At 46.3% G+C, this 140,450-nt stretch overlaps 5 protein-coding genes and 1 non-coding gene across 9 annotated transcripts in view; 4 read left to right on the forward strand and 2 right to left on the reverse strand.

The window, feature by feature from the left end:
• LOC121167729 (pyruvate dehydrogenase [acetyl-transferring]-phosphatase 2, mitochondrial-like) overlaps positions 1–3,399 on the reverse strand; it is a 5,319-nt gene extending 1,920 nt beyond the window's left edge. The window contains exons 1-2 of the mRNA XM_040997306.1: positions 3,305–3,399; positions 1–779 (exon numbers count right to left, since the gene is read on the reverse strand). The exon at positions 1–779 is cut by the window's left edge and continues 1,920 nt beyond it. Coding sequence (XP_040853240.1) covers positions 1–725 — 725 coding nt within the window. The 5' untranslated portion in view covers positions 726–779; positions 3,305–3,399. The remainder of the gene's footprint in view (positions 780–3,304) is intronic.
• Positions 3,400–16,579: 13,180 nt separating this feature from the next.
• LOC121167717 (carbonic anhydrase 7) lies at positions 16,580–23,336 on the reverse strand. Its single transcript, XM_040997287.1, has 7 exons — positions 23,225–23,336; positions 20,974–21,171; positions 18,638–18,756; positions 17,941–18,036; positions 17,773–17,835; positions 17,078–17,233; positions 16,580–16,702 (listed from the first exon to the last, which is right to left on the reverse strand). Exons 1-7 carry the CDS (start codon positions 23,262–23,264, stop codon positions 16,580–16,582), a joined length of 795 nt encoding a protein of 264 aa, XP_040853221.1. The 5' UTR covers positions 23,265–23,336.
• Positions 23,337–29,854: 6,518 nt separating this feature from the next.
• LOC121167697 (NEDD8-activating enzyme E1 regulatory subunit) lies at positions 29,855–55,873 on the forward strand. 2 transcript variants are annotated; one of them, XM_040997252.1, is made up of 20 exons: positions 29,855–29,984; positions 34,145–34,248; positions 34,351–34,411; positions 35,700–35,730; positions 37,805–37,876; positions 38,073–38,152; positions 39,061–39,170; positions 40,897–41,006; positions 42,497–42,559; positions 42,956–43,019; positions 43,336–43,427; positions 45,533–45,592; positions 45,706–45,839; positions 47,103–47,178; positions 47,457–47,496; positions 49,388–49,474; positions 49,831–49,923; positions 52,216–52,330; positions 52,413–52,462; positions 55,634–55,873. In XM_040997252.1, the coding sequence occupies exons 1-20, from the start codon at positions 29,932–29,934 to the stop codon at positions 55,741–55,743; spliced, it is 1,605 nt and encodes a 534-aa protein (XP_040853186.1). In that variant the 5' UTR covers positions 29,855–29,931; the 3' UTR covers positions 55,744–55,873. The 2 variants fall into 2 exon arrangements, with proteins under 2 accessions (XP_040853186.1, XP_040853187.1); XM_040997253.1 differs by having other exon boundaries at positions 29,891–29,984; positions 34,145–34,254; positions 34,348–34,411.
• On the forward strand, positions 52,299–85,399 carry LOC121167696 (telomere repeats-binding bouquet formation protein 1-like). Its single transcript, XM_040997251.1, has 19 exons — positions 52,299–52,330; positions 52,413–52,462; positions 60,439–60,501; positions 62,300–62,410; positions 62,599–62,727; positions 63,609–63,740; positions 65,590–65,650; positions 65,742–65,857; positions 65,950–66,072; positions 67,820–67,972; positions 69,338–69,469; positions 70,233–70,358; positions 72,477–72,634; positions 74,966–75,303; positions 77,845–77,909; positions 78,220–78,315; positions 80,509–80,658; positions 80,956–81,018; positions 85,000–85,399. The coding sequence occupies exons 3-19, from the start codon at positions 60,471–60,473 to the stop codon at positions 85,176–85,178; spliced, it is 2,163 nt and encodes a 720-aa protein (XP_040853185.1). The 5' UTR covers positions 52,299–52,330; positions 52,413–52,462; positions 60,439–60,470; the 3' UTR covers positions 85,179–85,399.
• Positions 64,087–64,297, forward strand: LOC121167754. Its single transcript, XR_005885632.1, has one exon. It is a non-coding gene; the product is annotated as a small nucleolar RNA U3 (small nucleolar RNA).
• Positions 85,400–87,933: 2,534 nt separating the features above from the next.
• LOC121167685 (cytoplasmic dynein 1 light intermediate chain 2) lies at positions 87,934–113,326 on the forward strand. Of its 3 annotated transcripts, XM_040997238.1 has the most exons (13): positions 87,934–88,138; positions 88,297–88,370; positions 90,114–90,230; positions 95,388–95,618; positions 99,306–99,475; positions 100,433–100,526; positions 102,412–102,547; positions 105,170–105,281; positions 105,803–105,862; positions 106,701–106,742; positions 107,100–107,217; positions 108,507–108,623; positions 110,500–113,326. In XM_040997238.1, the coding sequence occupies exons 1-13, from the start codon at positions 88,032–88,034 to the stop codon at positions 110,598–110,600; spliced, it is 1,479 nt and encodes a 492-aa protein (XP_040853172.1). In that variant the 5' UTR covers positions 87,934–88,031; the 3' UTR covers positions 110,601–113,326. The 3 variants fall into 3 exon arrangements, with proteins under 3 accessions (XP_040853172.1, XP_040853174.1, XP_040853173.1); XM_040997240.1 differs by lacking the exon at positions 95,388–95,618 and having other exon boundaries at positions 87,960–88,138; XM_040997239.1 differs by lacking the exon at positions 90,114–90,230 and having other exon boundaries at positions 87,960–88,138.
• The last annotated feature ends 27,124 nt before the right edge of the window (positions 113,327–140,450 follow it).

Below are 140,450 nucleotides of genomic sequence, written 5' to 3' on the forward strand. Positions count from 1 at the left end.
ATGTCAGAATCTAGTCTCTGGAAGGAGTGTACCAAGGCCTCCTCTGTGCTCAGGCCCATCCCCATGTGCAGGTCGAGCAGCTCCTGCCAATAGACCCGCAGGTGGTCTAGATGCACTGATGTGACATCCTCGTAGATGCTCTGCCCTGGGTGCTTGAGCCACTGCAGGATGGGCAGCAGGGGCTTCATGTTTTCCACAGCCTCCTCCATCTGCTCCAGGGTCTGCTGGGACATCAGGGACACCGCCACATAATAGAAGAGCCTCTCGCTCACGGCTTGCGCACATGCGTGACCCCCATGTCCATCGAAGATGCCAAACATCAGGCCACTGGTCTGCAAGCAGGAGGCCACGCCCCGCCGGTCCTCGACGGGGGAATTGGCGGCCAGCTGGTTGCTCTCAAACCGCAGCACCGGATTTGGGGCTCCACCGGGGAGGGAAAGAGGCTGATACACCAGCTCGCCGGCACGAAGCACCTCATTGACCTGCGCAGGGCTGAGCTGCAGGTTGAAATCTTCCTCTGTTGATATATGTCTGCAGGCTTTTGGCAGTGCCAAACCACCCCTCAGGACTTCATCTCTTAGGGCGGGTGGTCCCTGCAAGAAGGGCTTCCATTTTGATGGACTTCTGGACAAGACATATCTGGAGTACAAACGCCTGCCCCTTTGCAGCGCGGCTATGCTGTATCTCGCAGAGGTTAACATCCAGTAGGACACGGAACTTGACATTCTGAGATTCGACCCACAAATGCAGTCCTTCAGCCCAAATGAGACTATTTACACCTGAGAATTAAAAGAAAGTCTAAGAAAAATTTGAACTCAATTGCCTAGAGGCTGACTTGGGAAACATTTTCTCCTGCCAACAGATCAGGAATGATCTGAGGCCAGCTGGGGTCGGCCGTCACTCTGTGGGGATAGGTACTAAGAATGCGTGCAGCGCTGACACTGGGTACTTGTACACACAGAGCCAGGGATCACATGACCAAGGGGTCTGCACACAAGATCTGTTATCGACAGAAACAGCCCTCGATGGCAGCCGGCTATAAACAGCTGACTACGCTCCAAGACTAACACCACCTTCCACCTCCCCTGTCCATCACATTCCAGAACATTTGGAAAGCGGGTTTTTAGCCGATCTGCCTTCCTGGAACCCCACCCTCCACACACACATACCTTTTCCTCTCCTTTCCAAATTCTTGCTCTGACCAGAACCTAGCTCCCATATTCACACCCTCTCCAGCTGGCGGTATTTGTCTCAATCTCCGCCTTCCCCAGTACTCCATAAGCTCTGTTAATCCAGGAATGTGGCTGCCAGGGCCCAGCCCTCCACCTGGCACACAACATGTCCTCAGACACTGGCCTAGGACAGAATTTTCAGAGGCTCAATTACTCGGGAGATGTGGTATTCGCTATCCTGGCGCGGACAGACCCATACTTGTCTGATGGGATGGGAACATCAGGGCAGTGCATTGAAAATGGGATCGGAAAAAAAATAAAAAAAAAAGAAAATGGGATCGGGAGATACACCCATTTCTGTGCCAAAACATCTGAAATCTCAACACATGAAGGGGTCTTCTAGAAATTCATAAAAGGAGCCAGGGTTGTTGCACAATGAGTTAAGCTGCTACCTGTCAGTCCGGCATCCCCTATGAACACAGTTCAAGCCCCAGCTACTCCACTTGCAATGCAGCTCCCTGCTAACATGCCTGGGAAAGCAGTGGAAGATGGCCCCTACTATTGACATGGAAGACCTGGATAGAGTTCCAGCTCCTGGCTTCTGCTTGGCCCAACCCCAGCCATGCAGCCACTTGGGGAGTAAACCAGTAAATGAAAGATCTATTACTATCCCTAACTATGTCTTTTAAGTGAAAAAAAAAAATCCTAAAAGTGTTTTATAAAGAAACTTTGCACCAACATAGACCCATCTTTTATTTCCACTTTTCAGTGTATTTTCTTAAAAGAAAAAAAAAATTATTTGAGTTACAGAGAGGCAGAGAGAAATCTTTCATCCATAGGCTCACTCCCCAGATGGTTCCAACGGCCAGGCATTAGCCAGGAGCCAGGAGCTTTTATCCGGGCCTTCCACGAGGGTGCAGAGGGCCAACCACTTAGGCTGTGATCCGCTGCTTTCTCAGACACATTAGTAGGTAGCTGGATCAAAGTGGAGTGTGGGGGGTGGGGGGGTCCTTGAACTAGCATCCACTTAGGATACTCACATTGTGGACGTGGCTTTGCTCATAAAACCACAGCACCAGCACCTGCAAGTACTTTCCGAAATGTTAGATCAATCCCAGCTTCATGAGATTCTATGATCTTGTGAAATACACTCCTTCTGCTCAGTTATTTTTGGTATCATTCTGTTCAGGCCCATACAACGCGTGGCTCTCCAGGTGACAGTATTTTATACTCAACATCATTCCAGCACTCCTAACTCCCTACAGCTTCTCAATCACTGGGGGCGGGGGAGACTTGGTCCCATGCTGCCCTGTAATCTCCTTCCAGTTTATATTTGATCCTATTGATTCCCCAAAGGCGGGATTAGAAGGCCAAAGGGCACAGACCCACTGCCAAAGTCATTTCCAAAAGTTTTCACATTGGCCTTTTCAGGAGAGCATAAAGGCTTCCTAGGACCTTCGCCAGCCTCCTTGGACAACAGACAAAAAAGGAAACCACACAACGACCCGATTATAACCAACTTTTCTCGCGTGACCGAGAGGAGCGTTCCCCGTGTGCGTTTAGGTTTCATTTGTGAATTCTGACGTACCCTGAAGCCTGAGCACCTGGAAGGCCCCACCCTGTCCTACGAAGCCCACCCGCGCAGGGAGCGGGAGGACAGCCGCTGCGGGTGACGGGGTGCAGGGGCCTTTGCCCAGGAGGCCAGCAGGAAGCCGGACCCGGCGTCGCGCCACTCCCTCACCCCCTCCACAAGCCGCAGGTTCCGTGGCCACCGCCGTGGCACTTCTCCCGGCCGCAGCTCGCTCCATCCCCGACCTCGGCCGGAACGGTGTCCCTGAGCCCCCAAACCCCAACCCAGCTCTGCAAAGAGCGGGTGCCGGGCTCCCAGGGGCCCAAGGCAGCCGGTGCCGCTGCCCAGGTCCGCGCATCCACGTGGCACGCGTGCACGCCCAGGGTGGCCGTGACCGCAGCCCCCCATCCCGGGCCCGCCCCCTCGCCTCACCTCACCTCACTTGGACTCAGTTCTCCGCCCCATCGCCTGAGCCAGTGTCGCCTGGTCGGGAAGGGCCAGGAGCGGGAGAGGCCGGGCGGAGGCGGCGGTGCCCACACCCCTCCTCGGTCTCCTAACTCACCTCGGACTCTCGGCCTCCCCGCGCCCGCTGGTGCCGCCGCCGGCCGGCCGGTCCCGTGATTTTCGGGAGCACGCAGGGTGCTGCGACGGCCGCCACCGCCCCTCGGGTCTCGCCACTCGGGTCTCACTGCCCGGGAGCGGCCCCTTAAGAAGGACCGGGCTCCGGCAGACAGGGCCCTCCCACCTTCCCTTATTGGATGGTCTGCGGAGGCGGGCCCTTGAAGGACAGCAGGATTGCCCTATGGCTGCAGAGGGCCGGAGGTTGGCAGAAAGGCTCAGCCGCGCGGGGCGGGCACCGCCCCCTCCGTCACGCCCCACCCGGATTTGGACCGACTCCGAGCGCGGGGAATCCGGCAGTCACGTGGCCTGGCACCCCGACTTCGTGACACCCCGCACCGACGGCCGCTCCGGTCACTTCCTGCCTCTTGGGTTTAACCTTGAACAACTTCCCCGCTGAGGCCCCGTGGGCGTTCATCTTGCCCTGAATTAGGATGGTTGCCAAACTTGCCCTCTCCCTGTGTCCTAAAGGCCAAGACCGGAAGCGCGGGGGTCGCCTGGGTGCCACCTTGCTTTGGGTTTGCTGCAGTCCTATCTCCTGGAGACCTCTGCACTCGCCCGCGGGCTGCCGGCTCCTCCATCCCACTGTGACCCCGACCTGAGGTCTCCGACCTGTGAGTTCCACTTGGGCCTTACTCTGCAGGGAAAGTCATCTTCTCACAGCACTGCATGACATCTGGACCTCACACGGTGAGACTCCACCTGCTTCCTCCTAACGTTTTTATTTCTCGTTTTTTAATTAGTTATTTGCATCTTATTTGAAGGGCAGACACACACACAGAGCACGTCCACTGGCTCATTAGGCCCAAGCCAGGAGGGCAGAACTCAGTGTGGGTCTCCCACATGACGGCAGGGACAGGATGAAGTATTTGAGCCTTAGATGGCAGCCCAGCCTCAAATCAGATACTCCAATACTTAGCAGGGTCTTAACTGCCATACCATATGCCCACATTATAAGAACTCTTCTTAAAAATTATATAAAGATAGCCAAACATTAAAAATACTAAAGAACAGAACTTTTTAAACATTTGTTATTATTTAAAGGCAGTGTTACAGGGGGGAGGGAACAGGAAGAGAAATTTCTTTGTGTTATTTCAGCCCCAAATTGCCTCAGCAGACAAAACTGAGCCAATCTGAAGCCAGGAGCTTCCTCCAGGTCTCCAACATGGGTGTAAGGGCCCAACAACTTGAGCCATCTTCCGCTGCTTTCCCAGACCACAAATAGAAAGTTGAACCAGAAGTGGAACAGTGGAGACTTGAACTGGTGCCCGTATGGAATGCCAGCACCACATGTGGAGGCTTAGTCTACTATGCCCCTTAACAACAGAACTTTCCTGATTGTGGAAGCTCATCTTTGGAGGTAGAGAAAAACAAGAGATCAGAAAAAGCCACGTGGAGCCCTCAGAAGCCCCTTGGGAAAGGTGACAGGGGCTTGGCGCAGGGGTGGGGTGGGTAGGTGGGGTGTGGAGGGGGAGTGGTGCAAGCCAGCCTACCTGGAGCGGGGGACAGTGCCTGCCACTTAACTCCCCTGAGAAGTACCCTGTGCGGTATTTACAGTCCCGCTAAGTGTTAGCCTTTTCCAGAAATTGTACGTCAGAATTCGCAATCTCTCTGGTTGTCCTGAACACCAAGGAGGCTGTTTCAGACCCAAACTAAAAATAACTCTAAAAGATTCTACATGTCCGGGTACAGGAGAACAGCGAAACCCAGTTAGAAATGTTGCTTGTGCTTTTGAGGTACAGATGGATGCTCCGGGGGTTCACAAGAGTTTATCTTTCGGGGTCAGAGTAGCCTGTGGGTGCTGATGGGTGCCCACCATGAGTCAGGTCGCGGGCTGGCTCCTGCAGACGCACAGATGGCTGGGCCACCGCTTGCCTAAGAAAAGTTACATCACTCATGAGGGCTGTGTGTGTGTTACCACACACCCCACTTTCAAAGTAAAAATACACCCTTGAGGATTTTGTGTGGGACTTCCATTTAAAAAGCTGTAACTGGCTCAGTCACCAGGGCTGATGAATCAGCCAGCCCAAGCCCCACCCCACCTTTAGGACACCCTAAGGTTTTCTTGTCTCAAGGTCTTACAAGAGAGATAGAGAGAGAAAAAAGAAAGAAAGGGAAAGGAAAAGGACTTCTCTTCCCTCTGAGGATAAGAAGGTTTAGCTCGATGTGGTCACTCTTTGAAATAAATACTTAAAAATATTCAACCTCATTCAAAGCTTACTGCGGGGATGGTGGGGAAAGAGGGAAGTGAAACTCTTTTATAATCTAATATACCTTTAAATTCCATCCCTCCATGATTTTTTAAAAGGATTTCTTTATTTTCATTGGAAAGGCAGATTTTACAGAGGCGAGACAGAAAGATCTTCCATCGACTAGCTCACTCCCCAAACCAGGAGTTTCTTCCAGGTCTCCCATGCAGGTGCAGGGTCCCAACGCTTTGGGCCGTCCTCGACTGCTTTCCCAGGCCACAAGCAGGGAGCTGGATGGGAAGTAGAGCAACCGGGACACAAACTGGCACTCGTATGAGATCCCGGCAGGTGCAAGGCGAGGGCTTTAACCACTAGGTTACCATACCAGGGCCTTTTCCGTGAAATTTTTTCAAGAAATGTGAATTAAAAGGAACAGTTTACTTTGGTCAATACTCTTAACACACATTAAAACATGATTTGCTATTTAAAAAATTTTTAATAGTCATTTTCTGTTTTTATTTGAAAAATATAGAGAGATCTTCTACCTACTGGCTCATTTCCCAGATGCCTGAAACCACCAGAGCTGGACCAACCTGAAACTGGGAGCCAAGAACTCGGGCCAGGCTTCCCAGATAGTGTCAGGATCCAAATCCTTAAGCCACCGTGAGCTGCCTCCCAAAGAGCAAGATGGGAAGTGGAGGAGCCAGGACTTGAACCAGGCTCTTCAGGAGAGGCCCCGAGTCAAAACTCCGGCCCCCTAGTACATGACTTAAATGCTTAACCTGGGTGAGAGGGCAGTGCCATCTTAGCAGGTGGGAGAGGGGCTTGAGGTGTGCCTCAGGCATTCTCCCCTCACTTCTTTCCACTTATCCTGAGGAAACAATGTTAGCAGTCAGTCTGGGTATCTCACTCCAGCTGACATCACTTGCATCATCAGCAAGAAAAAAAAGTCCCCCAAAATGTCCTGTGGAGTTGCTGGGATAGGGCCATGGAGCTCGTGGGGGACCAAGGCAAGGCATGCTGACCCCTTGGGGCGGGAGCCCAAGCAAAGCTTCCCATGAGCCTTCAGGAAAGCCGCCATGAGCCAGGCGGCATAGCAGCGACCTGCACGGCAGCTGGGGCACGCGTAGCACCGTGGAGGTCTTGTTCCTGGGCAGTAAGCAGGAGCTGGCCCCAGCTCAGCTATGGAGCCATAGCGTCCTTGCTCCCTGGGGCATCTAAATGAAGTCCCCTGAGAACCTTTTTGCCCCAAAGGCCTGTGCCATGGCCAGCCAAGTGGCTTCACTTCACTTCTCCTGACTCAAGCAGGTGGCTTTTCCTGACACTATCCTGTGCAAAAGTGGCCTCACACCTGAGCGCGCTCTCACACACACACACACACACACACACACACACACACACACACACACACACAGCCTACAAGGCCCCCTGCCACGGAGGTGGAATGCCTTCCAGTCCCTACAGGACAGAAAGCTCAGAGGCACCCAGAGCAAGTTCGAAACCTGGGCTAGTGATAACCATTTGGAAAGTTTTGAAAAATGCAAGTACAGCCTCAGCTCTTCTCTCAACCTGCCCCGAAGCAACAGCCTCAGTGCAAATGTTTGGCACAGAACTGGGATCCTTGTACCTGGTACCTGGAGGGCTTGCATTCGAGTCTTATTTCTGCTTTTTCAAAAATTAATCTAACAAATGTAACTTTTAATTCAGTTTCTCCATAAATTAAAAAAAAAGTATGGGCCCAGCTTGGTAGCCTAGTGGTGAAAGTCCTCACCTTGAATGTACCAGGATCCCATATGGATGCCAGTTCTAATCCCGATAGCCCCACTTCCCATCTAGCTCCCTGCTTGTAGCCTGGGAAAGCAGTGGAGGACGGCCCTGCACCCATATGGGAGACGCAGAAGATACTCCTAGCTTTGAACTAGCTGAGCTCCGGCCATTTGGGTAGTGAACTAGATGATGGAAGCTTTCTTTCTCTCTCTCTCTCTGTAACTTTCTGTTTACAACTTTAAAAAAAAAATACTTAAGTTTTACTTGAACAGCAGAGTGACAGAAAAGGAAAAAAATATAGACCTTCTACCTGCTGTAAGTGGCTGCAATGGCTAGGCCTGCTCCAACCTGGGACTCCATCCAGGTCTCCCACACACAGAGCAGGGCTTTTCCCCAAGCATATTAGTAAGGAGGTGGATCCAAAGTGGAACAGCCAGGATATGAACCAGCACCTATATGGGAGTGAATAGTAACTTAACCAGCTATGCCACAGCACCACCAGTCCCTTCCCCACCCCACTACCTTACGTTTGCTCTAGTTTCCTGCCAGTACACACCATGGGAAGCCACAAGTGATGGCTAACGTATTTGGGAACCTGCCACCCAGACTCCCGGCCTGGGCCTGGCCTAGCCCTACCTACTGTGGGCATTTTGGAGTGAACCAGTGGATGGAAGATCGCTCTTTCTCTGCCTTCTATATCTTAGTAAGAAATGAGGCAACAGCGCCAGCAGCCTTACCCGCTGTCAGGAGGCCTCAGATGGTTGTGGCGAGCTCCTAGCACACAACCCCAAACCTGGTGTCGGCCCTTCTCCAGCAGAGGAGTGTCCGGTTCTGTCTGTTACTCATGACTGACAATGATTTGACTCAGGTGTTAGAAGTGGGGAATGTTATGGGGTGCAGCCAGTGATAGCCAGCACCCATTGACAGTGGGCAAATGGAATGTGGCTGTGTCCCCTACCCTCTGTCCTGAAGGTGGGGCCTAACAGCAATGGAATGTTAATTCCATCCTCAGCCACCCCCCATTTGCCCACCTGTGACTCAGCTATCTTCTGAGAGGGGACGGTATTGCAAACCACTCCCCTCACAAGCCCCTTTAAAAGGCTCATGAAGCAGGGGCTTGCTCTCTTTCTGGTCAGGTGCTTCCATTGCTCTGGCACCTCGACTCTTGGCTGACCCAGGACAGGTAATCCCCTGAGCATGGTCCCTGTGTACTGCTTAGATGGGACAATGGATATAGCAATGTTATTTCTGGTTTGTGTGCTGTCAGGAGTTCCAGGAGAGGTGAGGCCTAGCAGTGATGGAATGTGGGCAGAGAAGCCAGGGAAAGGTGAATGTCTGCAGCTTTGTGTGTCCAGGTTATTCGTTGCATGTCTCTTAGGATAACTTATATTGTTGGGGAAGCTGGGACATAGGTCTTCAGCTTAATGGATGGACTTAAGGGTAATGACCATTTGTTCCTCTTGGGGTTATGTTTGGTTGGATTGCCATATGGACTTGTGATTTGCTATTTCTAGCGTATTTCTAGCGTGCTGTATTATCACCAAGCTTGGTTAATAAAGACTCCTTAATAAACCTTAGACATGTCTGGTGTGATCTCGCTCGCACCCCGTAACACTGTCCTGTGCCTCTCCAATTCCTACAGGCTTTTTCAGTCTCACCTGCCAGATGGCACAGCTGTGTCCAAGGCTGCAGGGGTCACCCTCTTTGCCCCGCCTACTCCATGCTCATCCTCCCTCAGGCCCTTTACCACTGGAGGGTCCACAAGGCCCCACCACCGTGGCGAGGGGAGTCCCATGCCTGAGTCCAATTCTACCACCTCCTTGCTGTGTAACCCTGAGACAGCCACTCCCTTCCTCTGCCCAACTGCACAGCCACTGGGGGAAGGGCAGCTGTGTGGGCTTTGTCGTCATCATCATCTGCCACTCACATAGCGGGTCTGGAGAAAAGAACCACTAAGAAGTCAGCTGGGGTGTGGGGCAAGAGGAAGGCACGACGCGCACCTGCGGTCCCAGCGGCCAGCAGGGGACGCTGCACAAACCCGGAAAAACCGTGCATTCGGCCGGGTCCACCAGGAGTGGGCGCCAAGGGTGGCCCTCAGTAGTGGGGTGCCAGGGGCCCAACACCCCGGGACCCCCAACAGCAGCAACCCCGCGCCTAGTAAGACGATAACCTCCGGATAGAAAAGCCAGATTGCAACACACAGGGAAGTTCGTAATCATAAAAATCAGGACTTTGTGCACTTGCTATCAACTGGAGCCAGCAAGTCACAGTGCTTACACTCTGGAAGCTTCCCCCACTCTTTTCCTTTCTGTGCATTCCCTTGCTTTTTGCCTAGTTTCCGTTACTTTCATCTTATCCCATTTCATCTCATGGTTCACTCCCCAGATACATGCCACACACAGTCCCAGCTAGGAGCGACCAAGCCTGGAGCCTGCAGCTTAACCCAGGTCTCCCCCTGAAGATAGCAGGAGCCCAAGTACACCTGCTGCTCCCCAGGGTATGCATCAGCAAGAAGCTGGAACTGCAAGCCAAGCTGGGATCTGGAGGCAGGGAGTGGGGGCATCTTTTGGCACACAACAGCAACAGCAGTGCATAGTGAATCAGACAGAAAGAGCCGCTGGCGACACTGACCTGCGCCGGAGTGGGAGGAAAGTGGACACAGCACTGCCCACTGTCCTGGGAGCAGGAAGACAGGCCTGGTGATGCTGCTGTGTTTAGTTCAGGGAATCAGGATGAGTCCTTTGATAAGACAGGCTTGGGAAAGAGAGAGTTGAAGGAATTTAGGGAGTGAGCCTGGCAGGGACTGGCCAGGGCAAAGGCCCTGGTGATGTGAATTCCAAGGGAGGACTTGGCATATATGGCTGGGCACAACATGCTATCGCCAGTGCCGCAGACACGGCAGGAGAGGGCTGGGGAGGGCAGCTCACCCATACTTGTAAGCTCTTAGGAGGGCAGCCATTGTTCCTCCCATGCGCACCTCCCAGACAGGAAGGCCTGGGTTCAAGTCCCACCTCTGCCTCCTGCTAGGGCACAGCCTGGGAAGCAGCCAGTGATCCTGGCCCAGCAGCTGCTTCAGGCTAAGCTTCAGGCTCCTGGCTTCAGCTTGGTTGTGGAGGACATTTGGGCAAATGAAACAAGAGGTGGAAGATGATTGCTTCTCTCTCTGTCTCTGCCTTTCAGATAAAATAAAATTAAAAGCAAATGTTTTAAAGATCAGACTCTTTACAACATGAACCCAAGAGAGAAAGGGCCGCAGTGCACTGCCCACCCCAGGAAGAGGGGCACCCAGCTCTGGCAGAGTCCACACTTAGACAGATGGTCCACGGAACCAAGCCCACTCACCCCACAGCAGCAACTCTGTCCTGCTCGCCACGGACCTGACCGAGCTGTTCATGACTGCAGGGACCCTGAGCTCCAGGAGGCTCTTCTGTCTAGACCTGTTGGGGGTGGGGGACTCAAATGGAAGTCCAGAGGCCTAAGCTGACTTCTGCACATTCCTGGCAGGCAGGGTCAAGGGCTGCACCATTGCCACCCACCAGACATGCAACTTGGGTAAGGGACCTGCACAGGGGGGGCGTCTCCATTTCTCCCTCCACTGAGTGGGGACAGCCATCCTCATGTGTCTTGTGGGGGCCAACAGACCCTGTCCCCAGCAACGTGCTGAATGCACAGTGAGGGATTAAGGGACAGGGAGCAGGTGTAGGGTGAGGGCAGGGCTGGCCTCCTTTCTTTGGCTTCTGCGCTATTTCTGTCTGAAAAACTGGGACCTGTCTCTGCAATCAGGGCACCCCCACTCCCAGGCTACCCTTGAGACTGGGTCACCTTTAATCTAGGCTGCTCACACCCTGATAGTCATGTAACTAAAAGTCCTCCTCCCTCCTGTACACCTGGGAGACTGTGGATCCCCTAACTCAACCCTTCTCAGGCATGTTCTTTGCCAGGTGGACTGCAGAGCCTGGACAGGAAGTGAAACCATCTCGGGGTTCCTGAGAAGCAAGAAAACAAATAACAGAAAAGAATAGGATGTTCTGTATTGTTTGACCTACAATGAGTTAGCCAGGCCGGGCTTAGGTAGATGGCTTCCTAGGATGGACCAGAGACCAAATTGCAGCTTTAACTAGTACCACCAGGGGGCGTAGAAAGACTGCAGGAAGCACCCTAGAACAGGTGGGAGAAGTGTGTCCCTGCCCCTCTGCAGCCTGGCTTTGCACCAGAACTGACACTGTACCCGCTTGAGGTGATAAGTGATGGAGAGGCAGATGAGCTCCTTTTGGGGACCTGGAGTATGCTCCAGACTTAGACGTGGCTCTGAAGTGGGCCAGCCCTAGCTGAGTGACCCAGCGGCCTAATCAAGGGAACACTCCGGGTCTTATTTGTAAAATGGAACACAAGTCATGCCTACTGCAGAGGACGTGGGCTCCAGTAAAATGGATCAACCTAGGGCTCTGTGAGGAGTCACCCCACAAGTCTGTCCTATGGACCACAAAGGAAAGTGATTTTCAATAATATATTACTTCACTTTCTATTAAGATAAAAGCAGCATGGGGGGAGGGGTCACTGTATTCACCTTTCTTATACTGACAAGCGTCAGTCTAGCTTTTAATATTTAATCACATATAGGGGAGCCCCATAATCCAAGCATGCCTTGGCTTCTGGGTGGATGTAGTTCTCAGGGAGAAGGGAGAGAAACTGTCCAGGTGGGACCCAGTAGAGTGTCAGTGCTAGCCAAGCTCCTGTGGGACACACTGGGTGACAGGTGTGGGTGGGGGGTTCTGACCCTGCCCTCCCAGAGATCAGATGCTGTTTCCTACTAACCTCAGGGTCTCAGGGGAGCCCAGGCGACTATGGGGCCCCATGGGACCCCAGGCCTTTCTTGCAATGCCTGTCCCAGAGGAAATTGATGTGCCACCTGCTCATCCTCCATTCACACTGAAGACAACAACACCTGGGTGGCAATGGGAGGAATTTAGCCAAGATTCATCCCCTGCCTGCCGAAGGGTTAGTTAGTTAGTGCATCATCAGGGCCCCATGGGGGCAGCAGGTGGAGATGATGAATTGCACCTGCTGCAACTTGCCCTTGAACCCTGGGTGAGAACGCAGCTTGTGCCACATGAGGCCTCAGGAAGCCCTCCAACCCAGGGATCAATTTAGGCCATCAATGGCCCATAGAGTTTGATGCAAACTTCTGCCTGCGTGGCACTGGAAGTGCTTGGAACCTGGGAACCCCTGCATCCCCTGAAACACATACATTGTCGATCAATGTGCCCTGGGCAAGAGCCAAGCTTCCTCCTCTCTGCCTAGGTGGTCTGGGACCAGCGAGGTCTGCGGTCACTCCCTTGTATGATCTGGAGGCATGGTGAGCAGAATTTGGTGAGCAGAATATTAATTAAATATTCATAGAGGGTGGTGTTCAGGTCATGCTTTGAGTCCCGGCCATTTTGAGAATTCTCAGAGGCCTTAGAATGTCAGGTGCATCGTGGGGATTTAGAATGCCATGCATGATAATTTTGCTTTTAAAAAGACTTATTTAATCATAAAGACAGATTGACAGAGAACAGAGACAGAAAGATCTGCCATCCACTGGTTCATTCCTGATATACCCACAATGGCCAGAGCTGAGCTGATCCAAAGTCTGGAGCCAGGGATTCTTCTGGGTCTCCCATGCGGATGCAGGGTCCCAAGGCTTTGGGCCGTCCTCGACTGCTTTCCCAGGCTACAAACAGGGAGCTATGCCAGAAGTAGAGCAGCCAGGACACAAATTTGTTGCCCTATGGGATGCCTGTACTTGAAGGTGGTTAAATAAAATGTATTCCTGAAATGACTCATTCCTATGTATGTTTTTGATAGTCATTTAAAAATATATTTATATATTTTTGTTGTAAAGGCAGATTTACATAGAGAAGGAAACACAGAGAGAAAGGTCTTCCATCCACTGATTCATTCTCCAAGTGGCTGCAACAGGTGGAGATGAGGCAATCTGAAGCCAGGGGCCAGGAGGAGATTCTTCTGGTTTCCCATGCAGATGCAAGGTCTCAAGGCTTTCAGGCATTCTCTATTGCTTTCCCATGTTACAAGCAGGGAACTGCTTGAGAAGTGGAGCAGCTGGAACATGAACTAGTGCCCATATGGGATCCCCGCACTTGGAGGTGAAGGATTAGTCCATTGGGCCGTTGTGCCAGGCTCTCTCCCTCTGAATCTCTCTTGACTGGTGCTGGGGACTGGGGTTGTGGGAGGCCCATGAAGGCCAGGCTGGGCACCTGCTGCAGGCTCACCTCCCTCTGCACCTCTAGGCTTTAATCCTGCGGCAGCCCCATCACCTGAGCAGTGTGGTGACATTCCCTGGCAGTGTCCCCGTGGGGTTTCTTTGCAGAGAAGCAGTGGAGCTTAGGGTGTCCCGAAACCTTTGCAGCAACTGCAGCAGCAGCACCCACAGGGTCACAGAAAAATCCCCTGCAGGAGGACATTCCGGTGGGGGGGTGGGGCTGGCACTTCACACCAACATCAGCTCCAAAGGTCCCTGCCCTGGGGCACAGGGTCTGGCACCTCCAGGAGGTGCTTTGGTAGGTGGGAAGCCTGTGTCCCTGGCCCGGGGTGCAGACTCAATTGGCTGTGGTTCCCAGCCTGTAACTACCTACAGGGTCCCCTCCCCACATGCCGCCCAGAGAGAAAGCTTGTTGGGGAAACTAGGAGCCTGGATTTTTATTTTTATTTATTTATTTTTTTTCTCAGGAGGTGATTTTTGCCCTGAAGAAGGACTTGGGACTTTGTCCAGGGTCCCTTGAGGCCAAGTTTGCTGGATGCATTTGGGATCCAGCTGGGAATCCCCATTTGGATATAATAGAATCCAATCTCAGATAATAGACTAAGCAAGCCACTGGATTTTTAAATAGTTTCAAACGTAATAAATAAATTAAGGGAAAAAATTTTTTTAAAAGCCAATTTTTGGCAGCTTTTGTCTCCTGTTTTCCAAGCCCTCTATAGTGCCAGGCTTGTGGCTATTGTTCCTGGGTGGGGGTGGAGGGGACTGGACAAGATTCTTAGCATGGCCATTAGCTCTGAGGCCATTTTACTGACTCCAAGGAGACACCACCAAAGACAACCACCCCCTATTGGCCCAGTTGCTCTGGTGCAGAGCAAAGTCTGAGACAGGTCCAGGTGTCAGGCCTGCTCCGCCACCTGCCTGCTGAACCTCCCTTGAGTCATATTCTCCTGATCTGTGAAATGAAAGTCATGACAGTTCCCAGAGCTGGGCATCTGCCCCAGGCCCTTTGTCCACCTTAGAAGGCACCTGGCCTACATTACTTTGCTGCTGCCACAACTGCCTGCCCCCAAGCCTAGCAAACACTGCCCTCCACCCTTCTCACCAGCTCCAGGTCAGGGGGTTCTGCAGAAGCTGTGCCAGGCCTTGTCAAGAGGCCCTCTCCCATCCTGCCCACTGCAGGGACAGGTTTGCCCTGAGCAAGGAGACTGGACAAGGTTCAACAGAGCAAGCTTCTCCCTCTACTGCCTCCTCTCAGCTGGGCCACTATGTGGACTTGCCCTCAGGAGCTCTCGAGACTTGCTCTGGGATGACAGGGAAGTTAATGTGGGGCACATTTAAGGAAGCATTCATTCTCTGGGCTGTACAGGTGCAAAGTCTGGGCCTGAAGGTGTGTGCTTCCTTAATGACCAAATGACCATCTTTTCCCAGGGACCTCAGTCCTTCTGGAGGCTCTCCCACCCTGCTGTCTGGCCAGGTGTGCTCCTGGACACCTGCCCCAGACAGCCAGATAGATGCCATTACCTGGGCTTAAATTTCTCTCATGTAGCCCCCACCTCCCACACATGCACCTGTTCCTTGCCTCCTCCACACTGCCTCCTCCTTCCTACACTCCAGCCACCACTTCCTCTCCTCTGCCCATCCACACTACACAAGGATCTTCCCCATTCATATACCCTCCAGGGCTCCCCAGTAAGCCTGGGGAGCGAGCCTGGGGAGCAAGTTGCAGGTGCTCCTTCAGGGACCTAGCCGCCCCACTGGGCCCTCCCTCACTTTGGAACCTGCACACCTGCTCTTCTCTCAGCCTCAAACATCCTGTTCCTGACTCCGTCTTAAAATTTCATTTCTTTCTCTCTTTTTTTTATAAGATACAGTTTATTTATTTGAAAAGCTGAGTCACCCAGAGACAGGGAAAGACACAGAGGGCTTCCGTTGGGGAATTCACTGGCCAAATGGTCACGACAGCTGGATCTGGGCTCTGCTAAAGCCAGGAGCCAGGAGCTTCCTCCAGGTCTCCCATGTGGATGCAGCAGCCCAAGAACGTAGACCATCCTTCACTGTCTTCCCAGGTGCATTAGCAGGGAGCTGGATCAGAAGCAGAGCAGCTGGGACTCCAGCTGACACTTCAATATGGGATAATCTGCATTGCAAGCATAACTCACTAAGCCAAAGTGCAGACCCCATAATTGCATTTCTCCACCACGCACAGTAGGCTCCTCCTTCCCTCTGCCACTATAGCTCCTGGCCTGCCCCTATATAACCCTCACCTACCCAGGACTGTGTCCTGTCCCCCAAACCCCCATATCATGTGCTTGACCTACCACTGTTGGCTCCCTGAGGCCCAGGACAGTAACGACAAAGCACAGACACCTGTTAGCACTAATGCAGGGGTCAAGGACTTTATTGACGCACACAGGGATGGATTGTCATGTCGATGGACTTTGGTGGCTAGGTGGGGACGAGGGGCAGCGAAAGCAAATCCGCTGTCGCCAGCAGGTGGCTGGAGGAAGAAAATCACCTCATCTCCAGCAGGCTGGGTGCTGATGGCAGGAAGTCCCGGCAGTGAGGTGCATGTGCGGCAGAGGCCCGCAGAAGAGGTAAGGCCAAGAGAGGGCAGCTCTGCCCACTTCTGATTATTGCTTGAGTCTTTCTGGCAGTGCCCACTGCCAGCCCCAGGAAGCTTGAGCTTGTCTGTCACAGTGTGGGCTCAAGCTGGGGCTACCACCACTGCCAGTGGGGAAGATAGGAGGAGGTGGTCGGGGAACCTTGGGGGTTTGGGGAGCAGAGGTAGCCCTGAGCCTGGACCCTGCTTGGCGCCTTGTCCTTCTGGTTCCCCTGGGCAGCTGAAGAGTGCCCCCCTTCTCGAGGCTCCCAACAGGGGCGGCCGAGGAGTGAGCTGGCTGGAGGGGGTCCCTGGCTGGAAGCCTCAGATGGTTTGGTGTCTGCTGACATGGAAGCCCTTGGGAAGATGGTGCCCTAGTGGCCAGCCGGGCAGGTGGGCAGCTCAAGCCCGAAAGGAGGCCTTGACCACACGGCCCCTAAGTGGCTGCGGTGGCCGGAAGTTGTTCACCATGTGGACCCTCTCGTCGTCCTCTGAGGTAAAAAGCAGGCCCCGGAACTTCTCCATCTTGAGAAAACAAAAAAGATGCACCGGCTGTGGTCCTCATATCTGGTCTATGTGGCCCAACCAGCCCTCCTCCCGCCCCACCCCCGTGCTCCATCCTGTACTAGCTCAGACTTATCTCATACAGCACCCAGACGCCAACACGTGGGAGTAGTTCCAGTTCCTGTCATCTTTGTCCCAGCCTGTGCCTAGGTCCTGACAACTATCCACTCAAGCCAACTCCCAAGCAAGTACATCTGTTTATTAGTAGGAGCTGGAAGCTTTGCTGCCGGGAACCCAGACTGTGGATTGCTGGTTGGGAGAATCGCCCTGCCTCAGGGGAGGACCCTGAGCTCTGCCTGCCTGGGCCCACCCACTATGGGCCCTGGGAGGACTCACCTGCTTCTCAGAGATGCTGATGGGCTCCCTGAGCACGATCCAGGTGACACTCTCACTGAGTGGTGGCGTGGTCAGGGAGCCAGGGTAGGTCCAGTAGTGCCGGCTGGTGGGCAGGAGGCACTTGGGGTTGAAGCAACTGAACTGGGCCTTGGTGCCCTGGGGCAGGGGGGAACCAGCCATCAGTAGAACCCATAGCAACAGCTCCCACCCCCACTTCTCACCCTCCCCTTTTCCCCCGTCCCTGCTCCCCTCTCCCCAACCCCACTGCCCAGCTTCTGTCAGCAAGATTCAGGTTTCTCCTTAACCCGCTAATGCAAATTGCGGGCAAATGCCCATGATCCCCTGCCTGGCTAGGCCCTCTGTGCCCGCTTGCTTGCAGGTGACAGCTGTGGCTCCCTGAAGCTCTTTAGCTGCCACAAGGTCTCCTGGCCATCAGCTGTCCTCGGGGATGCCACCTGTCCCAGCACATCAGTGCCAAGCACCTGAGCCAGCCTTCATCCAACTGGGTATACACTGAGCACCTAAAGGGGCTGCTGATCCTGACAAAGAGGAAGCCAGTGCAATGCTGGCAGGAGCTGACCATAGCCTTAGGCTCAGCAGACAAGTGGATGGCCCCAGCCTGGGCCCCGGCCTCTTCCTCCCTTCCCACCAGGATTCAGGGACAAAACTGCCCCGCCCCTCCTCCCCAGCCTCACCTTAAACCGAACCATGTAGAGTGCATCTGTCAGGCGGTTCATGCTGGGATGCTCCGTGCCTGTCTGCCAGGGAGGGGGGCGTGTGTATGAGCCCCACACCCACCACTTCCATCCAAAACTCTGGGGCAGGGGGCAGAGCCAAGGATCCCACGGTGACCCATCACTCACCTCCAAGAAGACTCCGACCACGGCCAGACCATCGGGGGCTGAGGCTGCCTCCCCAAAAGTGCTGTACTTCCTGGCATTCCAGTGTACCAGGTGCAGCTGTAGGACAAGTGGGGTGTGGGGGTGGCGGGGGCAGGCCAAGCCTGGGCTTAGTGCCTCCAGGAGGCAGTGGGTGCTCTGTCTTCTGGTGGTGGTAGGGAAAGTCCTCCAACAGGCTTGAGATACTGGGGGTCCTCAGGTAGCACCCACCTAGCTCTGGGCCCAACCCTGCCCAGAGAGGAATCTGGCCGAGGCTCTGCCCTCTGGTGAAGCAGCTATGAATTATAGATAACAGCAGTCCCCAGTGACACCTCCCCGCAGGAGGCTGCACCTGCAGCTGAGTGCCAAAGACTCAGGAGGGGCTTAGCAAAGGACAGCATTAAGAAAAGATCTTGGGGTAGAAAAAACAGCCCTGGGACCAGCGTGGAAGGATGCAGGATCAGGTGCGGCAGGGGAATTTCACAGTGGCTCCCTGGCCTGACCACTCATGTCAGGGTCTTGCATCACAGGCTCAGCTCTTGTAGGCAGCCTCAGAGTGTGGAAGACCCCATGCAGACTATGGGGGGTTGCAGGAAGCACAGTCCTCCCAAAAGCCCCCAAAGCATGTTCCCCCTCCCCCTCCCCTTTCCTGGGGCCCTGCTCCCCTTCCCAGGGTCCTCACCTCACTGGGGAACGATTTGCCATCCACGGTGTGTTCCGAGCCCACGTCACGCCTCTTGCCCCAGTGGAAGTGGAACTGTTTGAGGCGGTAGGGCCCGTCCAGGGGGCCCCCCATCACCACTGTTGGGGGGAAGTAATTGTGAAAGGACTCTCACAGCCACACATAGCAGCCCAAATGTATTTTCCACTTAGAAAACTGGTTCAGTCTGCCTGGGTTGGGGTCTCTCCTCATGAGTGCTCCACTCCCAGGTCCCCATCCTGACAGCCTATAATCTCCTAATCACCAGGCCATGCTGTCTCCAGGGTCACCCCAGAGGAGGCCTGAACCTAAGCATTCACTCCCAAGTTTCAGCCAGGCCCAGGTGCCTCCAGTGCTGCCTCCCCTGCTGATGGCCTCTTGGAAGGGCTCCCCTAGTGCTGGCGTTGTAACTTTCTTGCCTTGCTATCTGGTGAGCTTTGGCCACACAAAGGTCTCCCCTCTTTCTCTGCCCCCTGCCTGCCCTACCCAGGACTGATAGAATTTCCAGCTGAAAGGGATCTGGCAGTGGAGCTGACCATGGCCAGGACTGAATGTGAGCCCCTGGATCAGGTGACAGCCCCAGGCTCAGAGTTCCAGCAAGCTCCTCCACCAGGGGTGCCCAGAGCAGGGTCTAGTTCCTCTGTGGGCCAATCGAGGAAGGGGAGGACGGCATAACGCAGAGGCTGTGCTGGGGTTTTGCCTTATCTGAGAGCAGGTGGACAAAGGAGTATGAGGGGGATGGCTCTGGGCTGGGCAACTGCCAGGCTGCCTCATTCCCATTTGGTTGAATGTCCGGATAGACCCGGGGTGTGCTGGGGAGGGCACCCCTGTGATCCTGCGCCCTTTGGCCCCGGAGCCTCTGTCCTCTGTCCTGGCCATGGAACACACTGCCCATCATTGGGCACCCACTGCGTCTTGGAAATAGGCATCAGCCTGTTCGATGTTCAGAGCATCTCACGGTGGGTGGGTTGGCAGGCCCCAGTGGTCTTACTCCTCCTCCCTTGGGCTTCCTGAACCTGCAGGCAGGGAGCCTGGGCTGCTTGACCGTGACAGTCTGAGCAGTGACCCACAGACACCTCCTCGTGCCAGTACTGACCTCTCACAGCGCCTGGGAAAGAGCTTGGAAGGGGCGGGCACATGAGAGCTGTTCCTTCTCAGTCTGCCATTGGGGATCATGTGGAGCCCCGTGTCCCCTCCTCAAAGCAGGGACAAGAGGCTTTTCTTAGAATTCAGTCCTAGGCATGAGTGATTTCCCCCTTTGTCTCTCCCCTTCCCCCAGAAACAACAAGAAATAGCAAAATTGGAAGCAATGAGTTCACTCAATTTTCCCTAAACCTCGATCCTTCCCACCCTGATCCATCATGTAATCATTATAAAAAAATAAAATCTATTTTTTTTTAAGAATTCAGGACCAGGAAGTGCTTTGTCCCTCTAGAGAATATGCTAGGTCTTCCTTCTGCAGGAGGAATCTGAAACCCCTGCCCTTCTTCCTAGTCTACCACGGAACTCAGGATTCTCTCCTTACTTGAAAGACCCATCTTCCTCCTCCTTTCCTGCCTTTTGCTTTTCTTTTTGAAACTTACATTTTCTCGAGTGTTTTCTGGGAGGGGGAGAAGCCAGCAATCATTTCTTAGATAAGAAGCTAAAAGTTCCCACCCTGCTTCCTGCAAAGGCCCAGCCATAAAATCCTTTATGTACCCTGAGATGGCTGGCCAGCAATTTATCATGAAAGAACCGTGGACTCTAGTCCCAGGGCAAAGAGGCCTTGGGAAACAGCTTCCATGAGCTCCCCATAGCCTCTCTCTGGCCCATCTAGGCTGGGGCCACGGGATCATAGGTGATTTGAAAAGCTAGATCTTTACAGCTGGACCAGGCTGCTTTTGACCCTACCTGTCCATCAGGCCTCAGTTTGTCCCTCTGCGAGATGGGTTCTAGGGAGGGGTTGATGAGCCCCTTAGATCTTAGTAAGGGGCCTGACAACAAACAGCAATGTGTTTCCCTCCCCTCTCTGCCGGCCTGGCTGGATCGCTGGGAAGGGAGGGCTTTAGGCCATAATGCAGGCCAGTGATGGGGACGGAACAAATGCAAGCCTGGAGCACTCAACAGCAGAGGGGGAAGGACCAGTGCATTTCTCCAGCATTGCAAGCATCTCGTTTTTCCATGCTCCCACTTGGCCACCGGGAGGAGCAGCTCTGACTACTTCCACCTGATCCATGGGGAGACTGAAGTTGACAAGAGACTGTCCTTGCACACCACAGCAGGGCAGCCCCTCCTGAACCTCCCCAACCAAGGTCCTCTGGCAGATAGCAGCTGCTTACCCGTTCGGTCATCGCAGTCATTGAAGTCCACTTGGACAGAATGGCCATTGTTGGCGATGCTGAGGGACGTGCAGGTCTCGTAGGAGAGCTCCAGCGGCCGCAGGTGGGGCGAGTACACAGCCTGGCTGGAAATGATATTGATGGGAGACTGGCGGTCTCCCTGAGCGATGGGATACAGCTTGTGCCAATGCGAGGGGCCTGAAGGTGGAGAGAGGGGCAAGGACTCAAACTGAGCAGGGTCTCAGGACTGCACCTGTCAAAGGGTCTGCCTGATGTCCATTTATGGGGAGCCTCACTGGAGTTCCACTCCCAGCTCTGCCACACCTCCAGCCTCCCTTCTGTGCCCCTCCTCCCCACTCACACACCCCAGTCTCCACTCCCTGGTCTGACAAACGACCTTCTAAAATTCACCTCCCAGCAGAGTCCTGGGGAGGCAATGCATGGCAAGGAATATAGTAACACATCAACAGGCTTAGGGCTGGTGCTGCGGATTGAAGGGAGACTCCCAACTCCCAACACACACTCAGGAAGACTGTAGGTGGCTCCAGTTTCTGGCCTGACCCTAGGGGGGTTTCTAGCTTCTTCTTGCCACTGGAGAAGTAGAAACCAGCATACCAGCCCGATGCCCATTTCACAGATGAGGGAACTAGCAGTACACCATGCATGCTTGCTTGCTTGTGCACACACACACACACACACCTGCATACACACCCACGGGCGCCCACCACCTGCCTCCCAGAGACTCCATCTGCAGCCGAGAGGCTCAGCATCTCCCCGGGGAACATCCTGAGATGCAGCCTATTTTTAGAGGCCCTGCCGGCTGGTACTTCTCCCCGCATTTTTGGCTTCTTAAGTTTTCCCGAGAAAACAGCAGCAGGTGCCGACAGAGCTGTGTCCCCAATGGATGACTCAGAATCGTGGCCCGGCCCCGCTGGGTTATTTTTGAAGTCCTGGAAGCCATGCTGTGTGCTGCCACCTCTGTCCTCTGTCTGTCCCTTCCATGTTGCCCCTAGCCTGGGTGACCCAGGTTTGACTAGGGGAGGGTGCTTGAAGGTAGCCAACCAGGCCATTGGATGCCCAGAATGGGGGGGAGGGGCAGGACAGGGCTGGGGACCCTGAGTCTGGGGTAAGCACCCCAAAGTGAGCTGGGAGATGAAGCTAGGAGGGAGGTGCAGATAATCTACGGGTGCTGCCAGCCTGCCCCCTCCCCCGTCTCTGTTTCACTCTGGTGCCTTTTTCTGAATCTCTCTTTCCAGCTTTTGCATGTCCAGCTCCAGGGATCCACATCCCAAACACCCTTCTGTCCTGGGTGGGGGTCTTGGGGTTACAGTCTCTCCCCAGAGAAGTGGGGTTGGATGCTCCTCGCACCAGCACTTCCTCCTCTCTCTATGCCCACCTGCCCTTCTCTGGGTGCCTTCCTGACACCCTGGACCTTGGGTCCCTATCGTTTATCTCAGGGAAACAGGGAAGCACTTACCCCCTCACTCCATCCAGCTTGATAGGAAATAGCCCCCACAGTATCCAACCTGTGCCAGATAAACACTGGGCGCATCTGGCTTTCACCTGGTGCCTCTCCTCCCTTGCCCCGAATCTCAGGAAACAGAGGCAGGGTGGGGGAAGATGGATGGAAGCAGGAAGCTGGTGTGGGTCGCAGCTCCCACGCCTCACACCCACGCGAACTCAAAGCTGGGTATCCTTGTAGATACCCAGGCACGTGCGTGCGCCCTTAGATGCCTCTTCATCCTCTAACGACTCCACACAGCTCGGACACTTCCCTCACGGTAACTCCCGGGGACCCCCGAGCCCTGGTCTACGCAAAGTTAGGGTACCCCGAGATCCAGCACATACACGCCGTGCGCGCTCCCCGCACCAACATCCGCGCCCCCGGCTCGGCTGCCGCTGCTCCCCCCCGCCCCCACCCCCGGCTGTCCTGGGGCCCCTCCACACGCCTTGCACGCCTCGGGTGAGTGCGCGTCGGGACCCAGGACCAGAGCGACAGTGCCAGTCAAGGGTTGTGCAGAGGAAGCTGCGGGGTGCGTTTAGCAGCCGGGTCCTTTGCCTGGACGCAGCGAGAGTTTGCTCCGGGAGCAGGAGAACCAGGGCTGTGACCAGGCAGGGGGCTCAGTTCTGGGCGTCGGACGGGAGAGGTGTCCCAGTCCCGCCTGGAGCGTGAGAGGGCTGCAGATTCGGGAAACCTGGCTGGGCGCGAGTCCAGTTGGATGGGGGCCGGCCGGCCGGGGTCTGAGCCTACCGTCCTCCTGGCCGTAGCCCCAGCCGTGGTGGCCGGTCATGCCGCTGCCGTCCCCGCAGCCGTGCACCTGCCCGCTTGGCTCGGTCCGCTAGCTCCGGCTTGCGGCTCAGGCGCCGCTCGCTGCCGCCGAGCAGCCTCTTAAAGCGGCGGCGGACGGGAGGAGCAGTTCCGGGGGGACCCGCCCCCCAGCAGGGCGAGAGAGACCAGCCCTGTCCCGCCCCTCTTCCCATCCACTGGCCGGTTGAGCCCCGAATTGCCTTGAAGCTCAACCGCTTCCGTTCTGCCTGGGCTGGGTGACCCTCTCTCTTAGCAAGTGTGCGTGCAATCCTAGTACGCAGTTTTCTTCACATCGCATTCTCTTCCCAGGCTTGTCCCAGAGTCACAGTGTGTGTGTGTGTGTGTGTGTGTGTGTGTGTGTGTGTGTGTGTGTGTGTGTGTGTGTGTGTGTGTGTGTGTAAGGGGATGGGGTCCTGCATTGTGGGTCCTGAAGTCCCCTTTAAATTGCAAACTGCACTGACCATCAAAATGTGCGAGCTGGAACGTGCCCTGTTTGCAGGATGCTGGGCCAAGCTTTGGGTTCAACCTCTCCATTGCCCTAATGCCCTTTGGGGCTTTCAGGAGCTCTATTTGACAACAGAGAGGCAAGGTGACTTGCCCAGGGCCATCCCACCAAGGGCCTAGATTTCCTCAACAACTCATCTTCCCCCAGACACTGCAGCTCTTATTCCTTTCCTACGGTGTCAGCAGCAAGGGGGTCCTGTGAAGGTGCAGGGAGAGGGGCAGAGATAAGTGGGGTGGTGGCAGATGAGACTGACCATCGGAATCCTTGGATTAGTTGGAACCAGAGCTGGGCAGTGGGGAGGAGTGGAAGCTACCGATGGGCACATGGTTAACATCCAGAGCCACTGACCCAGCTGGTCTCCCCACGGAGTCCCAAGTCTGGGGCTCTGCCTCCCACCCTCTCTCTAGTCCTCTCCACTGCTTCCTCCATCCTCTGGGACTCTCTATCCCCCTGTAGCTGTGTGTCCCTCCTCCCCCGCCTCTCTCTGACCTTCAGCACACCTTCTGGGAGCTCAGGCCTCCTCCCCATTTTGCAGCCTGCCTGGGAGCACCCATGAGCCATAGCCCTTGCTGTGTCCTCCACCGGGTATGTCCCTCTATCTTCCTCCCACTGGCTCCTGCCGGCCTCATCTGATTCATCTTCATAGGTGGCCTCCTGCCAGGGATAAGGCTTGTCTCTGGCTAGGCCTCAGCAGACAGTGTGGGGCAGACAGGGGAGGGGATGGAAGGACACGGGACCTGAGAGCCGTGAGCAGAATGCCTGCCGGTCGGGCCTCATCCAGGGACAGTGCTTCAATCTCTGCTCTTGACCGCCCTTGAGAGGAAATCTGTCATCCCTTCTACCTGTCTCCCCCTCCATCTCTGGGCCTGGGCCAGTTTCCCTCTTGAAAGCCCTGAACCCCAGTTAACCAGACATGGATGTGTAGATAGAAAGCCAGTTGGTTGGACAGTGTCTGTGATTGGCTAGCTCTATCAGAGAAGCAGGAAGATGACCTTAATATAAATCTGACCTTAGGTTAGGGACAGGGAGCTATTGAATTAGATATCAGCGGATGGGCATGGGACAGAAAATCCAACTTTTTCATGGTGCCAGATGTCCAGGTCAGAACAGTATCCACAGACTAAAAAATAAAATAATAAAATAAAACTGGGCCTGGTGGGATGGTTCATTTGGTTATTCTCCCCTTGCAAGCACCAGGATCCCATATGGGCGCTGGTTCATGTCTCGACTGCTCCATTTCCCATCCAGCTCTCTGCTTGTGGCCTGAGAAAACAGTTGAGGATGTCCCAAATCCTTGAGACCCTGTACCCATGTGGGAGACCCGGAAGAAGCTCCTGGCTCCTGATCAGCTCAGCTCTGGCCATTGTGACCTTTTAGGGAGTAAACCAGCGAAAGGAAGATCTTTCTCTTCTCTCTATAAATCTGCTTTCCCAATGAAAATAAATATATAAAACAAAACAAAACAAAATACTGTGCTTCCAGGTGAAACCTGCAGCCTGTTGACTCCAAGAGGAGCTGTCATCCCCCTGGGCACCTGCAGACCACCAAACTCCACAAACTTAATTCTTCCTTGCAGCCACCCAGGTCTTTTCTATGTTTATTCTTGCCACTCAAAAAGAAAATTGGAATTGTCCATAGAGTTTTGTATCTAGTTTCATCTACACAGCAACTCTGAGGGCCAGTTCTTACCCCCATTGCATTTACAGAGGAAGAAAGCAAGGCTCAGTGAGTTTGGGTGATGGGCTTGTGGGTGCAGAGTGGCAGAGTATAGATGAAAAGGATCCAGGGCTGCTGGGTTTCTTGTTCCACACTGTCTAAAATCCTGGGGAGCGGAGGAGGTGGATTTTTAATTTGACTCTCATTTGCATATATACATATGCAATTCCTCTCTGGAAGGACTTAAGAAGAGCCAGAGAAGCTGATTCCTTCCAGGGAAGAGAGTAGAGACCAGAAGGCAGGGAGGGACACACTCATGGACCAGGCTTCTGCATCTTTTGGAAGATGGCCGCGGTTCTTTCCTTCTTTACAGCGTACCTTCAGCAACTTTCTCCTGGTGCGAGGAACTGTGGCAGGGGAGGGGAGCTGATGGAGTCTGCCCTTCTTGAGGAATGCCTCAGTTGCCCTGGCAGCCCACTCAGGTCAACCTGGGGGAGACTGTGCCCCTTGGCTGGCGCCTTCAGTCTTAATTATGCACATGTGGTCTTTCAAGCTGAATTGATTTCTCTGCTCAAGAGTTTACTGTTGTTCTCACTGGGGTCAATGGCTCCTGGTTTCAGCTCTTTATGCCAGAGGAGAGAATGGAGGATGTGAGCTTGGTGAGAAAGGGCTGGGGGAGGAAAGCATGAATGATGTGCAGTGCCACACCTCACACATCAAACAACCTTGGCCAAATCGCACTTCCCTTCTCGAAGATACTGTGTTTCTGCTCTGTGACACAGTGATAAGGAGATTGCTCCTGTCCTGCTCCCCTCATGGTGTTTCCCAAGCACATCAACTGAAATAATACACACATATAATGCTGTACCAACAGGCAGAATCATGCCTTTTACTGTGTTTTATGTGTGGACTAGTAGACAGACTTGAAGCATTATTCCTTGTAGTGTTAAAATTCATTCTATTTGATAGTTTACTCCCCAAATTCCTGCAGGAGCTGGGGCTGGTAGGTTCAAACAAGGAGCCTGGAACTCAGTCTCCATCTCCTATGTGGATGACAGGGATCCAGGCAATGTGAGCCATCACCTGCTGCCTCCCAGGGAGTGCTTCAGCAGGAAGCTAAAATTGGGACCAAAGCCAGGACTCAAACCCAGACATTTTACTGTAGGATGCAGACATCCCAAGCAGCATTTTAACTATTTCCCCAAATGCCCACCATTGTTTCTGATTTTTTTTAATAAAGATTTATTTATTTTTATTGGAAAGGCAGGTATACAGACAGAAGAGACACAGAAGAAGATTTTCTGTCCATTGATTCACTCCCCAAGTAGCCGCAACGGCTGGAGTTGAGCCCAACCGAAGCTAGGAACCAGGACCCTCTTCCGGGTCTCCCAGGAAGGTTCAGGGTCCCAGGGCTTTGGGCAATCCTCAACTGCTTTCCTGAATCACAAGCAGGGAGCTAGATGGGAAGAAGGGTTGCCGGGATTAGAACTGGCGCCCATATGGGAACCCGGAACGTTCAAGGAGAGTACTTTAGCCACTAGGCTATTGTGCCAGGCCCTGTTTCTTATATTTTTAACTTTTCCAGTCCAGTATCTATGTGTAGGTGTGTATACAGTGGGATAGAAGGGACCACAACTATGGACTGCTCCTAGCATCACTGGCTATGTGACTTGTGTAAGCCCAGGGTACTGTTATTGCTGTTGGATGGAAATGCAGAGTCCAGCCAGCTAATAAAATGGTCAGGTACTGGCATCTATGACTCCTAGTATCAAGGAAGCCTCCTGAGACCCGGGGGTCCCCACTGGCTTCCTTTTCCCTTAGCTGACTGGGCAGTTAAAACCTCCAACACTCCAACTGTGGCAGTGATACTTGTTCATTGCAGAAAATAAGCAAGAATAAGAAAAGCACTGAGATCACTGCTCACGCTGCTACCCCAGGATCAGCACTATAAATATTTTCATGGCTGTACCTCCAGGTTTTTGTGCAACTGGGGTCGCATGGGTGACTTTGTGACCAGTCTTTCTCACATAATACTCAGGACTTGTCAGCCTTGGAGAACCTGACACACAGCCATTCTCACATCCCTCTGGCACATGAGTTATTTCCAGGGTTTCCCATGTAGACAGTGCTGCATTGAACATCCTTATTTATACCTCTTTGGGTGTGCCTGATGATTTCCTTGGGATAAATTGCTAAAAGTAGAATTGCCAAATCACACACACACACACACACACACACACACACACACAGCACTGTAATGAATTTTAAAATGGAGAAAGTCTGGTGGAAGCAGTTTTTAAAATTTATTCTTTTGTTCAACAAGCATTTGTTAAAAATCGTGTTAGATGTTAAGTGCTGGGCCAGGCATGGATGACACAATTGTGAACGTAATGCTACTTCAGGGAGCTTGTGGGGTTTGGGAGAGGAAAGAGCCAGCAATGTGGCATAGGAGGATATGAAGCCACCTGCAAGCCCAGTATTACAAATGGGCACCAGTTCACTTCCTAGCTGTTCTACTTCATATCTAGTTCCCTGCTAATGAACTGAGAAAGCAGTAGAGGATGGCCCAAGAACTTGGAATCCTGCATCCATGTGGGTGATCATGAAAATTCCTGGTTCCTAGCTTCAGACTGGCTTAGCTCCAGCCACTTGTGGCCATTTGGGGAGTGAACCAGCAGATGGAAGATCTTTGTCTCTCTGTAAAATCTGATCTGTTTTCCAATAAAAATAATAAATAAACCTCTTTTTTTAAAAAAAATGCGATCAGCACTGTGCTAAGGAGATCAGTTTGGCCATTTGCTCAGTGGAAAGTTGGCCTAGGTTCATGCTCAGTATTCCTTGGAGGAATGGTTATGATGCTGTGGGTTAAGCCCAAGCCCAAGGTGCTGTGGGCATTCCAAGCATCTGGATGTGAGTCCTGCTTCTGCTTCTGGTGCAACTTCCAGCTAATATGCCTAGGAGGCAAAAGCTGGTGACTCAAGTGCTTGAGTCCCTGCCACCTATGTGGAGACCCACATGGAGTTCCAAGCTCTTGGCCTTGGCTTTGCCTAGTCCCTGGCCATTGTGGGCATCTGGAGAATGAAGCAGCAGATACAACATTCCCCCTTCTCTCCCTCCTTGTGTCTCTTTTAAACAAATAAATGCATCTTCAGGGAAAAAAAAAAAAAAACACCTGGAGGGCTTGTTGAGACTCTCCTGGGCTTCACATAGACTTTCTGATACAGTAGGTCTGGGATTGGGCCACGACTTCCCCCACCCTCCCCTTCCATGCAATCTGTGACTGCACCAAGCACAGGAGGTGAAGTGGCATGTTCTTCACCTCCTGCCTTTTGACCTTCCCATGCTTCCTGGGCACATTTTATGGCCCCTTTTATCTCACCTATGACAGAAGGAAACCAAGTAGATGATCTGGGAAGCCCTCCCGCCTCAGCTTCCCATAAGTTGTGCTGCATGGTGCTGGGAAAAAGCTCAGGTCCCTGGAGGGTGTGATCCTGGCCCTGGTGACCCTGCCCAGGGGAAGTGCATCCATCACTCCATCATTGCTGTCAGCTGGAGCCCCTCCCTGGTCCCCTTGATAGGCAGAGGAAGCAGGGCTGCGGGTTCCCATGGGAATCCGTGTTCCTTTTCCCCTTATTTCCCAGGACGGACTAGGAGACAGAGGAAGGTGACCTTCCTGCTGAGAGCCTGGCCTTCAGGGCCCTCTCCATGGAGCACTCATCCCCACAGTGCAGTTGTCCTTTCCTGGAAAGTGGTTCTTTTCAAGGAAGCAGTGGGCTTCAATGGCCTGACCCTTCGCTGTCCTCCACTTGACCAAGCTGATGCTAGTAAACATCAGTAGCCTGCCTGGACTACCTGGTCTTGTGGGGACTAGCCCTGCTCTTCCTGATGGTTACAACATCCTTCCAGCCCCACAGCACAGGAAATGTCCCCTGAGAGTGGAGTAGGGGTGCTCCTCTGTGCATCCCCCCACACCCTAACATCTCTGCATGGGACCCCCAGCACCCCTTTATGAACCTTGCTATTGAAAACTTTCTTCGGTGTGCGCTCTTTGCTAGCAAAGGTGGAAGGCAGATATGAACAATGATGTTCATAATAATGGAAGTTATTACTCAGATTTATGTTTTTTTAAAGGCTGGCCCCTATGTACCCATAAATCTCCATAGCACAGCTGAATAAACTCAAGACTGAAGGAGAAAGAGGCATTCGCACAATTAGTACGCAATTACAACCAATTCAGCCCGTTCCAGCAGCTGTAAGTCCTTCATAACCGCTGCGTGGACACAGGGACTTAAGAACTGGATCAGTGGACCGGACCAGGGTCGCGCTCGTCTCGGGCGTACCTGTGGCGCGTGCGCAGTTCGGTGGCGGAGCCCTGCGGGTCGCGCGCAGGAGGCGGTGGCGAAGGCGTGCCCAGGGCGCCTGCGCGTTCGTGGAGCCGGTGGTGGCGCTCGGCCGCGGCTTTGCTCTCCTGTGCGCGGCGGGCGCGGCCATGGCAGAGTCGGGGAACCCGCTGAAGGAGCAGAAGTACGACCGGCAGCTGAGGTGAGCCGGGCCTCACCGAGCCCAGCGGGCGGGCCAGCGGGGTCCTCTGCGCCTGGGCCGGGCCTGAAGCGCGCGGACGAAGCTTGGGGGCCTCCGTCAGGGCGCCCGCCAGGCCGGAACGGGGCCTGGCCGTGCAGGAACTAGGGCTCCGGGTTCCGGGCTGCGGACCGGGGCCTGGAGAGCCCGGCTAGCACCTGCACTGCCGTCCCCAGAAGGGCGCCCCCGCCAGCCGCGCGGGGTGCGGGTCAAGGTGCGCGGTCCCCAGCGTCCAGCCGGGTGTGCAGGGCCGCGGCCCGTCTCGCCTCGCCGCGGTGCTGCCCTCCATCGCTTCGTTTTGGTAGAATTGGCGGTGGGGGTGGGACCCAGAGTACCGCATCTCGGACACTTAGAGCGGCCCTGGGCGTTAGGTTTTGTTCCGAGTCATCGCTGTCCAGTAACAAGACCAGAAATGCGATTCCTAGTGTGTGAACCACGTATGTTTGCAACTGCAAAATTTCCAGTAGCCTCATTAACAAGTTAAAAAAAAAAAAGGTGAAGCCATTTTAAACTAATGGTTTATTGAACCCAGCATGCTCTAAGTACAACCATTTCGATGTGGCAGTTGCGGCACATTTACAGCATGTCTCAGTTCAGAGTCCCACGTTCCTGGTGTGCAATAGCCACCTGGAACCAGTGGCTACTTGGAGGGACAGTGCGGGTGTGAAGCGCTAGGTGGTAGCTGGCCACTTCTACCCTCGCCTGTTCTGGCACTGCCCGGTCAGTGTGTGTGTGGGAGGGCAGTTGTCATGTTGATGCACTGGAAGTTAGAGTAATTCTTGGCACCCTCCTTCCGGGGCCCATCCATAGTTTGCAGTTACAGGAGCAATAGGTTCCTAAGGATTGGAACTTTATTCTTTTGCTGAGAGCTGAACAGAGAGCCCACTTAAGTTTTTTTGTTTTGTTTTTCAAAGAAGAGAGGGAGAGACAGAGATGTCATCCATCCTTTGGTTCACTCCCCCAGATAACCACACATGGCCAGGCTGAAGCAAGAAGGCAGAAACGTGGTTCCGTCTCCCACGTGACTGTGAGGACCCTAACACTTTGGCTTTCTTCTGCTTTTCTCAAGCTCTTAGTAGGAAGCCGAATTGAAAGTGGAGCAGTTGGGACTTGAACTTGTGTCGATTTGGGATATCTGCACTGCAGTCGGTGACTTTACCCGTGATGCCGCAGTGCTAGCCGCTGTCTTGAGGCTATTTAAACAGCTGGGACACATGCAGGTTTTTACTGAAGCCCTCCTATTGAAGGGCCACACTTAAGCTTTCACAGAAAGAATGTCAGAGGAAAGCAATTAGAAGCAACGTTGTCTGCGAATGGCTTTGTAGTAAATGGGATAAGCTGCTGCCTGCGATGCCAGCATCCCATATGGGTGCTGTTTTAAGTCCTGTCTGAACACACTTGCCATCTAGCTCCCTGCTAACATTCCTGGGAAAGTAGTACAAGACAGCCCGGGTGCTCCTACTCCTATGTAGCAAATCTGAATGAAGCTGGGCACTTGGGGAGTGAGCCCAATGGATGGAAGAATAAGTTGTCTCAACTGTTTATAACTTTGCTTTTTTTTTTTTTTTAAGATTTGCTTTCTTTCTTTTTTTTTTTTCCAATTTAAAAATCAGATATGCAGAGAGGAGGGGAGACACAGAGGAAGATCTTCTGTTTGTTTACTCCCCAAGCAGCCACAATAGCTGGAGCTGAGCTAATCCAAAGCCAGGAGCCAGAAGCTTCTTCCAGGTCTCCCAAGCAGGTTCAGGGTCCCAAGGCTTTGGACCGTCCTCGACTGCTTTCCCAGGCCACAAGCAGGGAGCTGGATGGGAAGCGGGGCTGCCGGAATTAGTGGGATCCTGGTGTGTGTAAGGCAGGTACTTTAGCCGCTAGGCTACAGTGCTGGGCCCAACTTTGCTTTTTTAAATTAAATCATTTTTTAAAAAATTTTATATATTTTTATTTTGAATTTTTGAATTGGGTGGTACAGTTTCTTATAGACTGGGATTCCCCCCTAAATTCACACCCCCCGATAGATTTTTCCTCATTTTATTACAATGGTATAGTCCTTCATAAGGAATCACAATTCCATCAGTCTCTTATTTAAGTGTACCCTGACATTGCTGGTACAGGCAATATCAGACAGTCCAGCATCCCATTGTCTACACATTTCCAACAGTTTCATTGGGAATCCATTTTTCGTCTGGAAGCAGGAATGAATGTTGCATTATACCCCCACATCTGGATATGGTGGACCCCAGTACTCCATTACTATATACATTTCCATAATTGAGAAGCCATGAAACAAGATGAGTTAGAACAAAATGAGTTAAAACTGGCATGAGTTAGAACAACCGCAACAACGACAATGACAAAAACAAATCATAGCACCATGAAGAAATGAAATAAAATACGAAATAAAATGAAAATGAAAAAATGAAATAAATAAAGAGTACATGAGATTAAAAAAAAAAAAGTCCAGCCAACTAGTGATTTACAAGGGTTTGGTTCTACTGAGGCTGGCAAGAGTGAGCGAAAAGATTGCTTTCCTATTTGAACCCTTGTTTGGAACATTTAAGGCGGAGAGGCACCAATGTGTGTGTTTGTTCCTTCTTTCCTTCTTTTCCTTCCTCCATCCTCTCCCTTCCTTCCTTCCTTCCTTTTTATTGAAAAGGTAGATTTACAGAGAGAAAGAGAGAGACAAAGATCTTCTATTCGCTGGTTCACTTCCCAAGTGGCCGTAATGGCCAGAGCTGAGCTGATCTAAAGCCAGGAGCCAGGAGCTTCTTCCAGGTCTCCTACGTGGGTGCAGGGTCCCAAGGCTCTGGGCCATCTTCCACTGCTTTCCCAGGCCACAGCAGGGAGCTGGATGGGAAGTGGAGCAGGCGGGATACGAACTAGCACCCCTATGGGATCCTGGTGCATGCAAGGTGAGGATTCTGCCACCGTGCTGTACTCAGCATCAGTGTTCTTAGGATAACATTCCAACTACCCAGGCCATCAACTACATAGGTCAGGTGTCTTCTGTGTGCCCTACTTTCATGGAAATAAAGGGATTTTCCCAGTCCATCTGGTTTTTCCAGGTTATTCTTTCATTTGATAGCCCTTTAGCCGTCTTCTGTCTTGTGCCAGACATGGGACTCCAGCAGTCTTCTGGTGCTGTAGCTGGAGTTAGTGATGGATGATTAACAGATCGAACACTTGTGAAGTGGTTATTGTCATAAGTTCTGGAGCATGAACCAACTTAGGGTGACAGAAGGCAATTTTTAAGTCTTTGTGCTAGTCTTGGTCAACTGATACTGTCATGACCAAACAGCAGTTTCCTGGGTGAAGTGAATCAGATTGTCCTAGAAGTCACCATCCTTGTGTGGTCTGTATCTTGTCCTGTTAATGATACCCCCACATGAATCAGGTTGTATCAAAGGTTTCTAATCCTTATTTAATCTTCATTAATGCATGTGCCTGTTAATCCTATTAAAATGTTCACTCGATACTATTTATTTGAAAGGCAGAACAAGAGAGAAGGGTAGACGTATCTTTCATCCATTAGTGGATGAAAAGCCACAATAGCCAGGTGTGGGTCAGACCAAAGCCGGGAGCCAGGAGTTACATCCTATGCGGATGTTGTGTTAGCAACAGTCCCCTGTGAACTTCCAAGGCACATCAGCAGGAAGCTGGATTGTAAGCAGAGTAGCCTCTGGGTAATGCTTTCGCTAGCTCCTGCAGACATTACAATGTAAAGATTTTAGATGCACTAGTAACTTAAGGAGAAATGAGTTAGAGGAGAGACTAGGTTTTAAGTCTAAGACACTTTGTGTTGGTGAATATATCTAAAGATCTTCTGTCCTGCAGGTTATGTGGTTATTATTAAAAAAAAAGTAACAGGTAAGGAACCAGGTGGGAGGCCCAGGTTTCTAGTTGTGAATTAGCTCTGCCCTAAAACTGTTTGAGACATCATCAACCTGAGTCTTAAATTTCTCAACCGTCAATCCCTCAGTAACCTGCATTCCTCTCTCGTGAGTTTGGTGTGGCTGTCACATCATTTACACTGCACAAGACATTCAGAGATCAAGGTCAGTGTTGAGTAAGAAAGTTATGTTTTTGTGACAGTTCTTAAAGATATTGAATTGTGTCTTGTTTTGCAGGTTGTGGGGTGACCATGGGCAAGAAGCTTTAGAATCTGCTCATGTTTGCCTGATAAATGCAACAGCTACGGGTACTGAAATTCTTAAAAACTTGGTACTACCAGGTAATGCCGCTTGGCAATTCTGTTCTAAACTTATTTCTTTAACATTTTGAACGAGAAGCACCTGTTTTTCATTGACCCCCCGGTATTCATTTTCTCTCCCAGGTATTGGTTCATTTACAATTGTGGATTGCAATCTGGTCAGTGGAGAAGATGCTGGAAACAAGTATGTTTGTTCTTTTCAAATCCGTGCAGGGAAGATGGCACACTGTCCTGGGAGCTTGAGGCTGTCAGGGTGACCTTCACTTTCTGATGGAATTGCTCTTCCTGTTTAGAGTTGTGATGAGGGGGAAGTGAGTTAGTACAGGTAAACTGCTAGTCCAGTATCTAACAGGTAGACCATTAATAAAAGGCATGCAGTCTGTGGTCTTTGATATTAGTGGGAAGAAGTAGTCATTGTGTCTGTTTGTGAAATCTGGCTACTTCTTAAGCCCTTGCACTGATTCCTAAGTGTTAGGCCATAATGAACAATAATACATTTTTGAATTACCTTTGATTTGTGGTAAAACAAAAACAAAAGGTGGTACCTTTAATTTGTGGTGTCTTCTAAGATTAGCTCAGGTTGCTTTTGCTATACTACGCATGCTATAAAAATGATGTTTTAGCAATGGCCTGAGTATCATTCTTCAGTTATCATATTTAGATTCTCAGAGCATTCTCACAATTGGACTTCAAGTTTACCTTCTCAGGGTCTTGAAGCCTGGGATCTCCCGTAATATTGGTCAGTAAGCAACAATGAAAAAATGCAAGAAGAACTGGGGTTTAGTTGATATTTTGCTTTGGGATCTCTTTAGTCCCGGTGCTTTTGCTTTGCTTACCTGTTTGGTTGGAGCAGGATGTGATCAGAGGAAGGTTTCTTTTTGTTAGGGAGCTAGTGAATTCATGCCACAAAGTAGTGCCTTGCAGCCACCTGCATCCTAGCTGGGCCTTAGGCCAGCAGGAGGGAATGCATGGGAGGAAGCTTGGATGAATCTCCCAGTTACCTGCAAAGGTGAATGCTTCAGTGTGGCATGATCCACCGTGACCTCTGCTTCTAGGGAGCATGAATAGGTGTTAAGTGGGCCAGAAGATTCCAGGGTCAGAGGAGTTTGAGAAATGGACCACATGAGGTTAGAAGTCTTCTGCTCTAAGACTTCAGAGTGTGTGTGTGTGATGAATTTCCAAGCAGGGGCCATAAGCTGGTGGTGGTCAAACTTTTGCCAGGGAACCTTTTTACTTTCAAGGCTTCTCTTAAATTTGTATTCTGTAGTATATATGTTTGGAAAATTTGAATTACTGGCCTGTCTTTGTTTATAACTTTCACCTGATTTTCTTCATCTGAAAAGACTATTAGAATCCATCATTGAGATACAGGATTTGTATACTATGAATGAAATATATGCACTGTTACCAACAGCTTTTCCTTATAGTAAGATATACCTTTAATCTTTTTCTTTTTTGTTCTTCCACTTTAGTTTTTTCCTTCAAAGAAGCAGTATTGGCAAGGTAAACCAGTAAATTATAGAATGTGGATGTGTAAGCATTGGATTATACCACTGTGACTTAATTATCTGCAAAGCTTTGACTTTTAAAAGAGCGTGGCATATGTCATTTCTATGAGAAGAAAAAAAACTAAGTTAGCTTGTTTTCCTAATCATATAGATCTTTATGTGTTTGGTAGTTTAACCATTTAGATTTATTTTTATTATTTTTTTATTGGAAAGGCGGATATACAGAGAGGAGAGACAGAGAGGAGATGATTCACTCCCTAAGTGAGCCCAACGGCCAATGCTATGCCGATCCGAAGCCAGGAGCCTCTTCCGGGTCTCCCACGCGGGTGCAGGGTCCCAAAGCTTTGGGCTGTCCTCGAATGCTTTCCTGGGCCACAGGCAGGGAGCTGGAAGGGAAGCGGGGCTGCCGGGATAGAACCGGCGCCCATATGGGATCCCGGGCGGGCAAGGTGAGGACCTTAACCACTTGTGCCACCGTGCCGGGCCCCAGTAGTTTAACCATTTAGAAGGAGGGAGGCAGATGTTTTGATGTAGTAGGTTGAGCTACCCTCGTATGTGACACTGGTATCTCCTACTGTGTATTGGTTCGTATCCCAGCTGCTCCTCTTTTGATTCAACTCCCTGTCAATATGCCTAGGAGGGAGCAGATTTTGGCCCAAGTACTTTGATCCCTGCTCTCCATGTGGGAGAACTGGATGGAATTCCAAGCTTCTGGCTCCAGCCTGGCCCAGACCGGGCCATTAGGGCCACTTGGGGAGTGAACCCAGTGAATGGAAGTTCTTTTGATCTCTTTGTCTCTTTCTCTCTCTATCATACTGTGTATCAAATAAAGTAATAGTTTTATTTTGTTTTGTTTTAAGGAATTTGTAAGTACTGTCTGTATCCCACATCAAAGCTAAATCTTTAGTAATGTTCTTTCACAGAATGAATTATTTTTTAAATAGGATCAACCTAAGAAAACATGTTCTAATTTCTTTTACTTTTTCGAAAAATATATTTACTGATTTGTTTGAAAGGTGGAGTTATAAAGAGAGAGAGACAAAAATCTTCTACTAATTCACACCATAAGGCTTTATCCAGGTGTGCCATATGAGTGGCAGGGATCAAAGTGCTTGGACCATCTTCTTCTCGTTTTCTCAGGTCATTAACAGGGAGGTGGATAGAAAGCGGATAGCTGGGGCTTAAACCTGCACCCATATGGGATGTTAGTGTTGGAGTGAGCACCTTTTCCTGCTGAGCCACAATGTGGCTCCTGGAAACTTTTATTAATAAAAGTTTTATTCACTTTAGCTATAAGATTCTTTCATAATACTTATTTCAGATAAGAAATCTTTTTTTTTTAATAAGATTTATTTATTTTTATTGGAAAGGCAGATATACAGAGAGGAGGTGAGACAGAGAGGAAGATCTTCTGTCCGATGATTCACTCCCCAAGTGACCGCAATGGCCAGAACTGAGCCAATCCAAAGCCAGGAACCAGGAGTTCTTCTGGGTCTCCCACATGGGTACAGGGTCTCAAAGCCTTGGGCTGTCCTTGACTGCTTTCCCAGGCCACAAGCAGGGAGCTAGATGGGAAGCAGAGCCACTGGGATTAGAACCAGCATCCATATGGGATCCCGGAGCATGCAAGGCAAGGACCTTAACCACTATGCTATCGCGCTGGGCCCCAGATAAGAAATCTTACTAGATTGTACCGGTTAAATGAATATTCTGAGTGGAAATGACTGCTAATCACTGACTATTATTGGGAAGTGTTGAAGGTATGGGAAGTTAGAATGACTCTAAACTTGATCCAGAATATCCCTGTCTGATGCTCAGGGCTTTTTTGTCATTTGATCAGAAAACCAGAGTGCAAATAATGTGATCGCCTAAGAATTCTGGATAATAATGTTTAACTCCATTTTAAATAATATTCTGATTGAGTCTCAACCACTATAGCAAGCAGAATTGTCATGCCTGTGTATGAAATTGAACAGTTTTATAGTGTGCTTTGCCCGATTTGTAAATAGGGAGATTATGTTGTACTTAAGTTTGTTCTAATTCAAGCCAAATACTTTATTTTTAAAAAGAACCGAGCTCAAGCTGCCATGGAATTGTTACAAGAACTAAACAGCGATGTGTCTGGAAATTTTGTGGAAGAGGTACAATATATATATGCATTATTACTTTTCTGAAATATAAGTGTATAAGAATACAAAACCTTAGAGATTTAGAATTTTATGTCTGTGTCGTTTATGTTTAGGATCTTTGCCTCATCTGTTCTAAAACAGCTTAACTTTTTCTGCCATGTTTAATATGATTGTGAAATTGTTGGATTTTTCCCTTTGTCTTGTTTAGAGTCCAGAACACCTTCTAGACAATGATCCTTCGTTTTTCTGTAGGTTTACTGTTGTGATTGCAACTCAACTTCTAGAAAGGTAAATTTTCATGTGGATGTGTGTTTAATTTAATCTTTGAGGTTTGCTTGGTTTTATTGTATCTGGACAGTCTAAGATTCAGTTCTAAAATTCTTAAATTCTATAGAAACTTTTCACTTGAAGCTCTTTTACATCTTTGAGCAATGGGAATATGGGATGGGAAAGAGACGAATGGGGGTACAAAACTTTTTTGAATGTATTTAGAGCAGTTAAATAGGACAGTGATTATTTTTTGTGGGTTTTTTTTTTCTTTTTTATTTAATTTATTTTTTAGTGAGCTAGTTAGGTGCTGGGACTTGGCCTGTGGCGAAGACTGCGGCTTGGATGCCTGTCCTACGTCAGAGTACAGTGTACAGTCCCCCATTGCAGCTCCCAATGACAGCTTCTTGTTAATGTGGCCTCACAGTGGGAATGGCTCGAGTGGTTGGGTTCCTGCCCCCATGAGGAAGACCTGGATTGAACTCCTAGCTCTTAGCATCAATCTCAGCCATTGCTAACATCTGTGCAGTGAGGAGTTGGGAAGTCTGCCAGTCAGCCTCTTAAGTGAATAAAAGCAAAAACAAAAGCAAAAACTAGTTAAAGTTGATTATAGGAATTTGGGGTGTGTTGTATTAATTCAGTTTTTAAAGTCTTATTGTCTGTCATAGACTTGTTTGGAAAGTATCTTTTCAATAACATTCTCCATGATACAACAGTTTAGGGCTGTACACATTTCTTTGAGTCTGCACTGTTGTGGAATTGCTTGCTTTTTTGGTATATTCTTGACCTGCTTAAGTTAATGCAATGAATATATCTCTGCATTTGTTATTTAGTAAGAAAGCTGCTTTGTTTTAAGGCATTTTTGTATTGGCATGTTTCATATATATCCATTTGCTTATGTTTCCTTTTTGTTTTGCTTTCCTTTATAGTACTTTACTTCATCTAGCAGATGTCCTCTGGAATTTCCAGATCCCTCTTTTGATCTGCAGGACATATGGACTGGTTGGTTACATGAGGATCATCATAAAAGAACATACAGGTACAACTGAGGCGCATATGGGGCCTCCGCTGGTTGCTTTAGCTACAGATTTAGAAACTTGACAATTTAAGAAGTCAGTTTTAAATTACAAAGACAGTTTGTAGCAGCATGTCATTATCAGATTCAGTATGCTTTTAATTCACTATTTTCTTCAGATAGTGGTATTACAGGAAGATAGAAAGTGGAAGATAACAACTGAGCCTCTTCCTCCTTACGATGCCCAGCAGCTATCCAAGTAGCTTTCCTCTTTTACCTGCTAACGCGCATGGAGTTTGTAAGGCTGCCATGGGAGAGAGCCACGGTGTGTAAGAATCACCTTGCCACAGAAGTGACACTGTTTTTCCCCTTCCAGTCTTTCATGCAGACATCACAATCCAGTTCCACACAGAAAAGCAAGGCATTGGCCTACGTATTGTTTCTGAAGACAGTGTTAGGAGAGACCAAAGGCAGGCCTGTATCAACTCAGGGATGATGTTAGCCTCTGTGTAATTTTAACTTAGGTTCTCATAAATTTTCAGTCAGTGTACATTTGTGCCTTTAACACTCAAGGAAGCGTTTTCTTCCTGTGCTGTGCTGGCGATGAGCCACACGCCCTGCTGGTGCAGTGACAGTTCTTCACATTGGTACCATCATTGGGGAGTGTCACCTGTGCAGATAGGGAGCGGCCTGTCAGAAGTTTCTGGGGTGAGGGTGAGAGTGGGATGGCATTTAAGAATTACAAATTGACAAGTGACCAAAAAATTATTATTTTTAAAAGGTGAGTCACTCTGAATTTGAGAGGGGGAATGAATGAATTTATAGAGGTAAAGACTGGGGGGGTAGGTAAAAGCAAGTGAAAACCCCTGACTTAGGAAAGATGTTATAGGATGGGGAGAGAGGGGTTAGATAATGATGAAGATACCTCTGCTTGCTGCATACCTACCTGTTTATGTGGATTGTTTATTTAATGTATTTAATGTTTCTGAGAAAGTGCTGTATCTTTTTATTGATGGTGCTGAGACAGAGATTATTACTACCTGACTTATTGTATAAGATCATGTTGCTAACAAGTGACAGGAGGAGGCCTGGCTCCAAATTCTCTGTGTGCCTTCCCATGTGGATGCTGTGTGCCAAGTGAGGTCAGGAGGTGGGGACCGCCTGACGTGGGAGCCTAGGAAGCAGGAAGTCAGGATGACCATTGGGTTTTGAGGGAAGAGATCTATTAAGGAGGCAGTGAGCTCTCTTTTGAAGGCCAAAAGGAGAGTAGATTGTTAGGTGTTACTTTACAATTAACCTCAGTTCTGTTCTAAGGAATTTTGTTTTTTAATTTCATTAAAACTAACAAGCCATCAAAATTTGTGCATGTTGCTATGTGTAAAGTATAACATTGCAAAAATCTTGTAGGTCCCGAAAATTAAGAATTAGAAATTCCTTCCTTTATTCTTTTTTTCCCTTACTGCCTTGCCTTTTTCCTTCCTTCTTCCTTTCTTAATATTGAAGAAGTTTATTGGAAATAAAATACACTCGGTAGGCCACATGGGCATCTTAGAAAAAAACTGAGAGCCCCATCTGCATTCATACTGGAGTTTTTATTATTTATATGTGGGCTTTCCATTTTTTGCCACCTCCTCCCTGTCTGGGATGTCTCACTGAGTGGAGGGCAAATTACAGATTTCTAAGTTCCTGTAAGGTGCTCTTGTGCCAGCAGTGTTTTTAATTAAGCTTCCCTTTTGGAATTGCTTCACAGTAATAGAATCTCATCCAGATAATGCATTGGAGGACTTACGCCTAGACAAGCCATTTCCTGAACTGCGAGAACATTTTCAGTCTTACGATTTGGATCATATGGAAAAAAAGGTTCGTAGTTTTGTGCCCTTACCATTTAGATAGACTTAAAAATTTTTAGCCTGATTTTTCTGAATTATACTAAAATGGGAAGGTATTATAAACTTTCACTTTTCTATCATATAGGTTACTCTGTACAGTTTTACTATGTTTATTTTTAATAACTTTATTTTCCCTCCTAATTTAAAAAAAACTTTAAGAAGTATATAAACTAAAAGTTCGTCAACTGGGTCAAGAAATCAGACATTTTTCTTCATAGCTCTTTCCTCAACAAATGATTGTACTTTAGAAAAGTTGGGATTTGGGTTTGGTGTTTGCTGAAATTGATTCCGTTTGCAGCTTAGTTTTAGTGTTTGGAAATTATGAAGGCAACTGTATTCTTCCTTACAGAAATCATGACATTTATAATGAGTAGATAAAGAATGTATTTGTTTTTCACATTTAACTAAATTGACCAAGTTTATTTGGCTCCTCAGGAAACATAAAGAGTCCTCTTCTTTCTTCTCTCTCTTTTTTTTAATTTTTAAAATTTTTATTGAAAAGTCAGATATAGATAGGGGAGGAGAGACAGAGAGGAAGATCTTCTGTCCCATAATTCACTCCACAAGTGGCTGCAATGGTCAGAGCTGAGCCAATCTGTTGTTTTGTTTTTGTTTTTGTTTTTAAAGATTTACTTATTTATTGGAAAGTCAGATATACAGAGAGGAGAGACAGAGAGAAAGATCTTCCGTCCAATGATTCACTCCCCAAGTGACCTCAATGGCCAGTGCTATGCCGATCCGAAGCCAGGAACCAGGAACTTCTTCCGGGTCTCCCACACGGATGCAAGGTCCCAAGGCTTTGGGCTGTCCTCGACTGCTTTCCCAGGCCACAAGCAGGGAGCTGGATGGGAAGTGGAGCTGCCAGGATTAGAACCAGCATCCGTATGGGATCCTGGTGCGTTCAAGGCAAGGACTCTAGCCACTAGGCCACACTGCCGGGCCCAAGCTGAGCCAATCTGAAGCCAGGAGCCAGGACCCTCTTCCAGGTCTCCCACTTGGGTGCAGGGTCCCAAGTCCTTGGGCCATTCTCCACTGCCCTCCCAGGCAACAGGCAGGGAGCTGGACGGGAAGTGGGGCTGCAGGGACACAAATCAGTGCCCATATAGGATCTGGGCACATGCAAGGCGAGGACTTTAGCCACTAGGCTACAGTGCTAGGCCTGGTCCTTTTCTCTTCCTCTAGAATTGATGTCTGAAATCCAGCAATCTGAGTCATTGTAACCCTTGAGACTGTTTTCTTGCTTGTGAAATAGGAACAGTCATAGTACATACCTTGCCATCCATGATTCATTTGAACACTGCCTCTCAATAAAATGTGTAAATTTTATTAAGCCGGTTCATTCTTTTCTGTCCACTGCTTTGAATATACTAGATGATCGTAAATGCTGTTTTTATTAAGAATGTGTTTTAATAAAGAATTATGGTAATTTATACTGACATTTTCTTTATATCTCAATTTTAGGACCATAGCCATATTCCATGGATTGTGATCGTTGGTAAATATTTAGCTCAGTGGTGTAGTGAGGTAAGTTTTTTTTTTTAAACAAGAAATTCTGTGTGATTGTTTTTACTTTATTATAACAGATTTCCTTATGTGGAATAGTGTTTGATTTTATTTTTTTCCCCTTAGGAGGTTTTAGAGCAAATGGGTATTTTAAATTTTAAGCTGAGCAGTTCTTCTGTGGTTGATGATACTTTTATTAACAAAGTAAAATTTGAATAAATGTCATCCTGGAACTGACAGTGGGTGGTGAATGTAGAGGGCTGGCCCACAGGTTCTGTTTTCTGTCAGGTGAGCCCTGATTTTACTGAGGTACAGACTGAGGAAATCTCAGGTGGAGGATGGGGAAGACTTTGGACTCTGAATTTCCGTATTTTGAGTTTTATAACTAGATTCTTAAATTTTTTTAAACCAATATAGACAAATGGACGAATACCTAAAACATATAAAGAAAAAGAAGACTTCAGAGAGTTGATTAGACAAGGTAATAGTATGGGATGTATATAATGAAATATTGTATAAAGTTGGAAGTCAGATTGCTTCAAGTAAACATCGATGGGATTTCTATTGATACTTTCATCAGAGGATGACATTCTGAGCTTTTGTTTTGCTCCTCTTTCTGGGGGTGGGGTGGTGGAGGAACCACTTCTTGTATGATTTGAAGGAATGATGCTAAGCTCTATTTCTTAAGTTCCAAGATGCTGCTGCCTTCAGAATCTGACAAGGTTGGTTGTGTTGTTGAGGAAACAGGCATGAGAAGAAAAGGGCTACTGTTTGCTAATTAGTTCCTGTTCTGATAGGAATCCTAAAGAATGAAAACGGGACTCCTGAAGATGAGGAGAATTTTGAAGAAGCTATTAAAAATGTGAACACTGCACTTAATACAACACAGGTATGAAAAGGGTGGCCGTGGGATTCATCTAAGATGCCCTCTGACGGCAAATAGTTGATTATCATGATTTCCATCAATGTCTTCTGATTCTAAATACATAGTTGGAAAAAAGCATTTCTGATATAGCTTAAAACTATGTTCATAAGAGTTTGTGTAGTCCTTGTTAAAATGAATGTCAGAGCTTCAGCGTATAAAGCTGATAACAGTAGTTCATACGACTTAGTTGAGATTCGTGACTTGTGAATTGTAACTGCCTAGAAGTAAAAGTTATATAATGAAGGTGATGTTTTGTTGGCCCAAAATAGTGTTGCCTGAAAATCAAATTGTGTTTCTCTGCATTTGTTTTACAGCAGTTATTTGGACATAATAGAAGATGTTCTTTGTTAATTATAACATTATTTGGAGGATAATTCAGAGGATAATTCAGATCTCTTTTCTTTTATTACGGCTTTGATGTTGATTATGACCAAAGAGCTTTGGAATAACACACCTGGGTAGTTTAAGTTCAAAATTTATTAGTTTAAAAGAGTAAAATTGTTTTTGTTTTCACATTAGGAAAACAGTTATCATTACACACAAAAAGGCATTGTTGCTAAGTGGTGGAGGTGTGTGCTTTGCATATCTGTTTCCTGGGGAGGTATAAATTTTATATCCTAATTGGGTTGATGGGTGAAAACACATAAGTATACTTAATTAGAAAACATCAAATTGTATACTTAGGGTTGATTTCACACTAAATATATATAATTTACCCCAATTTAAAAAATACAATGTCCTGATGGTTAGGGCACAGTAAGTAAGCAAGCACATAGAAATGTACCAGTTGCTGTGAACAAAATTAGAGCAGAACAAAGAGGGACAGCCTAATAAGGTGGAGGGGGTCTAGGACTGGAAGGCAATTTTATGAGGGCAGAGTTTTTTAAGCAGAAGCCTGGTTGAAATGACCTGCAGAGGTATGTCTGTCTGGTAGCTGCCCAAGGACCAGGAGCACCTGTGCTGAGGCCCTTTGTGTTCAGGGCCCAGGAAAAAAACCCTGTGTGATTGGTGTGAAGTGGAGCCAGCAGAAAATGTTGAAGAAGCTGAGGCCAGAAGGCCAGATCATCCTGGGGCCTTGTGGATGATTGTATTTAGATCAGAGAATGGACTAATAGACTTTGTATTTCTAAAAGATCATCATTCTGGCTCTTCTGAGGCAATCAGAATGTCAGGGATAAAGAGTGAATGTACAGACCCAGCACAACAGCCTCGCAGCTAAAGTCCTCTCCTTGCACATGCCAGGATCCCTTGTTGGCACTGGTTTGTGTCCCAGCAAGCTGTGTGGGAGACCAGAAGAGGCTTCTGGCTCCTGGCTTGGGATCAGCTCAGCTCCAGCTGTTGCAGCCACTGGGGGAGTAAATCAGTGGATGAAAGATCTTCCTGTCTCTTCCTCCTGTCTGTATATCTGACTTTGCAATAAAAATAAATAAATCTTTTTTTTAAGTGAAAGTACAAAGGCCAGTTAGGAAGTTACCCACTAAGAGATTTCTTTTTTCCACATACTAGAATCAAAACCTATATTTTGTGTAGTTATTAATATATGATGCAATAAAAATCCCTCTGGTACTGATTCTAGATAAAACCAAATAAATTAGAAGTTCATTCATTAGAAGATACAATTTGAGAATTCAAAAAACTTATTTGAAGAAATAGAATTGTCATCAAAAGTGGGCACAGGGCCCAGCGGCATGGCCTAGCTGCTAAAGTCCTTGCCTTGAATGCACCAGGATCCCATATGGACGCTGGTTCTAATCCCGGCAGCTCCACTTCCCATCCAACTCCCTGCTTGTGCCCTGGGAAAGCAGTCGAGGATGGCCCAATGCTTTGGGATCCTGCACCCATGTGGGAGACCTGAAGAAAGTTCCTGGTTCCTGGCTTCAGATCGGCACAGCACCGGCCATTGCGGTCACTTGGGGAGTGAATCATTGGACGGAAGATCTTCCTCTCTGTCTCTCCTCCTCTCTGTATATCTGACTTTGTAATAAAAATAAATAAATATTTAACAAAACAAAACAAAAAAAACATGGACGCATTCTTAGTATTAATAAGTGTTTTGTTTCCTTTGCTAGATCCCAAGCAGTATTGAAGATATATTTAATGATGATCGTTGCATAAATATCACCAAACAGGTAATGATAGTAAGGAATAAAATTTTTTTTTCAAAAAAAAAAAAATTTTTTTTCTAAAAGTTCATTTCAATGTAAGGTGCCTCTGAATGTTAATTTCTTCTGAATTCTTCTAGACACCATCATTTTGGATCCTAGTTCGTGCCTTAAAGGAATTTGTGGCCAAAGAAGGTCAAGGAAATTTACCTGTTCGAGGCACAATTCCTGACATGATTGCAGATTCAGGAAAATATATAAAACTGCAAAATGTGTAAGTCACTGTACTCAAATAATTTTAACTGACAGATTAATCTTTTTTTTTTTTTAAGATGAACATTTTATCACTCAGAAATCAGTCAGTTAGGGCTCTCATTGCTTTAGAAATAAGCTAAAGAATTTAGGGGAAATTTTTTTTCCCTTCAAAGATTTTTTTTCTGCTTGAAAAGTTGTAGGTTGAAGCAAGATTGAGTGGAACATGCATTGAATTCCTATATATCCTCCAGAACTTTCAGATTTCATGATAAAACTTAACATTTCATCACTTACTCTGAGCTCTGAGCTAGTTTGTGTAGTAATTAACAACACATGCGTTGGGTTTAAACAACCATGTGAGAAAGATGCTGTGGTCATCTCTGGTTTACAAAGAGGAAACAGAGGCAGACAAGGTAAATGACGGTGCCAGGGTTTGAGCTCCATGAAGCCTGGCTCCAGAGCCTCTGCTCTGAACCTTGGCCATCTCTTGCAATATTATCTCTATCACAGAACTGTGAAAGCTTAGTTTTGGTGGACTTTTTGGCATTTGATGTGTTCATAAACAACAGGTAGACACCTACCTCCCAGGTGTCAGTAGCTGGAACCCACATAGACTGTTCCAGGGATGTGTCTCAGTCACTATTCCCCTGGTACTGATGAATCCCCGGCTGCTGGTTTGGTTTCCTCAAGAGTCAAATGGTGTCACACAGGGATGTTGCTTCCCCAAACCACCCTTCATGCCAGTTACTGTCTAACAAATCTTAATTTTGTTGGCTTAGCCTGTGACTTCAGCTTGAGGAAAAACAACTGAAGGTAGAAAAAAGTGTGGCCTAGTGTGGGAGATAGTTTAGCTTACACAGTGATCATTTCTAAATAGATCTTAAGAATATTTTTTACATGAATTTATAAATAGTTTTGAAATATCTAGCTTTCCTTGGATTTGACTTGGATGAGGTAAGTCATGTTCTTCAGTAACATGTTTTCTCAGTTCCTGAGTCAGAGGCCTGGATCATGGCTCGCTCTAGAAGTTTTTAAGTTGGGTTCCGTTCGTTATACAGGGGGCCTGGATTTTAGGGGGAGTGGTGTTTTTCTTGCCAACCCTGGAAAAACCCCAACTTCTACCAGGTGCTGCTGGTGGTGTTTCCTGGTATTTTCACATTTCATGCGTTGCCAGACTCATGGTATCTCATGAAAAGAGATTATTTGTTTGCTTCAGAGTGATAATTTAAATTCTGCCAGGTAACAATTGTCCTAATGGTTGCTGCTGCTTCTCTGTCCCTAGTTACCGTGAAAAAGCAAAGAAAGATGCTGCTGCTGTGGGTAATCATGCTGCCAAATTGCTACAGTCCATTGGCCAGGTAAGCTGATGGGCGCACTTTGGTTTTGCCGTACGTCTCTGTATAGCCTGATCATGTAATTCCAGACAGAAAGGGTTTCGTTGGCTCTGTGATGCTTTCGACAGAGCTCTCATTTGTCTGCCTAGAGTGAATGTTAGCAATAGGCAAACCATGCTGTTTTTCAGGCACCCTCCCAGCTCTTGGAGAAAGTCTTCCCGTCGTAACAGTGATTGGCTTTGTGCCATCCTTTGTTCATCTTTGCTGTACTGGAGCAAAAACCTGCCTTTATCTCTTTACAGGCACCAGAGTCCATTTCAGAGAAAGAATTAAAGTTGGTCTGTAAGTCTACTTGGCTTATTTTACTTTGTAAAAAAAAAAATTTACCACAAGGAACATTTCCTAGGAGTTCCAAATATAAATGGTTGGATTCTGAATTTTCTGTGGTCTTAATGGAAAGATATATAGCTGTTAGGTAAGATTTTCCCCCCTCTTTCTGTAGAGGATACTTTAACACTGTCTCTGCGGTAGAACATATCTACCTATGACAATGCCAAAAAGGCTTGAAGGTCAAAATTATCATTAATGCAGAATTATTTTCATCTTGTTAATTTTAATTTGGGAAATTTTATTTAAAGACTTTGAAGTCTTGAGTTACATATACATTGATGGTACTGGTTTAAAAACTCATTTTGGTCTATGTTGAATGACTCTGATGGAATTAAGAACTGGTTGTCTAGTTTCAGAGTAGCTAGGCTCAGTTTTCTCTATGACTCATATTCTTTTATTCATGAAATAAGTTTAAAAATATTTTTTTTTCAAAATAATATTTTTAAAATTTCTCTTACATGTCATCTGAAGATTTTTCCCTCAATCTATTATACCTAGTTTCTACAAAGGTTTATATTCTACATACTACCTGTCTTTTAAAAAATTTGTTTTTATTTTGTTTGGAAGACAGAGAAAGGCAGAAAGACCTATCTACTATTCAATTTCCCAGTGTCCATAGCATGGTGGGAGCTGAGCCAGGCTGAAGCCAGGACCCTGGAGTTCAAGCTGATGTCTCCCACATAGATAGCAGGGACCCAAGAATTGGGTCCAGCACCTGTGTCCTACCAGGATATAGATTAATGGGAACCTGGAACTGAGAGCAAAACTGGGATTTGAACCCAGGCACTCTGATACGGGGATACAGGCATCCCAATTGTTGTGTTAACCATTTTGCCATACGCCTGTGTTCATGTTCCCTACTTTACAGTAGACTTCCTCAACCTCCCTGTTTCGTGACTTTTCCACAGTATCTATTTAGGCTCAATCTTACTGTTTTGTGCCATTGTGTAACATACACTTTGTTTCTGAATTTGTGTCATTACACAGTTGTAAACTAAAAGCTTGATGTTGGTTATTTGAGAGTTTGCTATTCTGTTCTGTCTGTGTTAGGGCTTATTGATAAATTTCCATAATATGAAACATTAAAAAAAATTTAAATACCAAGAGCACAGTAGTAACACTATTTTCTTTAGGACTGTTTGTCCATAATATGGAAACACATTTATTGAGCCATTTCAGGCATTGTGCTCTGTATTTTATATGCTTGTCACATTTGATCTATAGAAAACTCTAAAAGGTAAATAGTATTGTTTTGAATTTACAAATGAAAATGGAGCTCAGAGAGGCACCTTTTTAACTAGTACTGACCTGGTTTTATGCCAGGGATACAAATTTAAGAGGATTTGTGTTCCATTGTCTTCTCTACTAATTATTAGACATTTTTTTACATTCTGTATCTGTGAAAGATACATAGAAAATTTCCTTGGCCTGACACGGTGGCCTAGTGGCTGATATCCTCGCCTTGAACATGCTGGGATCCCATATAAACACTGGTTCTAATCCCGGCAGCTCCGTTTCTCATCCAGCTCTCTGCTTGTGACCTGGGAAAGCAGTGTAAGATGGTCCAAAGTCTTGGGACCCTGCACCCGCGTGGGAGACCTGGAGGAGGTTCCTGGCTCTTGGCTTTGGATTGGCTCAGCACCGGCTGTTGTGGTCACTTGGGGAGTGAATCATCAGATAGAAGATCTTCCTGTCTGTCTCTCCTCCTTTCTGTATATCTGCCTTTCCAATAAAAATAAATCTTTTTAAAAAAGAAAAAAAATCCTATTTGTTAGCTGTCCTTTGACTCAGAATATTCACCTATCCACAACCAGTGTTTCCATGATTTCTTTCTTGTGTTCAGGCAGCAATTCTGCATTTCTTCGAGTGGTAAGATGTCGATCCTTAGCTGAAGAATATGGGTTGGATACAATTAACAAGGGTGAAATTAGTAAGTATCAGAACTTTTGATGCTAACTTGATTTTAATTTAAAGATGCAAATTTTAATTTACATATTGTATAAACTGAATTTACATGAAATGATGTTTGTTTTGCTGTCTGTGGTATGATGTATGTAGGAGCTGAGGTCGGCATGCCACTGCTTCAGTTGAAATTGTGTCTGAGACTATAGGATCTCATCTCGATGTGTCTCCTTGTGCTGCTAACTTATCATTTTCTATTTTATTGTTAAAAATACTTAAATATTTTGTAGTAATTTTGTATTCTATCTTGAAATTTGAGTACGTAGTAAACTTAACATGGTTAGTTGTGAATTAGTGAAATTACACTGAATTTTTCCTCTGCAGTTTCCAAAATGGACAATCCAGATAATGAAATAGTATTCTATTTAATGTTGCGGGCTGTTGACAGATTTCATAAGCATCATGGTAGATACCCAGGTAAGAATACCAAGTGAATTACCAATATAGCAAAATCTTGAGTAGACATGTAAATTGAATCTTGCATGTTCTCATAGCGTTTTCAAGGTGGTACTGGAATGTAATCAGATGGCACCTATAGTTCATACCAGTGAAGATTTTTAAGTGTAACTGTTTGCAAATAGTGTTTAGTTCTAAATTATTGCAGGAGGAATGTCGTAACATGCATGTAAAAAAAAAGCTGTTTTTTTTCTATCGGTTTGTATAATTTACTATCAAGATGCACACTGAGCGTAATTTAGTGGACTAGGAAAATCACAGAGGTTTATGCCAATGACTTCTTGACATTGCTTTATTTCGTATACATTTTTTATGGGGATTTCTTTGTTCCGTGTACATTTTTGTTATCTGTAAATGCAATAATTAGAGAATTGGCATAATTTCAAATATGTAAAGTTGTATAGAATATTTTTTATCTTTGTTGATAGTTTTAGTTGTCCAGGATTATTGCATAATAGCTTATCCTATACATATCCTAAAACTTGTTGCCTGTCTATTGCCAGGTGACCTAAGAGCAATGTGTATACACACCAGAAGAAATAAAATAAATAAATATCATGTGTATATTGATTTTTTAAAAAATGTGATTCGATAAGATTTGAGTTACCTAGTATACATCAGACCACTCCAAAACTTGGTGGTGTGAAATAATTAGTGTATTATCTAATAATTTTATGGATTGATGGGGCTCTGGCAACTTTCTCTGGGGTGGGGTCAGTTCCTGGAGTTGCATAGTGCCCAGTGCTGGAGTCGTCTGAATGAATGAATTAGATGTGCAGGAAGACATTTTCACTCAGGTCTCTGTCACCTGGGGTAATGGGCACATCCCAGGGCTGCTTAGGCCTTTCTTTTTTCACATGACTAGCTTGGGCTTGACAATGCTAGGGTAAGTTTCTTCCTTTTTTTTTTTTTTTTTCTTTCACTTTTTTTTTTTTTTTAAGATTTGTTTCTTTTTATTGAAAGGCATTTATAGAAAGAAGGAAAGAGAGAGGGCCCGGCACAATATCCTGGTGGCCCTGCTTCCCACCTAGCTCCCTGCTTGTGGCCTGGGAAAGCAGTCGAGGATGGCCTAGGGCCTTGGGACCCCACACCCACGTGGCAGACCGGAAGAGGCTCTGGGTTCCTGGCTTCATATCAGCTCAGCTCCGGAAGTGAATTAATGGATGGAGGATCTTCCTCTCAGTTTCTCCTCCTCTGTGTATATATGACTTTCCAATAAAAATAAAATAAATCTTAAAAAAAAAAAAAAGGAAAGAGAGAAACATCTTCCATCCATTGGTTCACTCTCCAAATGGCTGCAATGGCTGGAGCTGAGCTGATCCAAAGCTAATAACTTCTTACAGGTCTCCCATATGGGCCACCCTGCATTGCTTTCCCAGGCCACAAGCTCTGAGAGCTGGATGGGAAATGGAGCAGCCAGGACATAAACCAGCATCTGTATGGGATATGGCACTTGGAGGTGGAGGATTAGCCAGTTGAACCATCATGCCAGCCCCTAGGGTTGGCTTCTTACATGATGACTTGCTTTCTAAAGTTAGAGCTCTAAAAGCAACGAATGGAAGGGACAAAACTGTCTGGATTTGCCTTGTAAGTCTCCAAGCATTACTTAGATTGTGCTCTGTTGGCTTCATGGAGACCAAGGAAGGCTTTTGGCTTCTTGCTTCAGATTGGCTCAGCTCCGGCCTCTGTGGCCATTTGGGGAGTGAGCCAGGAGTTGGAAGATCTTTCTCTCTGTGTCTCCTTCTCTCTGTAAATTTGCTTTCCAATAAAAATAAATAAATCTTTAAAAGATATACATATATGGACAGTATCTAGCATCCATGAATGTCTTATAAATATTACCTGTTATTGTAGCTTTATTTCCTCAAAGTCATTAAATTTCTTATAAATAAATAAAAAGCATCATAATTTGCATGAAGGGTATAAATAGAGCAAGTTTTTTTAATTTACTCAATTATTTTATCAAGTAATTATCATGTGCCACATGCTTTTTGGATGTAGAACAGGGAACCTTAATTGAACTCAAAATTTTAAAAGGTTTAATGGGTCTTTTATTATAGATACATGATAGTTGCAAATACTGATCTCATACTTTCCGTTATTTTTGTTTTATCTTAACTTCCATGCTTTACTTTTTTGAATAGAGCAGCTGAACCTGAATTAAATAGAGATTGTAGGCATTAATTTTGAGTCATACTTACTTTAATGAAAATGAATTTATATATATGTATATATATATTTATATATTTTTAGGAGTGTCTAATTATCAAGTTGAAGAAGACATAGGAAAGTTGAAGTCTTGTCTCATTGCCTTCCTTCAGGAATATGGGTTATCTGTGATGGTGAAAGATGATTATATCCATGAATTGTGAGTATCTGTCAGGGCGTTTAAGACTAGTTCCCAGCTATCCTCAGGCTCTACTAAGGTCACCTGTCTTTCTTTCCTGTAGTTGTCATTATGGAGCTACTGAGCCACACACCATCGCTGCCTTCCTGGGGGGTGAGTTCCAAGCTGAGACGACTGTCGTCTGTTGTTACCTAGTAGTTACTAGTTTAATATGAAGTCCTCTTGTCTTAGCTGTTTTCACTGGAGTATCCTGCTGCAGTGATTTCCTTCAGACTGTTCTCCATCCTTCCATCTGTCCCTCTGACATCCATTTGGAATTCCAGAATAAGCACAGATTCTTTGAAGGTGTTAATTCTGATCCTGTCCCTCACTTAATCAGTGCTCTGTCGCACAATGCACATTCTTAGGGTCCTCAGAAAATAAGGCCAGGAACTTAGCTGGACATTAAAGATCCTGTGTTTTGGTTCTGCTTAACTTTTTGATTACTTCTACCAAGTTCATTTTTTTCCTGTCAGAAATACCCTTTGATTTTCTGCTTTTGGATCATTGTTTCTCTGGGTCCATTCACCTTAAACATCTATTTTCTGCATGTCTATCTAGAACCTACCTGTTCTTCAAGGCACAACTCGAAAATGCCATCTCATTCATAAAAATTCCCTTTCTCCTTCCTTCACTTCATTTATTTCTCTCCCTTAGTTTGTACTGCTGTGTCATAATTCTATAGGCTAGGGGGAAAAAATAATTCTATAGGCTAGGTGACTTACGAACACCAGAAATTTGTTTCTGACAGTTCTGAAGGCTGAAAATTGAAAGTTAGGGTGTGGTGAGCACCTAAATCCTGGGTTTAGGCCCTTCTCACTGTGACTTCTCACATGGTAAAAATGTCAAGAGAAAACATAATAGTTTTCAGGGAAACACAATTCAGTTCATAACATCTTTTGAGAAGACGTTATGGCAGTGTCAGACTGCTATTTAGGATGCCAGTATCCCATGTCTAAGGACCTAGGGTGAAGTCTTTCCTCTGCTTTGGACTTAGATTCCTGCTCATGCTCTCCCTGGGAGGCAGCAGGTGATGGGTCAAGAACTTAAGTCCATGCATCCACGTGGGAGAGCCAGATGGAGCTTATGGCAGTGCAGCCCTACCCAGCTGTTGTGGGTATTTGGAGGGTCAACCCTTGGATACAAGATCTGTCTCTCTGCCTTTCAAATAAACAAAAAGTAAAGAAAAATTTTCCTCTTCTGCTTGTGCTCTTCTGTAGACTGAGCTGTTTGCTTATGCCATTTTCCATCTAGATGATTAACACTTGGAAATAGATACAGGTCTAGTTAATATTCAGTGTTTAAAGTGTAATAATACAGACCTAAATTAAGGCTGGATCTGGATACTTTATTTGAAACTAAAACACAACATCTTGTACCAAAATAACAATCAGCTGATTCATAGAAAAAAGCTATTAATTGCTTATTCAGATTTTAAAAAGAGGTTGCATGACTAGAACTTGCCTGTAGTAGAAAAAAACATAAATGGATGTTTCTTTATCTCTTTGTATTCTGTAGCATCTTGTACATGCTATTTTATTCCTTCTCTTCTTCCAGATTTTGTTTAAATATGATCTCTTTGAGGCTGTCCTTGACCCCTCCCTTGCTTTTTCTTCTTATCCGTAAAGGCCATGTGATATTTATACATTCTATTTCTTTGTAAATTATCTGTCTTACTGTTAGACATAGGATCCATGAGGGCAAATGAATCTTTTTTGGCTTTTTCTCCCTACTGTATCTTTCCTGCCTAAAACATTATGTAATAGAGTCTTAAATTTTACGAAGTCTATAAATAGTTGTGAAAGAAAAAGGTTCTGATTATAAGAAAAAAATAAAAATTAAAAAAAAATTTATTTGATTTTATTTTATTGCTAAGTCAGATAGACAGAAAGGTAGATTTTCCACACAATGATTCATTCCCCAACTGGCTACAGTGGCCGGAGCTGAGCTAATCTGAAGCCAGGAGCCAGGAGCTTCCTCTGAATCTCCTACATGGGTGCAGGGTCCCAAGGCTTTGGGCCGTCCTCAACTGCCCTCCCAGGCCACAAGCAGGGAGCTGGTTGGGAAGCTGGTTGGGAAGCAGAGCATCTGAGATTAGAACTAGTGTCCATATGTGATCCTGGTGCTTGCAAGGCAATGACTTCAGCCACTAGACTACCATGCTGCTGGGGGTCCTATTTTTTTTTTAAGAGTTTTTATTTTATTTGAAAAGGCAGAGATAGAGTTAGCAAAATGATCTTCCATATGCTGGTTCACTTCCCAAATGACCATAGTGGCCAGGGCTAGGCCAGAGCAAAGCCAGGAGTTAAGAACTTCATCCAAGTCTCCCACATGGAGTGACAGGGGCTCAAGCACTTGGAACATTTGCTGCTGGTTTCCCAAGCATTTTAGCAGGAAGCTGGGTTAGAAGTAGAACAGGTGGAACTTGAACTCACAAGTCATATGGGTTGCTGGTGTTATGGGCAGTGGCTTAATCTACTGTGCTATGATGCCAGTCCTCTTGTTTTGAGTAATTACTGAAACCTAATAGTTTTTTCTGTAGCTTTTTTATAAATTAAAAAATTCATTTAGAACATATGTACATTTGTCTTTTTTTTTTTTTGTCTAAAACAGGCACAAGGTAAAAATTAAAATGCTGGGACTGAAGAGTATCCTTGAGAATCCTTTTGCCTCTTTATCCATTTAAAAAGTTCTTTCAGCCATGCTGCAGTTACAATTTTTGTTTGCTTCCTGTATCTTGCTGATCCATTTCATTGTTTTAAATAATAATATGCATTGTATGAAATATCTAAAATAAGAGCCCGGCATAATAACCTAGCAGCTAAAGTCTTGACTTTGGTTCATGTCCTGGAGGCACCACTTCCCATCCAGCTCCCTGCTTGTGCCTGGGAAAGCAGTCAAAGACAGCCCAAATGTCTTTGGGACCCTGCACCCATATGGGAGACGTGGAAGAAGCTTCTGGCTCCTGGCTTCAGTTGGGCTCAGCTCCAGCCATAGTGGCCACTTGGGGAGTGAATCAACAGAGGAAAGATCTTCCTCTCTGTCTCTCCTTCTCTCTGTATATCTTACTTTCCAAATAAAATAAAATAAAATAAGAAAAGGAATATCTAAAATAAGACTATTATAAAAATTATACTTTAAAATTTTTATGTGACTCACTAAGCTATGCCTGTTTTGGATTACTTTTAAATAACTGCCTTGGCAAAGGTTTCGTGCAGAGTTGAATATGTTTATATTACTCTTGAAAATCTTTTCAAGGTTTGCTTTTCTCTTCTTTCTTTGTAGGAGCTGCTGCTCAAGAGATTATCAAAGTAATCACCAAACAATTTGTAATTTTTAATAATACTTACATTTATAGTGGTTTGACACAAACCTCAGCAACTTTCCAGTTGTAGAATAAGCACCTTATGTTATATGTTAATGATTGAAACTGTAGTTGTCTTCAGATTGCCTTGTAGTCTGTAAAACTAAGCTGAAGGAAAGCCGTGAGATGGTTTCCTTAATAAACGTTTTTCTCATTTGTAATAATGTGTCTTGTTCTCTGTTGGGAGAGGGATGGAAGCAGTCATTTTCCCAGAGACTGGCAGCTGTCCCTTCCAATGAAATTCATTAACAGATGGATTGCTATGTCAGGCTGCTTATCATGGATATCTTTTGGGTTTCACCAGAAATAACTTAAATATATATTTTTCTTACCATGGTAAATAATCAGATTAAGCCACATTCAGATTACAGCTATGGATATGTTAGGAACATTTGTTAAAACAACTAGAATTTTAAAGACTATTTCAGAATGTATAGTTTTATCAGAAAATAAGACTTTGTTTATGTATGTGGTGTTATCTAAACTTAGGTTTTACTGAGTATACATTCTTAAATTTTTATGTAGTCATTCTATCCACTGTGCATAAAATCTTAGATTTCACTTGATTAGGGACAGACGTTTGGCACAGCAGTTAAGACACTGCTTGGAACACCAGCATCTTTTGTTATCAGGGTGACTTGGTTTAAATTCTGTCTTAGGACCTGATTCCAGCTTCCAGCAGATGCACAACCTGGGAGACAACAGGTGATGGCTCAAAGACCAGAGTCTGCTGCCCACATGAGAGACCTGGATGGAGTTTGGACTTCTGACTTCTGCCCAGGCCAGCCATGACTGTCTAAGGGCATTTGGGGATAAACCAGTAGATGTGATATTGGGAATGAGGCAGGGAATCAGGAATGCATAAAGTTGGAGAACTTTAAAAAAATGTCTGTGTAGCATTCCATCGCACTGCAACTCCACCCCTTTACCTGTCGAGGCAGTACACCCACTTTCCCATGATGCACCTGTGTCTAATATCAGACCAGGAAGAAGATACAATGATCAAATGGGAGTTAAGCTTCACATGGAGGTACCATGTAACTCCCAGAAAGCCTCATGCACACAAAAACCCCACTCATACTTCGTGTTTGTGTATTCAGTCAGGGCAACAACCTTTACTGTGAGAAGGAGGCATCATGTGACATCAGCTTGGTTTCTGGACCATGCTTGAATGCTGTCTGCAATTCTGGCCCACTCATGACAGCTAGCTCCCCAGGTGGGGTTGCCCACATTCATGTGAATGTATATTCACTCTCTTAACTAAATACCACTCTCACTTGTGCACCTTATTTATGTCTTTGAAAATTTCTCCGTCGGGGCAAGAACTGGGGAATATAAATGAAGATACTAATGCCCATGACAGATGGAAGATTTCTGTCTCTGCCTATTCACTTTTCAAATAACTTAAAAAATAAAAGTCAAATTGAACTTGTAAAATTTACAAGTCAGTGGATAAAGAAACAATAAAAATCTCACTAAGAATTCATGGAAGTAAGCAAACTGGCAATTCAGTAGAGGGAGACAGTGGCCAGTTTGATTTCATTTCTTTATGACTGAAGAATGTGTTAAAGGACTCTAAGTAATTAAGGCCCCTAAATTGACTGCTGGTAGATAAATGAAATCTCAGATTAACCAAGACGGCATCTACCATACAGGAATTTGGTTGGTCTGGCCCCTAATGGGTCAAGGTTTCCTGGTGTTTATTGTGGAGGAGACAGACGATGCTGGGATCATAACCATTGAGGTCAGGCTGGGAATATGTGGCAGGGATATCAGTTGATGGAATACCCTGGACAAAGGAAGAAAGCACCAGGGAGGTCGTGAGGGAGGACTACCCATCACGAATGTACCCATGCGTGGCCCTTGGCCCGGAGCCCAGTAATGTCCACCTCAGAGCCTTGGAACGAATGTCTTCCTGAGGAATTAAAACCAGAAAACCAGAAGCAATGAGGTGACATGATTTTCCCTTAAATCTGTGATTTTCCTTCACCTGCAAACCCCTCATCGTCACAGTCACATTTGCTACATCTGCTCTCTGGAAGTCTCACGATGGGGGCGGGACTGTCTTCCCGGAAGTCCCGCCCCCACGAAGGTCAGCCTCGCCTGCTGCGCGGGAAACCGGTTGGGCGTCGTCGTCGTCGTCGAGGTAGCTGGCCGCTTGAGGGTAAAGGTCCACCTTCGTCTCCACCCCAGCCCCTCAAACCTGCCCATTGCTGTGTGAAGGGCATATTGCGCTCTCCCTGACCAAGTCCACCCTCAAAGCAGCAGAGGGAGGCGTTTCTCATCCCTGGCCAAGCTGAGGGAGCAGAGCCTTCCAGAACAGTCCCCACAGCTACAGACGGGAAAAGATAATTGCCGCGTGCCTTTTAGTCAGATGGCGCTTCGTAGTCCCCGGAAAGCAGCTCTCCACCGCGACTCTAATGCGGGGATGGGCGGGAGCCCCTCTGCCCCGGGTGGAAACTGCCTGGTTCCCCTTTGTTCGTCACGCCAAACAGGCGGCAGCTGGCGTGGGCACGACTGCTCGTGGCATCGCGACTGGGCCGCGCTTCTGACTGCGCTCTGGACACCCGCTCCCCGCGCTCTCCCTCTTTCCCCGCAGGGCCCCGAGCTGAGGAACCACCTCTTCAGACTGCTGCTCTCTCAGCATCTGGGGTGAGCCCGGCCGGCCCCTTGCGGTTACCTCACACAGGTCTGATGGGATCTGGTGGAGAGGGCGACTAAACTGAGCCAGCTGAGGCCTGTGTCCCTGAGTGGATAAGACGGCCACCGCGCCGAGCCAGGCAATCAGTCGGTGCTTGGATGCAACGCTGTGCTCTCTGACCAGGCGGTGTCCACCACTGGGCGCTGTGGATCACCTCCCCAAGTGGAGTAAATCCTTAGGTCACCCCCATTGGACTTTAGCTGCCCTACATTATGGGCAAGGCCTCTTAGATCCCCGGGCTCCACCGCAGGATGTGTGCTCTGGGCAAAATGTTGCTGTTCCTTTAAAGGACCTTTTCATCCTGGCCACTGTCCAACTTGCATGGCCACTGTCAATCCCTTAAATGGTGGCGGTTTGTTTGATGCCAGCCTTCCCCAGAAAGATGTCATTTATTTTTCTTGTATTTTGGGGATAATCTTTATGTTAAAAAAAAAAAAGCTTGTGATAATAACACTTTCTAGTACATACAAACATTAAGTTGGTTTTCTTAGAGAAATTTGAAATTCTTTTTCTTTTAAAATTTTAAAGAAATGTATTGTTTGATTGATTCCATCTGTTGATTCACTCCCCTGAATGCGTGAAGCCGAGATCTGGGGACTTGATGCAATTACTTGGGCTGCCACTGCTTCCCCTAGGAGCTGGGTTACTGACTTGAGTATTTTCACGTGGGACCTAAATGCCCTAACTGCAGCTATATGCCTGCCCTTGCCTTTTATCTGCCCAGTACTGTTTGGGGAAGTATACTGAGCAAAATCTCTAAGTAAAATTGGCCCTTTCTGTTATATGAAGAAGTTCATTTCTTTCCTGAAAGAATACAGTAGAAACTTAAATCTCATCAGTTGTAACAAGTTGTACCTATTCACAGCTCTGACTATAGCAGCCATTTGAGGGAGTGAACCAGTGAATGGAAGCTTCTCTCTCTGTCCCTCTTTCTTTCTATAATTCTGACTTTCAAGTAAAACAAACAAAACATTTTAAAGATGTATTTATTTGGAGGCCAAAGTTACAGAGTGGAAGGGAGAGGCAGGATCTTCCCTTTGCTGGTTTCCTCCCCAGATGGCCGTAACAACCTCCAGGGCTAGGCCAGTTTGAAGCCAGGATTCAGGAGCTTCACATAAATAACAGGGGTTCAAGTACCTGGGACATTTTCACAGATGATTAGCAGGCAGCTGGATCAGGAGTGGATTGGCAGCCAGGGCTTGAACCAGCTTCCACGTGGGATGCTGGCATCACAAGCTGTGGCTGTACCTGCTGTGCTCCAGTGTCAGTTCTGTCACCGTTCTTGCAACCTAAAATGTTTGTACCTAAATGTCAGTGTTCTATGCAACTAAAAATTCCGTGTTTAATGGAATAATTAGATTAGAAATGTCAAAACAAGTATACATTCATTAAATAATCTTATATTTGTTGTTTATTTTTTTTCTCTTAGGAAAATTTTCAAGAATGAGAATGAAAAATACACAGAATAATTGCCTATCTGTTTAACGACACACTGTGGGGGCAAATGGGAACTTTTTTAAGTTCTATGAATCCTGATTTGTTGAAGAAATTAATTGAATTCTGATACATTTTTCTGAATAATAAGTTTAGTATTTTAAAGCAGGGCTTGTAAGAGACCATATTAGAGTTGCTAGTTATTTTAAAAGTTCTAACAATATCTAAACAAAAGTTCAAGCTAAATGCTGAATATCATGGCAAAATAATCATGAATTGTTAGAGAAAAAATGGTACCAAACTTAGCTTGGAGAGACAAAGAGAAAGTCAATCAACCACTTGTTTACTATGTCAAGTAAATGTATTTTAAAATGCGAAATGTTTACTTTAAAAAATAACTTTATGAAGTAGAAATAGTCCTATTTTATAGAATATTAAATTGTCACCTAAACAATAATGAATGGCAGATTCAGTCCATTGTATTCTGGCTTCAGGAAAACCATTTTTTCTTGAATCCTTTCCCCAATCTTTTGTATTTATTTCTCTGGCATTCTGGAACATGGAATTTGAGAACCTACCTTTTTCTTTTAGGTGAAATATAGAGAAAAAGAATACAAGCAAATATGGAAAGTGAGGACACAAAGAAAACACAAGGTGAGCGATTCATGGATCATGTATCTACAAGTAGTTTTAGATTGTATTTATAGGTCCAGTTCCATGTTTGTGGCCTGGGAAAGTGCTCACTGTACCCAAGTGGGAGACCCAGGGGAGGTTCCTGGCTTTAGTTCAGCTTCTGTCATGGCAGCCATCTCACCTCCTATCTGTAAATTTGACTTTCCAATAAAAGTAAATAGGGCCCAGCAGCGTGGCCTAGCGGCTAACGTCCTCACCTTGAACACACTGGGATCCCATATGGGCGCTGGTTCTAATCCCAGCAGCTCCAATAAAAGTAAATAAATTTTTTAAAAGATTTATTTATTTTTATTGGAAAGGCAGATATACAGAGAGGAGGAGAGACAGAGAGGAAGATCTTCTGTCCAATGATTCACTCCCCAAGTGACCGCAACAGCTGGTGCTGAGCCAATCCAAAGCCAGGAGCCAGGAACTTCCTCCAGGTCTCTCATGTGGGTGCAGGGTCCCAAGGCTTTGGGCCATCCTTGACTGTCTTCCCAGGCCACAAGCAGGGAGCTGGATGAGAAATGGAGCTGCTGGGATTAGAACCAGTGTCCATATGGGATCCCAGCATGTTCAAGGCAAGGCGAGGACTTTAACCACTGTACTATTGTGACAGGCCCAAGAATAAATAAATCTTAAGGTCATAGTCATTGATCAGGTTACATAAATATTGAGCATCTGCTCTTTGTCTCCTAACTTGTGTTGTCTGCAAATAGACACCCTCCTGTGAATGGACAAGCTGATCATTAGAAAACTATCTGAGTAACTTAGTAGTGATCAATACAAGAACAATGGCAGTATATACCTCTCAGTATATGCCTGGAGGTAGATTTCAGAATTGTTCTGAGAAAGATGGTAATTGAATCCATGGGCATGAAGGAAGTTGATCAGAGGAAATTATTTAAAAAAAAAATATGGGGAATTAGTATCCCTCAATACATATAATCACATAAAAGTTTAGTGGGCCTGGCACGGCAATCTAGTGGCTAAAGTCCTTGCCTTGTCAGCACCAGGATCCCATAAAGATGCCGGTTCTAATCCCAACCACTCCATTTCCTATCCAGCTCCCTGCTAGTGGCCTGGGAAAACAGTGAAGGAAAAGCCCAAAGCCTTGTGACCCTGCACTCACGTGGGAGACCAAGAAGAAGCTCTTGGCTCCTGACTTCGGATTGGCTCAGCTCTGCTCCAGCCATTGTGGCCTCTTGGGGAGTAAATCATTAGATGGAAGATCTTCCTCTCTGTCTCTCCTCCTCTCTGTGTATATGCCTTTCCAATGAAAAATAAATTTAAAAAAAGTTTAGCTGATGAAGAGAGTTTTCCAAAAAAGGACAAAGAATTGGCATTGTGGTGCTGAGCGAGAGCTGTCATCTATTGGTTCACTCCCTAAATGGCTGCAACAGCTAGAATTGGGCCAATATGAAGCCAGAAGCTAGGAGCTTCTTCTAGGTCCCACATGTGTTCAGGGACCCAAGCACTTGGGCCATCTTCCACTGCTTTTCAAAGCATATTAGAAGGGAGCAGGATTGTAAGCCAGTATTATAAACAGTGCCCACATGGGATTCCAGCATCACAGGCTGTGGCCTTATGTGCTAAACCGAAGAATTCTAAGTTTTATATTGTATAAAGAGCATCTTTTTATATACCTTTATAATTTATTAGATTATAAAGTAATGCATGTGCATATTTACAAAGTTGAACATTCTAAAGATATATAATACTAAAGTAAAACTGGTTAATTTTTAAAAGAAAACTTTTACTTAAAATTTTTGATTTTTAGAAATGAAGACCGACGTGAACTTATTATTAGAGTGTATAAAACATCAAATGGACAATCCTGTTTCACAAAAGGAAGCTTTGGTCACTATTCATTCAATTTGTCAACAAAACAGTAAGATACAATAGAGAATTTTTATCTGATTCTGGTTCTTTAGCACTGTGTTATGTAAATGTGCATACTTTTAAAGCTTCTACTCAGTATACATGTTGTGTTGCTTTATTCATGCATTTTGTTATATCCTTTAAAAAAATAATGAAAATAAACAGTTTCTATTTTTTTTTTTGTTTGCACCCCTACAGGTAACGCAGGTGTTTATTTTAGGGAAATTGGTGGTTTGGTGTTTTTAAAAAACCTTGCAAAATCAAGTGAACATAGGGTGGTAAAAGAAGCAGCCTTATATACATTAGGAGCTATTGCAGAAAAAAATGGTAAAATATAAAATTTAATTTCATTTTTCTTCAATAATTCTGTTTTATTTAAACTACTAAGAAATAATTTCAGAATTAAGCAATTTTGTTTTGCTTGTATGGGTTGTTTTACCAAGGTACTTTAATCAAAGGAAGAGGATGACCATGTTGTATCAGGGTTAATAGGCTATATGTGCAGAAATTCATGTTGACAAAAGTATTTTTCTGTGGTGCACTTGAAATGAGGTTATCTAAACCACTGATTTGCCAGCTCAACGTTATATTCTTAAAATTTTAACTAGATATTGCTTTATTACCTATGCAGAACCAAGCTCTGTGCTAGTCTTTGGGCATGTTGAGATAAATTATATACCCCTTGCCTTTGAGACAGGGTAGATAACAAGTTCTAGGCAGGTATAGGTGCTGATTGCATCACTGTATTCAAATTATTTTTGTAAAATTATACTTATTTCAAGAGTATTACAAAAATTAAAGTCATGTGAGTTATGTTTTTAAAAATATTTTTGTTTCTGGAAAAGTAAAAAACATATCTTCATTTTATTTTCTAATGCAGATTTATGAGTTTTCTCAAACTTTCATTTGCTGTGTTTATCTTAAAACTGTCATACTTAATTTTTTAATTTAGGTTTTTTTATTGGAAATTCTGAGATTGCAGTGTGGTTTTTGAGTTGAGATCAAGTACTTTTCATTAAGATAATTGCTTCTTTTGTCTGCTTATTGAATTAAGCACATATGAGTTTGAGATTTTGTTGTATGACTAATAAATGTCAGTTAAGTTAGATCTGATTAAGAACCATTCCAACCTTGAAAACTTAGACATATTTTAAAGCTTGTTTGTGTTAATAATATATTGAAACTAAAATTATATTTTTATATTTCAGTTTATTGTCAACAAACTTTATGTACTTCAGAATTTTTTGAAGATTTAACTTGGTTCTTATCTAATAATGACTCAAACACAAATTTGAAAAGAATGTCTGTCTATGTTATTTTGGTTCTGGTTTCAAACAACAGTAAGTATATTCTCTTATGACATTAAAATATTTAAAGAAATTTCAAGATTATGCTTTTTGGGGTCATTTTAAAAATATTTCATTTATTTGAAAGACAGATGCATCTTTTATATGCTGCTTCACTCCCAACCAAATGACCACAAAGTTGGGGTTGGGCCAGGCTGAAGCCAGGAGCCGGGAACTTCATCAAGGTCTCTAATGTGGGTCCAGAGCCCAAGCTCTTGCGCTTTCCTCTGCTACTTTCTGAGACACATTAGCAGGGAGCTAGGTTGGAAGCAGAACATTTAGGGCTAGAACCAGTTCACTTATGGGCTGACAGCAGGAAGAGACTTAACCTGTTATACTGCAGTGCTTGCCCCAGGGATCATTTTTATGTAATTCCTTCCAAGAGATTTACCAGAAAGTGCAGAGCGCCAGAAACCACTTGGAGGAGGAGCAGTGTTCTCTGCTGAAGATGAAGCCAGCTGTTGGTGTTGCTTTGCTGTAACTGGTGTTTGCCATGGGTGGTGGTTCTTTTCTTTGGGAGAGTAACAGGGAGAGAATGTTGTCTGATTGGCTTACATTAAATTAACAAACTGGAATGGTTATGATTTTCAAAATTCAAGTCTTTATATAAATGCCTGCTTTTAAAAATATTGGTTTATTCCCCAGATAAAACAGTAGTCAGAGTTGGATCAAGCCAAGGTGGGGAGGGGGGTACTCAACCCAGGCCTGCTCCTGGGTAATAGGCACTTAGTCACCTGAGCTGTTCCTGTACATTAGCAAGAAATTGGAAGAGGAGTAGAGCTGGGACTTGAACATAGATACCTGGTGTGGGATGTTAGCTTCTTAACTGCTAGGCCAACTGCCTGTCCCACATGTCTTTTAATTTGACTCCTGAGAAATGCTATCTTTAAAAAAAAAAAAGGCAATTAATAGCATTTATTTAACCATTTGATATTATTATTTTTAAGATTTATTTATTTTTAATTAAAGGGCAGATTTTACAGGGAGAGCTCTTCCATCTACTTCACTCCCCAAATGGCAGTCACCGAGCTGAGCTCATCCAAAGCGGGGGGTCAGGAGCTTCTTCAGGGTCTCCCTCATTGGTGCAGGGTCCCAAGGACTTAGGCCATCTTCCTCTGCTTCCAGACTGTAAGCAGAGATCTGGATTGCAAGTGAAGTAGCTGGGATGCAAACCAGCACCCAAATGGGGAACTGGCTCCACAGGGCAGAGAGTTAGCTTGGTACACTGCTGCACTACTCTATGCCTGCTCTGATATTTGGTCAATTTAAGAGTTATTTTTAGGGCCTGGTACAGTAGCCTAGTGACTAAAGTGCTCACCTTGCAAATGAATGAAAAGTTACAGCTTTGAAGGGAAAGAGAATCAAACGAATCACTTAGTAGATTTACTGAAAACGTGGCCAATTAGTGTTTATTATATTAGACAATGGTTTTTATTTTTTGGAATAATTTTAGACTTTCAGAGATAATGTAGAATCTGTATATCTGCTGTGCAGGCCATGTTTTTTTTGTTTTTATTCTTTTAATATTGCTGTATTTTTTTCAGATTGTTAGAACTTTTACATTCATTTAATGTGCAATTTTTTCTATTTTGGAAAAACTAGAAAGGATCAAATATTTTTTCTTATTTTGTATCCTTTTTTTTGTGTTGTAACACAGACTATGAGACTTAGTAAAGGTTTAAGAAATGTGAATGCTGTCAGACTCTGAGCATAAGTAATGCATTTTCCATAATCTTGATTATGGATTTTTCTATTATAGTAAAATTTTAATTACAGAATATAAAATTTTTTTGCAAAGTTATTTCTAAAATCATTCACATGATATTTTTTTTCTTTTTTTAAGGAACTGGACAAACACTCGTGAGAGAAACAGATTGCATTACTGTTCTGTCACAGTTGTTTAAGTAAGCAAATACAAATTCTTGTTACTTAGTCATTATTTAAAACCTTAACACATTTGTATTAATTTACTTCCTTTTCTTTTTACCCTAATAGGAAAATTCTTTCAAAATATGATTTGGATTTGTCAGATGAAAACGTTTTCCAGAGTTACCAGTTGTGGGCTTCAGTATGTAGTACTCTGTGTGTCTGTGTTAACAATCCTCAAAATGGTAATAATTTCAAACATTTAATTATAAAATTAGAGTAAAAAATATTAAAACTGATATTCAGTGTGTCATACATGATTGCCTTTGTCTTTCAGATGAAAATCAAAGGTTTTGTTGCTCACTTTTTTCACATGCTAATGATTGGCTAATGAACTGCATGAAACCTGAGATAATTCGCCCTATTTGCTCTTTCATTGGACTCACTCTTGCAAATAACAGTTAAGTATTTGCTATTGTCTAGGTCATATTTGAAGAAACATACTTTAAAAAATAACAATTTAATTCATGGTTTCATTAGTGTTACAATGATTTGGATCATAGTTGATGCATTTACATTCTTGAAGCTGAGGAAATCTCAGGCCCAGTACCATGGCTCAATGGCTAAATCCTCACCTTGCAAGTCCAGGATTCCATATGGGTGCCGGTTCAAGTACCAGCTCCCCCAAGATATTAGAGAAACTGGATAGCAGAACTAAAAATCCATGGGGTATATTTTAGATCACTATGGAATTAGAAATGAACAAAAATAAAACATCTAGAAAAAAACTTAAAATTTGGGTAAATAACTTAGTATTATTTTTAAAAGCCAAAATATAAATCATAAAGGAAATTATTTTTAGGTACTTATTTATTTGAAAAGCAGAATAACAATAAGATGTAGGCAAGAGACCTTTTATCAGCAAATCCACCCCCCAAATTACTCAAGTTACTACAGCCAGGATTGGGTCAGACCAGAGCCAGGAGCTTCATCTGGGTCCTCTCACATAGAAGTTTGGGGGCCCAAGCACTTGGGACATCCTCATTTGCCTTCCCAGGTGGATTACCAGGAAGGTGGATGGGAAGCAGAGCATCTCAGACTCAAACTGGTACTCCAACATGGGATGTGAATATCAGAAGTGGCAACTCAACTTGCTGTACTACAACACTCAACCAAAGGAAATTATTTTTAAAGGTTTATGTATTTATGTATTTATTTTTATTGGAGAAGCAGATTTGCAGAGAGAATGAGAAACAGAAAGATCTTCCCTCTGCTGGTTCACTCACAATAGCTGAGTGGATCTGAAGCCTGGAGCCAAGGGCTTTTTCTGGCGTTCTCATGTGAATGTGAGGTCCTAAGGCTCTGGGCCATCCTCCACTACTTTCCCAGGCCACAAGCATGGAACTGGATAGGATGCCTAGCAGCTGGGACATGAACCAGCACCCTTATGGGATCCTGGTGCTTGCAAGGCAAGGATTTAGCCATTGAGTCATTGCACGAGACTCTGTTTGAGAATCTTAACTCTGATAAAGAACTGTATTCAGAATATGTTAAAAACTCTTACTAAAATATCAATAGTAAAACAGACTAATAATTTTAAAAGTGGACAGAAGAAATGAACAGATAAGCCTCCAAAGAAGATATGACTGTTAAAGAAGTACTTGAAAAGTATTTTAAGTACTTGAAAAGTATTTAAAGATTCTGTTACAGAAATCCAAAGTAACACTTCAGAGAAATACATGGCCAGGAGTGTGGCTAAAAGACTGGTAGTGTTAAATATTGGTGAGAGTGTGGAGCAACTAGAACTTCCACACATTGCTGATGTTTATCTATATTCAAGTGTTAAAAGTAAATACTATTTTTTTCACATGCAAAAGAATATATATCTAGAATTCCAAAAACTAGAATCTATTTTTACAATACTGTAACATTAATTTTTTCCTCAAACCAAACTTGAATGAATAATATGTGTCTTTTATACAATGAATAAGTTGTATGAAGTGCAGTGTAATATGTTGATGTGAGATGCTCTCAAAATAAGTTATCTTAAGGATATAAATCTATGCAAAGGAAGAAACTAATTTTCTAATTCTTTTGACTCTGAGATTCTTAATATTTGGAAAAAGTCAATGTTACATTTAATGCAGATTAGTTGATGAAGTTACATACTTGTTTGAGATATTGATTGTTGTACTTTATTCCTAAAGCATATGTACAGAAATGCTTTGTAACTGTGGGTGGATTGGATGTATTGTCCCAAGTTCTTGTGCAGCTGGAATCTGATTCACATAAGACTAACTCCAGTGCTAATCTTGCTGTTGTGGTGACGAAAACACTGGATGCATGCATTGCTGACAATTGTGAGTGAAAATAGTTATAATTGCTACATTTAAATTTTGCTTAAAATCATGGAGAATGAAGAAATAGATTGAACGTAAAATGATCTGGACTTCTAGTTTGTCATAGACAGAAACTAATCTTAAAAATTATCTAGCACAACTCTTTTTTTAAAATAATTATTCATTTATTAAATTTCAAAGTCAGATTTACAGAGAGGTGGAGAGACAACATTTTCCATCTGCTAGTTCACGTTCCAAGTGGCTGCAACAGCCAGAGCTGAGCGAATCCAAAGCCAGGAGCCTGGAGCTTCCTCCAGGTCTCCCACGTGGATGCAGGGTCCCAAGGCTTTGGGCCATCCTCAACTGCTTTCCCAGGACACAAGCAGGGAGCTGGATGAGAAGTGGAGCTGCTGGGATATGAACTGCATCTTGGCACTTGCAAGGCAAAGACTTTAGCCACTAGGCTACCACACTGGACCCTAACACAACTCTTTATACTTCCTTAAACTGAAATGTAGGCCTTTAAGTTTAAAATTCAGGTGATATAATCAAAATTGAGCTCCATCATCACTTTCAAAGTTTTATTTCACTTGAAGAGCAATGTTAAATGCAGAGTTTAGATTTGAAATCAAGGCAGATTTTAGAAATGTAAGAAATGGAAAAATCCAACATATAGGTTTGTAAAAATTACATAAAGAATTAATATATGCATCATTCTGATAAGTATAAGGTGTGAATTACCCATGCACTATAACACTGAATGAGTGGCAGAACCACTTGAACCCATGTTTCTTGCATGTACTGGCACTGAGGAATGACAATCTATAAACTAGGATAAGAAATTCTATTTATAAAAATAATTGGGATAAACGTAGATGGTTTTTGAAAAAAGATTAAAGAAAACTTGCCATTTGTTGAGCTCTAGAGATTACAAAAAGGGTTGAGACAGTGTCTCTTGGGGATTTTTAGCCTTATTATTGGCATCAATATTATATTCTGAGTGTGCTTTGGAGAAGTTTAGCTTCAAATGATGAATTTCCTGAACTTTGTCACACCTCAGCATGGCTTCAGATATGTTTTATTGCATCATTAATGATAGCAGAACCTTGATCACCTAATAATAATTTTCAGTTTTAATAAATAAGAAAAGGATATACAGGGGGAGCATAAGCTTATTCTACTTTAGAAAGATAGTTTTATTTTATGTTTATAAAATTATGCAAAATAATTGAGAGATTAATGAGTCACTGCAATAAACCTTCATCTTACTTTCATATTTATACAGGTAAATTAGATGTTATATAATCTTGAGTAAACAAATAGACTGTATATTTATGTTTTAAATTTGTACTTACTGTCCTTTCCCTCACTATTTTATATTAATAGCAACTTTTGGGGCAATATTGTCCAAGTACCACATTGTTTCAAAACTTCTGGCATTACTGCTTCATGAAAGTCTGGATTCAGGAGAAAAATTCAGTATCATGCTTGCTCTTGGTCATTGCACAGAGGATTGTGGTAAATAAGCATTGTATTTATTTGGTTTGCTTATTAAGATAGTGGAATAGAAATGTGTGGTTGTTCCCTTTCCTTCCTCCCCATTCAGCTCCCAAACCCATCGTCTTAGCTCCTTGTCCTTCACAGATTGTTTGCGGCTCTGCTTCTGCTTTCTCTTCCTTGTTTCTTTCTCCCTGTTCCAGTATGAATTCTCTCAGTTTTGGCCCCCTTCGCCTCAGTATTGTTCTTCTGTCTCCATTGTCTAGTTTACTGTTTAAGTTCCTGTACCAATCTTACTCCCCCTTGCTGAGAACTCTGAAAGGCTCTTCCTCTCCCTGCCTGGCGTCCCTTTATTTTCTTCTCCCTATTCTGTGTTCCTCCTCTTTACTCTCTTCCCACTCTCCCAGCTGCTTTCCTCCCCCTTTCTCCACTTTCCTCCACCACCTCTGTCCCTCCCACTTCTCTCTTTTCCATTTGCTTACTTGCTCCTTTCAGTCACTTCTCCTTCCCTCATTTTTTCTATTGTTGCTGTAAGTCTGTGCAAGTTAGGATGAACTTTTTTTTTTAAACCAAGTAAGGGGATTTTGTTTGCTCTTATGATACTACTATTTGGCAGCATTTCAGAGATCATCATTTATGAAACTCAAGCATTTTCTATAAATGATTTCCTAAATTGAAAATATTTTTTAAATTATGTTTTTATTTACTTAAAAATTTTGACCTACGACCTAATTTATATAATTTATGATAAAGATTTTCAACTTCAATTTTTGATGTTTTCCAGAGGAGAATCAGTATGACCTTTTAAAAAACAATGGGCTTCCATTCATACTACAAGCCTTGAATGAATCTCAAAATGAGGAACTAAAAAGAGCTGCTGCTTTTGTGCTTTACAATTGCAAAAAAATAAGTAAGTTTAATATTACTTTAAGAAAATACCAACTCAAGTTAATAGAGGAAAATTTATGTTAGTCTGAAAGAGCCAAATTCTTTCTCCATTTGAAAGGCAGAAATATGAGTGCCTCCAAAAAGTTCATAAAAAATGTATATTATGGGCCCGGCGCGGTGGCGCAAGTGGTTAAGGTCCTCGCCTTGCATGCCCAGGATCCCATATGGGCGCCGGTTCTATCCCGGCAGCCCCGCTTCCCTTCCAGCTCCCTGCCTGTGGCCTGGGAAAGCAGTTGAGGACAGCCCAAAGCTTTGGGACCCTGCATCCGCGTGGGAGACCCGGAAGGGGCTCCTGGCTTCGGATTGGCAAAGCATCGGCCCGTTGCACTCACTTGGGGAGTGAATCATTGGACGGAAGATCTTCCTCTCTGTCTCTCTTCTCTGTATATCTGCCTTTCCAATGAAAAAATAATAAAATAAAATTTAAAAAAATACTTTAAAAAAATGTATATTATGAAAAAAAAATGGCAAGAATCGAAGTATCTGTGTAATTTGAACATGACAGCATATAAAAACATGTGGAAGAGAGCATATAAAAAACAGCAATAGAGATAAGTCATATGTTTTCTGGTATGTGTGAAATTTAGTTTATATTTAAGGTAATTATTTAATCATAAAGCATATTATTAAATATTTCATTTAATTCATTTTTAAATCCATTATTTACTTTTATTGGAAAGGCAGATTTTACATAGAGAAGGAGATACAGAAGGAAAGTTCTTCCATCCATTGGTTCACTACCCAAATAGCCAAATGGCTAGAACTGAGCTGATTTGAAGCCAAGACCAAGGAGCTTCTTCTGGGTCTCCCACGCAGATGCAGGGCCCCAAGGCTTTGGGCTGTGCTCCACTGCTTTCCCAGGCCACAAGCAAGGAGCTGGATGGGAAGTGGAGCAGCCATTACATGAATCAGCGCCCATATGGAATCCTGGCACATGCAAGGCGAGGATTTAGCCACTGGACCCACCCACCAGACCCTCATTGGAAAGGCAGATTTTATAGAGAGAAGGAGAAACAGAGGTTTTCTATCAACTAGTTCACTACCTAAATGGCTGAAATGGCCAGAGCTGAGCCAATCATGAACTAGGAGTCCAGGAGCTTCTTTCTGGGTCTCCTATGTGGGTGCAGAGGCCAAAGATTTGAGCCATCCTTTACTGCCTTCCTAGCTCATAAGCAGGAAGCTGGATTGGAAGTGGAACAGCCTGGACTCAAACAGGTACCCTTATGGGATGCTGCCAATGAAAATGGGGGATTATCCTATTGTGCTACCATTCCAGCTCCCATTCATTTATTTATTTAAAAAAGACTTGTGTATCTTCTTTGTTCCAGGCAGTGTCCTAGGCACTGGGGATGTGATAAGAAACAGTCTGTGTATTTTTAAAGTCTAGTTTAACTAGAGATAGTAATGGAATGTTCTTTAAAATGAGATCATGTGGTACCAGTTCCATGGCTCAAAAGTCTAATCCTCCATGTGCTAGCATTGACATCCCATTTGGGTGTTGTTTCTTGTCTTGACTGCTCCACTCCTTATCCCAGCTCTCTATCTGTAGGTTGGAAAAGCAATAGAGGATGGCCCAGGTCCTTGGGCCCCTGTACCTGCGTTGGAGACCTGGATAAAGCTTCTGGCTCCTGGCTTCATATCAGCACAGCTCTGGCTATTGTGGCCATTTGGGGAGTGAACCAGCATATGAGAGATCTCTCTCTAGCTCTGTTTCTCCTGTCTTTTCAAATCTGCCTTTCAAAAAAAAAAAAGAGAGAGAGATGTGTTACTGTAATTTAACATAGATTGTGAAAAGATAGAACACAGATTTTTGAGAACCTGACCTTGACCTGGAGTAGAAAAAGCTTTGGAGAAAGTAATTCTTTTTAAACATTTTACTTATGAGTGTTAGAGTCTGAGACCTCTGCCAAACGCTTCCCATGTATTTTCAGTACTAGTTAAGCAGGTAAGGTAGTCTAGATGGACAAAATTTAGAGAAGGGTTATAGTGGAGTATAAAGTTGTTTTATTTAAAGTGCTAAAATAGCATTTCTGGTGATAAATAAATTCACATTTCCTCCCCCCCCATCTTTTTTACAAAGCTGAGAAATTATCTTTAAGTTTAGCAGAATATTTTGATGAAAGTGATACAGAACAATTAAAGAACACAGAAATGAAAGCAAAGAATCTTGAACCATACTGGAAGAGAGCAAAGGAAATTCTACAAAAACTGGAACACCTTGAAAGAAAAGACAATGAGGTTGGCTTCTTTGTTTCAAAAAGTATAGAAAGTTTTCTGTTATTTTTTAAAATATGTATTTCTTTGTTTTGAGAATGAATGAATGAATGAATATCCTGCATCTGCTGGCTCACTCCTTAGATGACTGCAACTGCTGAGACTGCGCAGGGCTGCTGTCCGGAACCAACAGCTGCATGCAGTTCCCTTACGTTGTTGCACAGGCCCAGGCACTGGGGTCATGTAATGCTGCTGCTTCTCAAACCATTAGCATAGAGCAGCATTGGAAGTGGAGCAGCCAGGACTCCAGTTGGCATTCTTCATACAGAATGCTGGCATCGCAAATGATAACTTCATTTGCTCGGCCACAAGACTAGGCCCAATCTTTGCTTTTAGCTCCACATTTAGCCCACTTTCTAGAGTTTCTTTCTTTCTTTTTTCTGTTTATTTATTTTTGTAAATTTAAAAAATTTTGAAAAGCAGAGCAACAGACACACACATACAAAGGCAGAGATAGGAGTCTTCTGTCTGCTGGTTCACTCCCCAAATGGCTGCAGTGGCTGGAGCTGGGCCAGGCAGAAGCCAGGAGCCCATTTTCCCATCCACGTGTCCCATGTGCACAATAAGTTCCCAAGTATTGAGGCAGTAGTGTGTGCATTAATAGGATACCAGATCAGAAGCAGAGAAGCTGGGACTAGAACCATACACTTTAATAAGAGGTGTGGCAGTCCTAGGCAATATGTTAAACTTGTTTTTAAATTGTTTATTTGGAAAGACAGATTTACAGAGAGAAGGAGATCTGGAGAGAAAGACCTTTTGTCTGCTAGTTCACTCCTCAAGTGATCACAGTGGCCATGGAGCAGCCAATCTGAAGCCAAGAGCCAGGAGCTTCTTCTGGGTCTCCCATGCAGGTGCAGGGTCCCAAGGCTTTGGGCTGTCCTCAACTGCTTTCCTAGGCTACAAGCAGGGAGCTGGATGGGAAGTGGAGCAGTCAGGACATGAACTGGTGCCCATATGGGATCCTGGCACATTACATTCAGGTTGAGGACTTTAGCCACGAGGCTACCACACTAGGCCCCCTTAACTTTATTTTAGAGGCAGAGAGGGAGACAGAAAGTGCTTGCAATGGCCCTTGGCTGGGGCCCAATCTGGGAACCAGGAACTCAATCTAGGTTTCCCATTTGGTTGGCAGGAATACAACTACCTGAACCATCATTGGTTCCTTTGAGTCTGCAGTAGCAGGAAACTGGATTCAGGAGCTGAAGTGGGGTTTCAAACCTATGTGCAACGCAAGCATTTTAACTCAACACCTGCCTCCTCTTTGCTTTTACAGTTGCAAAGTTTTCCATTGAATGTGTATGCTAGCTTTTCTGATAAATGCTAATGTTATTATCAACTTTTGGTGTTATAAATATTGTTGCAATTAACATTAACATTGTGCACATGTAAAAGTAATTGATAGTTTTTATACAGATATACACAGCTTTTATTATGAAAGATACCGAAAACTTTAATCAAAAGGCCAAGAAATGATCAAAAAAACTTTCATAGAGACTAGTTTATACTCCTGCCAGTCATGTTTGGTGGTATGCTTGTTTCTGATCCTTTCCAATGTGATGAGAAAAGCATCTCAATGTAGCTGTAATATTTCTCTTGTTACAAGAGGGATGGAACCTTTCTTCATGTGTTAAGGAGCTATTTGTTTTTTCTATCAAGTGTCTGTTTAATTTGTCCACTTTCTACACTGTTATTTGCCTTTGATATTTCATTGTAGTCATATTTTATAAATGCTACTTTAAGAGTTATATTTTTCCTAGATATGATTTTTCTATATGTGTATATATAGACATAAATCACTTTCAGATCTTTCGATTGTCACTTAGTTTTGCTTCTAGTCCCCACCCTTTTTTTTTAATTCCCATCACCTCAACATTCTTGGTCTTTATCAAAATGTTTAAAAATATTTTGTATGCTTAAGAATATTAATTCTCTTATGATTTGTTATTTTTGCATAACAATTGGAAAGGTCTTCCATTTCTTCAGAATATTAAAATATGATTTCTTTTAGAATGTATTTCCATGTTTTTATATTTAGGTTTTTGGTCCATTTTGACTTTACTGTTATATAAATTGTGAGATTTCCATTTATTTTTTTTCCTCTGATGGCTACTAAATTGTCCTAACATCATTTGTTGGATAAACTCCTTCATTTTCTGATGTGAACTATTTCTTTTATAATATAATCTTCTGACAATCATAAACTTCTCCTGCATGATTTAAAGGAAGTATAAAGCAATTTCTAAAACAAGTTGATTATATTTAAATTGCTTATTTATTGTTATTTTTACATCACAGGGTAAAGAAAGAGAAACATGTAAGAGTATCATGAATACAAATATTGAGAATACATTGAAACAACTTCACGTGGATAGTATTGGTGAAAGAAACAAAGCAGAGGATAAGAATAAAAGGCAGTCCAGACAACGTCAGAGTCATGTGCCCCGTGGAATCATGTCCAAAGCACATGAAAATGATGATCAAATGAAGATAGCATCAAAAAATGCAAATCCGGTTAATGCTTGTTATAGGGAGAGTGGACAAAATCAAACTTTACGTAAAACCAGTTTGAGCTGCAATCAAAAATTACCTGAAGGAACAACTTTTGAAAAGAAGAATCTTATTTCTCTACCAGGGTATAGTTTAATAATTTTAATAATCATTTATCAAGCATGTCTACACAGTGCTGTGTGTTATGCTGTTAGGCACAGGAGATGAATGTAGACACCTTCAAACATGCCCTTGGGAGGAGCCTAAAATAGGAAATGTTGGAAAAGGAGTTTGGATAGGGAGGTAAGGACCTGTTGCTGAAAGGCTTTGGTATCGTACTCAGGGTTATTGTTTCAAATTCACAGTGTATAAGGAGCTGTTAAGGATTTTAAATTGACTGAAATAAATTTGAATTTTAGAAAGGATGAAAACCTAAAAGGAAAGAAACCTAAACTGAAACCCTCTACCTGATATGCCAATACATGTGTTGGTGGTCCATCAGCAATTTAGCAGACTAGGTTATAAATTTAACATGATAAAAGGAAAAAGGACAATCTGATTTGGGCTTCTTCTTGTTTGTTCTGTGTTTAATCTTGAATACAATTCTGTGTTCTCTCATGTGGCCTGTGGGACTGCTGCTGCAGCTGTAGCTCCTCTTGAAATCTTTTCCGTGTTGTTTAATGCTTAGAATAATGAAGGGAGGAGGCCAGAGGCAGGTTAATCCTCTACCTGCAGCACTGGCTTCGCGTGTGAATGCCAGTTTGAGTCTTGGCTGTTCTACTTCTGACGCAGCTCAGTGCTAATGGCCTGTGAAAGCAACAGAGAATGGTCCAAGGCCTTGGGTAGGGTAGAGTACACCATCACCATGCACCTTTCCTTTTCAAGACCATTCTTGATCATTTTAACTTGATCGTTCAGGGATGTGGGTGACATAAGTCGGCTGCTTCTGAGTCAGCCTTCTTGCCTTCTGACTCAAGTCTTACATCGTGTCATTCTTTTTTCTTTTATGATCAGCCACATCTCTGCTTCATTTGAGTTGGAAATATATCAGTTGAGTTTTTCATATTTACATTTCTTTTAAATGTCTTTTTGCTTCTGTGTAGCATTTCTAAAATAGCTACACATGGGTAGATATCTATGGCTATAGTTATTGCTATGTGTGATTTCTGGTCTATAGCTTTTACTTTTTCTGTACTGTGGGTTACCAGTGTGACAGTGTAGTTAAACACATTTGTTCATCCAAGATATCTGGGGAAGCAACGGAAGATAGCCCAAGCACCTGGGTCCCCTGCCACCTACGTGGGAGTTGGGATGGAGTTTTAGGCTCCCAGCTTCAGCCCCTGGCTTGTGCAGCCATTTAGAAGTGAACCAGTAGATGGAACATATTTCTCCCTCTTTCTGTAACTCTCCCTATCAGAAAAATAAAATATATCTTAGAAATTAAAAAAGGATTATAAGGTTCTGGCTATATGTATATTTAGACCAGAAGAATTGTCAAATGTCAGTTTTTAAAAAAGATTTATTTATTTTTATTGGAAAGTCAGATATACAGAGAGAAGGAGAGACAGAGAGGAAGCTCTTCTGTCCACTGGTTCACTCTCTAAGTTACCTCAACAGCCTTAGCTGAGCCAATCCAAAGCCAGGCACCAGCGGCCTCTTCTTGGTCTCCCACATGAGTGCAGGGTCCCAAGGCCTTGGGTTGTCCTCTGCTGCTTTCCCAGGCCACAAGCAGGGAGCTGGATGGGAAGCAGGGCTGCCGGGACACAAACTGGTGCATGCAAGGTGAGGAGCTTAACCACTAGGCTACCGCTCTAGGCCCAAACCAATTCTTTTAAGATTTATTTATGGGCCTGGAACAGTGGCTCAGTGGCTAAAGTCCTCACCTTGCATGTGCCGGGATCCCATTTGGCACCAGTTTGTGTCCTAACTGCTCCGCTTCCCATCCAGCTCCCTGCTTGTGGCCTGGGAAAGCAATGGAGGATGGCCCTAAGTCTTGGAACCCTGAACCTGCATGGGAGACCTGGAAGAAGCCCCTGGTTCCTGGCTTTTGATCAGCTCAGTCATGGCCACTGTGGCCACTTGAGGAGTGAGTGAATCCTCTTATAGATCTTTCTATCTCTACCTTCTCTATAGATCTGTCCTTCCAATATAAGTCTTTTTTTCCCCCGTATAAATCTTTTTTTTCCAAATAATTTTTAAAGATTTATTTATTTACTTGAAAGGCAATTCCAATCACTTCATAGATGGAGACCACGGTCAGGGGTGAGACATGCTGAAGCCTAGAGCCAGGAGCTCCTTGTTAGTCTCCCACAGAAATGGCCAGGACTCAAATACTTGAACTCTCTTCTGCTGCTTTCTCAGGCATGTTAGCAGAAAGCTGGAGCAGAAGTGGAACAGCCAAGACTCAAGGTACTTAGATACTTAGATGGGATGCCAGCATCACCGGTGGCAGCTTAGCTTGTTGTGCTGCAATTCTAGCCCTGTAATTCTACCTGATGCAAAATGTCTGTCCACATGTACAATGTTGTATTTACCTTTTTTGTTTGTTTTAATATATTTTTATTCTGAATTCTGAATTATGTGGTACAATTTTATATAGGCTCACATTCCACCCCCCGACAGATTTTCCCCATTTTACTACAATAGTGGTATTTACTTTTGTTAATTTGGTATCTATTTGTTTCTAGTGACCAAGTTTTTAAACATCCAACTCACATTATCAAAAATAGAAAGCAGCAGTTACCTGTTACAGGTATGATTTAAACTGTTTCTTCTTCATTTTTTTTTAAGAAAATAGATATTTAGATGACTAATAAAACAAAAAAATATATACATTGATATGTCTTTACTCCTAAGTGTAAGTCACACACTTGTCTCTTTGGTGTAAATGTCTCTGTCACTTCTATATTGCTCTCCAGAACCTTTCTTGTTTACCTACCAGGAAGACTGGCTATGTAGTACTGCACAAAACTTTATGAAAATCTTGATACCTAATAAATGTTGTAAATGTCAGATCCTTTTTAGTTAATTCAAGAAATCTTGTGTTTTATAATCCTTTGCAGATCCTTTTACATTATGTTCAGATATAATAAATAAAGAAGTCACCAGTTTTTTAGCAACCGACAGTTCTTGCAAAACATTGAAATATAGGTGCTCAGGTAAATCTGTTTTAATTGCTACTGTTTCATAGTTAAAGCTTTACTTGATACATGTTAACTAGAATTTATAATGGTTATGCATGTATGACTTAAACTTAATTTCTTTTTGTAGAAGCAAGTAATAAAATAATCTTTTGTAACACATTGAGCTCCTGATATTTATCTGAATCAGCAGTCATCACCCTTATTACTTTATTCTCTCTTGTCATTTTATTCCTTTTTTATTACAATACCATCCATAAATTTGAGTAAATATTTTTTTATGTTTTCAAAAGGCAACTAAATACATATGTATTCTGACTTATTCTCCAAATATAGACATGAAATGTTAATATCTTTTTAAAATCTGTAGTATATAAATGTTTTAGTGTTGCATACCTTTTTTCCCTGCAGGACTCTTGTAAATGGCCCATAGCACTTACTCCGTCTCTTCCTCCTCTTTTACACCTTGGTATCTCCTCTTTGTTCTGTGTTGTCCAAGGAGAAAACTGAAGTCACTCTATATTCAGCTGAAGATATTATCGTGCTTTCCTTCTGGGTGAAGACATTATTTGTGTCACTCTAAAGCTGATGTCTAGCTGTGTGTAACATGAATTCCATGTCTTTTTTTGCCTTTGTTTTTATATTGAAATATCTTTTCAGTCCCTTTCTATTCATCCTTTTGTCCACCCTAAATTGTCCTCTGCTTTCTCGTCTTAAAAGTCCCAATACATTGTTTGATCTACTATCCTTTTAAGTATTCATATACTCTCATATTGCCAGATTCCCTTCTTGGCTTCCTTCAGTTTTAGTTTATTATCCTGAAATACAACTTTTTAATGAAATATGATATTTTAAAACTGTCATTCTCCTAAACTTTAAAGGTTACTTGAAACTTCCTTTTAATCTCAAATCAAATTACTTTGAAAAATTCTTCTTTCCTTTATTGAAATCGTATATGTGTGTTTATAATTTGTTCATTGATTTTAAAGTTTGGAGCAGCAGGGTAGACATGGAAGTTCCATCTGCTGACTCATTTTCCAAATGCTTGCAACAGCCATGACTGGACCAGACTGAACTCAGTCTCTGCACCGGGGTGACAGTAACTGACGTACTTGAGCCATCACCCGTTTCTTCCATGGTGCACATTAATGGGAAGCAAGTGGAGGCAGAACTGATCGTCAAATCTGGATGTTATGTGGATTCCCAAGTGATATCTTAACCACTGTCCCAAAGGTCAACCTTTCCTAATCACTTTCACTTCTTTGAAATGTTGATTATCATTCCTTGAAATTCTTTTATCACAAGTACAAACTACCGGCGCAGTAGCCTAGCAGCTAAAGTCCTCACCTTGCATGTCCAGGATCCCACATTGGCATTAGTTTGTGTCCTGGCAGCTCCACTTCCCAGCTAGCTCCATGCTTGTGGTCTGGGAAAGCAGTCAAGGACAAATGACTGCAGTGATTGGAGCTGAGTCCGCACAAAGCCCAGAATCGGGAGCTTCTTCTAGGTCTCCTTCCTGGGTGCAGGCTTCCAAGCACTTGGGCATTCTTCCATTGCTTTTTTAGTTACATTATCAGGAAGCTGAATGGGAAGTGGAACAGCTGGGACACGAAATGGTGCCTACACAGGATGCAGGACGTTACTCACGACGTCACAGCCCTGAGTTGTTGTTTTTTAACTCATAATGTGTTAATGGTGTAACTGAAGTATTTACGGATGAAATTATACTTTAATCCAAATTTCAGGCATCATAATCTAATCCACATTGATGGAGACAGAGCAGAGTAAGTGCGGATGTTGCTAGGATATAAGTAACCATGATATTGAAGATGTGGAAATCATGCTTGAGGACTCATATTCTTCCCTTTAATGTTGTATTTGAAATTTCTATACTAAAATGTTAACAACAAAAAACCCACATTGACCAGTCTTATGAATCACCTTTTTTGAGTATTCCTCCTAAGAGGAATACCAAGTCAGATACCAAGTCAGAGGAAGACCAAGTCAGATGCTCCTTTATCAACGTAACTCTGGGCTCATCTTCTAATTCCAACACATACCTCATTGGACTGTGTTTGTTGTTTTTGCTCTCACCTGACTTCTTGAGATATTTAAGTTCCTGATATCACATCAATCATCATCATTGATATTTGTTTTCATAAATTTGTTATTGGATATTTTTGTACATCAATTTAATTTGTTTTCTTTTAGGTTGCATAGCCGTGGGAAAATCTGTGAATAGCCGAAATTTTAGCAACCTCTTACACTCTTGCCCATACCAATGTGATCGTCACAAAGTCATTATGGAAGCAGAAGACAGATATAAAAATGAACTAAGGAAATCACTTATCTGTAACAAAAGTAATTAATTCAGCACCTTTGAAAGTATAATTATGACTGTTTTCTGAATTGTCATCTAAAGTTTTAAGCATATTAAAAGCCCAAGTAAAATATGTAGAAGAAGAAAGCTGTTTCTAAGTAACTAGTAATTTTAAGGTGAACCCAGGGAGTAGTCTTGCTCTCTGGTATTTTTAAAATTCTTCCTAATGCTGTAAGGATTCCCACTAGGAGGGGGAGAAAAGTATTATACTAATAGAATTAATATGCTGCATTCTGATTCAAACACTAAATGTGCTAAATATGTTCCATATGTTTCAGAAATTCTGTTGACTCCACGAAGACGGCGACAACTCAATATTGAATCTGCTCCCAGAGGAATAAGTGAATATATTTAATTTTTAAATAAATTTTATGTATTCCTAAGAAAGAAGAGGACAGCTGTGTGGTTGCTTTAAGTTGCATCATGCATGGCTTTTAAATGACAATTCTGTTCTCTGATGAGGAACAAAGAGAATTTCTTGTTGCTTGCTCACCCAGTGGGAAAGAAGCTGAGGAAATCAGTATTCACTAAGTACCTGCTAATGTTTCAGGTGTTTTGTAGATAGTATTTTTTTTTATTTTTATAATACTATAATGTAGGTATTCCTTTATTCCCACTTTAAGGTACATGGAGTTGGTAAATAGTGGAATTGAAATTCAAATGCAACTCTTTTTCCAGAAGCCCTTGTCTATGTTCTGGATCACATTTCTATTTTAAGAACGCATTTCTTACAGAAGTTTTATTTCAATTATTTTAATTAAAAAAAAACACATTTCTTCTGCTATGCACAAGTGCTTCAGAGAGACTTTGTAGATAGCTCAATTGCCTCAGTTGTTCAAAACCAAATAGGCAAGTAGTATGAACCTTAAAACCCTGCTTAAAAATAAAAAATATTCTTAATTATGTGAATTTTATTTGACTAAAGGGTTAACATTTCAATTTTATCACCATTCCAAATATCAGAAATTTAACATTTCTTTCTATTCCTATGAAGCTAGAATGCATGGTAAGAATAGATAGTATAGTACCTTGCTTATCAAACTAATCTGAAAATGAATAAATCTATACTGCCACCATTATTTGTTACAGAGACATTTGTACTTGGTATATGCAGGAAGCATTTTTCCACATATGTTTATTTGACTATTTTTAATTTGCAGAACTTTGGAAGAAATTCCAAATATATAGTTTTTTGCTAGGTGAAACATTCTGCTTGCGAATGAATGCTAAGTATCACTATAGAGGAACCCACTTTTTGAAGTAATGTTTTTTGTAGAAATTATTAGAAAGGGTTAGTTTTTCTGTAGAAACATGTTGCCTTTGGAAATCTTATTCTTGTCAAGAACTTGACATTAAGTTAGTAACAGATTGTTTTTTCTGCAACATGTCATTTAAAAAGATGTAGAAATTAAATCACCTGCAGAGCCTCATGAAATGGCATAATGATGGTCAAACATTGATTGTACAGAGTGACCCTAAGTATTTGAGGTGGCATTCAGCTCATAGATACCACACATCTTTTTTGGATGAGCAGTTTATAATTTGGCTTGCTTTTTTAGTAATTAGAAAGGAATTTTCAGAAAGTTAATCATTCTGTTTGTTTTACATCTTTTTTCACAAGCAGGCCAGGAATACTTGATATGTTGCAATTTTTTTTTTTCCTGTCAACGAATTTCCCTTTCTTAATAAGACATTTACCACCATTTATTTATTTACAATTAAGTTTGTATTTTTCGTTTTGGGACGTGGCCACTGTACTATCTTAGCACTGAAGGATTTCCTCAATTATCAGGGAGCTTTCTTATCAGGATGAATTGGTCTCTAGGAAAAGTGTGGAAATGGGAAATTGTGTAGTTCAGCATCCTTGCCAGTCTTCCATGGTGGCTGATACGAAGCAGCCACAGAGGGGATCCAGGAAGAAGAGGAATCTATGTACTCCTTCCACACTCTGTAGATCTACGTACTGCCCCATACTCTTCAGGAACATGTGAGGGCTTGGGGGCAAACGTTAAGTGTAAGACTTGGCGAAATGGTAGCCACAGTGTTAAGGCTGGTGGTTGGTTAACCATACAGCCTCAGTATCTCCAAAATTATACTAATTTATCCATTCCTGATTAAAATGAGCTCAATTCATTTTGAGCAAATGAAGCTAAAACCAGTTTCTGGATAAACAGTTTCTAGTAGACTCAAACATAAGGAGCAGCTTCATTGAGAGTTTCAAAATGGTTGTTACCAAGAATCTTTCTTTCTCTTGGTATTTACTGATCACCGTGTATTATTTGTTAGCTACTCTTTTGGGTACTAGGAATACAGTGGTGAACAAAATAGAGAAATATCCCTGCCTTCATGGAACTTGCTTTCTAGATATTGTTAAGAAACATTACATTGATTTCTCAGCCTTCTGCTAGAAAGACATTTCTGCTTGAAAAGGTATGCACTGTGGTTATTTAAAACGTGAACAAATAGCTAATGGTTTGGGCCTGTAAGAATGAGATTTTTTTTCTTTTAAATTTTATTTTAATCATGCTTTTTAAAGATTTATTTATTTTTCTTAGAAAGGCAGATTTACACAGAGAAGGAGAGGTAAGAAATAAAGATCTTCTGTCCACTGTTTACTTGCCAAGTGGCTACAAACAGCCAAAGCTGAACTGGAACTGAGCCAATCTGAAGCCAAGAGCCAGGAGCCTCTCCAGGTCACCACAAGGGTGCAGGGTCCCAAGGCTTTGGGTCATCCTCTACCGCTTTCCCCGGCCACAGGCAGGAAGCTGGATGGAAAGTGGAGTAGCCAGGATACAAACCGGTGCCATATGGGATCTCGGCACATACTAGATTTTATAAGGATGGCCCAGCATGTCTATACCTGACCCTTCTGATGTCAGCAGTAACTTTAACTGGCAATATAGAAGAGTCTTCCTTCCCACCAGGAATTAACAATCAATGAAAACTCGGGCCCGGCGCGGTGGCGCAAGTGGTTAAGTCCTCGCCTTGCACGCCCGGGATCCCATATGGGCGCCGGTTCTAATCCCGGCAGCCCCGCTTCCCTTCCAGCTCCCTGCCTGTGGCCTGGGAAAGCAGTCCAGGACGGCCCAAAGCTTTGGGAACCTGCACCCACGTGGGAGGCCCAGAAGAGGCTCCTGGCTTCGGATCGGCATAGTATCGGCCCGTTGCGCTCACTTGGGGAGTGAATCATTGGACGGAAGATCTTCCTCTCTGTCTCTCCTCTCTGTATATCTGCCTTTCCAATGAAAAAATAATAAAAATAAATCTTTAAAAAAAAATCAATGAAAACTCAAATGGTTAGCTAGTAATCATCATCAGAAAAAATTATATTCATAGATATCAACTATGTATTCTTTTTCTAATTTTTTTTTTAACTTAAAAGAGTTACAGTAGCCAGAGCTGGGCTGATCAGTAACTGACAGCCAGGAACTCCCATGTGGGTTCAGGGCTCAAGCACATGAGCCATTATCCTACACTAATTTCCCAGGTCATTATCAGGGAGCTGGATTGGAAGTGGAGCAGCTGAACTCAAACTGGTGCCCATATGGGATGCCTGCACTGCATGCAAAGGATTAGCCTGCATGTCACTTCATCACCCCAGCTATACATTCTTTCTGTTACAGAAAGTATCCCTTAAAAAAAAGTTAAAATCTTCCTTTCCTTTCCATTTCCCATAGGACAACCAATTTGAGTTTTGATCAAGCTGAATGTTTATATAACATTTATTTATTTTTATTGGAAAGATTTCCAGAGAGAAGGAAAGACAAAAAACTCTCATCCACTGGTTCACTGCCCCAAATGGCCACAATGGCTGGAGCTGAGCCAATCTGAAGCTATGAACCAGCAGCTTCTTCTAGGTCTCTCCAACGGGTGCAGGGTTCCAAGGCTTTGGGCTGGCCTTTACTGCTTTCCCAGGCCACAAGCAGGGAACTGAAAGGGAAGAAAGTAGAGCAGCTGGGATATGAACTAGTGCCCATATGGGATTCTCGAGCATGCAAGGCCCTGGGACACTGCACCTGTGTGGGAGACTTGGAAGAGGCTCCTGGTTTCTGGTGTCAGTTACACTCAACTTCAGTCTTGGGACCATTTTGGGAGTGAACCAGTGGATCGAAGATGAACCTCTATACCACTTTCTCTCTGTAAATTTGCCTTTCCAATAATAATAAATAAATCTTTATATTTGGATTTCTCAATGAGGAGTAACCTAGATATGACATCATCTCTGTTATTCATAACCTTGGAATAAGTTAAGCACTTACTTGGGTCTCAAAAAATGCTTTTTTTCAGCAGGTACTAATATATTCTACAATTCTCAATTGCAGAAAAAAGAAGAATTCGTAAAAATTTTACTGAAGAAGAAATAAGTTACATTTTCAGTGGAGTTAAGAAAATGGGAAATCACTGGAATTTGATTTTATGGTCTTTCCCGTTTCAACAAGGTCGGACATCTGTGGACCTTGCTCACAAATATCACAAGCTGACCAAAGCTCCAAGTGTCTAACTCCCTGATTGGCAGAAAATATTGTCATAGCTTAGTTTTGATCTCTTAAAAAACCTTGAAAAATACAAAAAATTTAAGTATTTGTCTAAACTTTTCCAAGGCAGAATTTGTAGAAGCAGAGATATGATAATTAAACAGTTTGTAATACTGGAATTCTTGTAATTATTGCAACAGTTTATAAGGTAAATGTACTTTCAATGTTAAGAAAAATTTATCATAAGGCCAAACGGTTGTGAATATAGTCTTACTTTTCCTTAAGCTCAAAGAATATGGTTCAGAGAGGAAAGTAATCAGCGTCTTACTCACTGCCAAAGACCCTCCCCAGAACTCAGAAAAACAGAATAGTTGCCCAAGCTGCTCAGCCGAGTTCCCACATATTAAATCGTTGTTTGACATTTTGTTAATTAACATTCTTGTTTTAAAAGCTGATTTTGCAGTTGCTTTGAATGCTTCCATATTGTGTGATTTGGTTCACTTCTTTTTGGCATATGTTTATTTGCTTTAGGTTTTCAAAAGTGATTATTCCTTTCCCTTCTCTCACACTTGGTATCCTTCATGGTGACAAGCTGTGCCATTTCATGCTGCAATGGGACAGTGTCACATCCCCTGAGGCTGACCACCAGACACTGCTTTGTAAAATATGTCCCAACAGAAATGTGGCCTGCAGGGCCAGGTAGGGGATCAGCTTCTGTGCTAGGTTCAGTGAGGTTTTATGGACCTGAAAATGCTTCTTGGCATGCTATGTGACCGAGGAGCCTGTCCTGGGCTCCAGTCTAAGAATCACTTCCTCCTCCTCTCTCTCCTAAATGCCCACAACAGCTGGTATTGGGTCAGATCAAACTCAGCCTCTATCAGTCCAGGTCTCCTAGGTGGATGGCAGGGACCAACTACTTGAGCCATGACCTACTGCCTCCCAGGGTCTGCGTTAACAGGAAGCTCAAGTTGGCAATGTCAGCAGCACTCAAACCCAGGCACTGCAGTATGGGATGGGATTATCCCAACAGTGTGTTAGCTGCTATGTGATAGGTACCCTCACTTGTTTATGGTAAGAATTGTCCAGTATTCTGTTGAAATCTGCATTTGCTATGTCTGTAGTATCTTACACAACATTCCTGCACAAAATATATTGTGTCATTTTATTACTTTATTTTTCAACTGATCACTGTAGAGAATTTTACCTGGTGCTGCTGATCAAACTCAGTGCCTGTAGTTTTCAACCCCATCTCTTATCCTGTGAAAACCCAGGCTCTTCTTGCCTATGACTTCCACCACTCTGCCCGCTTTTCCCAGACCTCCAGGGATATAACTGTTCATGACTTTTCCCTGCCATTTTCTTTCTTAAACCCTGGATCTGGGCTGGCAGGTAATAGTCCCCTTTTTGGAACCCTGTGTTTCATACTGCTATTTTTTTTTTTTTTTTGTGGTAGAGCCAGGACCACAGTCCTGCTCAGATATTTTTCTGCCCGATTCCACTTCCTGTGATCCTTAAGAAGTGTTTGTAGTGCCAGCTTGCTTCCGGCCAGCAGAATGGCAGTCCCTCAGGTGGAGGTCATACCGGAAGACACACTTTCTTTCTACATGGTCCTCTGTGTTGCCTTTTCCCCTTCCCTTTGCAGCCCCCCTTTTTTCTTTCTCTTCCACCTATCTCCCCATTTCCACTCTGACAGAGAACTAAAGCGGCTGATTTTAGTTTCGAATGTCAAAATCTGTTAACAATACACTTGGCCTGGCTTTAGTCATTTGCATTAAAAAGTGAAGAAATCACATTTCCACACAAAGGCTTGGGTGTGCAAATGTTGAGCACAGCATTATAAGAGCCAAAAAGGGAGAAACAACAATGTCCAAGTAGTGAGTAAACAGCATGTGGTATGTCCATGTGGTGAGATACATTCATCCAAAAAAGAAGCAAAATGCACCTGAAACAATGTGGCTGAATCTCAGAAACAGACTAAATGACACGAGATCACTTGTGGCATTCCGTTTATAGATGGTTTCCCAGGAAAGGCAAACATAGAGGAAGTATTTATTATTGGTTGTCTGGTGGGTGGGAAAAGCAGTTCACAAAAGGGGCTGTGGGCGTAAGGAATCATTCTGGGATGATAAATGTTCTAAAATTGTATCGTGGAATTGTTACATTGATTTACAACCTTAACACCTATGAAGGTGAAAAGCCACAGATTGGTGAGAATTAACAGTGATGTGCTTAAGGCTGGTGTTACAGTGCACGACTTGGTTAGGATTAGGCCAAATTCCTGAAAAAATTAAGACTGCCCAATACTGTCCATCAGAGTGCAAGGGACGCTATCATGTAACATTGGGACTTTGGACGAGCTTCCTGAACTTTCTCATGCATAAGAGTTGGCTAAGGTTCAGCGAGATGTGTGATGCCGACACATGTGTGATGCGAGATGTGTGATCAGGGTTGGGTAAAGGCTGCGGCCACGCGAGTCTCCCAAAGCCCGGGCTACCCGCGCGTGTTCTGGGCGACGCCTCGGCGGGGCGGCCGGCTGGGCGAGGCCAGGGCGGGGCGCGGCGCTGCGCCCCTCGGCCGGCAGGGGCCGCCAGCGCGCCCTCTGGCCGGGCGGTGCCCGCCCCCGCCGCACGTCCCCGCGCTGGGCTGCCCCGGCGACCGCCTGACCGCCGCCCGCCACGCCAGCGGCCTCGCACCCCGGGGGAGGCCGCAGCCACCTCCGGCCCTTTAGGCGGCTTTGGGTGGCGCGTCCCCTGCGGGAGAGGCGCCGGGTGGTGGCGGAGCTCCGCGGGGAGCGGCGGGCGCCGGGCGGCCGGTTCGGGGTCCTCGCGGGTCCTCGGCAGGCCCGGGGGAGGGCCCTCTTTGTGGCTGCAGTTGGCAAGATGGCGCCGGTGGGGGTAGAAAAGAAGCTGCTGTTGGGTCCCAACGGGCCCGCGGTGGCGGCCGCCGGCGACCTAACTAGCGAAGAGGAGGAGGGTCAGAGTCTATGGTGAGGTCGCGGGCGGCCAGGCCTGGCCGAGGAGGGCCTGCCCTGGGCGGGAGCCGGGTAGGCCGGGGGCGACCGTGGGACCGGCACTTGAGGGGCCATCGCGGCCCGGGAGGTTAGGTCTGCCCCGGGGCTGACCGCCCCTGTCGTTGTCGCTGCAGGTCTTCGATCTTGAGCGAAGTGTCCACCCGCGCCAGGTCCAAACTGCCGTCTGGCAAGAACATCCTGGTGTTCGGTGAGCGCTGGTGCCGGGGCGTTGCCCAGGGGCGCTTGGGGTGGGCAAGGCAGGCGTCTCTCTGGCAGATGTCAGCCGCCCCCCATTCACCTGCCGCCTGCAGCAGGTGTCCTGTGCAGGACGGCTCTGGCGACCCCGGCTAGGAGTCGGGGGTTGGATGCTGCTCCTTGGGAGAGAGTGCGGTGTGGCTGCGTGGGGCTATCGGTGTGTTGCTGAAGTGATTTGGTCGCAGCCTTGGTTTGCGCCCTCGCCTTAGGTGTCCCCGACTCCCCGTGTCTGGGCTTGGAGAGAGCAGTGAGTCGGTGAGGTGGTGACCTGGAGAAGGCGGGAAAGGAGATGCTGTGAGCTCAGAGCCGTGGGAAGTGCCACACCAGCCCTTCTCCGTCCTCTTGAGCAGCGCTGTCAGGCGTTTGAGGCCTCCCTGCGTGTATTCCAGCCCTTACTGCTAGGCTTTCCTGGGGCAGCTCCCTTGTTTGCTCATGAGCATTGGGGAGTTTTGGAACATTCACCAAAGGAGCCCGTTGGTGGGACTGGGACGGCAAAGGCAGCGCCGAGACACCCCCACAAGAACCCCTCCATCCACCAAGAGACAGATGTGTGTTGGTGACTGCTGCCGCATGCCGGGTGTGGGCAGATGATGGTGTTGTGGGAAATAAGTGTCAGTGTGCGGTGGCCCAGGGGTGACAGAACGGTGAGCAGCTCTGAGACCATGGGCAGTTTCTGTACTAGGAGCCTGTTAAGGTGAGCAGGGGCGCGGAGACTGGGAGAGACCGAGTCCCAGTACTCCCTGCCGCAGGCCTTTATCTCATGGGCATGCAGGTCTTCTCGGAGGCACTGCATGTTGTTGGTTTTCCTTCTGCTTCTGAGGTGAACATATGCTGACCACTGTTGTGGGCACCAGAGGATCCTTCAAAAGCCTCAGGGTCTGTGTGTGATCAGAGAGGGGCCCAGGGTCAGAAAGAGCAGGTGCAAAGTGAGGCGGATGAGTTCTTGTCCGGGTCCACCCGCAGGAGGACAGCCTTTGTGTAGTAATGGCCGTGGGTGGGAAGAGTGGGCATGGATTCTTAGATAGTGGCTCCATTTTCCTGAGATGCCATGTATCAAGCCCCAGGAGTGCCTAGGGGGGCTTGCTGGGTTAGAGTTTGTTGAGAAAGGTTGGGAGGGGTTGTAGTTAGTTGGGCAGAGGGAGATGAGGAAGTCGGTAGTAATTACCAAGATTATACTTGAGAGTTGTGCTTAGGCCTGTAATTATTTCCAGTTCCCTAGCCTTCAGAAGGCTGTGAAGGAGATGCACTAAGGTCAGACGTGGAGCGGCTTCTGTTCGTCTGTTCTGTTCTTCGTGATTGTGGGGCAGGAGCAGACCTATTTTAGTTCACAGTTCCAAGATTTTTGAGGCCAGTTGTATTTTGAAGGTTTCCTGTTATTCTTATGAGAAAAGTTTGTCTTGTGAGACACTAGCCCCACCTTTTACTTGCACTTCTCCAAATGCACATCCTGTCAGCCGTATAGCTTTCCTCTCTCGGGACGTGAGGTAGAATGTGGTAGAATGTCTTTAGAGCATGGGGATCGGCCACCTTTCCCACCCCAAGCATTCATACAGCAAAATCAGCTGTTTACTGAAGCAGGTGCATCCCCTGCGGCAGGGTTTGAATGGAATTCTTAGTTGTGACTTTCGTGCCATGACTCCCTAGCCTTGCTCAAAATAAACTGTACACCTTCATCTCCCTCAACCATCAATTGTAGGTGAAGATGGTTCTGGTAAAACAACTCTCATGACGAAACTACAAGGGGCTGAACATGGCAAGAAGGGCAGAGGCCTGGAATATCTCTACCTCAGCGTTCATGATGAGGACCGAGATGGTGAGTGGGCAGGGATCTGGGCAGCATTCCACCTTTTGCCAGGCAGTGTAGGCAGAAGGTCTGGGAGAACTAAGGCAGTGATGCATGAACTGTGTGTCTTCAGTAGAACTTCACGCCTTTTCCTCTGTTTGCAAACACCAGAATGGGACTGGCTGCCACTGCTCTGGCCAGCCCCTGCTGAAGAGGAGAGACTAAAGAGACGAGTTTGACATATGCAGACTGGCAGTGAAAATTTTGTTTTTAAAAAGCTATGGAGTTTCCGTAACCCACAGCCTCTGCCTGGTCCCAGCGTGGCCTCTCAAGGGAAGACGTTTGCTGATGCTATCTGTGGCTGCTGAGTGCTCCTGTCTGGGTTCCTGGGGCGGGGGTAGAGGCTTGGGCATGAATGCTTTGCGAGTTCTCATCCCCAAGGTGTGATGTGGGTGTAATTACTTCTGCTTTCACAGGAGCTAGAATGGGAAAACTCACAGGGATGAGAGAAGTTTTTATCATTCCTTGGGGAGATTGGCAGCAATTCATAACTGTTGAACTAGGAAAACCACTTTAGCAAGACCCTCGGAGCATGCCCCACATCCAGAGACCTGGGATGGGTGGGAGACTGAGTGGGGCTTCTCCCTTTATCTTCCCCTTTACCCCAGATACAGGAAAAAAAATGTGAAAATAATAGTCTTACCCACTTTCCTGTAGCCCTTGAACCTTTGTGCCCTAATTAACTATGTAAAGATTGTCACAAATGAAGGGGAAAAAAAGGTTTTATCATTCCTTCTCATAATTATGTGTTAGATTGGCAAAAATGGTTTTTAGTGACGACTAATCAGTAATGCCTCCTGTATAATGTTAAATTTTTTGTTTGTTGTTTTTTTTTTTAAGGTTTATGTATTTATTGAAAAGAGTTACAGAGCAGGAGAGACAGAGACCCATGTGCTGGTTCACTCCCCAGGTAGCTGCAGTAGGCAGGATTGGCCTGATGGAGCCAAGAGTCTGAAACTTCATGTGGTTCTCACACCTGGGTGGCAGGGGCCAAACACTTGGGTCTCCTCTACTGCTGTTTCCAGGCCATTGGCAGGGGACTGAATGGGAAGTGGAACAGTCAGGATATGAATCAGTGCTAATATGAGATGCTGGTGTTGCAGGTGGCAGCCTTACTTCCTGTGTCACATCAATCCCATATTTTAGGTTTTACTTTTTTTTTTTTTAAGTGATTTTGAAGTCAATAATTATTGTTGCCTAGGTGGTTGGTTTTGGTAGGAAAGTTACTGGTATACTTGAGAAGGTATATATTGGTTAAATTGCTTTCTTTTAAATTTCCTTTACCTATGTAAACAGCAAGGCTCATGATTAAAGAGTGATTATGTAAGTGGGCACTTTCTGGTCCCACAATTTTTTGTTGCTAAAGAACCTGAAGCAGATTTTTTTTCCAGCACTGGAATTTCTGTCCCCTCCAAGAGCCATTTCATAGAGGGCATGGGCTAGAGTCTCCTGTTAATTTTGATTATCCACACAGTACCAGTATTAACTCAGCAGTCATCTTAGAACCCTGGGGTTTTTTATATCTGCTGTGTCTGTCCTGCCCGGCATTCCCTGAGGATGTGAAAGGAAGGTGAGAGGCAAGAGATTGACCTACTGCCAAGGGCTTCTGTAAAAGTGACAGAAGCAAGCGTTTGGGGACCTGACGCATCTAGGACCATTGGAGTCTACAAGCCAGGCTGGGATTCAGGCTATTGTACTAGGCCGAATGGGCCCATATGTTTGCCTCCTCTGCTTCCTGTCTTAATTGGGCAGCCTGGTTATTGTGGATCTGGGCTTTGGAGTGACATGTAACTGGTTTGAACCACTTCTGTGGTTCGTCATTGTGCGTCCTTGGGTAGTTGACTTCACCACTTTCAGTCTCCTCATTTGTGGACTGGGGTGATGATACCTGTCTTGCAGGTGGTTGGAATGAATTGGTGTGTGTTGTGGTGAAGGAGCAGTTTGAAACCCAGAACAGCCCTGGTGCGCTGTTGTTGTGTTCCTCTGGAAGGAACAAAGTGCTGTAGATACTCTGGGGGTCTCTGGACCCTCTTCTGTTTCCAGATGGTGAAGGCATATTTCTTTTTTTTTTTTTTTTAAGATTTATTTTTATTATTTTTTTTATTGGAAAGGCAAATATACAGAGAGGAGGAGAGACAGAGAGGAAGATCTTCCATCCGATGATTCACTGCTCAGGTGAGCGCAACGCCAATGCTATGACGATCCAAAGCCAGGAGACTCTTCCAGGTCTCCCGTGCGGGTGCAGGGTCCCAAAGCCTTGGGCTGTCCTCGACTGCTTTCCCGGGCCACAGGCAGGGAGCTGGAAGGGTCCCGGGAGTGCAAGGCGAGGACCTTAACCACTGTGCCACCGCACCGGGCCCGCATATTTCATACCGAAACTGCATGTTGACCGTATGTCCATGTGTGCCTTGGAGTTGAAATACATATAAACTTGTGTTACAGACAGCTTTAGGATGACCTTAAAAACCTCTTGAGCTCTGCATTTATGAGATTGTTTTTAAGGCTGCCTATGTGGGAGTTGCTTTTTGATGGAAGAGCTGCCCTTATCTGTGCTTAATTATACAGCTTTCCGCAGAGCCCTTTGATCGTGTGTGTGACTGGTGTGACAGCATGTTTTTCAGGCCCACATTAGATAGTGGTCTCTGGCTTACACCTTTCCAACGGAGAGCTGCCAGCCCAAGTTGGGTACATGATGTGTGTGTGAGTGTGTGTGTGTGATCTCCATGCGCGTGTGTGAGTTGGGTTAGTGGGAAGAGGACCCACTGCTGGCCTTAAGGGCCGCACATCTGCTGATGTCTGCATGTGGACCAGTGCTCTGTAGAGTGGGTTTCCAGAGCCCAGACCACAGCTGCTGGGAAATACTTCAATATTGGGATTGAAAGTGTACCTAGATTTAGATGCCTTATTCTTTTTAAAGTCAGGAGTATATAATTTTTTTATAGTATATTAATGGTTATACAAAATTAATATATATGTTGGAATTTATTGGAAAAAAAAAGTTCACAAAGTGATAGTTTTCATGGCAGGATTTCTCTCTCAAGCTTCTTTCTGAAGAGTAATTGTTAATATATTTTCCAGAAATGTATTACCAGTTTGAATAATAGTCTGTACAGTTTGGTGATTCAGGTTTGATTTTGGAAGCATACACTGCATTAAATGTCAACGTTTGCGCTTTAATAGATTATGACAAATATATGTGTGTATGTGTACATATGTGTGAAGGTAGAATCCAGTGTCCCAAGCCATAATGTGTCTGTCACTTTTATGAATTCTGGCCTGTTTATTTCCAATGTGATTTTCCTTTCTCCCTTAAGTCCATCCTGGGTTAATTTGAAGCAGATTTTAGGTATTTCATCTACAAGTGCTTCTGTGTCTAAAAGATGAGGATTTTTAAGAAGTATGACCACATTATTGTCACAACAAAGGTAGCTCATTGTCATATCATCAGGCATCCAGTGATTCAGATCCAGATTTATGTGCGTATTGGTTTTATCTTAGCATTAAACTGCAAAGGTCCTGTCTGGCACGTTCACAGTGTGTGAAAAATTGCCTCATGGAACCGACACAACAAAGGCGTTTGGAACCACTGGCTTGGGGCACAGTGAACATTGGTATTTTTGGTTCTTTTTGGTTTTTATTGGAAGGTGAACTGTCTTGGGGCTGGCGTTGTGACAGTAGTTAAGCTGCTGCCTGTTATATCAGCATTTCATATCTAGTTCTGCTTCAGTTTCTTTGTTTCTTTGTCTTTCTTTCTTTCTTTCTTTCTTTCTTCTTAAGATTTTTTTCATTTATTTATTTATTTTGAAAGATTTACAGAGAAAAGGAGATACAGAGAGAAAAATCTTCCATCCACTGGTTCACTCCCCAAGTGGCTTCAACAACCAGAGCTGAGCCAATCCAGAGCCAGGAGCAGGGAACTTCTTCCAGGATTTTCAACTCAAGTGCAGGGTCCCAAGGTTTTGGGTTGTCCTGGACTCATTTCCCAGGCCACAAGCAGGGAGCTGGTTGGGAAATGGAGCAGCCAGGATACGAACCAGTGTCCATTTGGGATCCCAGTGCATGCAAAGTGAGGATCTTAGTCACTAGGCTCCTGCACTGGGCCCACGGTTCAATTTCTTTGTTTTGTTTTGTTTTGTTTTAAAGATTTATTTATTTTTACTGGAAGGGCAGATATACAGAGAGGAGGAGAGGTAGAGAGGAAGATCTTCTGTCCGATGATTCACTCCCCAAGTGACTGCAACGGCTGGTGCTGCGCCAATCTGAAGCCAAGAGCTTGGAGCTCTTCTGGGTCTCCCATGCGGGTGCAGGGTCTAAGCCTTTGGGCTGTCCTGGACTGCTTTCCCAGGCCACAAGCAGGGAGCTGGATGGCAAGTGGAATGACCTGGATTAGAACCGGTGACCGTATGGGATCCTGGTACTTGCAAGGCGAGGACTTTAGCTGTTAGGCCACGGTGCCAGGAGCTATGGTTCAATTTCTGACTGCTCTGCTTCTAATCCAGTTCCCTGCTGGTGTGCCTGGGAAAGCAGCGAAAGATGGTCCTTGAACTTGGACCCTTCCCACCCATGTGAAAGTCCAGGATGGAGTTCTTGGCTGCAGGTTTTGGCCTGGCCTGGCCCAGCCCAGGCTGGAGTGACCATTTAGGAAGTGAACAGTGGATAGGATGGCTCTCTCTTTTTTCTCTCTCTCTTCCTGCCTCCCTCCCTTCCATTCTTTGTTCTGTCTTTTCAATAAAATAAAGTCTTAAAAATTTGGTCTGGCACAGTGGACTAGCAGCTAAAGTCCTTGCCTTGCACGCTCCGGGATCCCATATGGGCTCCAGTTCTAATCCCAGTGGCCCCACTTCCCATCCAACTCCCTGCTTGTGCCCTGGGAAGGCAGTTGAGGACGGCCCAAAGCCTTGGGACTCTGCACCCACATGGGAGACCAGGAAGAAGCTCCTGGCTCCTGGCTTCGGATTGGCATAGCTCCGGCTGCTGTGGTCGCTTGGGGAGTGAATCATTGGATGAAAAATCTTCCTCCCTGTCTCTCCTCCTTTCTGTATATATAACTTTCCAATAAAAATAAATAAAATCTTTAATGATAATAAGATGCCTTACCTTTATGCCTAGCTTCTTTTTTCCCCTCAGATCACACACGCTGTAATGTTTGGATTCTGGATGGAGACCTGTACCACAAAGGCCTGCTGAAATTCGCAATGTCTGCGGAATCCTTGCCGGAGACCTTGGTCATTTTTGTTGCAGACATGTCTAGGCCTTGGACTGTGATGGAATCCTTGCAGAAATGGGCTAGTGTTTTACGTGAGCACATTGATAAGATGAAAATTCCGCCAGAAGAAATACGGGAGCTAGAACGGAAGTGTAAGTAAAATTGAGTTTTGCACTCTCTTTGGATGACCCTGCCTGCCTACTCTGTGGAAGGCGAGAGGCTTCCCCTGCTTGTGTGTGTCCTAAGTTCACTGCACATTTCAGCTGCTCAGTGTCACAACTGGAGAAGAGGAGGCAGTGTTGCCTGGTACCTTAGTGGGTCTGTTCTCAAAGGAGATTTCTTCCTTCGGTCCCTGAAATGAGATTCTGTACTGTGGCTGTCAAGCTTTTGTGTTTTCTCTGCCTGTGGAGTTGGCATCAGAGGGTGTTGGGGATGTGGGGTGCTCTCTGCAGCTTGAATCCTGCTTTGGAGTTCCTCTGGGGTCCCTGTCATGGGCGCATTTCGGGGAAGCCCTACTGAGACAAACCTGAGACAAATTCTTTGGCTCCTGGCAGTTTAGTACTGGGTTCTAAAATTTTAGTTCAAGATAGGAAGTCATTTTTGTGCTTCTTGAAATGAAAGGCTATTTTAAGCCTGAGGATGTCCCAAGCTCTTAAGAGAACAAAGAACTTGGAAATAAAAGGAAGTTGGTTTCCCCGTTTGCTGTGGTTCAGAAGCTTGTTTTTCTTTCCCCTTGCTTCTGAGCGGTTACATCACCTTCTGTCCGCTTGCCAGGGAACTGGGAGGGGCCAGCATTGGAGCTGCAGCTGTCCTAGCTAGGGGAGGCTTGGCCTCTTCTGGCTTGTTGCCATAGGATGACATCACTCCCTCTTGTGAATACTGAGGGCTGCTGGGCACGACACATGGCATCTTCATTCTTGCTGGCGGAAGATTCAAGAATTGTGATCTGCTTTTCAAATCACATTTCCTGCTGTGTGTCTTCCTGTACTCACCTTGTCTGGCTTGAGCCCCGCAGTAGCTAAAACGGAGTTTTAACCTTTTTCTCTGTGTGTATGTGTGCTTGTGGGTTTCCTGAATGAGCTGCCGTTATTGATATGCAGCTCAGCTTGTCTGTCTCCGGCCACTGACCTTTCCAGATAAAGCTTCTGTGCCTGTGAAATAGAGACCTTAAAGGCCGCTTCTCACAGTAGACGTGGGACTGAAGGGCCATCTGTATCCAGTGCAATCAGAGCTTGCTGCTCTGAGAGGGGGCTAGTGTGCCGCAGACTGCGGCTCTTTGAACCTGTTTTCTTACAGGGATAACCTTGTAAGGATTTGTTAAAAGAAAAAAGGAGAAAGACTGAGCCAAGAGTGGGGTTCCTTCCCAGGTAGGGAAGCATCTGCCCGAGACCAGGTGCTGCACAGTGTGCTGGGGCACAGCTGGATAAAGGTCTGCTTCTGGGGCTCTTGGGCATCCCTGAACCCCTGTCTTCTTTCTGTGGTCTCAGTTATTGATGGCCGTGCCCTTGGGGGTGTGTTCCCTCTGCATGTAGCAGAACACCTGGGAAATGCTAGTATTTACAGGACACAGGTGTGCTGGCACAGTGAGGCAGTTCAGGATAGGAATTAGCCAGGGAGACAGGCTGGGGACCTGGGTTCCTGTGGCCTTGCTGCTTTGCTGTGTCTAGGTGTGGCTGTCTTCCTCCTGGTACTGGAGCTTCAGCTCTCACACCCATGTTCCAGGCAGCAGGAAGGAGGAAGTGGAAGGACAGGCCAAAGGGCACTCATCAATCTGTTACGGAGGCCAGGAAATTTAGGCTTAATCCTGCGGAGCCCTGTGTTTTAAGGCTGGAGTCTTAAAGCATTTTGTTTGGCTTTGAAGGGGAAGAAGAGCACATGCTGGGGGCAGATAGCAGTTGCTGGTATCATGCCTGCCTGCGTCTCAGGTCTGGCTAACGTGCCCAGAGCCTCTGCTCTCACTGTCCCTTCTTAGAGGGGTTTGGCATGGCAGGATGTCTTTGTGCCACGTGTAGAAGGAGTGCCTTTGTTAGGGCTGGGGTTAGCTTACATTTTAATAAAGCATTGGGCAACCTTGTGTTCACAGGCCATCACTTCCCAGGTATTCTGTTCATTGTGTTGGGTATGTGATGCTTTCTGTCTGGGGCATCTCTTGTGTATGTGAGTCTAGGGGGTCATTAGAACTGTGGAACCAGTGGGTGGTCAGTGAGGTTGGAGGGATAAGGTCCAAGCAGCGGCAGCAGCAGGGGTCACGTTCCCTGTGATCTCTTTCCCTGCTCCCTCATGTCAGAAGGGAAGCTTAGGGTTCCTGCTGGGAGACACTGGCCATTACCTGTTGGGAGACATATAGTTAGCACTATGGATTGTGTTGAGCTAAGCAAAATTTTACACATCCTACATCTAAATTACACACTCTTTCTTGGGCCTCTCTTATGTGTATGGTAGGCGCATTGCCTCTGCCTTCCTACCTGTAAAATGACAAGTTACTTAAAAACCTGTGAATCCCCTACTGCTGTTAGCCACAGGTAAGTTGTTGCTTTAGGGTGGGAATGGTCTGACCCAAGGCTCCTGAACTCTCCTCCTGCCCTGGCTTCCGTAGTAGGATCCTGTGGAGTTAGGGCAGCTGCTAAGTAATGGAAGTCCATGACGCAGGCTGCTCAACTGCCCACTGCCCCCTCCCTTCCCACTGGGATATGGCTCTATGGAAAGCCGTGGTGCCTCTTGGGAGCTCACCCAGACAGTTGAGCCATTGTATTTTTCTTTGATGTGAAGGCTGCTCACAATGTTTTTGAGAAGGAAATGTGAGAATCTTTGGTTCTTTTAAGCCCCTTCAACAACTATGTTAAGTTTCTGTTTAAACTAAGGCATCACTTGAGTAGATACTAGAATATATACATAAACTTAATTAAAGAGAAATTGTCTTATAGCCACATCTTAGGGCCTAGTTTCTTTTTTACCCAATATTCTGTGAAACACTGTGAGCTCCCAGGTAATGTCTGCAGCTCTTGTATTGATAACCTAAAGTTTTTGTCAATAAAAAATTAAAATGCATTATTTGAAAGCTGTGTGTGAAGTGTATATGTTTTTGCCTGGGCCTCTTATAAATTCTTTTCAGTGATGTTTGTGAAAGACAGAAAAAAGAGATTTCCCATCAGTTGATTTACTCCCCAAATATCCGCAGCAGCTGAGGCTGGGTCAGGACAAAAGCCAGGATCTTAGAACACAGTTTGGGTATCCAATGTCAGTGTCAGTGACCTAGCTGCTTGAGTTGTTGCCTGCCATCTCCCAAGGAGCCCATTAGCAGAAAGCTGGGATCGGGACCTGAGCTGGGATTTGAACACAGCCACTCCAGTAGGGGATGTGGAAATCCCAGGTGGTTCTTAGAGGGTGTGCCAAACACCTGCCAAACACAGCTTCAGTTCTGTCCTTTGCCTTTACTTGCCTCCTGTGATGTTGATGAGACAAAAGGCCTTTGGGTCCTTCAGTCCTGTTGAGCTTAGAAGAGTAGAGCTGCCTATTTGCTCCTCTCACTCAAAGTAACTTGAACCGCTGTGTCCATGTGCCGTGGACAGGTCAACTTTGCAGCGCCCACAGTGAGTGCAGGCATGTGGGCCTTGGGCTTCTTGGCTTAACAGAGCTGATGGACTACTCGCAAGTTGAAGGCCCTCATTAGCCAGGGTAGGGGATATATGTGGTGAGAAGTGATGATACAATCTGATGCAACTAGGAGGTTGGTCACATGGAACTGCTTATTTTCTGTGCTGGTATGCTGCCTCTCTCAGTTTGCTAAAGCTAATGTGTGTTGTATTTGTATATATGATTTTATTTCTTTTTTCCATTAGTTGTGAAAGATTTTCAAGACTATGTTGAGCCCGAAGAAGGTTGTCAAGGTTCCCCCCAGAGAAGAGGCCCTCTGACCACAGGCTCAGATGAGGAGAGCGTTGCTTTGCCCCTGGGGGACAACGTGCTGACTCACAACCTGGGGATTCCCGTGCTGGTGGTGTGCACAAAGGTGTGGGCCAGGGGGGCCTAGCATGCTGGGTGACCAATGAATTGTCACTGCTGTCAAGAAAGTTGGAGACATTTAGATAAAACTTTTTCACAAGGGGGCATTGGTCTCACTTGTGGTTCATCAAGATGGCATTGAATGTCAGGTTGGAAAACTGTCATTTAATGATGCTACTGGGAATGAGATTGCTCAGGTTGTTTCTGGCCTGGGCTAATCCTCTTGTGGCACACTGTTGACTTTCTTTGTAAGATATTAGCTTGTTTGCTTTGTTTATTTACTTTATGAAAGGCAGGGAGAGGGACAGATAGCCTATCTGCTGGTTCACTCCTTAAATGTCCACAATAGCTGGCAGGGACCCAGCTGCTTGAACCAGCACCTACTACTTCCCAGGGTGCACCTTAGCAGGAAGCTGGAACCAAGGGTGGGGCTGGGACACAAACCCAGGCTCTCCTGTGTGGTGTGTTGAAGTCCCAAGCAGCATCTTGGCCTTTATACCAAATGCGTGCCCCAAAAGCAGTTTTCATGTCACCCAAACTGGTAATGAAAAAGAGAATGAGTTGGAAATAGGAATTAAGTTCAGTTGTAGAGAAACAAACTTAACATCTCTTACATAAGGGGAAAAATAGTTTTAAAAACATTTTGGATTGCAAAGTGCTTTGTTCCAAATGAACCTGTTGCCCCACAATGGGGTGTGCCTGTCTCCTCCTGGTAGTGAGAATGGAAACCGGCGGCCAGCAGTCACAGCCATGACCCTTGGGCCTGATGAGACCTTGTTCTGTGTTGAGAGCTACTGTAAACTGATTGGGCCTGTCTGTAGAGAAACTGAGGCCTAGAATGAAAGGGACAACTCCCCAGTGACTTAGTGCTTGGCCGCCTGTCCTCCTCAGTACCCTGAAGCTGGTGCTGAAGAAGGCCTCAGTGGGCGGACAGTAACTCTTTGTCTTGGTGTCTCCCCTGCAGTGTGATGCCATGAGCGTCCTGGAAAAGGAACACGACTACAAGGACGAGCACCTGGACTTCATCCAGTCGCACCTGCGCAGGTTCTGCCTCCAGTGTATCCTTGGGGCGCTGGGTCGGGGCCCACAGGCATGGACCTCTCTCCAAAGGGGTAAAGCACCATAGCAACCCCAGGGAAATTGCTTGTATCTTTTGCTGTGTTGGAATTTGAGACTTATTGACTTGTGCTTTAGGGTAAAAAAGTATTTATATAACTGAAAGGCAGAGTTAAAGAGAGATATTCGATCCATTGGTTCACTCTTCAATGGCTGCAGTCTAGACCTAAATGAAAGCAGTACTCAGGATCTTCCAGTTCTCCCACATAATGTGCAGGAACCCAAGCACTTGGGTCATCTTCCTTGGCCTTCCCAGGCTCATTAGCAGGGAGCTGGATTAGAGCAGCCTGGATTTGAACTGACACTCATACGCATACCTGCATCACAGGTGGCAACAACTTGTTGACAGCACAACATTGACCCCTTGTGCCTATCTTTGATTACAATTTTTTTTAAAGATTTATTTATTTTTATTGCAAAGTCAGATATATAGAAAGGAGGAGAGACAGAGAGAAATATCTTCTGTCTGATGATTCATTCCCCAAGCAGCTGCAACAGCTGGTGCTGCACCAATCCGAAGCCAGGAGCCTGGAGCTCTTCTGGGCCTCCCACACAGGTGCAAGGTCCCAAGGCTTTGGGCTGTCCTCAACTGCTTTCCCAGGCCACAAGCAGAGAGCTGGATGGGAAGAGGAGCTACCAGGATTAGAATCGGTGACCATATGGGATCCTGGTACTTGTAAGGCGAGTTTAGCTGCTAGGCCATGGGGCTGGGCCCCCTTGATTACATTTTAATGCTATGTGTTTGATGGTTTTTCATTATGAGGAAATGGATATGTAATTGTCTTACCAGATTTGTTTTACAATTGTTTTAAAGATTATTTTCATTGGAAAGGCAGATATACAGAGAGATGGATGTACAGAGAGAAAGATCTTCCATTCGCTGGTTCACTTCCCAAGTGACCACAACAGCCAGAGCTGAGCTGATCCAAAGAGAAAGCTTCTTCCAGGTCTCCCACATGGGTGCTGGGTCCCAAGGTTTTGGGCCATCCTCTGTTGCTTTCCCAGGCCATAGGCTGGGAAGTGGGGCTGCTGGAACATGAACAAGCACCCATATGGGATCCCTACTGTGCTACTGTGCTGGTCCCGACCTTTCTCATTTTTAAAAGTTACCTATTTATTTATTTGAAAGACAAAATTAGAGAATTATCTTTCATCTGCTAGTTCTCTTCCCAAATGGGCACATGACCAGGGCTGTGCCACATTGAAGCCAGGAGCTTCATCCTGGTGAGGTACACAAGTCCAAGTCCTTTGGCTATGTGCTGCTTTCCCAAGCATATTATCTGGGAGGTGAATCAGAAGTGGAGCAGCCCGGACTAGAACTGGTGCACATATATGGCATGTTGGGGGTCACAGGTGATGGCTTTACCCACTCTGCCACACCGCCAGCCTCCCCCTGCCTTTTTTTATTTGGTCATAAGTTAACAAAGAGAAAGGAGGGAATTTTGAATCTGCTGGTTTACTCCTCAGATGACCACAGTAGTTGGGGTTGGGCCAGGGCCAGGCAATGGCCAGAAACAACATCCAGGTCTCCCTCACGGGTGCAGGAGCCCAAGCATTTGAGTCATCCTCCTCTGTTTTTTCAGGCTCATTACTGGAGCTGGATGAAAAATGAACAGTCAAACCGGTGCCTGTAGTATGCAAGATTGCAGTCAGTGGCTTACCTTGCTATGACAGCACTAGCTTCTACCTTTTTAACTGGTAATACTTTCTGTTGCTCCTGTATTGATCAAATTGGTTAATCTGTGAGACCACTATTTTTAGAATTGTACTTGTGTATGATTTTTTTTGTCTCTTCTGCTGAGTGTTTTCCTTAAGCAGATTGATTAGATGGAGCTGCCTTGATTTACACATCAGTGAAAGAAGAGAAAAACCTCGACTTACTGTATAAGTACATCGTGCATAAAACATACGGGTTCCACTTTACCACACCTGCCTTAGTTGTGGAAAAGGATGCAGTTTTTATGTGAGTTCTTCAGTGGTAACACTTTGAGACTCCTCTCTTTATAGTTCATTTGGTTTCTGCATGTTTCTTGGAAGGTGCATCTGGCTGTGTCATGCGTAGCTGGCACTCGCTGCATTGGGTTAGAGAGCGTCACCTTTGACCTTCTGCTGCTTTCTGGCTTGTGCAGTTTTCTGCCTGAGGGAAGAGGGATGCTGCTCGGGGTTTCCTGACCAGCAGGCCTCTGCAACCACTAAGGGGGTAAAGTGATGGTGTTCAGCCGCAGCAAGAATCAACGGAGACAGTCTGATTGAGCATGTCTGTTTATTGTAATGCAAGCACAAACTTATATAGACTAAGAAAGGGGAAGGCAGAAGGGCATCTCCAGACTGTTCCCACTTAAGAGCAGCACTGCAATTGGCTAGAAGGTGCGTCTCTCTAGTCCCTCCTGTCAAGTCATAGGTCAGATGCATGACTGGCAGGTACTCTGTGGGTCATGTATACCAGCCAGGCTGGCAGGTAGTGCGGATTGCACCTGACTTCTAAGAGTTACTTATCAAAGAGGTTCCATCACAGCTTGTCTAAGGACAAAGAAGTGAGACTGTGATGCAGCCCACAGCCCTCGCCTGTATGACCAGTGAACAGGCCAGTTTGAGGTCTCGGTCAGCCAAAACCATTGTCAGGGGCTACCCGGGAACACAGTGTGCTGCGTGCCTAGACCTGCCACATAGGTCAAGCAGGCAGAGATCCAAGAGTGAACTCCCACAGGGTACCATCAGGGGTACGGACTTTCTTTGTGCAGAGCATTGCCAGGATGTCAGCCAGTTATGTGGGATACGTCCGGTCTATACAGGCCTGGTGGGGAGAGGGAGTTGAGCTCTATGGAATGTTTCTTTGGCGACTCTGAGTACGCGTCAGTGCGTGGTCTCATTGGCAGAGGCGACTGCTCGTATCCTTCCATGTACCTGTCAGCGTGGGTTTCGTGGTGCTGAGGGCTTGCTGTGTTTCTGGCATTTCACCCTTGGGGAGCCCCTGGAGTTGATGGCTGTTGACAGGTGTGTGTGCTCATGGGAGAACCCCAGATGTTAATAAAAAGCATAGACAGATGATGATCCTGTGCTTTCAGAAAAGACTCGTTCCATTAGGTGCATGTTCAGGGCTGGGATCCTTATGGGTTAAAAGCATTTACATGTGTTCATTCAGCAAAGCTTACCCAACCCCTCCTGAGTCCCCAGGTGCTCTGCTGTACACAGAGAAATGAGTGGGCCCTGCTCATAGTCCTGCAGAGGACACACGTAGCTAAAGAGAAGATCAATGTTAGAGTAGTGGAGGCATTGTGGCAGGAAAGGCAGTGGGGGATGCTGGAAGATAGGGTGGTGGGTCTCCCAGGCGGTGCGGGATCAGGGATAGAAGGTGAAAGGCTGCAGGTGCAGTAGGGGCTCTTCCTGAATCAAATATGCTTCTTTGTGTGCATTGTAGGAAGGCCTCATTTGGCCTCCTCCTCCTGATTTTGTCTTTATTAATTTGTGTAAAGGAATCTTCTATCTATTGAATGACAAATCCCCATTTCTGCACTAATGGGCTGGGCCACGCTGAAGTCAGGAGCCTGGAACTCAATCTGGATCGTCCAGATATAGTGAGGGTCCGTGTTCTTGGGCCGCCGCTGCTGCCATCCAGGGTGTATACCAGCAGGAAACTAGATTGGCAGCAGGACTAGCACTCACACCCAGGGACTTGGAGCTGAGACACAGGTGTCCCAAGTGCTATATCTAGCACACCTGTTTCAGAAAGTCATCCAGGGCGTTCTGCAGGCAGCAGAGACACAGGCTCAGGGAGCTTGTGGTGTGATTTTGGAAGTCAATCGCTCCTACCTACACCACGTGTGGTCTTAAGGAGGAAGGGATCAGAGACTTTGGGGGTGCTAGCAATGAAGGAGCCTTTAAGGATGTGTGGGTCTTGCCGTGTCTTGAGCATCTTGGGCATGCCTTGTTTTGTGCTTTTGGTTCCGTTTCTTATCTGAGAATTGCTGTATTTGGCAAGGCCATTATGGTGGAGTGCCCCGAATAATCACTCTCTTAAATTAGGCTTCAGCCATCTTGCAAATTAGGTGCCATCCTACCCTGTGGTGTTGAGCAGGGACAGCCTCCATGTAGGATTCTCAGTGACTCTTTGGGTTGTAGGTTATACACAGACTTCTAGACACATCTTCGCATGCCAGCAAAATGAATGAACACATCTACAGAGGGTGTCCCTGGAAGTTCACTTCCTGCAGGAAAGGATCCTCTAGGACTCCCACCTGGGGGAAAGAGTTGTTCGCTGAGCGTTCTGCTATGTGCTGCTATCCGCATGCTCCTCTGCCAGATAGGCCTGTTAATCTGGCTCTTTGTGGTAGGTTTGGTGACTCTGCACATCTGGTGTGTGGTTGCATCCCATACTGGCTCCTTAGGCCTGCATCTCATGAGCTGGTCTGGGTGGAGCAGGACAGGCAGTGTCACCTGCTTGGCTCCTTCTGCAGTGAATTCTGCTTAACTGTTGGAATCTATATGCCAGCCGCTGCCTGCACAGACCCCATCTAGGAGAGGTGTGCTCTGCTGGTGCCTGGAGGCAGTCCCAAGAAAAGCTGGTGAGGCCCTGTCTTTGCTTCAGACCTGCAGGCTGGGACAATGAGAAGAAAATCGCTATTTTACATGAAAACTTCACAACTGTGAAGCCAGAAGATGCATATGAAGACTTTATTGTGAAACCCCCTGTGAGAAAGGTACTCAAGCCTTTGCTTGCTTATGCTTTGCAGGGCTTAAATATTTTAAATGGGCAAAGAAGCAGTTTTTACCTATTCTGCTACTTTATGGGGGGAAAAAAGCGAAGTCATGCCAGAGCTTTTTTGTTGGTCTTTAACAAGGTCTGGTGTGCAGATGGCCTGGGGTGGTGGGCCAGGAATGAATGTATACTCAGTATGCCCCTGAAGCTGGTGGCGGCTCACGAAGTCTACACCCAACTGTGACCCCCTCTGCTTTGCTGTTTCAAACCCTCTGATGCTAGGGTATTCTGTAGATCTCCTGGGAGGTGGCATTCTGCACCTGCCAGACTCAAAGACAGTAATTGGCCACCTGCTCTGGCTGGTTTGGGGAGGGGTCTGTGCCAGGCTTGAAAATGATCTGAGCAGGGATTCCCCCTGGCCCTGTGTGGAGGTCCTAGCCCAAGCTTCTCCTTGAAGCATGAATCATGAGGGTAGTTGTGAATGTTTTTGGCCTGTGGTCATAAACCTATGTCACTTCACAGCTGGTCCATGACAAAGAGTTAGCAGCGGAGGATGAGCAGGTGTTCCTAATGAAGCAACAGGTAAGAAGGCTGTGAGGTTGGAACAGTGACTGCTGCGTGCGGGAGGTGCTAGCTCCAGGGCAGGGCTAGGAGGCTGACAGTCAAGGAGCTGACAGTATTCCAGTTCTCCCCATTGGTTTGCTGCGAGTTGCGGTTGGAGTGCCTACCTGCGTGCTGTGCAGACTGTCCTGCAGGCATGGTGTTAGTGTCTTTTAAATGTCCTTTCTCTGGAAGGACTCATTTTCTGGCCTACTTCCTCTGGGGACAGTCAGTCAAGTCGGCCTCACCTCTGTTGTATTGCAAAGCTGTGCACAGCCCCGTTCAGGAAAGCAGGTGAAGCTTATTTTGTGAGTAATGATGGTAACTTCCCTGAGTTGACAATCTAGAACACTAACCCAACTTCATTCCTCTTTTACCTGGGCTGTTGTTACAGTCTTGGGTATGCCTGATGGGACAGGGATGTCACAGGGTTGTTAAAATTTATTAACTCAAGCAGCAGACCAAGTTGTTATCTTCCCTATGACTGGAGTAGGCCAGAGCCAGGAATTCAGTTCAGATCTTAGCGCCAACCCCCCCATGCAGGGATGCCCCCAACTACTTAAGCCATCACTGCTGCTTCCCTGGATGACTTAAGCAGGAAGCTGGCAGCAGGAGCCAGAGTGGGTTTTGCTAAGTTCTTAACTGGTTCCTTGGAATATTCACCATTCCACTGCTGCTTTTGTTTTGTAATTACAGCGTAAAACTTAGGACTTTGTTGTTGCTAATAGTGCCCTCTGGTGGAATATTGGAGTAAATTATTCTCCAGACCTGTACACTGTGCGGGCCTTGGTTAATGGGCAGTTTGTCCCTCTCTTTGCAGTCACTCCTTGCCAAGCAGCCAGCCACGGCCACAAGAGCCTCCGTGAGTATCTTACACTACACAGAGGGTCAAGGCCCAGTGTCAATTGTGGCTTCAAACTTGATGCTATTACTTGTGTGTGTGTTCAAATTTTCAGAGGGAATCTGGTTTCCCTATAGCCAACCCCACAGCTTGAAACATGGAATGTGATGAAGGAAGACAGCTGGGAGTGAACTAACTTTGCTCTCACGATCACTCTTCTCTGAGAAGCTGAGGTCTAGAAAGGGACTAGGCTGGGAGCAGACTCCAGTCTTACTCCCAGACTGGGAAGGAGCCAGGGGAATCAGGTCTTCATTTTTGGAATATGTGTTGGCTGTTATTTTTATGCCTGTATGTGATCTGGGCTGCTTTTTGACTTAGGAATCCCCTGCGAGAGGACCCTCTGGCTCTCCAAGGACCCAGGGCCGAGGAGGGCCAGCCAGTGTGCCCAGTGCTTCCCCTGGCACGTCAGTGAAGAAGCCAGACCCAAACATCAAAAGTATGTATCCCATCTGCCTGGGGAGAGCTGTTCCCTGCTGGGGCTCAGGTGGAGCCCCTGAAAGCAGGGCTGTTTTCTTCCCAAGGGTGGACTGCTTTCCATTTCTCTTCTCCCAGAGGGAGAGGTTCATGGTTGCCAGACCAGGGCCTATTTATTCCTTTGTTGAACTGATAGTCCACATATTTGACTTAGTGTAAAAAAAGAGAGAGGAAAAAAATGATGATTAGGTTCTACACAGTCCCTCATAGAGGATTCCAAATTAGAAATTCATATTAAATGTGTATTTTGAATTCTTGATTTTTAATCCCATCCTACTCCAAAAGGTAGACAGACCGAGGGGCCTTTCATCTACAGGTTTACTTCCCAAATGCCTGCAGCGACCAGGGCTGGGTCAAGCCAAAGCCAGGAGGTAGGAGCTTCCTCTGGATCTTCCATGTGGTTTGCAGATTCCCAAACATCTGAGCCATTAGCTGCTGTGCTTCCCAGGGTGCTGGGTCCCAAGTGGAGTGCAGGACTTGAATGCACACTCCAGTATGGGATGTCAGCGTCCCAGGTGGTAGCTTAATTTTGTGCCCCACAACACTTGCCTCGAATTCTTACTTTTGTTTCTCATTTGTATTATTACTACTTAATTCTTACCTGCTTGGTGAGTGTTTATTCAGGATGTGTACCTTTTTCAGCAGGTTTGGAGTGTTAGGCTTAGAAACCTTGTTAAGAGCTCTGCCTTAGGTCCGATGGGTAAATCCTTGCCTTAGATCCACTGGGATCCTGTATGGATGTTGGCTTGTGTCCCAGCTGCTCCTCTTTTCATCCAGCTCCCTACTTGTGACCTGGGAAAGCAGTAGAGGATGGCCCAAAGCCTTGGGACCCTGCACCTACATGGGAGACTCAGAAGAAGCTCCTGGGTCCTGGCTTCAGATCAGCTCAGCTCCAACTGTTGTGGCCACTTGGGGAGTAAACCAGCAGACAGAGTATCTTTCTGTTTCTCCTTTCTGTATATCTGCTTTTCCAATTAAAAAAATTAATCTTAAAAAAATCCTGTCTTGCAGACAAGGATATGGCGTGAAGCACAGGTCATCTGTTAGGCTCCCAGACAGATGTAACATGTTTCTGCTTAGTACTGCTGCTATCACCTACTTAGCCTCAGCAGTAGCATTGGATAAGGACTCAGTATAGAAGTTGGTAGTCTGGGAAGATGGTAACCACAATGACTGATTCCAGTAAGAACCAGTTTTTGTTTAATTAAGTCATCCAATTTGTGAAGTGCTTTTTTTCTGTTTTTCCCACAGATAATGCAGCCAGTGAAGGCGTGCTGGCCAGCTTCTTCAACAGTCTTTTGAGTAAAAAAACCGGTTCCCCTGGAAGTCCTGGTGCTGGAGGGGCACAGAGCACAGCCAAGAAGTCAGGTAGAGCTGGGTGCCGGGGACCTGGGACCCTGGCTGTTCAGCAGGGCTGGGAGGATGGGGAGCAGACAGGAGTGCCCACCCACACCTGACTTACAGAGCCTTAGGCTCCTGAGTGGCCAAGCAGGGAAACAGGTCCCCCTCATACTGAGCAGTAGGAGCATTTTAGTCCTGGAGGTTCCCTCTGCCCATATTGTGTATAATTCGTGCCCATTCACTTTCTTTGGACCTGTCCTTTGAATGAGTAAGTGAATTATGAATGTGACCCTGCTGCTGTAGCAGCTCTATTAGAGGTTGTGGTTGTTGAAAGAGCAATGTGGTTCCTTAGAGCAATGAAAACTAGCCGAGTTCATTTCAGTAGAGTAAAGCAAAAACAGTTTGCAAGTCAGATACTTCTCAGGAGCAGAGCTTACTCTGAGAAGTGCAGCAGTTGAAGAGAAGGGAAGTGAGATACAGAAAACACCCTACTTGGATACTGCTTGGTCTGTGAGCCAGATGGTTGGTTAATGCCTACGTAACTTGCTGAAGGCCTTCCTGCCACTAGCCAAAGATTGGTTATTGTGATTAGATTCTGAAATGGTTTGGTCTGTGTTGAATCCAGAACTGGTACCCAGTCCAAATTCACGGTCTCCCACAGGTTTATGTAACAGGATCTAGAGTGGACTGTTGGCGTTTATCCTGTTTCATCTTTTCTGTGGTGCTGTATAGGGTTTCTGTTGAGGTCACTGTCCCCAGGCTTACCGTGGGCTTGGGCTGTGAATCCTTACTAACACATGTAAGGGTCTCTTCCTCCCACACACAGATTCCTCCATCACATATAACATCTCTGGTGGCCCGCCTGCCTCACCTCCCCTGGGAGCCTTTAGGATGATATGAGGTCTTGGAGATCTGTGGAAAGAACCAAGTTTCTTGGCAATTAATGCATTTTTAAAAGGTCTTTACTTTTAATTTTCCATAGACCATAGGGGTATTATTACAGTATTTTCCAGACTGCTTCTCAGGGCAGAGGAGATCCTCGGAGGTTCCTAATCCATCCATAGGGCACCCTTGTGACTCAGAGTCTCATCTGGTGGCTCAGGTTGCTCTTCTGGACCCCAGCTGATGTTTGACAACAGAAAGCTGTGGGCACCAACTCTGTGAGCGCTCTGGCATTTGTCTTGGCTCTTACTGCTAGAAAGGGTTTCCCGGCTGACTATAGGAGTTGGTCTAGATTATGGAAATTAGAAGCAAATCCCACATGTATGTCTGTGCAGGGCAAAAAGGCATTTGTGACAGCATGACCCTCTGCCCCTTCCAGGTGGTGTGTGCAGGATGTGAATTTGCAGGCTAAAAGTTTTTAGAAAGGCCTGTGTTTGTGGCCCAAAGTGCCCTCTGCCAGGACTCGGCACAGACCTAAGACATTGAGAATCAAGGAGGGCTGAATTAGAGTCGGTTTCTAAGTTTCTGCAATGAACAAGCTTCCTCATTCCCATTGAGGTTACTATCTGTATTTTCTGTGTTTTGCCACTGCTTGTTAAATAAAGGGCAAAGGTTTATATGGCTCATAGGATGGTGTGGTCCAGGCTTTGGCTTGGGCCCCTTGGTGTGTGGCAGGAGAAAGGGTCCTGTCTCAGAACTGAAAGACAGAGACCCAGCTGCAGCTTCCACAGTCCCCTGGTGAGCCCACCCCAGAGACCAAGGCCCTTGCCCCTCGTGTGTCCCCCTTACCCCTCCATTTTGCTGTGCCAACTCCATCTAGCACGTGGACTTTGGGGAGACAAAGTACATCCAGGTCTCAGCATTGCTGCCACACATAGTTGCAGAAGCCTGCCTCTTTTGAAGTGTCCCTTTGTAAAGATTGTTTTCTCATACCATTGTCCTTTCTCTTTCTTTTTTTTAGGACAAAAGACTGTGTTATCAAATGTTCAGGAAGAACTGGATAGAATGACTCGAAAGCCAGACTCCATGGTAACAAACTCTTCAACAGAAAATGAAGCCTGATCCTCCTTACAAAGTGCATATGTCAAATGACCAAATAACTCTGTATATTGATCTGCTAAGACCAGGATTTTTCTGATATGGCACATGCTATCAGTTTTGGGGCAGGGGAGATGAACTCTAAACAAACAAAAAACTTCATTGGCTTGTCCAGGTGTGAAATACACATTGAGGAAGGTTGTACGTCAGACCCCTTACTAAGGAAAACCCTTGGACTCTTGGGTTGTGCTCTCGTTGGCAGGGAGTGCCGCTGCTTTCTTGTGGAGGGAAAGTAGAGCGAGAGAGGGAGGGCCCCTTTCCTGTCGGGTGGAGCAGAAGAGCCTAGGCAATCATTGACCTGAGAGGGTGGTGTCTGACCATTTGTGTGTTAGCAAATTCACTTGTTCTTGGAGGCAGATTAAGTAGCAGAAAGTGCAGGAAAGGGAGCGACTGGAGGGGGAAGCGAGAGAAGTGATGATGGAGAAGCTGAACGTGAGGGAGGTGGAGGAGTAGGAGGTGAGCAGTGTTAACAGACTGTGTTTACAAGTCGAGTAATCATTGTTTAAGACTTACCAATTAGAAACATTTCCAAACTAAACACTAAGCAAATGGGAATTAGACCTGTTCTTGAAGCATTTTGCACTAATAAAGATGTGTTAAGTGCGAGGCGTCTGAGTCAGCTGGCGCTGCTGCCCAGGGTCCACATACTTGGCCAAGCCATGTTCTGATGGGAGGCCCTAGGCTCCACGCACATGCGTGGTGGGGCAGACAGTCACTGCAGAATGTATTCAAAGTCAGCAGTTTAATTTACTTTAACTTGTGTTTTCTAAATAGTTCTTGCTTTTTAAATTGTTATTAATTATTTTTTAACTACCACAGGCTGGCCTATAATAGGAATGGGGTGACCGCCCTCCCTTTGTCGTGGTGCAGTGCGCTGCACAGTGTGGGGACAGTTCACAGGCCATTGCACTCCAGTTACCTGGCTCGCAGCAGGCCCTGCCTCCTAGCTGGGGGACCTTCAGAGTCCTGGCTCCCTGGTCTGACCAGTGCTATTAGGTGGACAAATATGTGGGAGTCTTTTTTACTGAAGATGAAAGTTAAAGATTTTTGTGTTTTACATAAAATGTAGCACTTTGTTTTCGTATGGAAATGATAGTTTCAGATATCTCCCATTTAGGGCAAATCCATGCACATTGTCATGTCACATCACTATTCTGGGATTGAGTTCTGTGAATTTGGAATGGCACTTTTTAATTTTATATATGATACAGCGTTGAGATGCAAACACTACCATGAACTGTGTTGTCAAACCAAGGGAGAGAACCACACTTCACATACATGGCATTTCCTATGAGTGTTGTCCTGTCTCAGCATCACTTCTGTAATGTTATGATATGTACATACCTGCTCTGACTGACCACTAATGTGCTGGGCATCACAGCATAGCCTGTGTGATGTAACAAGACCCATAAAACTGTCTTGACTTGCTTATAAGGTCTGAACACTGTTGATGAGAAAGTTGAGTATTTACTTGCCTTTCTGACGAGCAAAAATATGTTTCTTGTGCCAGTTTTTGTTGTTGAAATATATTATTTTTTTCTTAAATTTTTTTTCTTTTAATATATTGTGGCTTCCTATTATCAGGTTGTCTAGGTGATGATGGCAAACTCTGTGGAATGATAGTAATGGTGTGATGACCAACAGAGTCCAAACAGCTTGTGGCCACACCAAAGGGCAGGGAGTAGAAGGGATACTTACTGCTTCTGCAGCAGGCGGGGGCAAAATGAGTGACCTCAGGAGTCGGAAAGCATTTTAGGAAGGGCACATGCCCAAGAGGGATGTGGTGTGGTTTGAAATTTTAATGCAGAATTTTAAATTGTTTTTATTTTTTATCCTTTGAACTGATAAGCACTTTGTGTGTCAATATCAAATGTCCTGAGCACGCAGAAAAAGGTCCAGACACCGGTCTTGGGAAGGAAGGGATTCATGGAGACTACTTCCTGGCTCTTATGTCAGAGGGCTGCTCCTTGGAGCGGGAGTAACTGGGGCACAGCGTCTGTGCTCAGTGCTTGCCAAAGCCAACCTACCCTGAGGAGCTGCAGGGTTCTTCCTGGGCTGGAAGGAGAGAGGACTTTGTTACTTTAGGGTTCTCAAGCATTGGAACCAAAGGCCAAATAATAGCCTTTACTCATTAAAGTAAGATTCATTTTATTTGCAGAATACACTTGTATGGTAGACTGTTAAAGAAAATTTTATGGCTATTTATACACATTATAATAATCACATCTACTATTTGTCTTTAAAATGGAAAAATCAAAGAAAAATAAGCCCAGCCTTGAAGAGGGGGCCTAGATGAAGGCCCATGAATTGGTCTTTTCTAAAAAAATGCAACAGGTATGCTGCTAGATTATTTTATTTTGTTTGCTTTTTTTTTTTTTTTTTTTTTTTGGTTTGGCCTTTTAAGATCAGTATTTAAACTGTTTTATTAATTTAACAAAGTTGAAAGTGACTGCTCTGTACATCATGATCATAACATGTTGATGCTGTAAGTGAAAGTTCGCTGTCATCTAGATACTAAGTTTATTGGTGTTTTTAACGTCAAACTAGGACTGCAGGTTATCTGTCCCCCACCAGCCTTAGACAGGGGTATGACTCAATCTGGGGGCCGTATGCAGTCATGTGGAACCTTGCTTTCTAGTGCTCGGGGGAAATGTCTAATTACTGGCTTCAATAAACATGAATCCAGACTGCTTACGTATTTGGTGACTTTCTTTATGATAAATCATTATCCGGAAATACATTGAATTGCTGATTATATGAGGTGTCAGATTAGGTAGCTAAAAGTGAATGTCGCTCACTTGAAATTACCAGAAATTCTGAAAAGCCATGAAGCCAAGTGTTGAAGGTGGTGGTGGTGTGCCCAGCTGTGTGTGGAGTGCGGGGTTGGTGTGTGAGCTGTCTGCTGCACTCTCTTCCCGCCTGGGTGTCTTCCTCCTGTCTGAATTGCACTGAGTGATTTTTCCTGACTCAGTGGGCAACCCAGGGGATTTATGAAAGGACTTCAGAGCAACTGTACCATCAAGCTCCTCACTGACTTAAGTAGGGTGCCAACAATCTTTCCAAGAAGAATGATTTCTTTTTTTCTCTATAGAGATTTATTTATTTATTTGAAAGATGTTACAGAGAGAGGGAGAAATAGACTTCTTCCATCCTCTGGTTCGGTTCCCAGATGACCACAGTAGCTGGAGCTGGGCCAGCCTGAGGCTAACAGTCTGTTAGTCTCTCTGGTCTCTGCACTTTAGGGGTGCAAGGATCCAAGTCCCAGGACCATCTTGCACTGCTTTCCCAAGCAAAATCAGCTGGGACTTGAACTGAAGCTCATACCAATGCCAGTATTGCAGGTGGCAGCTTAACCCTATTTTATTTATTTATAAGATTTTTTTGAAGGCAAAATTACAGATGATAGGGAGAGACAGAGAGATCTTCCATCCATTAGTTCACTCCCTAAATGGTTACCACAGCCAGAGCTGAGCTGATTCGAAGCCAAGAGCCAGGAATTTCTTCTAGGCCTCCCACATGGGTACAGGGGCCAAGCACTTGGGTCATCCTTCTGTTGCTTTCCCAGATACATTAATAGGAAGCTGGATTGGAAGTGAAAGTGGAGCAGCTGGGACTTGAACTGGTGTCATGGGTGTCAGTGTTACAAGTGGTAGTGTTACCTACTATACCATAGCACTGGCTCCTTTGCTTTTTTCTGTTGACTGAATTGACTTTAAGCATATTGAGTTTTGTTTGCTGTTTAAAGTTGATTTATCACACAGATTACCTCCCCAGCCTTTTATTTTATGAAGTTCTAAATGAGCACCAGATTCCTTTACACAAGTTTACCACTGTTAGCCTGCTCACCATGTGTGCTTGCTTTCTCTTCTCCCCTGGCCTTCTTTCCCTCTCACTACACACTGTTGTGCACTGCAAACTTATTTTTCCCCTATAGAATTGCATTCTGGGTTTACCTTGTTGACGTGGGACGATTCTGGGGAGACACTTGGGTGAGAACACAGTGTTCTCTGTGAGGCTGAGCATGTCCATCAGCCTCTCCCCACAATGGTGGTGCCGGGTTTGAGTCTTTGGTCAGGGTGCTGTCTTTCAGATCTTGGGGGGTCTGCCAGGTGGTTTGGGGTTATTTGCGTTGGTCACAGCAATAGTACCACTGTGGTAGCAAATGAAAGTGCCAGAGTGGTAGCCCCCAATCACCACAGCCCTGTGAGGCAGGCACTGCTGTCATCTCCACCTGCATTTACAGATGAGGAGATGAGGCACAGACTGAACAGCTACAAGGCTGGCATGCCCGCTGCGGAGCCTGACCTCGTGGCCATGCCCTGCTGGTATTCCTCCTGCTCACTGGAAGCAGATGGGGAAATGACAGCATGGGTGCTGTGTTTGACTGTGGGCCTGAGCTGCTGCGTGCTGCTCTTCAGCCTTCTTGCTGTCACGGGTGGAGCAGCTACTGCTGTCAGGTGAGCATAAGAGGCAGAGGATATATCCAGCATGTCACATTTGGTGGGGTGAGGCTGCAAGCACAGGACCTGGCTGGGAAAGGCAGATGGCGTGCCTGTCCCCTTCTGCCTGGGGAAGCTGCTTACAGCATGAACAACAACAGGGCTCACTGTAGCAGGCCAGATTGGACTTGTTCAGTACAGGTGTGGACAAGGTTGCTTTGTGTGCCAGCCTGCCTGAGTTCCCCACCCCCTGGCCATTCTGGACTCCCTTCTGCCTCCTCTGGGTTGGGAAGCAAACAGCTGGAACATGCAGGGAGAGTGCAGGCTCCAATAGGTTCACATTATATTATGAATCAAAACACAAGTGATCCATCAGATAAGAAACGTTACGCACAAGACTCACCCTGCCAGGTTCCTGACCCCATCTTTGTGAAGTTGGGGAGAAGCTTTCTTTCCAGTCACCATGAACACTGGGAGAGGTGCACGTGCACTTGTCGCTTGGTGGGTCTTTGCATGGTGGCTGTCGTCCCTAATTCCTGTGGGTCCAGCATTGCCATCCTCAGGCCATGCTCCTTCTGCCTGTAGCATTCCACTCTAGTTTGCCATCTCATCCCGAAGGCAGATGGCAGAGATCAGGAGGATGGGTACCTGCCTGGCACTGACCCAGAAGGATGCTGTTCAGTGCCCAGGATCTGGGAAGCCACAACTCCCCTGAGGGCATCCAGTGTGCTATGCTGGCGAGCTGGGCCGCAGCTGAGACCCAGGCTCTGAGCCCAGGAGTGCCACAGCCTGTGAGGAGAGGAGCTGTTGGTGCTCAACCTGCCATAGGGTGCCCATCCAGGACTAGGGACCAGTGTGCCTCTCTCGGCCTTGGAGGGAGGCTTTGCTCGGCAGGCTCTGTGGGTCAAGGTAGCATTTTTCCTTTAGCGCTGCAAACATTTCACTTTGTGTTCCACTGTGATTGTTCTCATCAGGCGACTGCAGATAAATGACAGTGGCAGTATTGTCCTGTGTCGTGTCTCTCTGTAACAGGCACTTGACCCTCTTTCTTGCGTGGCTCTGAATCAACATTCCTAAGTGATCACCAACCTCCCCCAACAATCCCCAGACCCACCTCCCCCAGCGACACTTTACAAAGTCCTTCTGGAAAATTCAGGCGCAATGTGAGACACTGGAGTTTTTGTTGTGGGAAGAATTCCACAATTTAAAACTGTTCCTTTATAAGGCAGTAATTTATTTTAAAGACGGGGTGCTTTGCTCCATCTGTCAGCAGCCTGTGTCATGTTACATCTGTCCTTGATATTTAAACTATTTGGCACTGTTACAGTGTGCATCCATGTCTGACCTATTCAGAACTAATCTAACAATCGCTAGCCTGGGAGCTGCACGGGAGACGAAACCGCGGTTGTGTCAGCTTTGTGTGCTGAACCTCCAGTTAGCATTGGGTGGTGGGTTCCTGGGAAGTACTATGAGATGAGTAAAAGGTGAGGGTTTGGCTCCTGGCTCCTTGCTTCTTGCTTGGGATCAACTCAGCTCTGGCTGTTGGCAACCTTTGGGGAGTGAACTAGCAGATGGGAGATCTCTCTCTCTTTAAACATACTACATATATATGTATTTATATATATATATTTATATATTTATATATATATGTATTTATTAAGCCATTTCAGTAGCTGGTGTTGTGGCACAGTGAGTTAAGCCACTGCCTGTGACTCTGGCATCTGCAATGGGCACTAGCTGGGGTCCCAGCTGTTCCACTTCAGATCTAGCACCCTACTCATGCATCAGTGAAAAACAGCACTTTTTAAAAAAAATTATTCTTTTGAAAGGCAGATATATATAGAGAAGGAAATATAGAAAGATTTTCCATCCACTGTCCACTGGCTCACTCAAGTGGCCGTTATGGCTGGAGCTAAGCCAATCTGAAGCCAGAAGCTTCTAATCATGTCTCCCATGCAGGTGCAGGGTCCCAAGGCTTTGGGCCATCCTCTACTGCTTTCCCAAGCCATAGACAGGGAGCTGGAAAGGTTTGGCACACCTCTGCAGCCTGGATATGAACTGGCGCCCATGTGGGGTCCCCGTGCATGTAATATGAAGCTTTTGCCACTAGGCTGCTGCACCTGGCCCCAGAAGATGGCTTATATATTTGGGCCTCTGCTTTCATGTAGATGGAGTGGCTGGCTCCTGGCTTTGGCTTGGCCCAACCCCAGCCATTGGTGGCTATTTATGGTGTGAACCAGCATAGAAAATATTTTTTTCTTTCTTGTTCTCTTTCTGTGCCTTTCAAATAAGCAAGTAAAACCAAAAGAAATTATGACTTTAGAGGAACAAATCATGCCAGTGTCGGAAGGAGCCATGGTCGGCAGTGAGCATCCATCCAAGTGCTGCTGCTGCCCTCCTGCCCCCTCCACCTCATCAGCACACCTGCCCCAGACCCGGCAGCGCTAAGCGTCAGGTCCTAGGCTGAAGAACACAGCCACGAGTGCAGACTGAGCAGGAGCGCTATTTTAGGGCACACGGGCTTTCAATATGCCATAAATCCTGTCACCTGAGCAACCGCCTGATTTTTTTTGGACAAGGCACCTCCACCATCTGTTTGTGTGGGCATCCGAATACATGGTGGAGGTGTGTGGCTTCCTGGGTGCTCCCTCCTCCCTGCCATCCTCCGTAACCAGAGCTGTCTGCCCAGGGCATGGGTTGGTGACACTGGAGAAGGCAGTGCTAGGGAGGTGAAGAGGACGGGCTGTCCTCCATGACTGGTAGTCTGGGAGCACCAGACAGGCCAGTTACTCTCCACACAAAAACCAGAAGCTTCAAAAGGCTTTCCTAGCCCTGTCTACAGCCTTTCTCTGGGCAGAGTGCAGTGGAGGTCTGTGCCTGGGTTGGGGTGGGGGGAGCATGCAGACCTGGGCAGGGCTGGGAGTGTGAGCATGGTAAGGGTAGGGGAATAATCCTGCATGGAGTAGGGGTTTCTTGTATTATTTTGTTTGATGTCTTATTGGGAAGGCAGATTTTCAGAGAAGAGAAATAGAAAGATCTTCCATCTGCTGGTTCACTCCCCAAATAGCTACAATGGCCAAAGTTGAACTGATTCAAAGCCAGGAGCCAGCAGCCTCTTCGAGGTCTCCCTTGTAGGTGCAGGATCCCAAGTCTTTGGGTCATGCTACTGCTTTCCCAGGCCACAAGCAGGGAGCTGGATGGGAAGTGGAGTAGCAGAGACATGAACTGGCACCTATATGGGGTCCTGGCTCTTAAAGAGAGAGGCCAATTGAACCACTGCACCCAGTCTTTCATGCAGTGTTGATCAAGGCAGGTTGAAGGGAACACTCTCCTGGCAAGTGGTTGGCAGGGGGAGGCAGAGCCCTGGGCAGTAGGGTGAGGGGCTCCAAGTGGAGTACAGCAGCCAAGCGTGGGTGTCAGAACCTGAGTAGCGTGACCACAGTGGGGTCATGTGATGAGGGAGACATCTGTGCTGGGAAGAGGGGTGATGTTATAGGGGGAGGGTTCCGCATATAAGGGCATTGGTCAAGTACATTACTGGATGAGGATAATAGGGGCCAAGCGTCCTTCTGCCAGAGAAGAGGTGCACATAATGGAAAACCAACAAGAACCCCATGGTATTGGGGTCATTGTAAACTTGTGGTTTTCAATACACATAGATTAAAAAAGCAGAGGTCTGTGTGCAGGTATGTGTGGGTGACAGCATGCACACACACTCTCCTCCTCTGGCTCCCTGCCATGCAGGGGCCCAAGAGCAGCTGCATATTAGCAATGAGCCCACCAGTGCCCAGACTTCAGTTTGTAAATATCCTTCTCTTGCTGTTGTGGTGCAGCAAGCTAAGTTGTAGTGTGTGCCGCTGACATCTATATTGAATTGGTTTGAGTCTGATCCATCTCCTTCTGGTAGCTGAGAGAGCAGTGGGAGATAGCTCAGGTGCTTAGGTCCCTGTACCCAGTGGGAGACATGGCTGGAATGACCAGCTCCGGGCCTTGGCCTAACCCCATCTGGCTGTTGCTGCCCTTTTAGGAGGGTAATTAGACGATAGAGGGTCTGTGTCTCTGCTATTCAAATAAAGTTTTTTTTTGTTTTTGTTTTTGTTTTTTGAAGCAGCATATGATTCCCAATAGTGCCTTTTGCCACAGGGACATTTGGCAAGATAGGCGCAGACCTTGAAGGTTGGGCTGTGGCGATGTGTCAGTGGTTTCCTGGTTAGCGTGTGTGCTCTGCTAAGGGAGGCCGTTGTTGGTAGGAAACACACACTTCAGTATCCGAAGGAGACGGGCTGCTGGGTGGGCAGTTTACAAGCGCTGCACAGGAGGAAAGGTCCTGGGACTGTTCTTGCCCTTTTATTGCAGGGATGGTGGTGAATTTCATGGCATTTCCAAATAGGTGCTTTAATGCAAACAAACAGCCAATCTTCCAGTCCACCCATGTTTGCAGACTGAAGCACATGGGAGGGAGCTGTATGAGGCCGGGCTCTGTCAGCAGCATCGCTACTCTTACACATTCCCCCTGCCTGGTCTCCTCACCCCTGGGGCCCACCCTCCCACCTGCTGTGACTGCTCACTGTGGCTCAGGTGCTCACTATGTGTCTGCCAGCCCTGCCATGGGTCCGGGAACCCCTGGGCATCCTCACATGGACATTGGGCATTCCCCTGTATAGGGGCTCTCTACCTTGTTTACAGTATCCCTGCTGCCAATTGGAGGCATATGTTACTTTGTATCACTCATTTGTACTTTGGTTTGGGCCGGGATCTGATCACATAGGTGCCTGATTCAGAGCAAGATGCAGCAGTTCTGATGGCTCCCTCCTGCAGGTCCCTTCAGCATCTGTCCCTACCTGCCTCCCGCCCCATATGTTCCTGTTGCTGCCATCACACAACCTTCAGCCCCGGCCATGTTTAAGTAGAAACCTCGAGGCCTTTCCATCAGCCCTTGGCCTGGGCCAGTTGCTCTCTCCAGAATGTCTTGCACCTTCAGCATCATGGCACTGGTGAAGTGTTTGCTTCGTCCCAGACACAATTCCAACCCTTCGCAGTTGGTGATGAGGAGGAGACTGCTCACTCCCCCCTGCCCAGAGGGTCACATCTTGTCTGAGGCGACAGAACAGGCACATACAGCCCCACTTTCCTTGTAAATGCTTCCTTTTGTGCCTGCCACGTGGCTGGCCTTAAGCCAGGCTATAGACAAATGGGGCTTTTGCTTTTCTTGGTGCTCATAGCCTAATCAGGCAGTATGTGGGGTGGGTAAATGAGGAAGCATGATACTACATGATCAGTCTTATGAGGCCAGGGGCTGTGGAAGCCAGGGCAGGTGCCTCTCGCCCAGCTTGGGCCCTGGGAGGCTGTTCTTGGGGAGTGGCTTCTAGCTTAGACCCTTCAGGATGTTCGGGAGCCAGTTCTCCTTATAGACCTTTTTTTTTTAAAGAAAAAAAAAACATTTATTTTGAAGCTGGCATTGTGGCATAGTAGGTTAAGCAGGCACCTGTGATGCTTGCATTCCATAAGGGTGCCACTTCCAATCCAGCTGCCTGCTAATATGTTTCGGAAAGTAGCAGAAGAAACTCCTGATGCCCAGTTTCAGATCAGTGCAGCTCTAGCTGTTGCAGCCATTTGCAGAGTGAACTGGTACCTGGAATCTCTCTCTGTGTGTCTCTTCATCTCTCTCTGTAACTCTTTCAAGTAAAATAAAAATCAATCTTTTAAAACAAAAAAAGAGGAGAAGAAAGAAATGTGGAATGATAGAGGAATGACCGAGATATAAAGATCTTCCATCTGCTGGCTCACTCCCTAAGTGGCCACAATGACCTGGACTGAAGCCAGGAACCAGGACTGGGCTGTTTTATAGTTTAAGTGGATTATACATGAAAACCAAGTGCTGGCATATAGAATATATTACCTAAATGCTTCTAGCTCCTCTTCATAAGGGAGCAGGTGTTTATGGTAGGGAAAAGGTGGGAGGAATAAGACAATGACATTAGAATCTTGTGGAACTTGAGACACCTTGAAGGAGAGGTCAATTGGGAAGCCGAAGCCGAGTGGTCTGAGTCCAGGAGAAAGGTCATGGAAAATGGGTCAGGACAAGTCTCGATGAGGCAGGCGTGGTGGTACAGCAGGTTAATGCTCCATTTCGAATCCAGCTCTGCTTATGGCCCGGGAAAGCAGTGGATCCTTGGACCCCTGCACCTATGTAAGAGACCTGGAAGTGGCTCCTGGCTTCAGCTCAACTCTGGCTGTTGGTGACATTTGGAGGGTGAAAGAGCAGATGGAAGATCTTTGTCTCTATGTCTCCTTCTCTGTAAATCTGCCTTTCCAATAAAAACAAATGAAAATAAAAACAGAGTCCCGAGAAGCACAATTCTCTAGAGACTGAGCTGCTAAAGGGGACTGTAGGAGAGTGGCCCCAGAGGTGGGTGGGAAATCAGAAGAGCCTGGGACTGTGGACACCACCCAAGGGGGCTGTGCATGGGAGGCAAGAGCGGCAGGCGACCTCTGCTTGGCCTTCCGGAGCCACAGGAAACCTAAGAACCCATCCCCTTGCCTCTCTCAGCCAGGCAGCTATACTGGACTATGGAGCCCTAACTTTTTTTTTAAAGATTTATTTATTTTTATTACAAAGTCAGATATACAGAAGGGAGGAGAGACAGAGAGGAAGATCTTCCATCCGATGATTCACTCCCCAAGTGAGCGCAATGGCCAGTGTTGTGTCGATCCGAAGCCAGGAGCCAGGAACCTCTTCCAGGTCTCCCATGCGGGTGCAGGATCCCAAAGCATTAGGCCATCCTCAACTGCTTTCCCAGGCCACAAGCAGGGAGCTAGATGGGAAGTGGAGCTGCCAGGATTAGAACCAGCGCCCACATGGGATCCTGGTGTGTTCAAGGCGAGGACTTTAGCTGTTAGGCCACGCCACCGGGCCCTGGAGCCATAACTTAAAGCAACAGCTTCCTATCTCTGCCTTAGACCCAACCATCAGATTGTCTAAACCCTGAAAATCTTCCCCCTTGGATAATTGCTGTGATCCCCACCTTCCAGAGAGCAAAGTCCTAGAGTAGAGACTCAGCTTGCCTCAACTTAAGATCTCCTGCTGGAGCCAGCGCTGTGGTGCAGCAGGTGAAGCTGCACATTGCAATGCTGGCATCTCCCACGAGCTCTGTTCTGACTGAACACCCTGGTCATGATCCTGGGAAGGCAGCAGAGGATGGACCAAGTACTTAGGTCCCTGCCACCCATGAGGGAGATCAGGATAGAATTCTTGGCTCTGCTCTTTAGGCCTGGCCTGGCCCTGGCTGCTGTGGCTATTGGAGGAGTGACTCAGCGGAACAGATTTGCTTTCCTGTCTCCCCCCGTCCATCTGCCTTTCAGATTAATAAGTATATATGTAAAAACAAACTCATGCCTACCCTGAACCAATCGCAAGGATAGAAGGGAAGCGTGATTGGCATTTCTTGGGTCAGCTGCTTACTCCTTCTGACCAGAGAGGTGGGTGTTGGAGTAGAAGGGGCGCAGTCCCCGAAATGAGCTGGGGGCACCATCCATTGTATGACAAGCAGGGAAACTGGGCAGATTGTGTGGCGCTCCCTCTGCTCTGGGTGCCTGGGGCCCAAGGATGTGACCCAGAGCCCGGCACGGGTGATGGGGCATCTGTAGCGTGTCCGTATGTGAACTTCTGGCTGCTTCAGCAGCTCCCAGAGGTGCATGTAGCCAGCACAGCCCTTGGAGTCCCTGGTGGCAGCTCCCCAACTTCCTGCAGCCCTCTGCCGGGGAAGAGGAGGTGGAAGACAGCCAGGGATGAGGCCCACCGGGACCTGCCCCTGCGTCTCCCAAGTGCCAGCATAGGGTTATGCATGGCATGCACCACACAGCGTGGGCTTCCACAGGGGGACTGCAGTCCCATCAATGGGGGGCTCAGGTTGTCCCTGGTTACAGGAATTAGAGGAATGTCACACTGGAAAAATCCCAGCAGGCACTATTTTTAGAGGCTGTTTTGGGAGAGCGTTTTCCAGCTGTGGGGACAGTTCTTCGAGAAGCAGTCGTCAGCTCCAGGTCCCGAACCTCTGCTGCCTTGCGGGCTGGCTCAGGCCCGGGTTCTTTCGCCCTTCCCAGCTTGTGGGAACAGACTCCTCCTGCCACAGAGGAGAGGGACGGCAGGGACATAGTTGCTGACAGAGTGGAAAGCTGAATTTTGTTTATTTCTGCATCTTGGAGACCAGTCCGACGGACTTCGTATTGGGAGTTTCCTCTCAGAGAAATAATTTCAAACCAAGTAGTTAGCTTGAAACACTAACTATGGAAGTGTGTGTGTGTGTCTCCTGCATGAGCTCTGGTCTACCATGAGGCCCTCCCCAGAGCTGTGCTGATGCAGGCCTCGTGAGTTGAATGAAAGTCCCCAGCTCAGGTAGCAGCACAAAGTGAACCTGAGGCCAGACCTCTCGAAGAATCTTGATGCTCAATGGTGGGGTGGGGTGGGGAGGTACACTGAGGGGTCCCCAGGCTTGGATGGGGCTGCCTTTGAAAGAAGCTAAACCCGGGCAGAATGAGAAGCCAAACCTAATCCAGGTGAACAGAGGATGCCTTCTGGAGCATAGCCTGAAGATAGGTGGACCAGCCAGTGAGAAAAGGGCCAGTGAAGGGGTTGGGGGTGTAGTCCAGAGGGATGAGCCCCTGCTTGCAGTGCCAACATGCCTGATCAGAGTGAGTTGCAGCTGCTCTAATTCTCAGCCAGTTCCCTGCTAATGTGCCTGAAGAAAGCAGCAGAGGATGGCCTAAGAGCTTGGCTTCCTGCCACTCACATCAGGTTCCTGGCTTTGATCCAGCTCAACGCTGGCTCTTGTGGGCATTTGGGGGAGTGAACCAATGGATGGAAGATATCTTGCTTTGTCACATAAATGAATAAATCTTAATAGGGAGGATGGGTGCTAACAGAAAGCAACCTATCCATGCCTGAGCAGTGGCCAAGCTGCCAAAGGCTCTGGGCAGCAATCCAAGCCCCCGTGCAGCCCATTGCAGGATGCGCCCAGGGTCTGAGATAAGAATCAGCTTGCTGGCAATCTCTCCTCCCACAGCAATGAAGGAGGTAGCGTCTGGCTGATGCAGCAGACTTCTGAGTTTGGTTGCCTTGAGGCAGCCCTGGATATGTAGCCAGCAGACCCTGGAACCTGGGCAGCTGGCAGGGGTCCCCTGCTTCTCTATTACTTCCTGTTTCCACTGTGTCTTTGGCCCCTCACAGACACTCCAAAGCACAGCTATAGCCAGGGACTCAGGATGGGTTCCTGTGGAAGGTACCCTCACATCCAGCGTGGCGGTCTATTTAAGGATCCACGTGGGATTCCCAGCAACACCCTTTGGAAGTCTCTGAACTTCTGTTAAAAACCCCCAAGAGAAAAATCTTGAATCTGTCCCTGGAGCTAAAAATAAATATAGGCTAGGGTCCAGGAACAGGGAACAGTGAGTAAGTGCTGGAGGAGAGCCTCCAGTCTTGCTTCTATTCCATCCAGCCCTGCACGGAAGCCAGAGAGAGCATCCAGAAGGCAGGCCGCATGGGGCCGCCCTCATGTTAGACACTGCAGTGTATAGTGCCCCCGTCTCGTGTGACCCCAGAGGCCTCACAGAGATTGGCTCAAGGCCACCTTTCGGTTTCAGGTCTGGCCTGCCTGTCCTCCTTCCCCTCAGTTCCACACTTGAACCTTTTCAGTGTGCTTTGTTGGGCTACTCTGCCGGCCTTTTGTATGCCATTCTCCCTCCCCGGCATTCTCTTCCACTCTCCCTACCCGTCCTATTGCCTGGCTGCTGTGCCTATTTCATATCTTGGCTGAGGTTCTGATCACTCCCACCCCACATCTCCCTCTATCCTAGTTGAATCCTTGCACTGGAAATTCCCATACCACCTGGAATACCTCCTGCCACTGGTAACATTCAGCACACACTCCGTGATATCTGTTGGCTTCTACACTTGGTCTCCAGGTAGCAGGTGCCTGCCATAGGCTCTCCAAAGCCAGAAGGCAGGCACTCCAGCTGGGTCTCTCTCATGGGTGCCAGGAACACACATCCTTGGGCCATCATCTATCTTCTCTCAGGTGCATTAGCAGGGAGCTGAACTGGATCCCGAGTCGTGGCTTAACCCACAGTACCACATCACACACCTGCTCCTAGCAATCTTTATTGAAGTAGAATCAAACAGATCAACTAAGTCCATGATTCTCATTCCATTTTCTGTTCCCCAAAGGCAACACTATTGAGCATTTAAAACTGATTATATTTTTATAACATGCATATATTGCTGCCTCTTGATTTTTAAGTACTTACTGGTCTTCCCCTAATGGATGCTGTTTACTTAGAGATCTTTCATTTGCTGGTTCATCTTCAGATGATTGCAATAATCAGAGCTGGGCCAGGCTGAAGTCGGGAATCAGGAGCTTCTTCCTGGTCTCCCATGTGGGTGGCAGGGGCCCAAGGACTTGGGCCATCCTCTGTTAGGAATGAGTGAGGAGACTGGAATTGGGAGCTGAACTGCGACTTGAACTCAGATATTCTGACATTGAAAGCAGGTTTTCAAAGCAATAGCTTAAACACTGTGCCGAATCCCTGCCCCCAAATATACACTTCATTTCATCTAGACAAGTCGTCTTCAAAGCCTCTGTCAAGTCCTGGACTGTCAGCCCCTGGCCCTGCTGCACAGAAGCCTGTGTTGCTGTCATTTCCGCGACCCTTAGCATCTCTCTCATGCTGTATCTATCCTCGCCTGGGTCCCAGATCCTCTGAATTCTTGGTTTAGAACCAGGGGAAGGGAACATTTAATTTGGCCCACATGCTGCACTTGTAGGCCCCTTTGATCCACTTTTTTAAAAATAAGATTTACTTATTTCTATTGGAAAGTCAGATTTACAGAGAGAAGGAGTGACAGAAAGATCTTCTGTCTGCTGGTTCACTCCCCAAGTGGCCACGAGAGTTTGAGCTGAGCTGATCCAAACCCAGGAGCCAGGAGCTTCTTCAGGTCCCCCATGTGGATGCAGGGTCCCAAGGCTCTGGGCCATGCCTGACTGCTTTCCCAGGTCACAAGCAGGGAGCTGAATGGTATATGGTGCAGCCAGGACACAAACTGGTGCCCATATGGGATAGCAGTGCTCACAAGGGGAGGATTTGCAAATTGAGCCATTGCACCAGGCTCAGGCTTTTTTTTTTTAAAGGTGTATTTATTTATTTGAAAAGCAGAGTAGTTTACTGAGAGAGAGGGGAAGGGAGGAAGGACGATAAAGAGGGAGAGAGAGAGAGGTCTTCCATTTGCTGGTTCACTCTCCAAAGGGTTCTATTGGCTGGAGCTGGCCAATCCAAAGCCAGGAACCAAGAACTTGTTTCAGCTGTCCCACATGGGTGCAGGGGCCCAAGCATCTGGGCCATTCTTTGCTGCTTTTCCAGGTGCATTAGCAGGAAGCTAAATTGCAAGTGGAGCAGCTGGGACTTGACTAGCTGCCTATATGGGCTACCAGCATAGCAGGTGGTAGTTTTAACTGCTATACCACAGTACCAGCTTGTAGGCTTATTTTGTGTGTGTGTGTGTGTGTGTGTAGGCTCATTTTTAAGTTGACAACTTTGGCTCACAAATGATGTTCTAAATACTCAAATAACCTTTGGGAAAGAGAAAAAAATAAATAAAAAAATAAAAGGGTCCCTATGTTTGATGGTTTTTGTGGAGTCTCCTCTAGCAGCTTCCTGAGACAGGGTGACTGCAGGTCCACCCTTGTACTTGAGTCAGGCTCTGTGGGAACTCACCTAGAAGAGATCGTTTGCCCTGTGGGTGGGGAAGGCAAAGTTGCTGCCTTTCTGATTCCTGATTCTTCAGCGGAACTGAAACCTGTACGGTACCCGTCTGGGATGCTGAGGACCCTCATCTGCCCCATACCCTTTTGCTTCTGGAAAATACTGAATTATTTTATAATTTCTTCTGCCCATGCCCCCCATAACTTTATGGAAATCCCATTCTCTTGGATTGTTTCCCTAATTTGTTCATCTTTTATTTTTCCACGTTGTCCTTTGGCTGTATTTCCTGTTAGATTTTCTGGAAAAAATTTTGTTTAACTTATTTTTAAATTTTTATCGCAAAGTCACATACACAGAGAGGAAGTTCTTCCATTCGATGATTCACTCCCCAAGTGCCTGCAGTGGTTGGTGCTATGCCCATCCGAAACCAGGAGCCAGGCACTTCTTCCAGGTCTCCCACATGGGTGCAAGGTCCCAAGGCTTTGGGCCATCCTCAACTGCTTTTCTAGGCCACAAGCAGGGAGCTGGATGGGAAGAGGAGCAGCTGGGACATGAACCAGCATCCATATGGGATCCAGGCGCTTGCAAGGTGAGGATTTAGCCATTGAGCCATCGTGCTGGGCCCTATTTTGTTGCCATTTTTTGCCCTTGTGGTTTTATGCCCTGAATAAAAACGAATCCCTGTGTCTGTCATTTCGCTGGGATTTGAGGTGAATTGAGGCCAGAGGCTACACCTAACGATTTAACACTCTCTCTCCCAGGTTGGGGCTGGGTGCTTTCCCCCAGTTCTTAACGTAGGCTTAACATTTAATGAGAGCCCAACACATAAGTTTTGGGCCAAATAAAGTTTTAATTAACATCATGGTCCTTCCAGTACCACTGTCCATTTTTTCTAAATAAGCTGGAACCTGGGCTCTTTGCACCAATTAGCAGTGTCACCTGGGACGAGCCACTTCCAAGCAGGACCTTAATTAACCCTTTGTACTATGTCATGACAGCCTGGGGTGTCTGGCTCAGCACTCAAGCCAGGAGGTTCAGTAACAAAGTGACAATTCCTAGAAAGTTACGCTTGGGCTTCCAGTTAACCTTCACGCTAGAATTCCAAACTGTTCCTTCATGAATGCCCTTCGGGGCAAAATCTGTTTGATGGGAAATCTTCCCGGCTTTTAGAGGAAACTAACGTTAGTCATGGAGGACCTACTATGTGCGCTGCCCGGTCAGCATGGGGGTGCGGACACCTCACCCTTGACTGTGTCTCTCCCGGTGTTAACTCGGTGCCGACCGCGCCCCGTCTTCAGCTAGTTGAAAGCTCCTTACTTACCCATCTGGCTGGCCGAATAGTCCGCGTACGGGCCACTCGGGCCACGCCACTGTCCCGGGCCCGGGAGGTGGCATAGCCCATCTTGGTCCCCACTGGTACAAGAACCCCGCTTCCCCCAACAAGAAACGCGAGGCAAGGCCCTGGGGAAGCAATTTTCCGCCCCGGCTCTGGACACCTCAGAGCGCCCCCATCCCTGTCGGGTCCCGCCGGCGGGCGGCGCAGGTGAGGGCGGGGCGCCGGGGGCGGGGCCCGAGCGGCCCACGCCCCGCCCCCGCGGCGCGGCCCCGCCCCCTCCGCCTCGCCGGGCCGCTCGCTCCGCCCCCTCCGGGCCCGGCGCGCCGGCTCCCGCCTCCTTCCCTCTGCGCCCGCTCCCGCCTCCCTCCCTTTCCGCTGTCCAGGCGGCGGGAGCCGAGCCGGAGCGCACCGAGCCACGGCCGCAGCCGGGCGGGGGGCGCAGAGGCAGCGGCGGCGGCGATGCGGCGGCTCCGCTGAGCGAGTGCGCCCGCTCCTGGCGCCGGTGGGTGGGTGGGTGGGTGGGTGGGGGCGGCCGCGCGAGAGGCGGCCCGGGCCAGGCGGCAGCATGCGGAGCGGCGAGGAGCTGGACGGCTTCGAGGGCGAGGCCTCGAGCACCTCCATGATCTCGGGCGCCAGCAGCCCGTACCAGCCCACCACCGAGCCGGTGAGCCAGCGCCGCGGGCTGGCCGGCCTGCGCTGCGACCCCGACTACCTGCGCGGCGCGCTCGGCCGCCTCAAGGTCGCCCAAGTGGTAGGTGCCGGGCGGGGCCCCAGGTACGAGGCGGGCGGCCTAGCCGTGCACCTTCCCTTCTCAACTCCCGCTGCGCGGGGGGCGCAGGCCCCGCAGGCCTCCGAGGCGTCCCCGCCTCCCGGGGCCAGACCCCGGCTTCGCGCAGCCCTCTCTGCTGCATGGGGTCTTTGGGCCTTCCCCTCCCGTTGCCTCCGAGGAGAGGGGAGACCTTGCCCTCGCCCCACCTTCCGGGGAACCCGCCCTCTTCCGCTTTGCATCCTGGCTGCCTCAGGTGTGCGCCTTCCACCTTAGCACCTGTCCCCAGGCCTACCTGTCTGCTCGCGCCTCCCCCACTTCGGGCGCTCGTCGTGGCTCCGTCTGTGCGCGGAGCCCGGCGCGCAGGGTTAATGCTCTCCCTTGGGTATTTACTGGGCTTAGCAACTGTTGGTAGTTTCTCGGGGGCCCTTGCCACCACCTGTGCACGGTCCTTGCCTGTCTCCGTCCCCCGGAGATGGGGAACTTTGGCTTGGTTAGCCCTCTGGCGCCTAGCAGGGTGCCGAGCATATGGTAGAGACGCAGCAACTGTTGCTGGGCCGCCGGTAGCCCAGATACAGTGTGTATGTGTGTTGGTGTGGGGGGTTGAGTGGGCGCCCGGGTTGGCAACACGGCTTCTCCCGTTTATCTTGTCGAGTTCTGAGCCCTCCTGATGACCCGAGAAACCAGAATGGGCCTCTGGCAGTCTTCTGCCCCAGCATGGTGGCTGGCGCTGCCCAACTGGTACCCAGAGTTAAATCGCTCTGGGAGGACAGCCAGTTTGGGAGGTAACAGAAACAGAGAGCTTTCTGTTGGACTTGTCCGGAGCAGAATGAGCATTCCTCGGGGTCCTTGTTTGTTGCTTCCCCATGTACCCAGGACACGGGCCTGTGCCGCAGTTTTCTAGCAGGCCTCCCTGCGCAGTTGGTTAACAGGGCATGTTACAGAGATGTGTGTGTGTGACTTCTTGGCCCTGTCACAGTGGGCTTTCCTCCGGCTGCTGCAGCGCCCAGCTTTATGTACTTCTCGGCCAGAGAAGCCATTAGCAGAGAACCCCGACGTGTGTGCACTGTGTTTCTTGCGCTTTCTTGAGAGAGGTAAACAAGCATTCCTTGGGGGATCGGAGCAGGCGTGGACAGCCTTTCAGTCCAGATCTGTGTGTTCATTGCAGGAGCAGTATGCGATCTCTGCCACAGGCAGGTCTAACTCCGCTAACTGCTGGGGGAAGGAGGGAGGTGTATTTGGAGGACTTCAGAACAGATTCATGGAACAGGTTGAGTTTTTACACTGACTGACCTTACCCCAGACTCTGGAACGTTCCCTGGGGTGATTGGCTTCAGTGGGGTAGATGCTGCTGTTAGCATAGAGGTGGAGGAGGTGCAAGGAGGAAGGTGTTTGCCATTGTTGCAAGTCCAGGACAGCTCCTTGGAAATGATTAAGTGAGGCTGCACTTTGACCGGATGGAGGGCCTTGTCAGATGTCTGTCTTTGTGGGGTTTTGAAGGTAGACAGAACTTTGCCATTGGTGGATTCACCTGTCACTCCAAGGCTGGTAGAAAACTGGAAATCCAGTGATTGAGGCAGGAATGTTAATTATCACTTCATTGCTGGGACTTTGTTGCCTGTACCCTGGATGAATGTTATCAGCATTGAATATCCTTTTGAGAAGGTGCTGCTTTATGGACCTTTTAATCTGGAACAATTTGGGATCCCAGCCCCTAAGATCCTGCCCAATTCTACCATTGATCTACTCTCTGGAATTCAAGTGGTGAGAACTTGGGTGTGGGTGAGTGAAGGAGAGGCCTGCGCCTGACAGCATGGCAGCTTGAAGGCATCTTCTTTGTGCTCAGCCTTCCTAAAAGCCTGCATTTGTAGAAGGGAAAACCTTTATCGAACTCCAAGAGAGAATGCTTGAAGCTGGGAAAGAAAAGAAGTCAAAACCCGGAGTCCCATCAAGAAATCTGTAGACATTTTTGATAACCCGTACACATCTTTGGTCACCTGTTGCAACCTGCTCTGTGCTCCTTCGGATGTGTCCCACAGACCTACAGCACTGCCTCCTCCTGGGAGAGCCAGTTAGCCCTGGAGAAGCAGGGGCGGGACCTTAGCACGGGGTCACGTTGCTGCTCGGGACAGCTGCATCCCACATCAGATCACTTGGGTTCAAGCCCCCGCTCTGCTTCCAGTCTTGCTGATGTGTGCCCTGGTAGGCAGCAGTTGACGGTTCAGGTGCTTGAGTCCCTGGCACCCATGTGGGAAACCCACTGGAGTTCCAGGCTCCGGGCTTCAGCCTAGCCCTGCCCCAGCTGTTGCTGGCACTTGGGCAATGAATCAGCTGATGGAAGATTTCTTGCTCTTTCTCACTGTTTTCTTTGCATTTCCAATACATACTATTGAATGAATAAAATTGCTGGCATATAGGAGCAGCGCCTCACTCTGGACCTCTGAACAGTAATCTGCAGTTTAACAACTTTCTCCCAGGTGATTCATGTGGACATTAAACTTTGAGATTTAAACTTTTATCATTTGAGGATGAAAACTTTTCACAGGTGCCAGCAGCCAATTCTCTGTCAGAACCATTAGTAGTCAATTAAGGCTGAGATTTTTTTTTCTTTTTCCCATAAAAGGAGCTGGTCCCTCCCGGAAAAAAATTAAGAAAGAGCCATTATGGAAAAATTAGCACCTCACTCGTTAGGCATTTAATTGGTGTAATAAATGTAAGCTATCATTGTTGCTAATTAATATTTCCTGTCTCTAGAGAAACTTGGCAGTAATGTCACCCCAAAATCCTAATTACATATTTGAATAAATATAGCTTAATTTTTGATTTAGGTTTTTTAATGGGATGTTATTTGAGGGTAAAACCAATCTGAAATATTACAAACACTGATTAGTGCCATTGTTGAGATTATATCCTTTCACAATGAAATGGGGACCTACTTTTGGAGCCTGGGAGTGTCTGTGGGGGCTACATCACTTTGTGTGGAAAGAGAGTTGGCTTGACTAACTGACCCAAATCACCTGCCTCTCCCTCGTGTGAATGCTGTGACAACTCATGTTTAACCCTTAGGCATCAGTGAATGGAATAGTAATAATAGGCCATTCACTTGTTAATTCGTTTTAAATTAAATGATTGAAAGAGTTTTGCTCTTGATGTGGAGATTGCCACTGTCATTTACGCTGTGATGTGGGACAAGGCCCTGGACTGGACACAACTTTGAGTAGTAATAGCAGTAGGTATAATTTAATGGGGCCAACTTGACTACCAGCATTTCCATTTTGTGGATTAGGAAACAGGCATAGACAGCATTGTGGGTCACGTGGCTTAGGCAAGGAGGAGCTGGGATTTGAACCTTAGCAGTTTGAGTTAGGAATAGTCCTTCCCCAGTGCAGGAGCTTCCTGTGGTCTGGGAGCATCCAGGGGTCTTGTGGGTGAGTTTGTCGGTGCTGTCAAGCAAGCAGAGGTTCTGGTCTCTCCAAAGGGATGCTTTTTGGAGATGGGAGCTCCTGTTGGTGTTGATGGCTTACCCATTTGCAGGGGTACAGGTGTAGGCCCTCTCAAAGGCATGGCAGTTCCTCCAAGGCCCTGCATTATGGAGTCCTTTTTGCTTCAGGTCTCATTCTCAAACCTCTCCTGACCCCAACCCACCTTTCTCGGTGCAGTGTGTCAGGGACCTGGCGTATTCGTGGGTAGGCTGTGAACACCTAAACCCTGGTGCTTCTCAGCCTCCTCACGGAAAGTGTGCAGTAATAACTCAATGAGCATTTTAGGAGCGATCTGAATGAATGTTTGCTTGAAGCTTTCTTAGGTGACTGAAAGGCAAATCCGAGTATTTGCCTGTGAGGATTGGGTGACAGCATGCCTTTGATTGGATAGCTTTTCATCTCAGGTCAGCCCTCAGAGCCTCCAGACTCTTTCCTGCTACTGAAGTCCAAATGAGAAATAAATGCTAGAAAGTAGATGTGACGGAGCCTGGTACAGTAGCTCAATGGCTAAATCCTCACTTTACAAACATCAGGTTTCCTTATGGGCACTGGTTCATGTCTGACTACTACACTTCCCATCCACTCCCTGATAGGGGCCTGGGAAAGCAGTGGAGAATGGCCCAAAGCCTTGGGACCCTGCACCCATGTGAGAGACCTAGAAGGAAGCTTGTGGCTTTGAATCAGCTCAGGTCTGGCTGTTGTGATCATTCGGGAATGAACCAGCAGATGGAAGATTTTTTCTGTCTCTGCTCTCTGTAGATTTGCCTTTCCAATAAAAATAAATAAATCTTTTTTAAAAGGTAGATGTGATGTGGGAATGGCTACCTTTGCAAAACAGCAGGCCTGACAAGAGACTGGCTGCTGTCACAGCACTGAGCCAGTTCCCACACCCACCCCCGGCTGTGTAGGAGGGGCTGGTCCGTCCCAAGTTCTGTCAGGTGGGAGCTGATGCCCTGTGTCTGAATGCCTGAAGTAGGAGTAGGCGGGCCTGGGCTGTGCCTGTCAGAGGCTGAGGGCTCTGTGTGGGGCCAAAGGTTCCTTTGCCTTTCTGGTGTTAACCTGTCCTGCAGGAATGAGACAGGCAAGATAGTGGCTTTCATGGTACTGGGTTCTCAGACCCTCTGGGTGTGGCCCCATGTCTGGGAAAGATCTCTGTGCAGGCCAGATGAGACCCATGAAATCATTTGGTCAGGCCCTGCCAAGGCAAAAAAAACACTTCAGACAAATATATCTCATTTGGGCCCAGCACAGTAGCATAGTGGCTAAAGTCCTCTCTTTGAACGCGCCAGGATCCCATTTGGGCGTTGATTCTAATCCTGGTGGCCCTGCTTCCCATCCAGCTCCCTGCTTGTGGCCTGGGAAAACAGTTGAGGGCAGCCCAGAGCCTTGGGTGCCTGCATCTGTGTGGGAGACCTGAAAGAAGCTCCTGGCTTCGGATTGGCTCAGCTCCAGCTGTTGCGGTCACTTGGGGAGTGAATCATCGGATGGAAGATCTTCCTCTCTGTCTCTCTTCCTCTCTGTATATCTGCCTTTCCAATAAAAATAAATTTTTTTTTTTTAAAAAAGTATCTCATTTGGTGATAATGCTGTCAGAATGCTTTTTAATAAAATGTAAGGTTTATTTATTGTTTATTTGAAAGTTATAGAGAGAGAAGGAGAGAGATATTTTCTCTTTGCTGGTTCACTCCTCAAATAACTGCAATCACCAGAACTGGATTGGTCTGAATCCAGGAGCCAGGAGCTCCCTCTGGGTCTTCCATGTGGGTGTGGCCATCTTCCTCTGTCTTGGCATGTGCATGAACAGGGAACTGGATTGGAAGTGAAGCAGCTGGGACTAGAACCTTTGCCCATATGGAATGCCAACACTGGAGGCTGAGGCATGACTTACTATACTGTGGTGCTGGCAAAGCCCAAGTGAATTCTTTCTGGACAGTTTGGGAGGGATGTGGTTCTTACCTTGAGATTGCCGAGAGTCTTTCCCAGGTCCTGGGACTCCACGAGGTGCTGACAGACGATGGCTTGGTCGTACATACCCTGCTGTAACCCTGTCCCAGGGATGCTGAGTGTATGTTGCTGGGTTCCTGGGTGCTACACCGTCGGGAAGTGGGGCCTAGCATCAGGGTCTGTGTCATGGGGGCAGAGCCCTTGTGATAATGCCTTCTTTGCACTGGCACTGGCAAGACCAGATCAGCCACAATGACTGGAGGCTGTTTGTGAAGCATAGCTGCCCACTGTGGCCTTTGGGCTCTGTTTCCAGTGTTCCCACTCACCTGGCTGCTGTACGTTGGGAGTTGGACCTGTGTAAGGGTCACCAGAACCCTCCAGAACACCAAGCCCACAGAAAATTCCTTTTCTCTGTGAATTACTCAGACCCAGGTGTTGTGACATAGCAGCAGCAATCAGACCAAGAACACTGCCTGCTGGGGTCTGGTTCCAGCCTAGGGGTCATGCTGGATGTGTCTGACCTGCCCCAACCCCATGTGGGTTCCCTTTAGCACATGGGACTGAGGTCCCCCACCCCCGCCAGAGATCCTGCCTGAGTGATTGAAATCAACAACTGGAAATCTCAGTGTGCTAGGCTTCAATGCCACGGCCGCTTCTATCCTAGTTCCTAGGAACAGCCCCAAATCCTTCTGGTAGGATGATGTCAGAATTCTTTGGAAAATAAAGTAATTTGTTAGGGAATAGCATAGTAGTCAGAAGGGCTGTGACCAAAATTAGTAAATTCCTGGATAGTCCCAGTTGCCTGTACTACCTCATTGGACTGTGTAAGTATATTTTAAATTTAAAAAATATACTTTAAAATATAAAATATTCCAAGCAGTGACATGACACCGGTTCATGTGGCAGGCACCTGTTCGCTCACAGTGTGTCTTGATGTTTTATTTGGAAGACAAAGGGGGATGAATCTGTGCGTGTGTGTTGCACGGGTGTGGACAGATGGGATGAGATTTGGGTCACAGCAAGGTGGTATTGCAGCATGTGGAGAAGATCATGCTAGACAAGCCTGGGAGGTGTTAAGGAGTCTTTATTAACCAAGCTTGGTGATGGCAATGCCTAGTAGAAATTAGCAAATGACAAGTCCAGTGGTAGTCTAGTCTGACAAATGGTCATTACCGTGAAACCTGTCCATTAAACTGAAGACCTATGTCCCAGCTTCCCCAGCAATATAAATTATCCTAAGAGACATGCAGCAAACAACCTGGACACACTTACAAAGCTGTAAACATTCACCTTTTCCTGGCTTCTCTGTCCACATTCCATTACTGCTAGAGCCTGTCTCTCCTGGAACTCTTGAAAGTACACAAATTGGAAATAAAAGGCTTCTCAGTATTTGCATCTTCACTGACTCAAGCAGTAGGTGAGGAATACAGATATACAGAGGCTTGCTGTCCTCCAAGTCTCCGCAGAAAGCCAGAGAGCAAGCAGGTGCTGGGAGGCCAAGAGTTGGAATGCCAGAGTGAAGAAGGCTTATGACCAAGAGAGCGAGCCCCTGCCTATTATGGGTCTTTATGGGGGCTGGCAAGGGGAGTGGTTACACAACAACACAATACCACCCTCTCTAAGGTTCCAGGTGATGATAGGTGAGTGTCACAGGTGAGGGATGAGTGATTTTCAAGCTCCTGACCCTGAACTAGTTGCTGAAAACTACAAACTGGGCCTGGTGTGGTAGCCTAGTGGCTAAAGTCCTCACCTTGAATGCCCAGGGATCCCATATGGTTGCCGATTCTAGTCCCAGGCAGCCCTGCTTCTCATCCAGCTCCCTGCTTGTGGCCTTGGAAAGCAGCTGAGGACAGCCCAATCCCTTGGGTTCCTGCACCTATGTGGGAGTCCCGGAGGAAGCTTCTAGCTCCTGACTTTGGATCGGTGCAGCTCTGGCCATTGCCATCACTGGGGGAATGAATCATTGGGTGGAAAATCTTCTGTCTCTTCTCTTTGTATATCTGACTTTGTAATAAAAATAAATAAATCTTAAAAAAAAAAAAAGACCACAACACTGGGACTTCAGGCAACCAGAAGGAAGGGAGGGACACACTTGCCAGGGGCAGTGTTGTGGTGGCAAAGGACAGGTGGTCTGGGGTGCAGGGATGTGGCAGTGCTGGCTGGAGAGGGGACCAAAGCGAGGGGGGACACGGGTCTCAAGATGACACTTCCTTGGGGAGAAAATTCTTTTATTTAGAGTTTGTGGGAGACTCTGCTTTTAGTCAGTTTCACAGCTTGAGGGGGCAGAACTTTGTACGAAATCAATCTCCCTTGAAGGAGATTTATTTCTTCCTTTGTGCAGAGGCCTTGGGGCCTTCCAGCAGCTCTTGGAGTGAAAGGTGATGCCCAGGGATTCAGAATCAGAACGAGGGGCCGTGAACCGCTAACCCAGTCCCACTGAGCCAAACAGGGCCTCCCCAACAGTGTGCAGCTGGACGCGGTCCCTACCCTTTAGTGGTTACACCTGACCAGGGGGACTGCGGGCAGCTCCCAGCTCTGTCTGCCATGTCTAGGCCCGGGCCTGGACATGCACAAAGGTGAGGGTGAAGAACAGATATCACGTATTGGTTTAGTAAGTGATGCACATAAGTACTGGCTTGACATGAAGTCATGGAATCCTTAAGGGAAACATAACATGTAAATGTGTGTAAATAAAGCAGTTGGGCCTCTATTAGTGGAAAATGCTGGGGAGAAAGTATGGGAATACAATGCCACTATCATTATTTTTGCTTTTTAAAATTTTAACTTGAAGTCTTTCAAAGAGTACTGCTACCAGGATACAGAAACTTTTGCTTAGAACACAGATTTTTGTGAAAGTGGGAGAAACTGTGAAGAGGCTCTGCCAAGCTCTTTGCTTAGAGAAGTGTCGGCTGGAAACTAGCGATGGCCGCCGCCTCCTGCCGCCTGCTGAACCCGCCCGGGGCAGCGCTGCCCGTGCCAGCCTTGCCCGGGTCTGTCTGAGGGCCCCTGGAGTAGAAGAGATGCCGGTCATGGAGAGTGTCAGGGTTGCTGCCAGGGTTTTTGTAAAGTTCCCTGATTCCAGCTCAGGAAGGGGCAGGCAAGGGCTGGCAGAAGTGCTGCCGCCATCTGGGGCCGCAGCCTTGAACATCCCCAAGCCTTGGTTCCACTTGGGGAGCCAACAAATTGTAAACACTTAGAGCCCTCGGCGTTTCGTCACTGGGAGGATGCTTCTGGTTGGGTTCTCCGTTACTCCTGCTGGTTGATGACGGGCGCAGTGGGAGCCTTCATTTTTGTGGTTTCCCGTTTATCCCAGCCCAGCTATGAAAAACAGTGGAAGGCTGAAAGATTTCTGTGCCAATGGAAAGAATAAAAAAGAAACAACAACAAAAATAAATGCAGGAACAATGGCCCTGCCGGTGGTGTGGCTGACTAGCGTGTCTACTTCCTGACTGGTTTCAGGCTGAGCCGCATGTGTGAGGTGAGGTTAGGAGTGGCTCAGTGCCCTCAGGGTTAGATCAAGCCCTGTGACTTGATGTTGGTGAAGATTCCAACATACCTACCTCTTTCAAAACAAAAACAGAATAAACACATACTTTATTTGGATGCAAAGGCAGGGCCAGGTGCTGTTAGACAAACATTAACAGGCCAGGGAACCCTGAGGCCTTGCAAGGTTCAGGGTGAGTGCTGTCATTTGAGGGAACCCCATGGGAAGTAGAATTAAATGTTTACTTGGATACCAAAAAAAGAAAGAAATTTAAATCCATCCATACAAGGGGTCTTATTGAAGCTCATGAAGAATATATGGCTGGATTTCAGGATTTTTGTTTTTGTACCCACTTTTTTTTTTTTTTAAAGATTTATTTACTTTTATTGGAAAGACAGATTTACAGAGAGGAGATACAGAGAGAAAGATCTTCCGTCCACTGATTCACTCCCTAAATGGCCGCAATGGCTGGAGTTGAGCTGATCTGAAACCAGGAGCCAGAAGTGTCTTCTAGACCTCCCTTGTGGGTGTAGGATCCCAAGGACTTGAGCCATCCTCTGCTGCCTTCCCAGGGCATAAGCTGCTTCGGAATTGGAGTCAACTGGGACACAAACTAATGCCTGTAAGGGATGCTAGTGCTTGCAGGTGGAGGATTAGCCTATTGAGCCACTGCACTGACCGCATTGCTCCCACTTATTTTAATCTCTTTTTCCATGAACTTTCAAAGTACCCTGGCAGAGATCTGGGGCTAGCAGGCCTGGCAGGGGAGCACTTGTGACCCTGTGGAAAGTGGCATGCTGATGTGAGATGTTGAATGGCTGGTGCCTGGAATGAGATGTTCTAGGTCCTGTGGTTTAGAGCGGTGTCAGGGGCAAGCCCAGGAAGAGGTGGGAGGCAGGCAAGTCAGATGTGGTCCACTGGGCAAAGGTGTGGGAGAATGGGAGCAAAATAGTTCGATGTTCAGGAAGGGATGAGAGGGACTCAACTTGGGTGGGCCTGTTGTATGAGGCTGAATTTAGATTTTCTGTAACAGGTGGGAGCAGCCAAGGCTGTTGAGCAGTGAGGTGCAGCTAGTGTGAGCTGAAATGTACATAAGTGGAAAGTATATGCTTGTGGCTGAAGGCTTATCGGGAAAAGCGTAAAACTTCTCTATGTTAAACATTAAAATAATAATGCTTTGGATAGGTTGGGTTTTATAAAGCATCTTTTAAAACATTTTGCTGATTTTTCTTTTCAAAATATGGCTACTGGGACATCTGTAATCGGAGTGTGGCTCCCATGTTCCTGTTGGGTATTATTGGGTTAGAGGGTGGAAGGAATGGCTTTGGGAAGGACAAGACTGTGGCGTGGGAAGAGGCTGAGTGAATCTGGCTCGGGGAGAGGGGACGGAAAGGATATGGCCAAGCAAGTGCATTCAAGGTGGCAGTTAATGTCTTACATGTTTATTTTGCAATTAATTAAATCCATGTTTCAGTTTTAAGAAACACTAATCAAGTGTGAGTGCGCATTTGGCACAGTAGGTGAAGTTACCGCTTGAGAGGTCCATATCCCATGTTGGAATGCCTGGCCATTCCACCTCCATCCAGTCGCCTAATGCACACCCTGGGGGGCATCTGGGGTGAGGCCATGGCCAAATACTTGGGAGATCGGGTGGCATTCCAGCCCTTTGGCTTTGACCAGGCCCAGCCCTGTCCATTGCAAGCATTTGGGATATGAACTAGTAGTTGGAAAATCTCTCCTCAGCTCTCTCATTACCTACCTGTCTGCCTCTCTCTGCTTTTCCAATACAATGAAAGAAAAATAAACACATTTACCAAGAAATGATTATGAAGCCCACACTTTATGCCCAGAAACCTGTTCTTGGCTCCTGGCTTCAGAGGTCTCAGCTCCATCTGTTGCAGACACTTGTGGGAGGAGGGGATGAACCAGCAGATGGAAGATCTTTCTGTATCTCATCTCTGTGGATCTGCCTTTCCAACAACAAAAAAAAATTTAAGTTTATTTTTATTGGAAAGGCAGATCTGATTTACGGAGAGAAAAAACAAAGATCTTCCATCTGTTGGTTCATTCACCAGGAGCCAGAAGCTTCTTCTGGGTCTCCCACATAGCAGAGTCGCAAGGTTTTGGGCCATCTTCTGCTTTCCCAGGCCACAAGCAGGGAGCTGGAAGGGAAGTGAAATAGCTGGGATATGAAGTGGAACCCATATGGGATCCTAGCACTTGCAAGGTGAGGATGTAGCCATTGAGCTATCACGCATGGGGCTGCACAGGGAAGCTGGTGACCACGGAGTCCACAGGTAGAGGGGAACCCATCATCTTCCTTTGTACCAGCTGCCTCTGGGCCCTCAGGGGCTGGAAGAAGTGTGGACCCCACTCAGGAATCTGTATTTCCCTTCCAGGTGCAGCTGGCACACGGTGTTGGCAGGCTTTTGGACTTGAGTTTGTGGGTATTTCAGGATAACTTACAAAAATAGGATTGTGGCTCTCACATGAAAGATCTTGATTAAACTCATGCGGGTACCCATAAAACGTTGCACCACATTCCAAGGAATATTAGTGTTTCAGGCCCACACACCTCCAGGGTGGGGGCAGGGCAGCACTGTGTCTCC

Source organism: Ochotona curzoniae, unplaced genomic scaffold (assembly GCF_017591425.1).
Source record: "Ochotona curzoniae isolate NIBS_2020 unplaced genomic scaffold, NIBS_Ocur_1.0 patch423, whole genome shotgun sequence".
Taxonomy (NCBI): domain Eukaryota; kingdom Metazoa; phylum Chordata; class Mammalia; order Lagomorpha; family Ochotonidae; genus Ochotona; species Ochotona curzoniae.

Bases quoted from the DNA above. Each gene is read 5' to 3' on its own strand.
- LOC121167697 (XM_040997253.1), top strand. From the start codon at position 29,932: ATGGCAGAGTCGGGGAACCCGCTGAAGGAGCAGAAGTACGACCGGCAG. The intron at 34,255-34,347 runs CCGCTTGGCAAT...CATTTTCTCTCC, and splicing joins CTTGGTACTACCAGGTAATG to CAGGTATTGGTTCATTTACA. The intron at 45,840-47,102 runs GTAAGTCACTGT...CTCTGTCCCTAG, and splicing joins TATATAAAACTGCAAAATGT to TTACCGTGAAAAAGCAAAGA.
- LOC121167696 (XM_040997251.1), top strand. From the start codon at position 60,471: ATGGAAAGTGAGGACACAAAGAAAACACAAG. The intron at 66,073-67,819 runs GTTAAGTATTTG...TTATTCCTAAAG, and splicing joins ACTCACTCTTGCAAATAACA to CATATGTACAGAAATGCTTT. The intron at 81,019-84,999 runs GTGAATATATTT...TCTCAATTGCAG, and splicing joins ATCTGCTCCCAGAGGAATAA to AAAAAAGAAGAATTCGTAAA.
- LOC121167717 (XM_040997287.1), bottom strand. From the start codon at position 23,264: ATGACCGGCCACCACGGCTGGGGCTACGGCCAGGAGGACG. The intron at 17,234-17,772 runs GTGAGGCTGGGG...CCCCTGCCCCAG, and splicing joins TCTACATGGTTCGGTTTAAG to GGCACCAAGGCCCAGTTCAG. The intron at 16,703-17,077 runs GTGAGTCCTCCC...TGTTTTCTCAAG, and splicing joins TCAGCATCTCTGAGAAGCAG to ATGGAGAAGTTCCGGGGCCT.
- LOC121167685 (XM_040997238.1), top strand. From the start codon at position 88,032: ATGGCGCCGGTGGGGGTAGAAAAGAAGCTGCTGTTGGGTCCCAACGGG. The intron at 88,371-90,113 runs GTGAGCGCTGGT...CATCAATTGTAG, and splicing joins CAAGAACATCCTGGTGTTCG to GTGAAGATGGTTCTGGTAAA. The intron at 105,282-105,802 runs GTACTCAAGCCT...GTCACTTCACAG, and splicing joins TGAAACCCCCTGTGAGAAAG to CTGGTCCATGACAAAGAGTT.